Genomic DNA, 144,179 nt, shown 5'->3' with positions numbered 1-144,179 from the left:
AGTTCTGGGTCTTCTGCTGTTTGTGATTTTCATTAATGACTTGGATGAGAGAGTTGAAGGGTGGGTCAGTAAATTTGCAGATGATACGATGATTGGTAGAGTTATGGATAGTGAGGAGGGCTGTTGTCGGCTGCAAAGAGACATAGATAGGATGCAGAACTGGGCAGAGAAGTGGCAGATGGAGTTTAACCCTGAAAAGTGTGAGGTTGTCCATTTTGGAAGGACAAATATGAATGAGGAATACAGGGTTAACTGTAGGGTTCTTGGCAATGTGGAGGAGCAGAGAGATCTTGGGGTCTATGTTCATACATCTTTGAAAGTTGCCACTCAAGTGGATAGAGCTGTGAAGAAGGCCTATGGTGTGCTAGCGTTCATTAGCAGATGGATTGAATTTAAGAGCCGTGAAGTGATGATGCAGCTGTACAAAACCTTGGTAAGGCCACATTTGGAGTACTGTGTGCAGTTCTGGTCGCCTCATTTTAGGAAGGATGTGGAAGCTTTGGAAAAGGTGCAAAGGAGATTTACCAGGATGTTGCCTGGAATGGAGAGTAGGTCTTATGAGGAAAGGTTGAGGGTGCTAGGCCTTTTCTCATTAGAACGGAGAAGGATGATGGGCGACTTGATAGAGGTTTATAAGATGATCAGGGGAATAGATAGAGTAGACAGTCAGAGACTTTTTCCTCGGGTGGAACAAACCATTACAAGGGGACATAAATTTAAGGTGAATGGTGTTAGATATAGGGGGTCTGTCAGACTAGGTTCTTTACCCAGAGAGTAGTGGGGGCGTGGAATGCACTGCCTGTGGAAGTAGTTGAGTCAGAAACATTAGGGACCTTCAAGCAGCTATTGGATAGGTACATGGATTACGGTAGAATGCTCGGATGTAGATTGATTTGTTCTTAATCTAGGACAAAAGTTTGGCACAACATCGTGGGCCAAAGAGCCTGTTCTGTGCTATATTTTCAATGTTCTATGTGCCAGGCTCAGCCTGATACAGTTTAAGGTTGTGCACCGGGCTCACATGACAGTGGCCCGGATGAGCAGGTTATTTCGTGTAGAAGATAGGTGTGCAAGGTGTGCGGGAGGACCAGCGAATCATGTCCACATGTTCTGGACATGCCCAAAGCTTAAGGGATTCTGGCAGGAGTTTGCAGATGTCATGTCCACGGTGTTGAAAACAACGGTGGCACCGAGTCCAGAGGTGGCGATTTTCGGGGTGTCGGAAAAACCGGGAATCCAGGAGGAGAAAGAGGCAGACGTTCTGGCCTTTGCTTCCCTGGTAGCCCGGAGACGGATATTATTAGCTTGGAGGGACTCAAAGCCCCCGAAGTTGGAGATCTGGCTATCTGACATGGCTAGCTTTCTCTGTTTGGAGAAAATCAAGTTCGCCTTGAGAGGGTCACTGTTTGGGTTCGCCTGGATGTGGCAACAGTTCGTCGACTTCTTTGCGGAAAATTAATCGTCAGCAGAAGGGGGGGGGGGGGTTAGTTTAGTTTAGTGTAGGGGGTTAATAAAGGTGGGACCTCTAAGGGAGGAAGACGGCTTTTGCACTATGTATATAAATTCATGTACATTGTTTATTTTGTTGTTGTTGTAAAACCAAAAATACCTCGATAAAATGTTTATTTTTAAAAAATATTTGCAAAAGTTTACTGAAACAATAGGTTGTGGAAACCTAGGGAAGAAGTTATTTTAAACCTAGTATTGTGCAATAAGACAGGGTTAATTAGTAATAGCATAGTAAAGAGACAGAAATATAGAATAGGGAAGGTGAATGCATGGCTCAAGAGTTGGTGCAGGAGAGAGGGTTTTAGGTTCCTGGATCACTGGGTGTATTTCTGGGTAATGTGGGTCATGTACAAGTGGGACGGTCTACCCCTGAAGCAGAATGGGACCAATATCCTTGTGGGTGGGCTTGCGAGTGCTGTTGGGAGAAGTTTAAATTAGTTTGGCAGGGAGAGGGGAGTCAGGCATTAGTACAATAGGGACACAGCATACTTAGTAAAGGAGCCAAGACAGAGGGAGTATAGTCATGTTGAGTTCCAAGGGTGTATAGCGAGGCTGGATGGCCTCTACTTTAATGCTAGGAGCATTATAGATAAGACTGATGAGTCAAAGGCATGGATTGACACATGGAATTGTGATATTATTGCCATCACAGAGACGTGGTTGAGGGAGGGCAACTCAACATTTCAAGGGGTAGGATCTTCAGACGAGACAGCGTAGGCTGTAAAAGAGGTGGTGGTGTAGCATTATTAATTAAGGAGTCAGTTACTGCAGTAAGGAGAGACGATACCTTGGCAGGGTCTTCAAATGAAGCTTTGTGAGTAGAGCTAAGGAATAACAAGGGAGCAGTCACATTGCTGGGAGTGTATTATAGGCCCCCAAACAGTCAGCAGGCAATAAAGGAGCAGATACGCAGACAATTCACCGAGGGTGTGTAAAAATAATAATAGGGTAATTATATTATGGAATTTCAACTTCCCCAATATTAATTGGGATAGTCATAGTATAAATGCTTTAGAAAGGGTGGATTGCTTGAAATGTATGCAGGAGAGCTTTTCATGTATGTAGAAGGTCCAACAAGGGAGAGCACAGTGCTGGATCTAGTTCTGGGGAATGGAGCCAGACTTGTGTTCGAGGTGGCAGTGGGGGAGTATCTTTTTAAATATCTTGATTCAAACATTTTCCATTTTAAACATAACACCAAAACAAAACAACACCCCAATCCCAACCCCCGTGTGAAAAAAAAAACAAAAGAACAAACCCCCTATCCCTCCCCCTCCCCAGCAACTAACAGTGACCAGCTCTTTGAAGCACAAGGCAAACAGCTGCCATCTCCAGTAGAACCCCTCAGTTGCCCCCATCATGGTGCGAGTATTTTAGTGATAGCGACCTCAACACAGTACGATTTAAGTTTGTTATGCAAAACAAAGAAGATGCTTTGTAAAAACCGGTTCTGGATTGGGGAAAGGCAGATTTTATTAAAATAAGGCAAGGCCTGGCCAAAGTAGACTGGGAACAACTTCTTGTGGGAAAATCTACAGCAGAGCAGTGGAGGGGTATTCAAAGAGGAAATAGGGAGTGTACAGGCCCCACATGTTCCCTTTGGGATGAAATATAGGAGCAACAAGCCCAGGGAACCTTGGACATCTTGGAAAAGTCAGGACTGGCTAAGAAAGAAAAGAGAGACTTTTAGCAGGTACAAAGGGAGCAAATCAGCACAGGCCTGAGTGGAGTATAGAAAGTGCAGGGAGGAACATAAGAAAGCAATTAGCAGAGCAAGGAGGGTGCACGGGAAAGCACTGGCGAGTAAGATCAGGGAGAATCCCGAGATATTCTGTCAGTATATTAAGGGGAAGAGGATAGCAAGAGAAAAAGTAGGGACCAAAGGGGCAATCTGTGCATGGAGCCAAAGGACATTGGTAGGGTATTAAAAGAGTACTTCACAACTCTATTCACTTAGGAGAAGAAGGATGGCGGAACAAAATATGGGGAGTGGGTCTGGAAGGTTCTTGAACAGTTTGACATAGGGAGTGAGGAGGAAATGGAGGTTTTGGAGGGCTTAAAAGTGGACAAAACCCCATGTCCAGATGAGTTGTATCCGCGGGAGAAGGCTCTCACTGTCCACCCTATCTAACCCCCTGATCATTTTGTATGCCTCTATTAAGTCTCCTCTTAACCTTCTTCTATCTAACGAAAACAACCTCAAGTCCATCAGCCTTTCCTCATAAGATTTTCCCTCCATACCCGGCAACATCCTGGTAAATCTCCTCTGCACCCGCTCCAAAGCTTCCACGTCCTTCCTATAATGCGGTGACCAGAACTGTACGCAATACTCCAAATGCGGCCGTACCAGAGTTTTGGACAGCTGCAACATGACCTCATGCCTCCGGAACTCAATCCCTCTACCAATAAAGGCCAACACTCCATAGGCCTTCTTCACAACCCTATCAACCTGGGTGGCAACTTTCAGGGATCTATGTACATGCTCATCCACACTTCCAAGAACTTTACCATTAGCCAAATATTCCGCATTCCTGTTATTCCTTCCAAAGTGAATCACCTCACACTTCTCTACATTAAACTCCATTTGCCACCTCTCAGCTCAGCTCTGCAGCTTATCTATGTCCCTCTGTAACCTGCTGCATCCTTCCGCACTGTCGACAACACCACCGACTTTAGTGTTGTCTGCAAATTTACTCACCCACCCTTCTGCGCCCTCCTCTAGGTCATTGATAAAAATGACAAACAGCAACGGCCCCAGAACAGATCCTTGTGGTACGCCACTTGTAACTGAACTCCATTCTGAACATTTCCCATCAACCACCACCCTCTGCCTTCTTTCAGCTAGCCAATTTCTGATCCATATCTCTAAATCACCCTCAATCCCCAGCCCCCGTATTTTCTGCAATAGCCTACCGTGGGGAACCTTATCAAACGCTTTACTGAAATCCATATACACCACATCAACTGCTCTACCCTCGTCTACCTGTTCAGTCACCTTCTCAAAGAACTCAATAAGGTTTGTGAGGCATGACCTACCCTTCACAAAGCCATGCTGACTATCCCTGATCATATTATTCCTATCTAGATGATTATAAATCTTGTCTCTTATAATCCCCTCCAAGACTTTACCCACAACAGACGTGAGGCTCACCAGTCTATAGTTGCCGGGGTTGTCTCTACTCCCCTTCTTGAAAAAAGGGACCACATTTGCTATCCTCCAGTCCTCTGGCACTATTCCTGTAGCCAATGATGACATAAAAATCAAAGCCAAAGGCCCAGCAATCTCTTCCCTGGCTTCCCAGAGAATCCTATGATAAATCCCATCAGGCCCCGGGGACTTATCTATTTTCAGCCTGTCCAGAATTGCCAACACCTCTTCCCTACGTACCTCAATGCCATCTATTCTAATAGCCTGGGTCTCAGCATTCTCCTCCACAACATTATCTTTTTCCTGAGTGAATACTGATGAAAAATATTCATTTAGTATCTCACCTTTCTCTTCAGACTCCACACACAACTTCCCATCCCTGTCCTTGACTGGTCCTACTCTTACCCTAGTCATTCGCTTATTCCTTTTTAAAAAATATATATTTTATTGACATTTTTTCCAAACAAAATTTTTTCCCCTTACAGAGCAAACATAACAGTAAAGAAATTTTAACAATAAACAAATAACTAAACCACATAATCGTTTAACATAAACTAAAACCTCCACCCCCCCCCCTCCCCCCTGGGTTGCTGCTGCAGGTCATCTGTCTTCCCTCTAACGTTCCCCTAGGTAGTCGAGGAATGGCTGCCACCGCCTGGTGAACCCTTGAGCCGATCCTCTCAGGGCAAACTTTATCCGCTCCAGTTTAATGAACCCAGCCATATCGTTTACCCAGGCCTCCAGTCCGGGGGGTTTCGCCTCCTTCCACATGAGTAGGATCCTTCGCCGGGCTACTAGGGACGCAAAGGCCACAACGTCGGCCTCTTTCGCCTCCTGCACTCCCGGCTCATCCGCAACTCCAAATAGAGCTAGCCCCCAGCCTGGTTTGACCCGGGCCTTCACCACTTTAGAGATCACTCCCGTCACTCCCTCCCAATACCCCTCCAGTGCCGGGCACGACCAAAACATATGTGCGTGGTTTGCCGGGCTTCCGCCGCACCTCCCACACTTATCCTCCACTCCAAAGAACCTGCTCAATCTTGCTCCCGTTATGTGTGCTCTATGTAGCACCTTGAATTGAATCAGGCTAAGCCTGGCACATAAGGAAGAGGAGTTTACCCTGCTTAGGGCATCGGCCCACATACTTTCCTCTATCTCCTCCCCTAGCTCTTCTTCCCACTTTCCTTTTAGTTCGCCCACCAACTCCTCCCCCTCTTCCCTCATCTCTCGGTATATCTCTGACACCTTGCCCTCTCCGACCCACACCCCCGAAAGCACCCTGTCCTGAATCCCCTGTACCGGGAGCAGCGGAAATTCCCTCACCTGTTGTCTAGTGAACGCCCTCACCTGCATATATCTCAGGAAGTTTCCCCGGGGCAACTTATACTTTTCCTCCAATGCTCCCAAGCTCGCAAATGTCCCATCTATAAATAAATCTCCCACCCTCCTAACTCCCAACTGGTGCCAGCTCTGAAATCCTCCATCCATTCTTCCTGGGGCAAACCTATGGTTGTTCCTGATTGGGGACCCCACCAGGGCTCCCCGCACACCTCTCTGTCGCCTCCACTGTCCCCAGATATTCAATGTTGCCGCCACCACTGGGTTCGTGGTAAACTTTTTTGGTGAGAACGGTAGCGGCGCCGTCACCAGCGCCTCTAAGCTCGTCACTTTACAGGACTTTCTCTCCAGTCTTTTCCACGCCGCTCCCTCTCCCTCCATCATCCATTTACGTATCATCGCCACATTGGCGGCCCAATAGTAATCGCCCAAGTTCGGTAGTGCCAATCCTCCTCTGTCCCTGCTACGCTGTAGGAACCCCCTCCTTACTCTCGGGACTTTCCCTGCCCACACGAAGCTCGTGATGCTCCTGTCTATTTTATTGAAAAAGGTCTTAGTGATTAGTATAGGGAGACATTGAAATACAAATAAGAACCATCTTAATTGCCTGCACCCTGCCCGCCAGCGACAGAGGCTGCATGTCCCACCTCTTGAAGTCCTCCTCTATTTGTTCTACCAGTCGCGTCAGATTAAGTCTGTGCAAGGTTCCCCAGCTCCTGTCGATCTGAATCCCCAGGTATTGGAAGTTTCTTTCCACTTTCCTTAGAGGCAGGCCTTCTATCTCTCTACTCTGGTCCCCTGGGTGTATCACAAATAGTTCACTCTTCCCCATGTTTAGCCTATGCCCCGAGAAATCCCCGAACTCCCTCAAAATCCGCATAACCTCTATCATCCCCCCCGCTGGGTCCGACACGTACAATAAAAGGTCATCCGCGTATAGCGAGACTCGGTGTTCTTCTCCCCCTCTAATCACCCCTCTCCATTTCCTGGAGTCTCTCAACGCCATGGCCAAAGATTCAATTGCCAACGCGAACAACAGTGGAGACCCCTGTCTTGTTCCCCTATATAATCGGAAATACTCCGATCTTTGTCGACCCGTGACTACACTTGCCGTTGGGGCCCCATAAAGAAGTTTGACCCAGCTAATAAACCCGTTCCCGAACCCATACCTCCTTAACACCTCCCATAAATACTCCCACTCCACCCTATCAAATGCCTTCTCTGCATCCATTGCCACCACTATCTCTGCCTCCCCCTCCACTGGGGGCATCATTATCACCCCTAATAGTCGTTGCACGTTAACATTTAGTTGTCTCCCTTTTACGAACCCTGTCTGGTCTTCGTGCACCACCCCCGGGACACAGTCCTCTATCCTCGATGCCAGTACCTTTGCCAGCAATTTGGCGTCCACGTACAATAATGAAATAGGTCTATAGGACCCGCACTGCAACGGATCTTTATCCCTCTTCAAAATTAGCGATATCGTCGCCTCCGACATTGTCGGGGGTAAAGTCCCTCCTTCCCTGGCCTCATTGAACGTCCTCACCAACAACGGGGCCAGCAAGTCCACATATTTTCTGTAAAATTCCACCGGGAACCAGTCTGGTCACGGAGCCTTCCCTGCTTGCATGCTCCCCAGCCCCTTAATAACCTCGTCCACCCCAATCGGTGCCCCCAGGCCTGCCACCTCCTGCTCCTCCACCCTCGGGAACCTCAATTGATCCAGGAACTGCCGCATCCCCTCCTCTCCCTCTGGGGATTGGGACCTATACAGTCCCTCATAAAAGGTCTTGAACACCTCATTTATCTTCCCTGCTCTTCGCACCGTGGCTCCCTTTTCGTCTCTAATTCCCCCATCTCCCTCGCCGCTGTCCTCTTTCGCAACTGATGAGCCAGCAGGCGACTAGCCTTTTCGCCATATTCATACCTCCTCCCCTGTGCCTTCCTCCACAGCACCTCCGCCTTTCTGGTGGTCAGGAGGTCAAACTCCGTCTGGAGTCGTCTCCTCTCCCTGTACAGTCCCTCCTCCGGGGTCTCTGCAAATTCCCTGTCCACCCTTAAAATCTCCCCCAGTAATCTTTCCCTTTCCTTGGCCTCTGTTTTCCCTTTGTGGGCCCCAATGGAGATCAGCTCTCCTCTGACCACCGCTTTTAGTGCTTCCCATACCACTCCCACAGGGAGCTTGCCGTCGTCATTGACCTCCAGTTATCTCTCGATACACCCCCGCACTCTTCCGCCATCAATCCCACATCTAATCGCCAAAGTGCTCTCTGCTCCCTTTCCTCTCCTAGTTCCAGGTCCACCCAGTGTGGGGCATGGTCCGAAACCGCTATGGCTGAATACTCAGCTTCTTCCACCCTAGAGACCAACGACCTTCCCAAAACAAAAAAATCTATCCGGGAGTACACTTTATGGACATGGGAGAAGAAGGAGAACTCCCTAGCCCTTGGTCTAAGAAATCGCCATGGATCGACTCCCCCCATTTGGTCCATAAACCCCTTAAGCACCTTGGCCGCTGCCGGCTTTCTTCCGGTCTTTGAGCTGGATCTATCTAGCCCCGGGACCAGCACGGTATTAAAGTCCCCTCCTAAAATCAAGTTTCCTACCTCCAGGTCCGGTATACGCCCCAGCATCCGTCTCATAAATCCCGCATCGTCCCAATTCGGGGCATATACATTAACCAACACGACCTCCATTCCCTCCAGCCTGCCACTCACCATTACATATCTACCTCCGCAATCTGCTACGATGTTCTTTGCTACAAATGCTACCCGTTTCCCCACCAATATGGCCACCCCTCTATTCTTTGCGTCTAGTCCTGAGTGAAACACCTGTCCCACCCATCCTTTCCTTAACCTAACTTGGTCCGCCACCTTCAGGTGCGTCTCTTGGAGCATAGCCACGTCTGCCCTTAGTCCTTTCAAATGCGCCAGCACTCGGGCCCTTTTAATCGGTCCGTTCAGGCCTCTCACGTTCCACGTGATCAGCCTCACTAGGGGGCTACCTGCCCCCCCTCCCGTGTCGACTAGCCATTACCTTCTCTAGGCCAGTCCCATATACCGCCTCCGCGCTCCCCCTCGCTCCCCCAGCGTCGCATTCCATCCCCGTCCACCCACTCTTTAGCCATTTCCTTTTGGATTTCCGCAGCAGCAACCCAGTTGTCCCCCCCCCCCCCTCGCACCCCCCCCCCCCCCCCCCCCCCGCTAGATCCCTTTCTAGCGTGATTGCTCCCCCCATATTACTTCCGTAAGTCAGCTGACTTCAACTGACCCCGGCTACTCCTGCTCACTCCTTAACCCCCCCGTGTGGGGAACTCCCATCCGCCTTGCGCCTATCTTCCCGCCATATTCTTTCTGGCGCGGGAACATCCCTTTGTCTGACCCGCCTCTTGTGGCGCAGCTCCCTTTCCCCTCCCCCTCCCATTCCTCATTCTCCATCTATGTCCCGTCCTTCCCCCCTCACCGGCGCCCACATTTCCTAGTGTCTCCCCCCATCCCAATTTACTTCTCTATTAACATCAACCATAACATTAACAATAACATTTCCTGCAGTATCAGTCCCTCAGTTCCGATCCAATTTCTCCTCTTTAATAAAGGTCCATGCTTCCTCCGCCGTCTCGAAATAATGGTGTCTCTCCTGGTACGTGACCCATAGTCTTGCCGGCTGCAGCATCCCGAACTTCACCTTCTTTTTGTGCAACACCTCCTTGGCTCGGTTAAAACTCGCCCTCCTTCTTGCCACCTCCGCACTCCAATCCTGGTACACCCGTACCACTGCATTCTCCCATCTGCTACTCCACACCTTTTTAGCCCATCTCAGGACCTCTTCTCTATTTTTAAGGCGGTGAAATTGCACGATTATCGCCCTGGGTGGTTCTCCCGCTTTTGGTCTTCTCGCCGGGATCCGATGTGCCCACTCCAACTCCAAGGGGCCCACCGGGGCCTCAGCACCCATCAATGAGCTCAGCATCGTACTTGCATAAGCTCCACAGTCCGCTCCTTCCACTCCCTCAGGGAGACCCAGTATCCAAAGGTTTTTCCTTCGCGCTCCGTTTTCTAGGGCCTCGATCCTTTCAATACACTTTTTATGAAGTGCCTCGTGCGTCTGTGTTTTGGCCGCCAGGCCCAGGATCTCGTCCTCATTATCCGTCACCTTCTGCTCCACCACGCGGAGCTCTGTCTCCTGGGTCTTTTGTGTCTCCTTGAGCCCCTCAATTGCCTGCAGCATCGGGGTCAGCACCTCCCTCTTTAGTAGCTCCACACACCGTCTCAAAAATTCGTCTTGCTCGGGCCCCCATGTCGCCTGAGCTTTCTCCGCCGCCATCTTGTGCTTCTCCCTTTCTGTCCCTTTGGTCGACGATTCCTCGCGCTGCAGCCGCCGCCGCCGGTATTTTCCTCCTTCGTTGGGGGGGGGGGGACTCCCTACTCACTCACCCCACACCGGGTTGCGTCGCCCAAAAATTTCCCGTTGGGGCTCTTAAAAGAGCCCGAAGGTCCGTCGGAGCTGGAGCCACCGAAACGTGCGGCTAGCAAGGCATCACCGCAACCGGAAGTCATCATTCGCTTATTCCTGACATACCTATAGAAAGCTTTTGGGTTTTCCTTGATCCTACCTGCCAAATACTTCTCATGTCCCCATCTTGCTCGTCTTAGCTCTCTCTTTAGATCCTTCCTCGCTACCTTGTAACTATCCATCGCCCCAACTGAAACTTCACACCTCATCTTCACATAGGCCTCCTTCTTCCTCTTAACAAGAGATTCCACTTCTTTGGTAAACCACGGTTCCCTCGCTCTACGCCTTCCTCCCTGCCTGACCGGTACGTACTGATCAAGAACACGCAGTAGCTGATCCTTGAACAAGCTACACTTATCCAGTGTGCCCAACACTTGCAGCCTACTTCTCCAACCTATCCCCCCACAAGTCACGTCTAATGGCATCATAATTGATCGATGAACTGCAGTTTGATCGGTGTACTGCAGTTTGATCGGCGTAATGCAGTTTGTTCGGTGCACTGCAGTCTGATTGGTGTACTGCGGTTTGATTGGTGTTCTGCAGTTTGATCGGCGTAATGCAGTTTGATCGGTGCACTGCAGTTTGATTGGTGTACTGCAGTTTGATCGGGGAATTGCAGTTTGTTCGGTGTACTGCAGTTTGATCGGGGAATTGCAGTTTGTTCGCTGTACTGCAGTTTGTTCGGTGCACTGCAGTCTGATTGGTGTACTGCGGTTTGATTGGTGTTCTGCAGTTTGATCGGCGTAATGCAGTTTGATCGGCGTAATGCAGTTTGATTGGTGTACTGCAGTTTGATCGGGGAATTGCAGTTTGATCGGGGAATTGCAGTTTGATCGGCGTAATGCAGTTTGTTCGGTGCACTGCAGTTTGATTGGTGTACTGCAGTTTGATCGGGGAATTGCAGTTTGATCGGTGTACTGCAGTTTGATCGGGGAATTGCAGTTTGATCGGTGTACTGCAGTTTGATCGGGGAATTGCAGTTTGATCGGTGTACTGCAGTTTGATCGGTGTACTGCAGTTTGATCGGTGTACTGCGGTTTGATTGGTGTTCTGCAGTTTGATCGGTGTACTGCAGTTTGATCGGTGTACTGCAGTTTGATCGGGGAATTGCAGTTTGATCGGTGTACTGCAGTTTGATCGGGGAATTGCAGTTTGATCGGTGTACTGCAGTTTGATCGGTGTACTGCAGTTTGTTCGGTGCACTGCAGTTTGATCGGTGTACTGCAGTTTGTTCGGTGCACTGCAGTTTGATTGGTGTACTGCAGTTTGATCGGGGAATTGCAGTTTGATCGGTGTACTGCAGTTTGATCGGTGTACTGCAGTTTGATCGGTGTACTGCGGTTTGATTGGTGTACTGCAGTTTGATCGGTGTACTGCAGTTTGTTCGGTGCACTGCAGTTTGATTGGTGTACTGCAGTTTGATCGGGGAATTGCAGTTTGATCGGTGTACTGCAGTTTGATCGGTGTTCTGCAGTTTGATCGGTGTACTGCAGTTTGATCGGTGTACTGCAGTTTGTTCGGTGCACTGCAGTCTGATTGGTGTACTGTGGTTTGATTGGTGTTCTGCAGTTTGATCGGCGTAATGCAGTTTGATCGGTGCACTGCAGTTTGATTGGTGTACTGCAGTTTGATCGGGGAATTGCAGTTTGATCGGTGTACTGCAGTTTGATCGGTGTACTGCAGTTTGATTGGTGTACTGCAGTTTGATCGGGGAATTGCAGTTTGATTGGTGTACTGCAGTTTGATCGGTGTACTGCAGTTTGATCGGTGCACTGCAGTTTGATTGGTGTACTGCAGTTTGATCGGGGAATTGCAGTTTGATCGGTGTACTGCAGTTTGATCGGTGTACTGCAGTTTGATTGGTGTACTGCAGTTTGATCGGGGAATTGCAGTTTGATTGGTGTTCTGCAGTTTGATCGGCGTAATGCAGTTTGATCGGTGCACTGCAGTTTGATTGGTGTACTGCAGTTTGATCGGGGAATTGCAGTTTGATCGGTGTACTGCAGTTTGATCGGTGTACTGCAGTTTGATTGGTGTACTGCAGTTTGATCGGGGAATTGCAGTTTGATTGGTGTACTGCAGTTTGATCGGTGTACTGCAGTTTGATCGGTGTACTGCAGTTTGATCGGTGTACTGCAGTTTGATTGGTGTTCTGCAGTTTGATCGGTGTACTGCAGTTTGTTCGGTGCACTGCAGTTTGATTGGTGTACTGCAGTTTGATCGGGGAATTGCAGTTTGATCGGTGTACTGCAGTTTGATCGGTGTTCTGCAGTTTGATCGGTGTACTGCAGTTTGATCGGCGTAATGCAGTTTTTCTCGCTGTACTGCAGTTTGATCGGTGCACTGCAGTTTGTTAGCTGTACTGCAGTTTGTTCGGTGCACTGCAGTTTGATCGGTGTACTGCAGTTTGTTCGGTGCACTGCAGTTTGATTGGTGTACTGCAGTTTGATCGGGGAATTGCAGTTTGATCGGTGTACTGCAATTTGATCGGTGTACTGCAGTTTGATCGGTGTACTGCGGTTTGATTGGTGTTCTGCAGTTTGATCGGTGTACTGCAGTTTGATTGGTGTTCTGCAGTTTGATCGGTGTACTGCAGTTTGATCGGTGTACTGCAGTTTGTTCGCTGTACTGCAGTTTGATTGGTGTACTGCAGTTTGATCGGGGAATTGCAGTTTGATCGGTGTACTGCAGTTTGATCGGTGTACTGCAGTTTGATTGGTGTACTGCAGTTTGATCGGGGAATTGCAGTTTGATCGGTGTACTGCAGTTTGATCGGTGTACTGCAATTTGATCGGTGTACTGCAGTTTGATCGGTGTACTGCGGTTTGATTGGTGTTCTGCAGTTTGATCGGTGTACTGCAGTCTGTTCACTGTACTGCAGTTTGATCAGTGTACTGCTGATTGATTGATTTACTGCAGTTTGATCGGTGTCCTGCAGTTTGATCGGTGTACTGCAGTTTGATCGGTGTAATGCAGTTTTTCACCTGAGGAAGGAGCAGCGCTCCGAAAGCTAGTGACAGCGAAACAAACCTGTTGGACTTTAACCTGGTGTTGTAAGACTTCGTACTCTATTCTAATAGCCTGGGTCTCAGCATTCTCCTCCACAACATTATCTTTTCCTGAGTGAATACTGACGAAAAATATTCATTTAGTATCTCGCCTATCTCTTCAGACTCCACACACAACTTCCCATCCCTGTCCTTGACTGGCCCTACTCTTACCCTAGTCATTCTTTTATTCCTGACATACCTATAGAAAGCTTTTGGGTTTTCCTTGATCCTACCTGCCAAATACTTCTCATGTCCCCTCCTTGCTCGTCTTAGCTCTCTCTTTAGATCCTTCCTCGCTACCTTGTAACTATCAATCGCCCCAACTGAAACTTCACACCTCATCTTCACATAGGCCTCCTTCTTCCTCTTAACAAGAGATTCCACTTCTTTGGTAAACCACGGTTCCCTCGCTCGGTTCCCCCTGCCTGACCGGTACGTTCTTATCAAGAACACGCAGTAGCTGTTCCTTGAACAAGCTCCACTTATCCAGTGTGCCCAACACTTGCAGCCTACTTCTCCAACCTATCCCCCCCCAAGTCATGTCTAATGGCATCATAATTGCCCTTCCCCCAGCTATAACTCTTGCGCTGTGGTGTATACTTATCCCTTTCCATCACTAACGTAAACGTCACCGAATTGTGGTCACTGTCCCCAAAGTGCTCTCCTACCTCCAAATCTAACACGTGGCCTGGGTCATTACCCAAAACCAAATCCAAAGTGGCCTCGCCTCTTGTTGGCCTGTCAACATACTGTGTCAGGAAACCCTCCTGCACACATTGTGCAAAAAACGACCCATCTAATGTACTCGAACTATATCTTTTCCAGTCAATATTTGGAAAGTTAAAGTCTCCATAATAACTACCCTGTTACTTTCACTCTTATCCAGAATCATCTTTGCCATCCTTTCTCTACATCCCTAGAACTATTTGGAGGCCTATAGAAAACTCCCAACAGGGTGACCTCTCCTTTCCTGTTTCTAACCTCAGCCCATACTACCTCGGAAGAAGAGTCCCCATCTAGCATCCTCTCCGCCACCGTAATACTGTTCTTGACTAGCAGCGCCACACCTCCCCCTCTTTTGCCTCCTTCTCTGAGCTTACTAAAACACCTAAACCCTGGAACCTGCAACATCCATTCCTGTCCCTGCTCTATCCATGTCTCTGAAATGGCCACAACATCGAAGTCCCAGGTACCAACCCATGCTGCCAGTTCCCCTACCTTATTTCGTATACTCCTGGCATTGAAGTAGACACACTTCAAACCACCTACCTGAACACTGGCCCCCTCCTGCGAAGTCAAATCTGTGCGCCTGACCTCTATACTCTCATTCTCCCGTACCCTAAAACTACAATCCAGGTTCCCATGCCCCTGCTGTATTAGTTTAAACCCCCCCCAAGAGCACTAACAAATCTCCCCCCCAAGGATATTTGTGCCCCTCAGGTTCAGATGTAGACCATCCTGTCTGTAGAGGTCCTACCTTCCCCAGAAAGAGCCCCAGTTATCCAGAAATCTGAATCCCTCCCGCCTGCACCATCCCTGTAGCCACGTGTTTAATTGCTCTCTCTCCCTATTCCTCATCTCATTATCACATGGCACGGGCAACAACCCAGAGATAACAACTCTGTTTGTTCTCGTTCTGAGCTTCCATCCTAGCTCCCTGAAAGCCTGCCTGACATCCTTGTCCCCTTTCCTACCTATGTCGTTAGTGCCAATGTGGACCACGACTTGGGGCTGCTCTCCCTCCCCCTTAAGGACCCGGAAAACACGATCCGAGACATCACGTACCCTTGCACCTGGGAGGCAACATACCAAACGTGAGTCTCTCTCGCTCCCACAAAATCTCCTATCTGTGCCCCTGACTATCGAGTCCCCAATTACTAATGCTCTGCTCCTCTCCCCCCTTCCCTTCTGAGCAACAGGGACAGACTCCGTGCCAAAGGCCCGTACCCCATGGCTTACCCCTGGTAAGTTGTCCCCCCCACAAGTATCCAAAGCGGTATACTTGTTACTCAGGGGAACGACCGCAGGGGATCCCTGCACTGACTGCTTCTTACCAGTCCCTCTTACAGTTGCCCATCTATCTCCAATCTTTAATGTTCTCCATAGTTAATGTGGTTCCACTTGTCAAGAAGGGTGGTGAAGATAAACCAAGGAATTACAGACCAGTGAGTCTCACATCAGAGGCAGGGAAACTATTGGAGAAAATTCTGGAGAGAATGAATCTCCGCCTGGAGAGGCAAAGTTTCATCAGGGTTAGTCAGCATGGCTTTGTCAGAGGGAGGTCATGTCAAACAAATTTGATTGAATATTTTGAGGAGATGCTCAGGTGTGTAGATGAGGGTAATGCACTTGATGTAGTTTATATTGGTTTCAGCAAAACCTTTGACAGTGTCTCACATGGGATACTGATAAAGAAGGTAAAAGCACATGAGATCCAAGGTAACTTGGCAAGTTAGATCCAAAACTGGCTTAGTGTAGGAGACCAGGGGGGTGGTGGTAGAAGGCTGTTTGTGTGACTGGAGGCCAGTACCCAGTGGCCTCCAACAGGGCTCAATGCTAGGCCCCTTATTGTTCATGATATATATAAACGATATAGATAAGATGTGGGGGGTATGATAGGTAAGTTGACACATAGATTGGCAGGATGGTTAATAGTGAGGAAGAAGGTCTTAGACTGCAGGAAGATATTGGTCAGATGGGCAGATCAGTGGCAGGTGGAATGTAACTCTGAAAAATGCAAGGTGATGCATTTTGGAAGGAGTAACAAGACAAGGAAGTACCCAATGAATGGCAGGACACCAGGAAGCTCAGCGGAACATAGGGATCTTGGGGTGTTTGTCCACAGGTCGCTGAAGGTGGCAGGAGAGGTTAAAAGGGTAGGTAAGAAGGCATGCCTTTATCAATTGTGGCATAGATCATAAGAGCAGGGAGGTTATGTCAGAGCTGTATAGAATTTTGGTTAGGGCACAGCTGAAGGACTGTGTGTAGTTCTGGTCACCTCGCCATGGGAAGGATGTAATTGCAGTGGAGAATGTACAGAGGAGATCCACCAGGATGTTACCTGGGATGGAGCAATTGAACTATGAAGAGAGGCTGGGTAGGCTCGAGTTTTTTCTTTAGAGCAGAGAAGACTGAGGGAGGACCTGATTGAAGTGTATAAGTTTATGAGGGGCATGGACAGGATGGATAGGAAGCAGCTGTTCCGCTTAGTTGAAGGGTCAATATCAGGTGGGCATACTTTTAAGGTTGTTTAGAGGGGTTTTGTGTAAATAGACTGAAAGACATGACAGTAAATAATCTGTGGGAAACATTTAAATAAATGAATCAAAATATTCAATAAAAATATGTTCCATTAAAATGCAAAAATTGAGTGAGAAAAAGCCATCCATGGCTGACTAGGAAAGTTGACAATCGTATTAGATTAAAAGAAAAGGCTTATAATGTTATCATCATGACAAGTAAGCCTGAGGATTGGGAGAGTTTCGAAGCCAGCCAGGAATATAAAAACAGATTAAAGGGGTTTTACAAGAATATAAAAAGGAGAGTAGGAGGCTTCCAATGACGTCATGTGAGATCAAGTCGCACGAAAGGCGGCTCCTGCCAGGGTCCTTGTTTGTCGATCCCTTTTACCTGATTTTAGGGGGATTTTTATGTTTTAACTCAGCTGACTGAACTGGGTAATTGTTAGTCAACAGAGCTATGTTGAAAATTTAATCGAAAAAGCTCACTGGAAAGATACCCCAGGCTGATAGTCTTGGGAGAGAATCTGAGGGAGAGAAGATGGCGGATGCTACCACGCCCATCAAGGTCGACTGCTGGCTGTGGTAATGGTGCAGGAGCTAGAGACATCCGGGAAACAGATGGACAGACAATTTGATCGGCAAGGAAAGGAGTTGAAGGATTCCTTCAAAGCCACCATTGAGAAGGCATTGGGCCCGATCTAAAAGCAGCTGGGTAAGGCGTCGAAGGCTGTGAAGGAGCAAAGGCATGGAGGAGGCCTTGTTGTGGCGTGAAGGGCTTCCTCTGGGTTATCCAGTTTCCTCCCACAAGCCCCGAAGATGTGCTTGTTAGGTAATTTGGACATTCTGAATTATCCCTCAGTGTACCCGAACAGGCGCCGGAATGTGGCGACTAGGGACTTCTCACAATAACTTAATTTGCCGTGTTAATGTAAGCCTACTTGTGCCAATAACGATTATTTAAAAAATAAATAAATAAAGCTGCTGTTGGCCGCAATACTGGATCTAGATACTCACCAACTGATTCGGGGAGGGGGTGTTGTGGGGAGGCCCGAGGCTGGATCGCTCTAAGCCAAAGTCATTGGCCCCTTCTGGGATGGCAAAGGTGCTTTCTGCATTCATGGAGGAGGCAGGGAATGCGGATCCATGTTGGTTTATGTATCCTGGGGGTAAGGAGTTCTCATTTTTTTCCCTGGTTCACAAGATGTACTCGAAGATAGATTACTTTGTTATGGGTAGGACTCTTCTCTCCGGGGTGACGAAGGCAGAATATTCGGCTGTGGTTATCTCTAACCATGCTTCGCATTTGGTAGACCTAGTTTTGGAGGCGGGCCTGGACGCAGCGCATGGGATGGAGATTGGATGCAGGGCCTTTGTCGGATATGGGGTTTTGCAGGAGGGTTTCGAGAGCCATAGTGTGGAGCTCAATTCGAGTGGGATGGTCTCACCCTCTATACTGTGGGAGGTGTTCAAGGTGGTGATGAGAGGAGAGATCATATCATATAAGGCACACATGGATGGGGTGGCTAGGAAGGAGTGCCATAAGTTAGCTGATGAGATCTTGGACATGGACTGGAGGTATGCGAGTGACTCTTGGCATACAGGTAAATGCTGCAAATGTAGTTTGACCTGCTGTCTATGGATATGGTGGTGCGTCAGCTGAGTTGTTTGCAGGGGGGTGACTTATGAATGTGTGGGGAAGGCCAGCCGCCTTTTGGCTCACCAGCTAAGCTGATAGGTGACTTCTAGCGAGCTCATCCAGGTGAGGGTTTTAGGGAGAAAGCTGATTTCTGCCCCGGACAAGGTGAACGGGGCATTTCAAACCTTTTACAAGAGGCTTTATAGGTCAGAGCTGGCAGAGGACAAGTCAAGGATGACAGAGATTTTAGAGGGCCTGGAATTCCCCGAGGTGGGGGGAGGAATTGCGGGAGGTTCTGGAAACACCATTAGGTCTGGGGGAGGTTTGAATAGCGGTGGGCCAGATGCAGAAGGGGAAGGCACCGGGGCCGGATGGGTTCTCGGTGGAACTTTACAAGATCTTTGTGGAGCAGCTGGTTCCGTTATTGTTGGAGATGTTTAATGACTCTCTGGCATGGGGCCCCCTCCCTGAGATGTTTGGGCAGGCATCCATCTCACTGCTCCTGAAAAAGGATAAGGATCCCGCAGAATGCAGGTCATATCACCCAATTTCATTGCTTAATGTGGACGCAAAGCTATTGGCTAAAGTTCTGGCACTGAGGCTGGAACCCTGTCTCCTGGAGGTAGTTGGGGAGGGCCAAACGGGATTTGTAAAGGGCTGAAAATTGTCATCCAATGTGAGGCAACTGCTGAATATGTTTCTCACCCCAACGGCTGCGCTGGAACCTGAGATAGTTGTGTTGTTAGATGCAGGAAAAGCATTTGATAGGGTCGAGTGGAGATACCTTCTTGTAGTTTGGGAGAAGTTTGGGGTTGGCCCTGGGTTTGTGTCATGGGTGAGTTTGTTGTATGAGGTTCCTTCCGCCAGTGTTTGTACCAACACCATGAGTTTGCGGTCCTTTCGGTTGCACAGGGGGACGTGGCAGAGGTGTCCTATATTTCCCTCTGTAGCACAATCAATCACTCACGAGACAAGATGAGAAGGAGTCGAACGATGGCGTTATTATGCAGACTTGTTCCCCAGCAGCACAGTTACAGAATGCGGTTGCTGGGAGAACCCGGGCTCTTATACTCCGCCTTACTGGGTGGAGCCAGCAGGCGGCTGATCCAGTCGGGACCCAACGTCTATCCACCAATAGCCTCTCGGCATCACAGGGTACCTTAATACCCCTAATAGATACCACCACATTCACCCCTTGTTAAAAAAGAACCCGGCGGGGTAATGGGCCGTATGGTGGTAGGGGTTTACAGAGTCGGTACCTAGGATGGCGACGTCGTCGAGGTACGGGAACGTGGCCCGCAAACCATACCGGACAACCATTCGGTCCATCTCCCGTTGGAAGACCGAGACCCCGTTAGTGACGCATGAATGGAACCCTTAAAAAGTGATAGAGCCGCCCATCTGCTTCTAAAGCAGTGTATTTGCGGTTGCTCGGGCGGATGGGGTGCTGGTGATAGGCGGACTTAAGGTCCACCGTGGAAAAGACCTTGTACTGTGCAATCCGATTGACCATGTCGGATATGCGGGGGAGAGGGTACGCATCCAGCTGCGTGTACCTATTGATGGTTTGACTATAGTCTACGACCATCCTCTGCTTCTCCCCGGTCTTTACAGCTACCACCTGAGCTCTCCAGGGACTATTGCTGGCCTGGATTATGCCTTCCCTCAGCAGCCGCTGGACTTCTGACCGGATACAAGATCGGTCCTGGGCGCTGTACCGTCTGCCCCTAGTGGCGACTGGATTGCAATCCGGGGTGAGGTTCGCGAACAGAGAAGGCGGATCGACCGTGAGGGTCGCGAGGCTGCAGATAGTGAGTGGGGGTATAGGGCCGCCGAATTTAAATGCTAAACTCTGGAGGTTACACTAAAAATACAACCCCAGGAGTGTGGCAGTGCAGAGGTGGGGAAGGACGTAAAACCAGTAGTTCTTGAACTCCCTCCCCTGCACCATGGGGTTCGTGATGCAGAACCCTTTTATCTCTACAGAATGGGACCCTGCCTCCAGAATTTTTTTTTGATTACTCAGGTGGATCAGAAGGGAACAGCGTCTTACCGTATCGGGATGTATAAAACTCTCCGTGCTCCCAGAGTCGATCAGGCAGGACGTCTCGTACCCGTTTATAAATATTGCCGTTGTTGCTGTTTGGAGCGTTCGGGGCCACGATTGGTCCAGGGTCACAGAAGCCAGTCGTAGTTGCTGCATCGGGGCGTTTTCTTCAGGCCCCGTGGGGCCGCCATCCCGGGGTCCTTAGCCGTTAGCCAAGATGGCGGCGTCCACGGGACGCACGCGGTCGGGGGTGGACAAGATGGCGCCGCCCATGGATCGCACGTTGCCGGAGGAGCACAAAATGGCGGCACCCATCCCTCCCGCATGGAGTCCAGGACCCAAGATGGCGGCGCCCGTTGGCCGCACATGGATCGCTGGGGGGTTGAGTTTGGGGTTCTCCCCCGAAGATTGCGGCTACCCCCCGGGCCTGGCACACTGCTAAAAGGTGCCCCTTTTTGCCACACCCTTTACAGAGGGCCGGGCGGGCCGGGCAGCGCATTCGGGGGTGTTTCCCTTGCCCACAGAAGTAGCAGGCCTGCGGGGGGGCGGGGGGTCCCGGGGGTTCGGTCGTGGCGGGGGTCCACGGTGCCCAAGGGGCTGCCGCGCGGTCGGGGGCATAGGCACGGGTGTTCTGCGATGCCACATCGAGCGAGGCAGCGAGGGCGGTGCCTCTTTGAGGCCTAGTGCGTCTCTTTCCAGCAATCGCTGGCGAATTTGGGATGAAAGCATACCTGCCACGAACGCATCTCGGACCGGTAGCTCTGTGTGTTCGTTAGCTGAAACCAATGGGCAGTTGCAGTTTCTCCCCGGTATTACCAGCGTACTGTAGAATTCGTCCAGCGATTCCCCGGGGATTTGCCATCTCGTCGCGAGCTGGTGGCGTGCGTAGACCTGGTTGACAGGCCGAACGTAGATTCCTAGCAGCATGGCGAGTGCCACCTGGAAATCATCCGCGTCCTCTATTAGAGTGTAGATTTCCGGGCTCACCCTGGAATGCTGGACCTGCATTTTCTGGTCTTCTGTAGGTACGACGGGGGCCGTTCGGAGGTATCCATGAAAACACGCTAACCAATGTTTAAAAGTGGCCGCTGAGTTTGCCGCGTGGGGGCTGATTCGCAGACACTCCGGAATGATTCGGAGCTCCATATTCTTTAAAGTTTGCATAATAAATTGTAGCACAATCAATCACTCACGAGACGAGATGAGAAGGAATCGAACGATGGCTTTATTACACAGACTTGTTCCCCAGCAGCACAGTTACAGAATGCGGCTGCTGGGAGAACCCGGGCTCGTTTACTCCGCCTTACTGGGTGGAGCCAGCAGGCAGCTGATCCAATCGGGACCCAGCGTCTATCCACCAATAGCCTCTCGGCATCACAGGGTACCTTAATACCCCTAATACACACCACCACACCCTCCTGTTCATGTTAGCGATTGAGCCAATGGCATTTGTCCTGAGGGCCTCATACAAGTGGAGCAGGATAGTTAGGGTGGTATGGAACGCAGGGTGTCCCTGAATGCAGATGAACTTTTGTTATATGTGAAGGATCCGGGGCCAGCTATGGGAGACATAATGAGTATACTGAAGAGCTTTGGCTCCTTTTCTGGATAGAGAAGACAAAGTATTTTTTGATCAGCACTTTGGAGAAGGGAGCCGGTCTGGGGGTACTACCTTTCCACCCGGCTGGGGCTAGCTTTCGCTACCTGGCGGTCCAGGTGGCTTGAGATTGGGCTCAGCTCTGTAAATTGAATTATACCAGCCTAGTGAATGGGGTCAAAGCTGACCTGGAAAGGTGGGACAGCCTCCCATTGTCCTTGGCGATAAGGTTCAATCAATTAAGATGACATTGACAGGATTCAGAGCTGGGCTGAGAAGTAGCAGATGGAGTTCAACCTAGATAAATGTGAAGTGATTAATTGTGGAAGGTCGAATTTGAATGCGGAATACAGGGTGAAAGGCAGGATTCTTGGAAGTGTGGAGGAACAGAGGGATCTTGGGGTCCACGTACATAGATCCCTCAAAGTTACCACCCAGGTTGATAGGATTGTTAAGAAGGCGTAAGGTATGTTGGCTTTCATTAACAGGGGAATAGAGTTTAAGAACCACAAGGTTTAGCTGCAGCTTTTATGAAACCCTGGTTAGACTACACTTGGAATATTGTGTCCAGTTCTGGTCACCTCACTATAGGAAGGATATGGATGCTTTGGAGAGGGTGCAGAGGAGATTTACCAGGATGCTGCCTGGACTGGAGGGCATGTCTGATGAAGAAAGGTTGAGGGAACTAGGGCTTTTCTCACTGGAGCAAAAAAGGAAGAGAGGTGACTGATCGAGGTGTACAAGGTGATGAGAGGCATGGATAGAGTGGATAGCCAGAGCCGTTTCCCCAGGGCGGGAATGGCCGTCAAGAAGGGACATAATTTTAAGGTGATTGGAGGAAGGTATAGGGGAGATGTCAGAGGTGCGTTCTTTACACAAAGCACGGTGGGTGCATGGAATGCACTGCCAGTGGAGGTGGTGGAGTCTGAGTCATTAAGGGACATTTAAGCGACTCTTGGAGAGGCACATGGACAGCAGTAAATTGAAGGGGTGTAGGTTAGGTTGATCTTAGATTAGGATAAGTGGTCGTCACAACATCGTGGGCCGAAGGGCCTGTACTGTGCTGTACTGTTCTATGTTCTATGTTCTATGATCATCTGCCAAGATTCTTGTTCCTATTTCAGTGTCTTCCAGTGTTTCTACCCAAGGCATTTTTTCGGGGGCTTGAGAGGCTTATATATCAGGCTTCATATGGGCAGGGAAGTCTCCAAGGATTCGGAGGGGTGTCCCACAGAGGGATAGTCAGTCAGGGAGCCTTGCACTGCCAGATCTGATATTTTATTCCTGGGCTGCCAACACGGGAGAATGTGTTGGGATGGTGTGGGGACACGGGGTCTACCTGGATGCGAATAGAGTCTGGATCGTGTGCTGGGTCCAATTTGGGGGCACCGGTGATGGCTTCTCTTCCATTTGCTCAGCAAAGTACTCGTCAAATACAGTTGTTGTCTCCACTTTAAAAAATATGATGGCAACTCTTTCAACATTCCAAGCTGAGGTCAATGGCAAGGATAGCCCCTATTTGTGAGAACCACCTGTTCGAGCCGGCAAGGTTAGCTGCTATGTTTGGGGTGTGGAAGGGGAAGGGGCTGGAGAGAGTGTGTGATTTATTCCTCGAGGGGCGGTTTGCCAGCCTGGAAGAATTGAAAGAGAAATTCGGGCTCGGGCTTGTTTAGATACACTCCAGGTACGGAATTTTGCTAGACGGATGTTCCTGGCATTCCCGGTGGCGCCGCCAGCTTACTCGCTGAAGGGAATCCTTTCCTATTCAGGGTCCGAAGAGGGTAGTACGTTCACCATATATGGACGGATTTTGAGGGAGGATTCCGTGTCGGAGGAGGCTAAATGTGAGGAGAAGCTGGCGCCTATATTGGAAGAGGTGTGGAGTGAGGCCATTCATAGGGTGAACGCCATTTCATTGTGTCCGAGGCTGAGCCTGAACCAGGTCAAGGTCATGTTTAGGGCACATTTTACTAAAGCCAGAATGAGTTGTTTCTTTGCAGGGGTTTGAGGATAGGTGCGAGTGCTATTTGAGGGGAACCGCTAATCACATACACATGTTCTGGTCCTGTTCCAACCTTGTGGGTTTTGGGGTCTCCTTTTTCAGCACCATGTCGTCAGGCTGGAGCCCCGTCCTTTAGTGACTATATTTGGGGTTTCAGATGTGCCAGAGCTGCGGATGGGTGCGGGGGCAGATGTCCTTGCCTTCGCCTTGCCAGTTGCTCGGAGGCGAGTCCTGCTGAGTTGGAGGTTCGCGACGCAGCCTAGTGCCTCGGCAGGGCTGGAAGACTTGATGGAGGTTTTGCATCTGGAGAAGGTCAAGTACACCGTGAGGGGGTTAATTGAAGGGTTCTACCGGAGATGGCAACTGTTTATACTATACTTCAAGAAATTGGTCACTGTTACTTGCTAGAAATGGGTGGGGTGGGGGTGGGGGGAGGGCGTACATGGGGGGATGCTCTGTTCGTGTGGAGCAGTTGTGTAGATTAGTTTATTGTTTTTTAAAAAAAGTTTACAGACACTTTTGATGTTTATATTTTTGTATAAAATGACAAAAACCTAATAAAACATTTTTTTTTTTTTTACAAAGGAGAGTAACTGAAGTAAACATTGGTCCTAAAAGGCAGAGACAGGTGAAATTATCATAGGGAATGAGAACATGTTGGAGATTTGTCTTGTTCACAGTAGAAGACACTAATTACAAACCAGAAATAGAAGATAGCCAAGGGGCTATAAGAGTGAGAAACTGAATTAATATCAGCAGAGACAAAGTGTTGGAGAAACTAACGACTGACAAATTCCCAGGATCTGATGGCCTACATCTTAGGGTTCTAAAAGAGGTAATTGTAGAAATAGTGGATGCACTGCTTAAGATTTTCCAAAATTCCCTAGATTCTAGAACAGTTAGAGAATTGGAAATTGGCAAATGGAGAATCACTATTCAAGGAAGGAGAGAGAAAAAAACAGGGTACGGTAGGCCACTTAGCCTGACATTCGTCATCAAGAAAATGCTAGAATTTATTATTAAGGAAATCTTAACAAAGTGCTTAGAAAGTCAGACAGAGCCAGCATGCTTTTACAGAAGGAAATTTGTATTTGATAAATTCATTCGAGTTTTTAAGGTGATAATTAGCAGGGTAGATAAAAGGGAGGTAGTAGAAATGGTGTACTCAGATTTCAAAAGACATTCAATAAGAAATTGCGCAAATAGTTCCAATGCAATATGAGTACTTCTGGAAGTGGGTGTAATTCATTGGATGGAGCATCGGCTAACTGACACGAACCAGAGAGTAGGGATAAAGGAGAAATTTTCAAGTTCGCAGGTTGTGACTAGGGGAGTACTGCAAGGGTCAGTGCTTGGGCTTCAGCTATTTCCAATCTATATTAATGACTTAGTTGACAAGACCAAAATAAATGTATCCATGTTTCCTGACATTACACAAATTAGGTGTAAGGTGTGTGGAGGACACAAAGAGGCTGAAAAAAGGTGTAGACAAGTGAGTGGGCAAAAAGATGGTATATGAGTATAATGTGGGGAAGCGTGAGGTCACTTTGGTAGTAAAAATTAAAAGTCGATACATATTTTTAAAGCTGTGAGACTTCTAAATGTTAATGCTCAGAGACTTGGGTATACACATACAAGAAACACCAAAAATTAACATGCAGCTACAGCAAGAAGTAAGTAAGACAAAACATACGTTTGCCTTTATTGCAAGGGGATTTTGAGTACAGGAATAAGGAAGTCTTGCTATAATTGCTCAGGGCTTTGATGTGACCACATCCAGAGTACTGTGCGCAGCTTAAGTCTCCATATCTAAGGAAGGGTTTATTCCCATTGGAGGCAGTCAGTAGTGGGCAATCAGCATGTTCTGCTTTTGTTTCAGATTCCAGCATCCGCGATATTTTGCTTTTATTATCTGAGTATTTGCTTCACTGCTGCTTGTGGGACCTTGCTGTTTGCAAATGAGTTGCTGTATTACCGATATTACTTTCAAAAGGATATGAAGCACTTTGGGACATTTGTGAAAGGTGCTTTGCAAATGCAAGTTTTTTTCTTTATAAACCTTCTATGGTATGGTGACATAAACTTATTTATTTTAGTAGCTCTTAGGATAGGAGTGACATTTACAAACCAGTATTTATTGTCCTTCTCAAGCTGCCCTCAGGTAACTAGAGTCAACCAGAAAGTGATGCTGGAGTTGGCTGTCTGGATGAAATCAATAGTATTTATAGTTATTCCCCCCGCTTCTTGGTGTAAAGCTTGCAGTTTGCCAGGTTTAAAAAATATATTTTTATTGAACATTTTTTGAATATATAAATACAAAACAGATTAACCCCCCCCCCAAAAAAAACACCACCAGCAACCCCCCCGCCCCCCAGCTTTTGACAATGATCCCTCCCCCCCCAGCTTTTGACAATGACCAGTTCCTTCAAATACATGACAAATGTCTGCCATCCTGTGTAAAAATTCCCAATCGAATCTCTCAACATGTATTCAATTTTCTTAAGGTACAGGAATTCCATGAGATCCCAGCCACGCTGAGACACTGCGTGGAGAAGCTGACCTCTACTCCAACAGAACCCACCGGTGAGCAATCAGTGAGGTGAGGGCCAAGCCCATACCCGTCTGCAACTCTGGCAGGTCCGACACTCCAAAAATGGCTTCTAGGGTACCAGGTTCCAATTCTCCTTGTAAGATCGCCGACATGGCGCTGAACCCCAAAATATGCAAGGTTAGGATATGCCCAAAACATATGTACATGATGCGCTGGGCTCCTCCCACATCGCTTACACCTATCTTCTACCCCCTCACTCAGCACATCCTAGCCCTTGTGAAATGTGCCTGATGCACCACTTTTAGTTGTATGAGCCTGAGCCTTGCATACAACAAGGCGGCATTCACCCTCCCCAGGACTTCCACCATACCCCTCCCCCACCCCCCCCCCCCCCACCTCCACTTGCCCCCCTAGTTCTTCCTCACACTTGGTCTTAATCCCCTCCAGCGTCACTGTGTCCTCCACCAGAAGCCTCCCATAAATTTCAGAAGTACTCCCCTCTTCTGCCCCCACCAACCCTCTCCACCAAACACAATGGCGCAAATACGAGGAAGGTCAGAAAAATCCTCCAAGCAAAATTCTCAACTTCTTAAGTTGGATTCTCCAAATACTTCCCATCCACCTCCAATATCTCATTCACCAATCACTCACATCCCTCCCTTGCTTCCCTATCCACCTGCGTCTTGGATGCAATCGCTTCCCCCCCTCACCACCACCTTCAGAGCCTCTCATACTATCGAGGACGAAACCTCCCCATTCTTGCAAAACCCTTCATATTCATCCACCGCCTTGGCCATTCGTACACAAACCCAGATCCACTAGCAGCCTCACGTCCAAACTCCATGCCAACCATTTCCGGCTCCCTCTCTACATCTGCGTCTTCGGAAATCACAATCGTTGAACACGCCGCTCTCATTGCCCCCGGCAACAATGACCTCCCCATTATTAAAAAAAAAAAATCAAAGAATTTCAGTGAAGAATCACTGAAACGACTACACGATGACATCAATAAATTCCATCCCAACATCATGGACTACTCTCCAGAATCTGTTACATTCTTGGACCCACTCGTCTCCATCAAGGACGGTCACTTCAGCACTTTGCTTTACCGCAAGCCCACGGATAACCTCACGATGCTCCACTACTCCAGCTTCCACCCTAAACACATTAAAGAAGCCATCCCCTATGGACAAGCCCTCCGTATACACAGGATCTGTTTAGACGAGGAGGAACGTAACAGACATCTACAGACGCTGAAAGATGCCCTCGTACGTACAGGATATGGAACTCGACTCATCGATCGACAGTTCGACTCATCGATCGACAGTTCCAACGCGCCACATCAAAAAAACGCACCGACCTTCTCAGAAGGCAAACACCGGACACAACTGACAGAGTACCCTTCGTCGTCCAGTACTTCCCTGGAGCGGAGAAACTACGACATCTTCTTCGCAGCCTTCAACACGTCATCGATGAAGATGCACATCTTGCCAAGGTCATCCCCACACCCCCACTACTTGCTTTCAAACAACCGCGCAACCTCAAACAAACCATTGTTTGCAGCAATCTACCCAGCCTTCAAAACAGCGACCACGACACTACAGAGCCCTGCTATGACAACCTCTGTAAGACGTGCCAGATCATCGATGTGGGTACCACCATTACGCATGAGAACACCACCCACCAGATACGCGGTACATACTCGTGCGACTCGGCCAACATTGTCTACCTAATACGCTTGGGAAAGGATGTCCCGAGGCGCGGTACATTGGCGAGACCATGCAGACGCTGCGACAACGGATGAACGGACATCGCACGACAATCGTCAAGCAGGAATGTTCCCTTCCAGGGCTCTTTTAAGAGCCCCAATGGGGAATCTTTCGACGACGCAACCCGGTGTGGGGTGTGTGAGAAGGGAGTCCCCCCCAAACGAAGGAGGAAAAAACCGGCGGCGGCGGCTGCAGCGCGAGGAATCGTCGACCAAACGGTCAGAAAGAGAGAAGTACAAGATGGCGGCGGAGAAAGCGCAGGCGACATGGGGGCCCGAGCAGGATGAAATCATGAGACGGTGCGTGGAGCTGCTGAAGAGGGAGGTGCTGACCCCAATGCTACAGGCAATTGAGGGGCTCAAGGAGACATTAAAGACCCAGGAGACTGAGCTCCGCGTGGTGGAGCAGAAGGTGACAGATATTGAGGACGAGATCCTGGGCCTGGCGGTTAAGACTCAGACGCACGAGGCACTTCATAAAAAGTGTACTGAAAGGATCGAGGCCCTAGAAAACAGAGCGCGAAAGAAGAACCTTCGGATACTAGGTCTCCCTGAGGGTGTGGAAGGAGTGGACTGTGGAGAGTACGCAAGTAGGATGCTGAGCTCACTGATGGGAGCTGAGGCCCCTGCGGACCCCATGGAGGTGGAGTGGGCACATCGGATTCCGGCGAGATGACTAAAAGCGGGAGAACCACCAAGGGCGATAATCGTGCGATTTTACCGCCTTAAGGTCAGAGAAGAGGTCCTGAGATGGGCTAAAAAGGTGCGGAGTAGCAGATGGGAGAATGCTGTGGTACGGATATACCAGGATTGGAGTGCGGAGGTGGCGAGAAGGAGGGCGAGCTTCAACCGAGCCAAAGAGGTGTTGCATAAAAGGAAGGTGAAGTTTGGGATGCTGCAGCCGGCAAGACTATGGGTCACATATCAGGAGAGACACTATTATTTCGAGACGGCGGAGGAAGCATGGTCCTTCATCAAAGAAGAGAAATTGGACCGGAACTGAGGGACTGATGCTGCAGGAAATGTTATTGTTATTGATTTTGTTAATGTTACGGTGGAAGTTAATTGAGAAGTAAACAGGGAAGGGGGGAGATATTGGGGAAATGTGGGCGCCGGTGAGGGGGGAAAGACGGGACATAGTCGGAGAATGGGGAAGGAGAAGGGGAGGGGAAAGGGAGCTGCGCCATAAGAGGCGGGTCAGGTAAAGGGATGTTTCCGCGCCAGAAAGAATAAGGCGGGAAGACAGGCGCAAGGCGGATGGGAGTTCCCCCACACGGAGGGGGGGGGGGGGTTGAGGAGTGAGCAGGAGTAGCCGGGGTCAGTTGAAGTCAGCTGACTTACGGAAGTGATATGGGGGAGCAATCATGCTAGATAGGGATCTAGGGGGAGGGGGGGGGGGGCAACTGGGTTGCTGCTGCGGAAATCCAAAAGGAAATGGCTAAAGAGTGGGTGGACGGGGATGGTGTGCGACGCTGGGGGAGCGAGCGGGAACGCGGAGGCGGGATATGGGACTGGCCTAGAGAAGGTAATGGCTAGTCGACACGGGAGGGGGCAGGTAGCCCCCTAGTGAGGCTGATCACGTGGAACGTGAGAGGCCTGAACGGACCGATAAAAAGGGCCCGAGTGCTCGCGCATTTGAAAGGACTAAGGGCAGACGTGGTTATGCTCCAAGAGACGCACCTAAAGGTGGCGGACCAAGTTAGGCTAAGGAAAGGATGGGTGGGACAGGTGTTCCACTCAGGACTGGACGCAAAGAACAGAGGGGTGGCTATTTTGGTGGGGAAACGGGTAGCATTTGAAGCAAAGGACATCGTAGCAGATAGCGGAGGTAGATATGTAATGGTGAGTGGCAGGCTGGAGGGAATGGAGGTCGTGTTGGTTAATGTGTATGCCCCAAATTGGGACGATGCGGGATTCATGAGACGGATGCTGGGGCGTATACCGGACCTGGAAACTTGATTTTAGGAGGGGACTTTAATACGGTGCTGGACCCGGGGCTAGATAGATCCAGCTCAAGGACCGGAAGAAGGCCGGCAGCAGCCAAGGTACTTAAGGGGTTTATGGACCAAATGGGGGGAGTGGATCCATGGCGATTTCTTAGACCTAGGGCTAGGGAGGTTTCCTTCTTCTCCCATGTCCATAAAGTGTACTCCCGGATAGATTTTTTTGTATTGGGAAGGTCGTTGATCTCTAGGGTGGAAGAAGCTGAGTACTCAGCCATAGCGGTTTCGGATCATGCCCCACATTGGGTGGACCTGGAAGTAGGAGAGGACAGGGAGCAGAGAACACTCTGGCGATTAGATGTGGGACTGATGGCGGATGAGGGAGTGTGTGCAAGAGTGCGGGGGTGTATTGAGAGATACCTGGAGGTCAATGACGACGGCGAGGTCCCTGTGGGAGTGGTCTGGGAAGCATTAAAAGCGGTGGTCAGAGGAGAGCTGATCTCTATTGGGGCCCACAAAAGGAAAACAGAGGCCAAGGAAAGGGAAAGATTACTGGGGGAGATTTTAAGGGTGGACAGGGAATTTGCAGAGACCCCGGAGGAGGAATTGTACAGGGAGAGGAGACGACTCCAGACGGAGTTTGACCTTCTGACCACCAGAAAGGCGGAGGTACTGTGGAGGAAGGCACAGGGGAGGAGGTATGAATATGGGGAAAAGGCTAGTCGCCTGTTGGCGCATCAATTGCGAAAGAGGGCAGCAGCGAGGGAGATAGGAGGAATTAGAGACAAAAGGGGAGACACGGTGCGAAGGGCAGGAAAGATAAATGAGGTGTTCAAGACCTTCCATGAGGAACTGTATAGGTCTCAACCCCCAGAGGGAGAGGAGGGGATGAGGCAGTTCCTGGACCAATTGAGGTTCCCGAAAGTGGAGGAGCAGGAGGTGGCAGGCCTGGGGGCGCCGATTGAGGTGGACGAGGTTATTAAGGGACTGGGAAGCATGCAAGCAGGGAAGGCCCCAGGGCCAGACGGGTTCCCGGTGGAATATTACAGAAAATATGTGGACTTGTTGGCCCCGTTGATGGCGAGGACGTTCAATGAGGCCAGGGAAGGGGGCACTCTACCCCCGACGATGTCGGAGGCGACGATATCGCTAATTTTGAAGAGGGACAAAGATCCCTTGCATTGCGGGTCCTATAGACCTATTTCACTATTGAACGTGGACGCCAAATTGCTGGCAAAGGTACTGGCAGCGAGGATAGAGGACTGTGTCCCGGGGGTGGTGCACGAAGACCAGACAGGGTTCGTAAAAGGGAGACAACTGAATGTTAACGTGCGATGACTATTAGGGGTGATAATGATGCCCCCAGTGGAGGGGGAGGCAGAGATAGTGGCGGCAATGGACGCAGAGAAGGCATTTGATAGGGTGGAGTGGGAGTATTTATGGGAAGTGTTAAGGAGGTTTGGGTTTGGGAACGGGTTTATGAGCTGGGTTAGACTTCTTTATGGGGCTCCAACGGCAAGCGTAGTTACAGGTCGACATAGATCGGAGTATTTCCGATTATATAGGGGAACAAGACAGGGATGCCCGCTGTCTCCATTGTTGTTCGCGTTGGCAATTGAACCTCTGGCCATGGCGTTGAGAGACTCCAGGAAATGGAGAGGGGTGATTAGAGGGGGAGAAGAACACCGAGTCTCGTTATACGCAGATGACCTATTGTTATACGTGTCGGACCCAGCGGGGGGGGGGATGATAGAGGTTATGCGAATTTTGAGGGGGTTCGGGGAATTCTCGGGGTATAGGCTAAACATGGGGAAGAGTGAATTATTTGTGATACATCCAGGGGACCAGAGTAGAGAGATAGAAGGCTTACCGCTAAGGAAAGTGGAAAGAAACTTCCGATACCTGGGGATTCAGATCGCTAGGAGCTAGGGAACCTTGCACAGACTTAATCTGACACGGCTGGTAGAACATATGGAGGAGGACTTCAAGAGGTGGGACATGCAGCCTCTATCGCTGGCGGGCAGGGTGCAAACAATTAAGATGATGGTCCTCCCGAGGTTCTTATTTGTATTTCAATGTCTCCCTATACTAATCACCAAGACCTTTTTTAATAAAATAGATAGGAGCATCACGAGCTTCGTGTGGGCAGGGAAAGTTCCGAGAGTAAGGAGGGGGTTCCTTCAGCGTAGTAGGGACAGAGGAGGACTAGCACTACCGAACTTGGGTGATTACTATTGGGCCGCCAATGTGGCAATGATACGTAGATGGATGATGGAGGGTGAGGGAGCGGCGTGGAAAAGACTGGAGAGAAAGTCCTGTAAAGGGTCGAGTTTAGAGGCGCTGGTGACGGCACCGCTACCGTTCTCACCTAAAAAGTTTACCACGAACCCGGTGGTGGCGGCAACACTGAATATCTGGCGACAGAGAGGGGTGCGGGGAGCCCTGGTGGGGTCCCCTATCAGGAACAACCATAGGTTCGCCCCAGGAAGAATGGATGGAGGATTTCAGAGCTGGTACCAGTTGGGAATTAGGAAGGTGGGAGATTTATTTATAGATGGGACTTTTGCGAGCTTGGGAGCATTGGAGGAAAAGTATAAGTTGCCCCGGGGAAATTTCTTGCGATATATGCAGGTGAGGGCGTTTACTAGACAACAGGTGAGGGAATTTCCGTTGCTCCCGACACAGGGGATACAGGACAGGGTGCTTTCAGGGGTGTGGGTCAGAGAGGGCAAGGTGTCAGAGATTTATAGAGAGATGAGGGAAGAGGGGGAGGAGTCGGTGGGCGAACTAAAAGGAAAGTGGGAAGAAGAATTAGGGGAGGAGATAGAGGAGGGTATGTGGGCTGATGCCCTAAGCAGGGTAAATTCCTCTTCCTCATGCGCCAGGCTTAGCCTGATTCAATTTAAGGTGCTACATAGAGCACACATAACGGGGGCAAGATTGAGCAGGTTCTTTGGAGTGGAGGGCAAATGTGGGAGGTGTGGCGGGAGCCCGGCAAACCACGCACATATGTTTTGGGCGTGCCCGGCACTGGAAGGGAGTGACGGGAGTGATTTTGCAGGTGGTGAAGGCCAGGGTCAAACCAGGCTGGGGGTTAGCTCTATTTGGAGTTGCGGAAGAGCCGGGAGTGCAGGAGGCGAAAGAGGCCGATGTCGTGGCCTTTGCGCCCTAGTAGCCCGGCGCAGGATCCTACTCATGTGGAAGGAGGCGAAACCCCCCGGACTGGAGGCCTGGGTAAATGATATGGCGGGGTTCATTAAACTGGAGCAGATAAAGTTTGCCCTGAGAGGATCGGCTCAAGGGTTCACCAGGCGGTGGCAGCCATTTCTCGACTACCTAGGGGAACGTTAGAGGGAAGACAAATGACCAGCAGCAGCAACCCAGGGGGGGGGGGGGGGGGGGGGGGGGGTTTAGTTTAGTTTAGGTCAATAGACAATGGGGTTTTGTTACCTGTGTATTGTTAAAAATTTCTGTTTTGTTATTGTTTCGCTTGCTTTGTAAGAGGGAAAAATTGTTGTTTGGAAAAAATTTTCATTTAAAATATATTTATAAAAAAAAAAGGAATGTTCCCTTCCAGTCGGGGAACACTTCAGCAGTCAAGGACATCCAGCTCTAATCTTTGGGTAAGCGTTCTCCAAGGCGGCCTTCAGGACTCGCGACAATGCAGAATCGCTGAGCAGAAACTGATAGCCAAGTTCCGCACTCATGAGTACGGCCTCAACTGGGACCTTGGATTCATGTTGCATTACATTCACCCCCCCACCATCTGGCGTGGGCTTGCGAAATCCTACCAACTGTCCTGGCTTGAGACAATTCACACCTCTTTAACCTGTGATTATCCCTCTCTCCAGTCGCTCCGTCTGGACCTGTAAAGACTTAATTACCTGCAAAGACTCGCATTCAAAGTATCGTCTTGCATCTTTGACTTTGTCTATATTTGTGTTTCTGGATCCCACCTCTTCATTCACCTGAGGAAGGAGCAGTGCTCCGAAAGCTAGTGATTCGAAACAAACCTGTTGGGCGTTAATCTGGTGTTGTCAGACTTCTTACTGTGCCCACCCAAGTCCAACGCCGGCATCTCCACATCATCCCAGTGTGCGGCATAAATGCTCGCGAGAACCACCGGTTTACCCTCCAACACCCCCTGAAATAAATAATATACCCCCCTGTCTGCCACCACCTTCACCATTTGGAAAATACTCGTTTTATTAATCAAGACTGCCATCCTCTGGGCCCTACTATCAAATCCCAAGTGCAACACTTGACTCACCCAACCTTTACAAAGTCTTATTTGGTCCTTTACCACATTGGCCCTCAGATTATTTCAATGCGCAAAACCTCTCGCCCATTTCACCGACCCTCTCAACCCTCGGACCTTCCAGGTCACCAGCCGGATCGGAGGCCCCCCCCCCGGGCCTCCTGCTGTCAGCCATCACCCCTCTGGGCAATGCTCCCACCTCCACCTAATTTTCACAGCCCGAAGCTCACATAAGATGGCGCCGTGCCCCTATGGGTGGACCCAATCCTCGTCGCCAGTCACCGTCAACCCACTGCCCCCTCCCCTTCCCAGAAACCTCCCATCCGCTTCCTCTTGAAATCACCTCATTCCCCACAATCCCCCTCCCCCACCATTCACATCTCCTAGGCATGCCAAAACCTGCCTGAACAAGTGCAGCGAACTGCAGCTTGTGAGCGAGCACGACCCTCCACCAGAGTCCCCCTCCAGCCTCAAAGAAAACAAAATTTCTCCATCCCCCCCAACCACCGAAGTATCCAACCAAAACACAACCCTCCACACTCCTCCACTCCCACCAATTACCCATATTCAGCACAAAAGCGTCAAAACGCCTCGACTAATAGAAAAATACAGCTTTTATCAATCATTTGTCCCCAACCAACCTCAACACCAACAACGTCACTCTTCCACCATACCCAATCCAGACCCAGTCCTTCTGCCTTTACGAAGGCCTCCGCCTTCTCAAAAATATGGAGCAGGATTCTCTATATGGAGATCACACTGTCCGCAGAATTCGGTTTAGAATAAAGACACGTATGAGCAGCAGAAATTAACACATCAAGTTTTTTTTTAAACATTGGCATTGGTATTTTTGGCATTGTAAACAGTAACATAATACATTAGTGTGCAAATATCAATGACAAAAACATAGTGCAAATAACAGTTGAAGCAAAGGCCACAACATCGGCCTCTATCCCCTCCCGCACTCCCGGGTCCTCCGACACCCCAAAAATCGCCACCTCTGGACTCATCGCCACCCTTGTTTTCAGTACCCGGGACATGACGTCCGCAAATCCCTGCCAGTACCCCCTGAGTTTTGGGCATGCCCAGAACATGTGGACATGGTTCGCTGGTCCTCCCGCACATCCAGCACACTGGTCTTCCAGCCCAAAGAATTTACTCATCCGGGCCACCGTCATGTGGGCCCGGTGAACTACCTTGAACTGAATCAGGCTGAGCCTGGCAAATGTTGCGGTTGCATTGACCTTCCTCAGAGCATCTGCCCATACGCCTCCCTCCAACTCCCACCAAGCTCCTCCTCCCACTTGAGTTTCAGTTCCTCGGTCCCTGTGACCTCCGCTCCCATAAGCTCCTTATAAATATCCGAGACTCTCCCCTCTCCTACCTCTCCCCTGGAAACTACCCTGTCCTGAATCCCCCTTGGTGGAAGGCGTGGAAAGGACGGGACCCGTCTATGTACGAAATCCCGCACCTGCAAGTACCGAAAGTCATTTCCCCTTGCCTGCCCGAACTTCTCCTCCAGCGCCCTCATGCTCGCGAAGCTCCCTTCCAGGAACAAGTCGCCCATCCTTCCCACCCCCGCCCTCCGCCACATTCGAAATCCGACGTCCATCTTTCCCGGGGCAAATCGGTGGTTGTCGCATATTGGGGTCCAGACCGACGCTCCCACTTCCCCCGCATGCTTCCTCCATTGGCCCCAAATCCGCAGAGCCGCCACCACTATAGGGCTGGTGGAGTACCTGGCCGGCGGGAGCGGCAGAGGAGCCATGACCAGGGCTGCCAAACTGGTGCCCCTGCACGAAGCAGCCTCCACCCTCTCCCAAACCGACCCCGTACCCACCATCCATTTCCTTATCATGGCTATGTTAGCCGACCAGTAGTAGTTGCTGAGGTTTGGCAACGCCAGTCCCCCCTCGCTACGGTTCCATTTCAGCATCCCCCTCTTTACCCGCGCGGACCTCCCTGCCCAAACAAATCCCAGGATGATTTTATTGATCCTTTTAAAGAAGGACCGCGGAATGAAAATAGGGAAACACTGAAAAATAAACAGCAATCTCGGGAGGATCGTCATCTCCACCGTCTGTACTCTCCCCGCTAGTGACAGCGGGAGCACATCCCATCTCCGAAACTCGCTCCTCATTTGCTCCACCAGCCTAGACAAGTTCAACTTATGCACCCTGCCCCAGTCCCGTGCCACGTGTATCCCTAAATACCTAAAACTTTCCCCAACCAGCCGAAACGGTAGCTCCCTCAGCCTATTCTCCTGACCCCTCGCCTGCACCACAAACATCTCGTTCTTTGCCATGTTCAACTTGTACCCCGAAAACCGGCCAAATTCCCCTCGGATTTCCATAATCCCTTCCATCCCTGCCACTGGATCCGACACGTATAAAAGCAGGTCATCCGCGTAGAGCAAGACCTTGTGTTTTACCCCCCCACCCCCCCCGACCATTCCCTTCCATCCGCTTGCCGCTCTTAGAGCAATTGCTGCCGGTTCTATGGCCAACGCAGACAGCATGGAGAGAGCGGGCATCCCTGTCTTGTCCCACGGTATAGTCGAAAATACTCAGATGTCGTCCTGTTCGTCCTTACACTAGCCTCCAGGGCCTGATCTAGCATTCTAACCCAGTCCACAAAGCCTTCTCCAAACCCAAACCGTCCCAGCACCTTCCATAAATAGTCCTACTCCACCCGGTCAAAAAGCCTTTTCGACATCCATTGCCACCACTACCTCCACCTCTCTGCCCTCCGGGGGCATCATAATCACATTGAGTAGCCTTCTTAGGTTGGCTACCAGCTGCCTGCGCTTTACAAACCCCGTTTGGTCCTCCACAATCACGTCCGGTACACAGTCTTCGATTCTGGACGCCAGGATCTTGGCCAGTAGTTTAGCGTCAACATTAATCAAGGAGATTGGCCTATAGTACCCACAGGCTTCCGGATCTTTATCCCGTTTTAATATCGGCGAGATGGTGGCTTGCGACATCGTCGGGGGTAACACCCCATTGTCCCTCACCTCGTTAAACACCCTAACCAGCACCGGCCGCATAATCCCAGAGAACGTTTTGTAAAACTCCACTGGTTACCCGTCCGGCCCCGGGGCATGGCCTTCAGGCCCGCCATTACTTCTTCAGCCCTAATCTGGGCCCCCAGCCTCTCTACCATCCCCTGCCCACCTTTGGGAAGGTCAGCTCACCTAAGAAGCGCCTCATCCCCTCCGGCCCCGTGGGGGGGTTCCGAGGTATATAGCTTGCTTGTAAAAGTCCCTCAATACCCTGTTCAATCCTGCCGGGTCTCCAACCCGGTTCCCTGCCCCGTCCACCACCGTCCCTATTTCCCTGGCCGCCTCCCTCTTCCTAAGTTTCTCTGCAAGCATTCTGCTGGCTTTCTCCCCATACTCATACACCGCGCCCCTTGCCTTCCTGAGCTGCTCTACGACCTTCCCAGTGGATAGCGGCCCCAGCTCCACCTGCAGTCTCCGCCGTTCTCTAAGAACCTCTGCCCTCGGGGACTCCGCATATTCCCTGTCCGTCCCTATCATCTCTTGAACCAGTCTGTCCACCTCCGCCCTGTCCCTATGGGCTCGGATTGAGATTAGTTCCCCTTTCACCACCCCCTTCAGCGCCTCCCAGAGCACCGCTGCTGAAACTTCCCCTGTATAGTTGACCTGCAGGTAGTTCTGCATGCATTTCCCCACTCTCTCACATACTCCCTCATCTGCCAACAATCCCACCTCTAACCTCCTTTTGTGGACGCTGGTAACTTTCTTGGCAGACCTTCAGGTCGACCCAATGTGGAGTATGGTCCGAAATAGTGATCGCCGGATATTCTGTATCCCTCACACCCTCCAAAAAGTCCCTACTCATAATAAAGAAGTCAATACGAGAATAAACATAGAACATAGAACATTACTGCGCAGTACAGGCCCTTCGGCCCTCGATGTTGCGCCGACCTGTGAAACCACTCTAAAGCCCATCTACACTATTCCCTTATTGTCCATATGTCTATGCAATGACCATTTGAATGTCCTTAGTGTTGGCGAGTCCACTACTGTTGCAGGCAGGGCATTCCACACCCTTACTACTATCTGAGTAAAGAACCTACCTCTGACATCTGTCTTATATCTATCTCCCCTCAATTTAAAGCTATGTCCCCTCGTGCTAGACATCACCATCCGGGGAAAAAGGCTCTCACTGTCTACCCTATCCAATCTTCTGATCATCTTGTATGCCTCAATTAAGTCACCTCTTAACCTTCTTCTAACGAAAACAGCCTCAAGTCCCTCAGCCTTTCCTCATAAGAACTTCCCTCCATAACAGGCAACATTCTGGTAAATCTCCTCTGCACCCTTTCCAATGCTTCCACATCATTCCTATAATGCGGCGACCAGAATTGCACGCAATACTCCAAATGCGGCCGCACCAGAGTGTTGTACAGCTGCAACATGACCTCATGGCTCCTAAACTCAATCCCTCTACCAATAAATGCTAACACACCGTACGCCTTCTTAACAACCCTCTCAACCTGGCTGGCAACTTTCAAGGATCTATGTACATGGACACCGAGATCTCTCTGCTCATCCACACTGCCAAGAATCTTCCCATTAGCCCAGTACTCTGTCTTCCTGTTATTCCTTCCAAAATGAATCACCTCACACTTTTCTGCATTAAACTCCATTTGCCACCTCTCAGCCCAGGGCTGCAGCTTATCTATGTCCCTCTGTAACTTGTAACAACCTTCCGCACTGTCCACAACTCCACCGACTTTAGTGTCATCTGCAAATTCTACGCCCTCCTCCAGGTCATTTATAAAAATGACAAACAGCAGTGCCCCCAAAACAGATCCTCGTGGTACACCACTAGTAACTGGACTCCAGTCTGAACATTTCCCATCAGCCACCACCCTTTGTCTTCTTCCAGCTAGCCAATTTCTGATCCAAACTGCTAAATCACCCTGAATCCATGCCTCCGTATTTTCTGCAGTAGCCTACCATGGGGCACCTTATCAAACGCTTTACTGAAATCCATATACACCACATCAACTGCTTTACCCTCATCCACCTGTTTGATCACCTTCTCAAAGAACTCTATATGGTTTGTGAGGTACGACCTACCCTTCACAAAACTGTGTTGACTATCTCTAATCAAATTATTCCTTTCCAGATGATTGTGAACATGTGAATAGACCGAGAACTCCTTCCCCGTCGGCCGACTGATTCTCCAGGGGTCTACCCCCCCCATTTGTTCCATGAACCCCCTCAGTTCCCTTGCCATTGCAGGGACCCTGCCCGTTCTGGAGCATGAGCGATCCAGGTCGGGATGAAGGACTGTATTAAAGTCCCCACCCATAATCAGCTTGTGCGAATCCAAGTCGGGGATTTTCCCCAGCAGCCTTTTGATGAAATCTACATCATCCCAGTTTGGAGCGTAAACATTCACTAGAATCACCCTCACCCCCTCAAGCTTATCCCGGACCATGAGAAATCTACCACCCCCATCCGCAACTGTGCTGTCCGCCTCAAATTGAACCCGTTTGTTAATCTGGTCCTAGCGCCAAGCCCCGAATGGAAGACCTGGCTAACCCAGCCCTTCCGTAATCTAATCTGGTCCTCCACTCTCAAATGTGTCTCCTGCAGCAACATTACATCCGCCTTCAGAGCCCGTAAGTGCGCGAACACACGTGCCCTCTTGACCGGCCTGTTTAACCCTCGAACATTCCAGGTGATCAGCCTGGTTGGAGGGCAGCCTGGTTGGAGGGCACCCTGCCCCCCCCACGCCGCTCAGCCATCCCCCTTGGGCCCACCCCCTGTCCATGTGCTGCGCCCCCCCTGGTCCGCCTCTTGGCAGCTCCCACCCCCGACCTTTTCCCTGATACCTGGTTCAGTTGTTCTTTTCTTCCCCCCCCCCGCGCCGCCCATCAACACCACTTCCCCAGAACAGCCCTGTTCGAGCAATTGCTCTGGGACCGAAACAGAGAGAAAACAAACAAAGAACAAAGCTCGCCCCCACAATAGTGCACTTCAAACTGTGTAATGAGGTGGGCCCTACCCCCCTCCCAACATTACCAGAAAAATAGCAAAAAGAACCCGCATAGCCCCCCAGCACCCAATAACCTAACCTTTAACTCTGACTTTGGCTTTAACTTTAAAACTTTCAAACAGGCAAAAACAAACACAAGAACACCCCAAATTTTAAGTAAAAGAACATGCCGAAAGACATCTGTAACACGAAGGGCAATCCACAAACAAATGCAAACATCCCTTGAAACACTCTAACTGGAGTCCATGGGTCCTCAGTTCGGCACCAGTCCATACCCCTTAGCGAAGTCCATCACTTCCTCCGGGTCGTCAAAAGTCACCATGAGCTGCAAAAAACTTTAGCTGGCTCCTAGGATCATTAAGCATCCTCAGTGTCTGTTTCCTCTTATATCTTTGAGAAATACCTTTGCATATTGTTCTATGGTAAAGGCACTACATAAATGTAAGTTGTTGCTTATAATAGTCTTAAGTATTAATCTAAGTTTAGGGCAGCACGGTGGCACAGTGAATAGCATTGCTGCCTCACGGCGCCGGGGCCCCAGGTTCGATCCCGGCTCTGGGTCACTGTCCGTGTGGAGTATGCACATTCTTCCCCGGTTTGCGTGGATTTCGCCCCCACAACCCAAAAATGTGCAGGCTCGGTGGATTGGCCACGCTAAATTGCCCCTTAATTGGAAAAAATGAATTGGGTACTCTAAATTTAAAAAAAAATAACACCATTCGGAATAGTGGCTGTCTGAACATCTACATATCTAAGAATGAAAATCGCTTATTGCCTCAAGTAGGCTTCAAATGAAGTTATTGTGAAAAGCCCCTTGTCGCCACATTCCGGCGTCTGTTCGGGGAGGTTGGTACGGGAAACTTGACACATTGAAAATAGTATCAAGTAGAAATGTGTCTCAAACAACTACCTGTCCGAACATATATCTTAGACACCGGACATTTGTAGCCATGTAAAATGGCTGCGTTCCGATTAATCTGGCCAAAACCCAGTTTAAAATGGCTAACCCGAAAGACTGCTGGGAAAAGCAGCCAAGAAGACACAGGCAGGCAGCTGCAGACAGGTTTGCATATTCAGCTCTGGGAACGTAGCCCAGATCGATACTCAGGGCTATCAACAGCCCTTAAACCCAGGTATCCGCAGTTTCATTCAGGACTGTTTACACCTAATCAACTCAGACATCCACAGTTAAATCGGCTATCCCCGGGAACAATTGCAACATATTAGCAATTGAATACCGGGCCAGACCTGTCGGCGCCTGCAGTGGCCGAAACAAAGACAGGTGAGCGACCACCCCCCGATCGAGGAATCGCCTCACCATTGGACACAGCGACCCCAGAGACTGGGGACAGAATCCAATCACTTGGGACTCAGGGTCAAGGGCCGCCCCAGGAGGCGGGAAGCCCCTGGGCCCTATAAAAGTAAAGGTCCAAGTTCAGATCTCTCTCGCTCTCATCTTCGCCTGCTCGAGACCTTCGGAAGACCAGCCATCGGCAGCAGTAAGTTTGAATCCAACGATCGCTATCCGGTAGAGACACCTAGCCACCGACCTGTAGCAGCCTTTTGAATCCCGCGGGCCAGATTTGATTGGACAAGCCATTCGTTTCCCTGACCTGGTGGGCTCTTCCTAAGTTAAGTATTGGCCAGTAGTGATAGGTTTATTATATAGAAAGTAGTATTAGGGTATTAATATTGCTTGTTGTATATAATAAATGACCATTGTTTTAATCCTTACTAAGCGGTGTGCTGTGTTATTAATCATAACCTAAACTTGAACCACGTGGCGGTATCATAAAGATACCTGGCGACTCATGAGCAAAGGTGACCTAAACAGAGCAAATAGACTAAAGCTAGAAAGAGCAACACATTCAAGCAGACACTAAGATCATTAAATCACATATTATTGATAAGCCACAAACCTGACCATTTGGCGATCGGAAATTACCCAGTATCAAAGATAAGATAAAGCCCTTCATTAAATAGGGGAAATTATGTATAAAAAGCAGAGCAGTTTCGCAGAACTGGCACTCACTCTCTCCTGCTAAGAGTGCAGTCAATGTTCTGTTCTTAAACCTGCTTCGTCAAGCAAAGACCATCGTGGTTTTTGTAAGTATGTTTCTATTAAACTTCTTAGAAATGTATTAGAAATTGATACGAGATACTTTAGGGTTTTCCATGTTTAGACATATGCCCCTTAGAGAAATTAGTTTGTTAACAGATAACAAAGGACTGCTAACTGATTTATATTTTTAATAGATTTATATTTTTAATAGATAACAAAGGACTGTTAATCAATTTATATTTTTAACTCTGCAATTCTGTATGTATCAATTGAGAGTATTTTATAATAAAAATACTATTAGAAATTAAACTGTGTAGTCTTACTCTCAATAAGTTTTAGATCCTAGACACTCATTTAGGAAGTCTTAAATGACAAGGATCCAAGACCGACCGAGGTAAGGGGTTTTAGTTATGAGTGACCTATCTGAATGTCTTCCACCAGAAAGTAACTGAAATCCTGTTTAACTGTTTGAGGCACAGAAAAGTAACCTCCCCACTCAAGAGCTATTCTGGGTCTTAACAGAGAAACATAGTTCCCTCTTTTGGTGGCTTAACCTGATATAGGTTAGTAAGATAATCTCTTCGGATCCGGAATACCTAAACCGCCACAGCTGATGCCGAAATCGCAAAACGCAATTCAGCAGAGAATCGGTTCAGATGCCAAATTCATGGCGGGCGCCAATTTGATGCCAAATCACAATTCTCTGTCACCTCGACAGCAGCACCAATACGTTCCAGAACACACATACAGTAAACACTGTTTGCATGTCATTAGCGGGACTAATGCAGTATTCTCCGGGGCATCTGCGACTCTCTGCTTCCAATGGGCCGAGTTACCGACGGCGCGATTCACATGTGCTTTTAAAAATCGTGAAACCGGCGTCATGGCTGATGAGTGAGAGGGAGGAAGTAGGATACAGAGAAGGAGCTATTGTGGGCTGCCGGGCCAGTCACTGGCCGGGCTGGCTGAGGTGGGGGGGAGGGGGGAGCCCTGCCAGAGCCGGGGATTGAGGGAAACGGCCGAGTGGCTGGGGAGACCCCCTACGGAACTGGGGTGATGTCCAGGCATGGACCGCCATTGCCACAGCCTGCAATCAGCCATCTTGCTGCACACCCCACTGACCACCTACCTTGGCCCCTTGTTCTGCAAAGTGACACCGGCCGTATGGGTGCTCCCCCCCCCCCCCCCCCCCCCGGCAGCCACCCGCCGAACCATCAGGCAGCCCACCCAGCGCAACACTCACAGTAGCCCCTGAGGTTTTACGCGATGGGCCCCTTCCAGGCGCCGTGTGGGGACCTGTCAGAGATCTCACAGACCTCGGTGCACAAGTGCATCAGCGCCGTCACGGACGCCTTATATGCCCAGGTGGCTCAATACACTCACTTCAATGTGGACCAAGCTCTCCAGGATGCCCGGGCAATGGGTTTGCCGCCATCAATGGTATGTCCCGGGTCCAGGGGGTGATCGGCGGGATGCACGTTCCCCTACGAGCACCTGCAGATGACAGACTGCTTTACACAAACCAAAAGAGGTCCCACTCGATGCAGCTCATATGTGACCATCAGATTTAGGGCAGCACGGTAGCATTGTGGATAGCACAATTGCTTCACAGCTCCAGGGTCCCAGGTTCGATTCCCGGCTTGGGTCACTGTCTGTGCGGAGTCTGCACATTCTCCCAGTGTGTGCGTGGGTTTCCTCCGGGTGCTCCAGTTTCCTCCCACAGTCCAAAGATGTGCAGGTTAGGTGGATTGGCTACGCTAAATTGCCTTTAATGTCCAAAATTGCCCTTAAGTGTTGGGTGGGGTTACTGGGTTATGGTGATAGGGTGGAGGTGTGGACCTTGGGGAGGGTACTCTTTCCAAGTGCCAGTGCAGACTCGATGGTCCGAATGGCCACCTTCTGCACTGTAAATTCTATGAAATACACATGCACGTCCCCAATACCCGGGCAGTGTGCACGACGCCTTCATCATGGCACGATTTCTGACATTTTTGAGGTGCCACCTCCGGCTGGGGGGGTTGGCTCCTGGGTGACCGCGGATTTCCACTGCGGCCGTGGCGGATGACACCGATCTGGAGGCCACAGGCCGACGTGGAGGCTCGCTACGACGCCCATGCAGCAACCAGGGGCGTGATCGAGCGGTGCTTCAGCGTCCTGAAGAAGCGGTTTAGGTGACTGGAATGCTCTGGAGGTGCCCTCCTGTATGATGCTGAGAAGGTCCTCCAAAACATGGTGCAGCAGAGGGGTGACATGCTGATGGAGGAGGAGAAACACCAGGCCTCATCTGACGAGGAGGATGCGGGGGTGGGCGAGGATAGGCAGGACAAGGGGTCCAGGCAGGCAAGGGTGGCCGCACGACATGAGCACCAGGGCCAATGCACATGGGACGCTCTGATCGCCTCCAGGTTCACCGCCTTGGGGGCGACTGGCCAAGTGCACGGACAGCGCATTTCTGTCCTTTATTTCTGTCCTCCACCTTGGCCAGTTCAACTTCCCGCGAGGTGAGCTGGTTACTGTGTCCCGCCAGTGCTTCCTCCACCCCCTTCAACACCTCACCCTGCTCCCACACCACCTCCAATGTCCTTCCAAGTGACTTACAAAGACCAGCAGACCTTCCCTGACTGCTCAAGCGATTTCAGCATTTCCCTCCCATGCTTCTCAAAATGTTTGTTGACTGCAGTTCAAATTCCACCGCCATCACTTCTGCCAGTGTCTCAACCGTTATAAAGGCGGTCCCACCCTGCAAGCTTGCGACGCAAACCCTCCCTGGCAATGCACCTTCCACTGTGCTCGACCGTGCCGCGGACGGACGTTCAAAATCTTCCCAGTACTCTTGTGCTGGCTCTTACGACATGCTTTGCCAACAATTTTCTGAAATTGTACCCCCACAAAACGGGTGGAAAGGGCCAAAGAACCAGGATTCTAGCCCGAGCTACCCAATATGCGACCTCCTGCCACATGTCGCTACTGGAACCCCCAAAAGCTGCCCCATGTGGCAAGGTTTATTGAATGAATTTCACAACCCAAGGGGATTTGAACTCTGAGTTACTAATTTAGCAACATAGACCAGGGATTATGCTGCCTATCCTTTTATTCTTCAAAGTTCATGTCCAATTCAGATGGTGTTTCTTCATTTATGCAGTATATCACTCAATCTGAATATAGTGAACACCAATACAATCTTTACTGGTGGTTCCAACAGGTTTCATTACAAATGAGGACTAGCTTGCGTGAGGCTATTTTATATCACATCATTATTTTGACTGGCTGAACGAGCTCCTGGTCTACGTCTTTAGCACTGATCTGCACAGATTACAAAATCTAAAAATTTATCTTCAGCTAGCAGTTCTTAAATAAAAATATTAGTTGTTTTTTTTTCAGGGCAGAGACAGTCCACAAGTACCAAAATAAAAGCATAATACTGCAGATGCTGGAAATCTGAATTGGAAACAGAAAATGCTGGGAAAACTTAGCAGGTCTGGGAAACATCCATGGAGAGTTAATGGGGACAATTTTCCAGCCACGTTGTGCACATGGAGAGGTCCGAAACAGGATTTGTGGCAGACACTAAAGTTTCCGATGCTCCCAGGCCACTCCAGCTGACGTGATCAAGATCTCACCTAGAAAGGCTGAGAACCTGATCAGAGTTCATTTGCATTTATTTTAATCTGAGTCAGATTAACATAGAATGTAGTTGCGGCTCGGGCTGTGCTGGAGGCAGGTTGGGGGTCTCTCCAGGAATGGGGATCACTTTGGATCTGGGAAGCCTTGAAGCCAGTTTTCTTTCATGTTCAACACCCCATAGAAGTACAGCTGCAGCCCATCTGTCCCCAAATCTTCTCTCAGGTCAGAGCCATTCTGAAGCTTATCTCTTGGAGAAGCATTTCACTCCCCTTGAAGTTTCAATGGGTTCTGTGGTTTCACTGTTGCACTATGCTTTCTTTTATTCCACTGTATTTGCTGGTTTATATTCTATTTAACATTCCATTGACTTTTGCAAGCTTTTGGGGTTTTCGTTGCAGTATACCAGTGCTTATCCCTTTTTACTTTTACATTGAAATTCACACCCCATTGACTTTTACAAGCCTCTTGATTGACAACTTAAGGCTATCTCAAAAGGAGGTTTTAGCATGGTTTGCTTCTCTTGAGCCTAGTGGATTTTCTTCTATTCTGAATTGCTTCCTAGAAAACAGTGTGCAATCAGAGTGCATTGTTTTCATAGTGGTATGTTAAGTCTAAAGTACTTCCTAGAAAGAGCAGGTTCTCTGGCAGATTTTGGATTGGATCTTTTTCAACCTCAGAGTCCGAAACAGCATGCCTGCACAGGAAATACCTTTCCACCACAGAAGCAGCTGGTACTACTCAAGACATTAAAGTGCAAGGGCTCTTCAATTAAGACCTTTTCACAACCACTTGAATTCTCTGGGTAGATGTGATGACCATGCCAGGGTACTCCAAGACCTCTGGAGCCCCAAAATGGTCAAAGACCTGGCTGGACAGTGTCCTGGCACTGCCCCCTAGCATTGGGCAGGCCCTGAGGGAGGGAGGGGGGTACTGCTGTGATTAGCGGGTGGGGGGGGGGGGGGGGGAGAACAGTCTGTAGGGTTACCTTAGGGCCCCCCAATCACAGAAGAGCCAGACCTGCCAGCGTCTTTAGGTCCCACACATCTCATTCACGGCGTGAATCATCCCAACCTCCCAGTAAACGTGAGTGGATAGCGATCTAGATTGCACTGACCCAGCTCACAGGAATTGCAACATATTCCCCACCGGAGACCATACTTTAGAAATTGGGAGAATTACACTCAAATGTTTGAGTTCTTATGACCCGTGAATATTTCTATTCAATTGAATGAATTTGGGGATAAAAAGCAGATATTAGTAAAAGTGATCATGAAGCCGGTGGATTGTTGTGAACCAACTAGTTCACTAACATCCCCCAAGGAAAACAACTATCCTTACCCTGACTAGACTATGCGCGACTCCAGGTCCACACCAAGGTGACTGACTCTTAACTGACCTCCAAAGTAGTCAAGCATGCCACTATTAAGAAGCAGGTCAATCACCATCTTCTCAGGAGAAACTAGGGATGGGCAATTGTCATTGCCGTGCTACGTTGAGAGCAAATGAAAGAAATTCACACTTACTTGCATGAGATTCTTGGTAGTTCCTTTCAGTATTTCAGTTGTGAACACCAAGTTGGCTTGTTGGTATACAGCTCTTATTGGTACCCAACCTACATCAATGAACTTTGTACTCTCTAGTTATAGCTCCATTAAAATGTTACAATTCATGCCAACTAATCCGTTGCAACGTTCTATCTGCTCATACACTTTTCCAGCAACAGGTCCAGATTGGCTTAAGTTAGTCTTGAGTCTGCATTCCTTTAAAATAAAAAAAATCTCAGATGGGAGTGGATCCTACAAACAAATGAACAAGGAGTAGATCATTCAGTCCCTTTAGCCTTCTCCGCCATTCAATAAGATCATGGCTGATTTCATAGTAAACTCACATCTGCGTCTTGCCTATCCGCGATATCCTATCACCCCCTTGCTTACCAAGTCCACCTCTGCCTTAAAAGATTCTGCTGCCACAACCTTTTCAGGAAGTTCCAGAGACTCACGACACTCTGATGGAAAATTATTTTGCCTAATCTCCATTTTAAATGGGCGACCTCCAAAATGCACTTACTACAATTAAATATTGAATAATTTCATTTGTTATATAAATGTAGATATGGAACTGAGTATCTGGCTAGGAATGGAATAGGGTTAGGCAGGCGCAGACAGAATACACCATGAAACGTGACTCGAGAACTGCAGAAAGGTCTGGTTACATTGCGTGAGTAAAGTTAAGGTGCATGGTTAGACATACATTTTCCTCTTTTGCTCAATGTACCTGGAGAAAGTAGATACTGTGCAGAACAGCTAGTAAGATGGGCTGGGCAAAGTCCATAACTCCAATGAGCTTGTACTCAGTTAACATATTTCAAAGATCAGTCTGTGTATTGCCAAATCATAATGGCCAACAGATTTCTTCCGGTCACTCGAAAATTAAAACCGATGCCACAAGCATAAATCCCTCCAAGTTTTGTCACTGTTTTACAGCTGTTCACTTTGAATGACTCATCTGAATTAAAACTTTACATATTGAGGAGACGGAGATAGCAATGTTTGAATAATTTATTTCCAGCATGTTTAGTGTTGAGCATGTTAAAGTACAGTATCCTTTTGTTCACCTATCCAAGTTACCTTTCATAACTATTAAAAACAAATAAACACATTTGCTTTAAAAATTCAGTCTAAATGCACAAAAGTAATGCTTTAAAATCAATCCAAAAGGAGAGATAACCAATTTCTGTAATACTATTATCTTTCATGAAATCTAATATAATTTTAAAAAGCGAGGCTAGTTTATATTAGAGAAATCTGTCTGTCCAATTTGTTTTTAAACCATTTTAAAATCCACATTGCTAGGTCAACAAAAGCATTGAGGTATCTATAAATGAAGTGTTGAAGGTTGCAACAGAGCATGACATGTCAACTATAAAGTCATTTTTATAAACTACCAAAATTAAAATAATACCTCCTGTATCAACCAGCCATGCATTTAGAAGAAAGTGGCCATTGAATGGCTGTTAACAGGACACTTCCTCCCTCCTTCAGGATGAACAAAATCAAATGCTCAGCTGTCACGCAACATATTAAAACACTGGGTACTGTTTACACAAAGTACAGACCAAGCTTTTACTTTGATTATCTGTACAGTATATATACTGTAGAATAGAATATTTACATTTACACTCGTCCATGGTCATAACTTACCCAAGTCTACGAAGGAACAGGCTTGCCAAATGCAAGGCAAAGGAATGCTCCGACCTGCTTCAAAATCAGCTCATTAGAAGGGTATTTTAAAACACAAGATTTTCTGCAACCTCAAATGTCCTAGGATTACGCAAGGCATTCTATTTTACAGTATACACACAGATATAATACAAGCGGTCCACAGGCCAGGTACAGTACAATTTACCACTTACAACATATTGAATAACCCACTCATTACTCAATGAGTATTAATTTTTTAAAAATTCTTTCATATGCACATTAACTCCCCCCACCCCAACTTAAAAGCAAGTTTACAGCTCCTTCTAGTAACACACATTAACAGAGAGCTAAAGTCTGTGCTTTTTTGATCTACAACTGGGAATGTTAGAGCTGGAAATGTTTTGTTTAAGATGCATAGGAAGTAATCAGTAAAGTAGCCAACAGGCTGTAGTGCATTAAAGCCAAGCAATAATTAATGCAGTACAGTAAATAGTATCTGCAGTACATATAGCAGTAGCAGAAAATGGTATTTAATGCCCTCAAGCTTCTACACAACAGCACATTCTTTTGATTGTACAATGTAACAAGTTTATGCAAGCTGATGTCACTTCTAATTTAGTGTTGCATTTTAATTAGCATCTTCAAGGATATTTTAAGTTAAGCAATCACTGTAAAACTACCTGATAGAACTTAAAGTAAAACCTGTACTAAAATGTTACTTTCACGACTCACAACTGGTTGCTCAGGAACAATTTCAATGTTGAGTGACTTTTGTTAAGTATATTCTTTAAATATTCTTTAAAAATATTTAATCAAGCTAGGTGTTTGAAATTCAAATAATGCCAAAAGAAATGGAAGGCTATGCAGATAGGATTAGATTAAGTCAACTGGAAAGGGGCTCGTGCAGGGTATAAACATCAGCATAGGCCAGTTGGGCCAAATGGCCTATTTCTGTGCTCTAACATTCAAGTAATTCTATGTACCAAACTATTAATATGTTTCCCAGTGAACAATCCTTGTAGCAACTAGGGAGCACTTCAGGAGGTCAATCGTTTGGTATTGCTCAAAAGCCATATTAATTGAAACGTGGATTACATTAAGCTTTTTAAAAAACCCATCCTTTTTAAATAAAGGCCCAACCAAAAAAAACTAACCTGAAATTAATGCAGCCGCACATATCCAAACAGACAGATCCAAACAATGGACATGCACCTCAAAAAAACAGATTAGTACATACAGCCTGATACCAAAACTTTCACCCTGCCTTAGTTGGACAAAATGATGAAGTTAAGTGACATAGAACAAACTAGGTAACATTTAAGAATGCACTTTGAAACGTGATACAAATAAGGGCCATACAGTTATTGGGGAGAATGAATATGGGCCATCCGTCAATAAAATAACTAAAACTTCACACAAGCTGACATTTCTCTGCACGTGTTTACTGTTGACTGACGCTCATATGCTGACTATCCGCTTCAGGCTCCTCCTCTTCAACATCAGCATTGTAATCTTCAAATGCATCATCATCGACATCGGGAAGACCCAGCAACTGCGAGAATAAAAATCAGAGTTAGATGACGTGGTCATCAAAAACAAAATGAACAAAGTAGAAAATTAAGCAAAAATTGAGTACCCCCTCCCACCATAAAGCACCACAATATAAAAAGCAGCAGGGAGGAGTGTAATTCAACCAAGTTATCAAAAAGGTCACTTCATAAAATGCAGTATACACCTAGCATACAGGCAATAGTATACAATGGTTTCATGTGTACATAGGATGTGATGTACTCATTACATGGGATCTGTAATTTTACAGACCAGCAATCGTTGGTGTTGGTGGGAAGGACAAGTTGCAACTAGCATAGCAGGGCCCTAGCAAGAGCCAGCTGTAACTGTAGCAACTCACATCATAATTACTGAGCTTTCTGCAGTGTCAGCACTGCAAACAAAGCACCCTCACACTGTGTAGCTGAAACCAAATAAAAGGAAAACCAAACCTGGCACTCAGTGGCCTACCCATTACCGTGACAACCACCTGCATATGCTCACACAACCATTCCTCAGCACTATTGCTCGTTTTAAACAAAAAGTAACTATTCAAATTATATTGCCATTATGCAACAACTTTGAAATTGTTACATTTAACCCATCACGCCAGGACTCTGCTGAACTAGTCAATAAACCCTCAAATAATTAAAACTCTGCAGACCTCTCCACTGTTAGCAATAAACTTATGCATGAATCCTTCACTGAATCACTTTTCTGAGATTCCTCATGAAATGCACAGCCATATAGGTAAGCTGTACATCAACATGAGATGCAATGACATATTTAAAAATCCCATGACAGTGGATCAAATGGATTGTCGACTTTCCAACTGAGACCAACTTGCTCAGCACTGTATAAGGAATGAAACTAGGGCTTCCCTGCAGTCACTGCACTGAGCCAACTGGGGAATTGTGATTTTTGTTTGCTCAAATATTTGATTAGGGGAGCTAAAACTGTGTACTTGAAGAGAAAAAACAAGATTTCAATCAGTTTTCAAAATGTCAAACATCAGGCCAAGTACATTACATCGAAAATAGGAGACCATTCGGCCCTTCGAGCCTGCTCCGCCATTTATTATGATCGTGGCTGATCATCAAGTGCAATACCCTGATCCCGCCTTCCTCCCATATCTCTTTATCCCTTTAGCTCCAAGAGATATATCAAATTCCTTCTTGAAATTACACGTTTTGGCTTCAACTATTTCCTGTGGTAGCGAATTCCACAGGTTCATCACTCTCTGGGTGAAGGATTTTCTGCTCACCTCAATCCTAAAAGATTTACCCCCTCATCATCAATATATCATCTATAACGCCCATTGGGAATATTCTCTCTGAATCTACCCTGTCTAATCCTGTTAGAATTTTGTAAGTTTCTATGAGATCCCCTCTCACTCTTCTAAACTCCAATGAATATAATCCTAACCAATTTAATCTCTCCTCATAGGACAGTCCTGCCATCCCAGGAATCAGCCTGGTAAACCTTTGTTGACTCGCTCCATAGCAAGAACATCCTTCCTCAGATAAGGACACCAAAACTGCACACAATACTCCAGGTGTTGCCTCATCTATCCCTACTCAAATCCTCTCACAATGAAGGCCAACATACCATTTGCCTTCTTTACCGTCTGCTGTACCTGAGCTCTTACTTTCAGTGACTGATGCACATGGACACCAAGGTCTCGCCGAGAATCCACCTCTCTCAATTTACACCCACTCAAATAATAATCTGCCTTCCTATTTTTGTTACCGAAGCAGATAACCTCACATTTATCCATATTATACTGCATCTGCCATGCATGTGCCCACTCACTCAGCCTGTCCAAATCCTGCTGAAGCATCTCTGCATCTTCCACACAGCTCACCCTCCCACCCAACTTTGTATCATCTGCAAATTTGGAGATAGTACATTTAGTTCCCTTGTGCAAATAATTAATATATAATGTGAACAGTTGGCGTCCTAGCACAGATCCATGCAGTACTCCACTAGTCACTGCCTGCCAATCAGAAAAATACCTATTTATTCCAACTCTTTGCTAACCAGCTTTTTATCCATCTCAAGACACTACCCGTAATCCCATTCATTTTAACATTACATATTAATCTGCTATGTGAGACCTTGTCGAAACCTTCTGAAATCTAAATAAACCACATCCACCGGCTCTCCCTGGTCAACTCTACTAGTTACATCTTCAAAGAATTCTAGTTGATTTGCTAAGCATGATTTTCCTTTCGTAAATCCATGCTGACTTTGTCTGATTACACCAGCTTTCCAAATGCTCGGCTATGAAATCCTTGATAATGGACTCCAGCAACTTCCCCACTACGACATTAAGCTCTCTGGTCTATAGTTCCTGGTTTTCTCTCTACCTCCCTTTTAAGAAAAGCAGCGTTATATTCACTGTCCTCCAATCTGTAGGAACCATTCCACAGTCCAAGGATTTTGGAAAATGATCACCAATGGATCTACTATTTCTAGGGCCACTTCCTTAAGTACTCCGGGATGGAGATTATCAGGCCCTGGAGATTTGTCCACCTTCAATGCCATTAATTTCCACAAAACCATTTCTTTACCAATACTAATTTCCTTCAGCTCGTCACTAAAACTTGTGCTTCTCAGAACTTCCGGTACATTATTCATGTCTTCCTTTGAGAAGGTAGAAGCAAAATACGAATTTAGTTCCTCAGCCATTTCTTGGTTCCACTTTGAATTCCCCCGTTTCTGACTGTATTGGGCCTACATTCGTTTTTTATTAATCTTCATCTCTTTACTTACCTATAGAAACGTTTACAGACCGTTTTTATGTTCCCCGCTAGTTTACTTTCAAACCGTATTTTCCACTTCTGAATCAATCCCTTGGTCTGCCTTTGCTAAATTTTAAACTGTTCCAAATCCTCAGGTCTGTTGCTTTTTATTGCTAAATTGTTTGCCGCTTCTTTGAATTAAATACTGTCACTAATTTCCCTGGTCATGGTTTGGCCAGTTCCCTTTCTACTCTTGCGTCAAAGAGGAATAAACAACTGTTGGAATTCACCTATTCGTTCCTTGAATGCCTGCCATTGCGTGACCCCTGTCCTTCCTTTCAGTGATGTTTCCCAGTCTGTCATTGCCAGCTCATGCCTTACACCATCATAGTTATCTTAATTGAGGTTCAGGACCTTGGTCTCAGAATCAACCACCTCACTGTTCACCTTGATAAAGAATTCTATCATATTATGGTCACTCATCCTTCAGGGTTCTCTTACAACTGGATTGTCAACTAATCCTTTCTCATTGCACAACAGACAGTCCAAGATGGCCTGTTCCTGTTTTTTTTCTTTTTAAAATAAATTTAAAGCACCCAATTTCCCCCCCCCCCCACAATCAAGGGTCAATTGAGCTTGGTCAATCCGCCTACCATGAACATCTTTGGGTTAGAACATAGAACATAGAACAATACAGCGCAGTACAGGCCCTTCGGCCCACGATGTTGCACCGAAACAAAAGCCATCTAACCTACACTATGCCATTATCATCCATATGTTTATCCAATAAACTTTTAAATGCCCTCAATGTTGGCGAGTTCACTACTGTAGCAGGTAGGGCATTCCACGGCCTCACTACTCTTTGCGTAAAGAACCTACCTCTGACCTCTGTCCTATATCTATTACCCCTCAGTTTAAAGTTATGTCCCCTCGTGCCAGCCATATCCATCCACGGGAGAAGGCTCTCACTGTCCACCCTATCCAACCCCCTGATCTGGGGGGTGAAACCCACAGACACGGGGAGAATGTGCAAACTCAACACAGACAGCGACCCAGGGCCGGGATCAAACCGGAGTCGTCGGCACCGTGAGGCAGCAGTGCTAGCCACTGCACCACTGTGCTGCCTGGCTTGTTCCCTTGTTGGTTCATCAACATACTGGCCCAGAAAACCATCCCATACACACTCCAGAAATTCCTCCTCTATTGTTCTGTGACTAATTTGAATCACCCAATCTATATGCAGATTAAAGTCACCCATAATCACAAATGTTCCTTTATCACATGCATCTCTGAAACTACATTTAAAAAAAAAAAAATTTAGCTCGACACTTATCATTTTGTGCTTTATTAAGGTAGGTTGCCAAAACAAGGGTTTAATTTCTAAGAGAGACTTTTGAATATCTTTTGCACATATAGTTCTTGGACAGGGTAGTAAGGATATAATCAAACATAACAGCTGCATTGTTGAAAAGATTTGGTAATCATTTTATTTAATTTCATGTCTCTACTTCAATCGTTTGGCAATCTCACAAGCCTATTCCAGTTACATTTTGTGCCTCAGTTGCACACTCCAATTAGGGTGTACCATATCAGGTTTTGTCTCTATTGTGGCATGCATTCAAGCACCTTTCTAATTCCAAAGCACAGTGTTCTTCAGACAAAATTAATCAAATGGATTAAACTGTCACTTGATTTATACAGCATTACTCTTTTTCTTTCTTCACTTATTTGTTATAATCCAGTAATGAGATGGCAAAGAATAGAAATGGAACCTCTTTCCATACTTTATTTTCATATACTTTTATTTACTGAGATGCATATCGCCTTCTAACCCAACCCCACCAAAGTTTGTCTGTTCCTATTCAGAGTACAAGTGAATTCCCAGCTAATGCTTACTACCTTCATGCAATTAACATACAATTAATCTCATGTTCTTATTTCACTTTCACAATTTTCAACAAATGGCACAGGAATTACTAATAATACTTTTGTGGGTTTGCTTGTCGGTCTCGACACATTGACTTTTTTCACTTATGCAGAAGAAGTTAGTGTTGCTCAACATACAGCCTTTTAGAAAGTAAATGTTCATGCTTTATTTGTTGAGAAACAAGCAGCAGATTTAGAATTTCCTGCAGCAAGCTCCTATTATTTGGAGCACCTGCAGCTAGTACCGGTTTGTATTGCATTGATATAGCGCCTTTAATGTCTCCAGATGATCCCCACAAGCATTATAAAATAACATTTGCCGCCACGCCATGGGTGGTGGTATGAGGCAGATGACCAAAAGCTTGGTCAAAGAGCTACGTTTGAAGGAGAATTCCTGAGAGGGAGAGAGAAGAGGCAGAGAGTCAGGCAAAGTTATGTAGCTGGAAAAAAGGTGGCCTTTAGTATAATGGTGAAAATGGGTGGTCAGATGTACATCTCATGGTCAAATGTGACACGAAGGATGTGAACAGTCTGCTTCAATCTCAAAAGGTATCCAAGGAGAGAGATAGTCAGTGGCAAGGGATTGGAGTTTGGAACCAAAAACAATGACTTAGTTCTTTGCAATAGTTAATTGAAGGAACTTTACGCTTATCCAGTACTAGATGTCAGTCAAGCAGACTGATAATTTGGAGACAGTGGAGGAATTGAGAGAGGTGGGGAAGTAGAGCTGGGTTGTGTCAACGCAGGTGTAAAACCTGACACTGTACTTCTGGATGGCGTCATGGAAGGGCAGAAACAGAAAGGAGGCCAACGGTCAAAATTCAGCCAGTGGAAGAAAAGTATTTTCCATGTGATTGATTCTCTGGTTGCAATTATATAGATAAGAATGGACATTGGTGGAGAGGCGTTAGAGGAGCGGAGTGTGGTCAACCATGACAGGTTGAGAAAGATGAGGAGGGATAGTTTATCTTTGTCACAGTTAAACAGGATGTTATTTGAGAAGAATCATTTTGGTACTGTGGCATGGCAGGAACCTGATTGGAGGGATTCCAGACATGAGGGTTCCAGCAAAGATGGTCATAGATTTGGGAGGCAATCACACATTCAAGGACTTTGAATAGGAAAGGGAGGGAAGAGATGTGTGGTAGTTTCTGAGACAGTACCAGAAGATAGAACCATTAGCTACATCAGGTAATATGAGAGCAAGCCAGGAAGGAAAGTTGGGTGTTCAGCAGTTTAGTGCTAATGGGGGTCAAGGAAATAGGAGGTGTACAAAGAACAAAGAAATGTACAGCACAGGAACAGGCCCTTCGGCCCTCCAAGCCCGTGCCGACCATACTGCCCGACTAAACTACAATCTTCTACACTTCCTGGGTCCGTATCCTTCTATCCCCATCCTATTCATATATTTGTCAAGATGCCCCTTAAATGTCCCTATCGTCCCTGCTTCCACTACCTCCTCCGGTAGTGAGTTCCAGGCACCCACTACCCTCTGCGTAAAAAACTTGCCTCGTACATCTACTCTAAACCTTGCCCCTCTCACCTTAAACCTATGCCCCCTAGTAATTGACCCCTCTACCCTGGGGAAAAGCCTCTGACTATCCACTCTGTCTATGCCCCTCAGAATTTTGTATACCTCTATCAGGTCGCCCCTCAACCTCCTTCGTTCCAGTGAGAACAAACCGAGTTTATTCAATCGCTCCTCATAGCTTATGCCCTCCATACCAGGCAACATTCTGGTAAATCTCTTCTGCACCCTCTCTAAAGCCTCCACATCCTTCTGGTAGTGTGGCGACCAGAATTGAACACTATACTCCAAGTGTGGCCTAACTAAGGTTCTATACAGCTGCAACATGACTTGCCAATTCTTATACTCAATGCCCCGGCCAATGAAGGCAAGCATGCCGTATGCCTTCTTGACTACCTTCTCCACCTGTGTTGCCCCTTTCAATGACCTGTGGACCTGTACTCCTAGATCTCTTTGACTTTCAATACTCTTGAGGGTTCTACCATTCACTGTATATTCCCTACCTGCATTAGCCCTTCCAAAATGTATTACCTCACATTTGTCCGGATTAAACTCCATCTGCCATCTCTCCGCCCAAGTCTCCAGACAATCTAAATCCTGCTGTATCCTCAGACAGTCCTCATCGCTATCCGCAATTCCACCAACCTTTGTGTCGTCTGCAAACTTACTAATCAGACCAGTTACATTTTCCTCCAAATCATTTATATATACTACAAAGAGCAAAGGTCCCAGCACTGATCCCTGTGGAACACCACTGGTCACAGCCCTCCAATTAGAAAAGCATCCCTCCATTGCTACCCTCTGCCTTCTATGGCCTAGCCAGTTCTGTATCCACCTTGCCAGTTCACCCCTGATCCCGTGTGACTTCACCTTTTGTACTAGTCTACCATGATGGACCTTGTCAAAGGCCTTACTGAAGTCCATATAGACAACATCTACTGCTCTACCTGCATCAATCATCTTAGTGACCTCCTCGAAAAACTCTATCAAGTTAGTGAGACACGACCTCCCCTTCACAAAACCGTGCTGCCTCTCACTAATACGTCCATTTGCTTCCAAATGGGAGTAGATCCTGTCTCGAAGAATTCTCTCCAGTAATTTCCCTACCACTGAAGTAAGGCTCACCGGCCTGTAGTTCCCGGGATTCTCCTTGCTACCCTTCTTAAACAGAGGAACAACATTGGCTATTCTCCAGTCCTCCGGGACATCCCCTGAAGACAGCGAGGATCCAAAGATTTCTGTCAAGGCCTCAGCAATTTCCTCTCCAGCCTCCTTCAGTATTCTGGGGTAGATCCCATCAGGCCCTGGGGACTTATCTACCTTAATATTTTTTAAGACACCCAACACCTCGTCTTTTTGGATCACAATGTGACCCAGGCTATCTACACCCCCTTCTCCAGACTCAACATCTACCAATTCCTTCTCTTTGGTGAATACTGATGCAAAGTATTCATTTAGTACCTCGCCCATTTCCTCTGGCTCCACACATAGATTCCCTTGCCTATCCTTCAGTGGGCCAACCCTTTCCCTGGCTACCCTCTTGCTTTTTATGTATGTGTAAAAAGCCTTGGGATTTTCCTTAGCCCTATTTGCCAATGACTTTTCGTGACCCCTTCTAGCCCTCCTGACTCCTTGCTTAAGTTCCTTCCTACTTTCCTTATATGCCACACAGGCTTCGTCTGTTCCCAGCCTTTTAGCCCTGACAAATGCCTCCTTTTTCTTTTTGACGAGGCCTACAATATCACTCGTCATCCAAGGTTCCCGAAAATTGCCGTATTTATCTTTCTTCCTCACAGGAACATGCCGGTCCTGTATTCCTTTCAACTGACACTTGAAAGCCTCCCACATGTCAGATGTTGATTTGCCCTCAAACATCCGCCCCCAATCTATGTTCTTCAGTTCCCGCCTAATATTGTTATAATTAGCCTTCCCCCAATTTAGCACATTCATCCTCGGACCACTCTTATCCTTGTCCACCAGTACTTTAAAACTTACTGAATTGTGGTCACTGTTACCGAAATGTTCCCCTACTGAAACATCTACCACCTGGCCGGGCTCATTCCCCAATACCAGGTCCAGTACCGCCCCTTCCCTAGTTGGACTGTTTACATATTGTTTTAAGAAGCTCTCCTGGATGCTCCTTACAAACTCCGCCCCGTCTAAGCCCCTGGCACTAAGTGAGTCCCAGTCAATATTGGGGAAGTTGAAGTCTCCCATCACCACAACCCTGTTGTTTTTACTCTTTTCCAAAATCTGTCTACCTATCTGCTCCTCTATCTCCCGCTGGCTGTTGGGAGGCCTGTAGTATACCCCCAACATTGTGACTGCACCCTTCTTATTCCTGATCTCTACCCATATAGCCTCACTGCCCTCTGAGGTGTCCTCTCGCAGTATAGCTGTGATATTCTCCCGAACAAGTAGCGCAACTCCGCCTCCCCTTTTACATCCCCCTCTATCCCGCCTGAAACATCTAAATCCTGGAACGTTTAGCTGCCAATCCTGCCCTTCCCTCAACCCAGGTCTCTGTAATGGCAACAACATCATAGTTCCAAGTAGTAATCCAAGCTCTAAGTTCATCTGCCTTACCCGTAATGCTCCTTGCATTAAAACATATGCACTTCAGGCCACCAGACCCGCTGTGTTCAGCAACTTCTCCCCGTCTGCTCTGCCTCAGAGCCACACTGTCCCTATTCCCTAGTTCTCCCTCAATGCTCTCACCTTCTTACCTATTGCTCCTGTGCCCACCCCCCTGCCATACTAGTTTAAACCCTCCCGTGTGACACTAGCAAACCTCGCGGCCAGGATATTTATGCCTCTCCGGTTTAGATGCAACCCGTCCATCTTATACAGGTCACACCTGCCCCGGAAGAGCTCCCAGTGGTCCAGATAACGGAAACCCTCCCTCCTACACCAGCTGTTTAGCCACATGTTTATCTGCTCTATCTTCCTATTTCTAGCCTCACTGGCACGTGGCACAGGGAGTAATCCCGAGATTACAACCCTCGAGGTCCTGTCTTTTAACTTTCTGCCTAGCTCCCTGAACTCCTGCTGCAGGACCTCACGCCCCTTCCTGCCTATGTCGTTAGTACCAATATGTACAACGACCTCTACCTGTTTGCCCTCCCCCTTCAGGATTCCCTCTACCCGTTCGGAGACATCCTGGACCCTGGCACCAGGGAGGCAACATACCATCCTGGAGTCTCTTTCACGTCCACAGAAGCGCCTATCTATGCCCCTGACTATAGAGTCCCCTATTACTATTACTCTTCTGCGCTTTGACCCTCCCTTCTGAACATCAGAGCCAGCCGTGGTGCCACTGCTCTGGCTGCTGCTGTTTTCCCCTGATAGGCTATCCCCCCCGACAGTATCCAAAGGGGTATATCTGTTCGAGAGGGGGACAACCACAGGGGATTCCTGCACTGACTGCCTGCCCTTTCTGGTGGTCACCCATTTCTCTGCCTGCACCTTGGGTGTGACCACATTTACATAACTGCGATCTATGACGCTTTCCGCCACCTGCATGCTCCTAAGTGCATCCAATTGCTGCTCCAACCGAACCATGCGGTCTGTGAGGAGCTCCAGTTGGGTGCACTTTCTGCAGATGAAGCCATCCAGGACGCTGGAAACCTCCCGGACCTGCCACACCTCACAGTCGGAGCACAGCACCCCTCTAACTGACATTGCGTCAATTAATTAAAATTAAAATTTGTCTTTTTTTTTTATAAATACTTTTTTTAAAATTTCAAAGTTACTGTCAACTATCTGTTTCCTAGAACTAGATTTCTAATAGAAGTGCGATAGCTAACTATAATACTCTCCGATCTCTGGCTTAGATATCCTCTAAATTATAATTAAGTTATTATGTTTAATTAGTTCCCAAATACTCAATTTTTTTTTAAATTTAGGTTAGAATCCCAACCAGCCACTCTGGCCACAGCTTTTCTGTGATGTCACTTCAGTTTCCCCCCGACACACACAATTTGAAAAAAGGTATAAAAGTAAAAATAAGTAAAAATCACTTACTTACCTTCTTACCTTCTGAGTGTCTTAGATGGTCTCAGGTTCTCTCGCTGACAGAGACTGCTCCTCCACCTCCGAACCTTGACCTGCACAATGCTAATAATATAATAATAATATAATATGGCACTTACCTTACACCAATGGGTCTTATTATTAGGTTAGAGGAGGAGGGCGGGTGGGAGACACTACACGTGTAGTGTCTCGGGTTTCCTCTCCACCAGAATTTATTGGTGGGGGGGGGGGGGGGGGGGGGGGCGGGGGGACTTGCCAGAGGTCCGCGGGTCGAACTTCCGGTTCCCGCCTTATATAAAAACAAATAAAACAGAAAAGAAGAACAGACACGGGACCAGGCAAGGCTTTTTAAAATAAGTACTCACCTCCCAGAAGGCCCCTGCGCACCGCTGCCGCCGAAATCCAAAGGGCTGCTCCTGTAAAGGTAAGGCTTTTTAAATACACTACTCACCTCCAAGAAGGCCCCTGCGGTATTTCCTGAACAAAAGGTGAGCGCGAAGAGACGGCAGGAGAGATTTTAAAAAATATTCCTTCATGGGATGTGGGCATTGCTGGAAAGGCTAGCATTTATTTGCTTGAAATGTGTGACTTGCTGAGCCATTTCAAAGGGCAGTTAAGAGATAACTCCACTACCGTGGATCTGGAGACACATTAGACAAGACTGGATAAGGATGGCAGATTTCCTTTCCTAATGAACATGAGTGAACCAGGTGGGTTTTTACAACAGTTGATGATGGTTACCATTATTGAGACTAGCAGTTTCAGATTTAATGGAATTTAATTTCCACCAGCTGCTATGGTGGGGTCTGAACCCATGTCCCTAGAGCATTATCCTTGGCCTCTGGATTGCTAGTCCAGTGTCATTACAATTATGCCACCATCTCCCTTAAGCATCCAGAAAACAATGCGTGTTCAAGGTTAGTGCATGGAGAAGGTTTAGAGAACGTTTGGCTCATTAATTGACTGAAGACAGGGAAATGGCAGAGGCAGTTGATTAGATATTCTAAACTCTAGAGACAAAGATGGCCATGCGTTCCTTGAACATGCAGGTAGAGCTGGGGATGGATGAGACAGAGAAGGCTTTTAGAAAATTTCTAGAAGAGAAAATAAGCTTATGCATTCCAATATAATCCTGGAATAGTGAATAAATGAGAGCTATGCTTAATCGTGCTTTATGTGATCCCGCCAGATTTAGCAGTGAATGGCGAAATGAAAAACATTTTACATGAGGAATAACACAACACAGTAGAAACAGTTTTTTTTAAAAACAAAACTGAATTGTGATTTGAATAAGTAAATTATTGCCAAAAGATTGTGGCATACAAGTCGACTTTTGAAGCTTCAAAAATTATTTTAAATACAGGAGTTGACAAATACACCAAGTGTAAAATATGGGAAAAAATGATTAATTTGAACTGTTAATATGTCCTGTTTTATTTAACAAAATAATTCTATATGTAATAACAATGTTTTAGAAACCGTTAAATTCATTTGCATTTGAACACAAATAGTTCATCAAATTCATCCTGAGTCGCTGTGGCAATGGCACCATCGTAAGGATCCCGGATCCCACTCTGAATCCCACTGCTTTCACTTGTATAATCAAATCATCCTCTTCTCAATCCACTGAATTGGATATTCTGCATTTTTCTGAATGATCTTATGGACGGCACGGTAGCAGTTTCTTCACAGCACCAGGGTCCCAGGTTCGATTCCCGGCTTGGGCCACTGTCTGTGCAGAGTCTGCACGTTCTCCCCGTGTCTGTGTGGGTTTTCCCCGTGTGCTCCGGTTTCCTCCCACAAATTCCGAAAGATGTGCTGTTAGGTAATTTGGACATTCTGAATTCTCCCTCTGTGTCCCCAAAAAGGCGCCAGAATGTGGCGACTAGGGACATTTCACAGTAACTTCATTGCAGTGTTAATGTAAGCCTATTAAGATTATTTTTTAAAATAGTGTTTTGTGCCTAACTAATAACATCCCATGATTTGAAACAAAATCCCACAAAACATCAAGCAGGGCAGCATGCTCATTTCAACTCAAAAAGTGTATATATACGCATTAAGGTTCATATGTATGCATTGCATTTTTGGTGATCGCTTAACCATTCTCATGATTTTCGACGACCCATTCCAATATATGCTTAAGATCAGATCAGTGACTGGGCCCTGCTCAAGATGCATTTATTCTTGGCATCTTCTTCAGGGCGATTTCCTTCTTCTTTGATTCTTGCACTAGTCTTTCACTCACTGCAAATTCCCTTGATGCAGCACAGTTATTTGACAAGTTAGCAAATGCTATGACTTATAGCTTGAAACTAGTTTCGTACTTCATTTTTTTTCATAGGGCCCATTTCAGATAGTTGATCACCATGCATGCTCTGCTCTGTGTGGACTAGTCTTAAACTCCTGTACATCATCTTTGGAACATGGTCCATATTGCCTGCTTATGAGGCAAGTATAACTCCAAACATGCATTGCTGAGCTGAAAAATGGAGGCCGACTCTGAACCTTAAACATGCAATTAGCAGCTGAAAAATGAGGCAGAGGGTTAATTTATGCACTATCTGTTTAGGACTGTATTGGTAGTAAAAAGTACCACGAAAAGCATATTATTAGTGCTTTACTTTTCAGCAAGAGTACTGCTTAAGGCAATACACAAATGCTCACTGCAATCACACTAATTATAAATTTAGGGAACGGGATAATATTCCACCACTGTACTTACATTAGAGGCAAAATCATAACAATTTGTGACACAGCGAACAATCGGTGTTGCCTCCCCAAAAAGCTGACACTGCCCCCAGCCAAATATTTTTAAGTTAGCAACTTATATCCATGGCAGCAAATATCAAACTAAAGCCTTCCTATTGTACTTTCCTTACAATTTAAAACTAAATTCTATCCCACTTAACGGTCAAATTTTTTAATTCAGGAATGCTGTCTATGCAAGGGGCGGTGAACATGGGCAGGTTGGAGGGGGAGGGATGGATGGGTGAGCGCAAGACATGTATAGCTGGGAATGTCAATGGAATTCAGAAAAAAGTTGTTGAAGGCACATGTTGGTGTAGTGGAAGAGGCCAGTAGTAAATGCAGACTGATAGGAGACTGCTCAAAGAGGCACGGACTCAAAAAATCATCTTGGGAAGGGAATGGACAAAGAGCTAGATGCCTACGGTTAAAAGGATTGGATCCTGAGATTCTGAAAAAGTCTAAGTGGTACAGGCCATGAGAAATATCTTAGAAATACATAGGTAGGTGGGTAAAGGTAGGCAAAGAGGAAAACGAGAAGAGAGTAAAGAGACAGCGAGTTTTGTGGGACAGAAGCAGACTGAAACTATGAATCTGCTGTGACGGACCGTGAATTCTATGGAGGAGCTACAGATAGTGAAAATGTTTAAAAACAAATAAATTGGAAACAGTCTCTGCAAGGCATAATATCAGTGAGTCCAAAAAATGATTTGCGTTTGGTAGTGGGTCCATTCTCATGGAGGCGATTTAATTTTAAGCCAGTACTGGTCCTTGCACCATACTGCAGTAGTACTGCCATTGTCAGCAACTAGACAATAACGGCAGGGATGGGATGAAAGACAGTGAGAACTAGTAAGAGGAGTAGAGAACCCAGGTGACTTTAATCAAGAGAAAATTCCGAGAAAATAGATCAAGCAATGGCAAGACACCAGGAGACAATGAACATAGTTAGGAATTACTAGGAAATGGAACAATGCCCATTTCAGATATCCATATTATTTTTAAGCACTAGCTTTTCAGGTTTGATGCAGAATAAAGGTCTTCATCCTCTGCCCCAACATGTCTGAGCCTCAATAGTTCCTAGCATTTTACCACCTGACACCTTTTTTTCTATTTCCAGGACCAACCATTCCATAATCGCAGTGAGATTAGTAGTCAAAAGCTAAATAAATAGCGAATTAGACAGCTGTGCACAGGCCCCATTCCCATTAGGAACTAAGTCACTAAAAACAGAAACATTGGAAATACCTGCAACTTTAACTCTTTCTGTCTGCAAAAATGCTGCCTGACCAGAGTGGTTTCAATATTTTCTCTTGTTTTTCTTTCAGACTCCGAGCATCCGGTGTATTTTGCTTTTCTAGGAACTAAATTAGTTCTGCCCAAATTAATTTCACATGTTCCTTAAGAGAGTGAACTGTCTGGACTGGATTCAATTTCAAGTACTACAGCTGAAAGGCTGCTGTGTAAACAGCATCAGTTCATTATTTCAGTAATGGACAATTGATAACAGCAAGGAAGGGGATGGAAGAGATATTTGGCCTTAATACAATCAGAGTCCTTTTAAATAACTAATAGGGAACAGAGCTGAAGAAATCAGATCTATTTATGCATTCTGTATATGGTAAATTTAAAAGATGAACTATAAAATAATGTTTGGTTCAAGTAATTAATTCTACATTTTCTTTTGCCACTTACAGGTTTGAATGATTTAAAGACCTTTTCCAGTACTTCAGAGAGAGTCTTTTTTCCACAGGATAAGATGTATTCTTGAACCAATTGTAGGAATGGTAGACAGTCTTCGCTTTCACTCCATACATGCTGAAGAGATGGAGATAGAAGGGAAAAGCATGCATTAAGTGAAAGGTCCAATGGTTCAATACAACCCAATCCCCAATTATATTTTTTAAATAAACAACGTACCAGGCATATCTAGCCCAATGACCATGCAAGATTACAATATTATGAATAATTTCAGTATATCATACCAAGTTATCAATTGATATGTGGAAGTGTGAATTTGTTGTATATCAGTTTTGTACTTCCCTATAGTTGTTCATATACCATTGGTGAGCATCTTGTTCAGAGATCAGTGCACTGCTTGTAAGTTTTGAGCTTAAGATCACAACTAAACGCTGGCTTTTCTAATGCTCTTTTTAAACAAAATCTTATTTGTAACAAATTGCAATTGAATGTGACAACACAAGTTTAAAAAAAAAATTACTGCAGATCTCCTGTTGCATAAATCACAATGGCCTGGGAATACACTACTTTATAAGTGCAGGAACTTTTAAACTATGGAATACAATGCATTATTTTATTGCTAAAATGCAAGTTTAAGTAATTTAAGACTAAGATGAAATTGTTCTACATTGTGGGAATCAATTAATCGTAGTAGATAATCAGGCGAATCAAACGTTTAAAATGAAAGGCTTTGGCCATTTTGAATCCTACTCAGTAAGGTATCTTGCTTTGCTGGGGGAGTTTCTTCTCTCTCTATTCTTCCTCCTCCTCCCCTCTTACACAAGTAATAGCAGAAATCAGCTTACTATTTTTAACCCTATTCTTTCAGCTGTTGGAGACTTATTACTCAGGAAGGCTGCAGAGGAGAGAAAAAATACACAAGTCTTTCAAACCATGGTTTGGTAGATTAATGTTGTGTGACATTCAGGTATATCCACCCCTATCTGAATACAAGCAGTATTTGGAACAAGATAGTGCAGGTGGAAATAAAGCAGTATGAATTATATGATTGCATGTGTCTGTAATGGCTAAGTGACCACATCTGGGACCTGAATATTCAATGTTATTTGACATTTCACAAAGATAGAAAGAACGGTGGCTCTGTTAATTAAATATGGTATCAGTACAGTAGTGAGAAAGGAACTTGGCTTGGAGGATCAAAGTGCAGAACCAGTTTGGGGTGGAGAGAAAGACTAGCAAAGACAAGAGATCACTGGTGGGTGTGGCTCACAGGTCCCCTGAATTTGCTACCCTGTAGGACAGAGCATCAATCATGAAATAATGAGGGTTTGCAAGAAAGGTACCACAACAGTTGTGGGAGATTTAATTTTCACCCAGATTGGATGAATCAAATTGGAAAAAGTAGCCTGAAAGATGAATTCATAGTGCATTTGGAATAGTTTCTCATAACATTCAGGAAGCAGACTATTTTCGACCTGGTAATGTGTATTGAGGTAGGATTCATAAATAACTTCCCTACGTCCACCCTATCTAAGCCATTCAATATCTTGTAAGTTTCTATTAGATCTCCCCTCAACTTCCTAACCTCCAATGAATATAATCCCAGGATCCTCAGACGTTCATCGTATGTTAGGCCTACCATTCCTGGGATCATCCATGTGAATCTCCGCTGGACCCGCTCCAGTGCCAGTATGTCCTTCCTGAGGTGTGGGGCCCAAAATTGCTCACAGTATTCTAAATGGGGCCTAACTAATGCTTTATAAAGCTTCAGAAGTACATCCCTGCTTTTATATTCCAAGCCTCTTGAGATAAATGACAACATTACATTTGCTTTCTTAATTATGGACTCAACCTGCAAGTTTACCTTTAGAGAATCCTGGACTAGGACTCCCAAGTCCCTTTGCACTTCAGCATTATGAATTTTGTCACCGTTTAGAAAATAGTCCATGCCTCTATTCTTTTTTCCAAAGTGCAAGACCTCGCACTTGCCCACATTGAATTTCATCAGCCATTTCTTGGACCATAAATGACCTCATTAGAAAGGATCCTCTAGTAAAAGTGATAACATGATAGAATTTCACATTCAGTTTGTGGGCGAGAAATCTGGATCTGAAACCAGTGCTTTACCACGGGGGAAACCATGGAGCTGGTTTAGCACAGTGGGCTAAGGCAGCTGGCTTGTAATGCAGAACAAGACCAGCTGCATGGGTTCAATTCCCGTTCCAGCCTCCCCGAACAGGTGCCGGAATGTGGCGACTGGGGGCTTTTCACAGTAACTTCATTGAAGCCTACTCATGACAATTAGCAATTATTGTTATTATTTTTTTTTATTAACTTAAAGGGAATTACACGGGCATGAATTACACGGGCATGAAGACGGAGTTAGCTAAACTGGACTGGGAAAATAGGTTAAAAGGTAAAACAATGGCAGACATTTAAGGAGATATTCCAAAACTCTCAACAATTCATTTCATTTCACTTCAAACAACAGGCGGCACAGTGGTTAGCACTACTGCCACACAGCGCCTGGGCCCCGGATTCAATACCAGCCGTAGGTGACTCTGTGTGGAGTCTACACGTTCTCTCCATGTCTGCGTGGGTTTCCTCTGGGTGCTCCGGTTTCCTCTCATGTGCAGGTTAGGTGAACTAGCCATGCTAAATTGCCCCTTAGTGTCCAGGGATGTGCAGGTAGGGGGAGGTTATGGGGATAGGGTAGGGAAGTGGGCTGAGGAAGAGTACTCTTTCAGAGGGTCTGTGCAGACTTGATGGTCCGAATGGTCTGCTTCTGCACTGTAGGGCTTCTATGAAACATATAATCTACTGAGAAAGAAAAACTACTGTGATGGAAGTAGAAATTGATATATATATTATACTTGTGGCAGTAATGTTATTAAAATCCTGGTTTAATGTATATATCTGTTGCAGTAATATTAAAGAACCTATGTTAAGGTATCCAGGCTGTGCGTCTGCTAAAGCTGTAATTAAGAATCCATAAAAAGTGAGGCCATGATTGATTCCAATCACTTACTTGGTTACAGATAAAGGGCTAATAGTTATGATTGCTGGAGATTCCCTGCAGAGTAATAATATGGGATTGTATTTAGTCCTAGCTAAGCATTTCATGTGACATCCTAGTGGGAGACAGCCAATGTAATTAATGGGAGAAGCCAGGTCTGTTGTTTTGCAATTTGCTACAGGATTTGAGTCTGACAAGACAGAAGAACTTTAAGTTGAACAGTTTTGCAAAATGCTGCTTGGTTGAGCAAAGGTGTGCTGGTTCTGCTCCTGAAGAGAGTCTCTGTCTCCAAAGGTCTCTACAAAACTAAGCAAGTAATCGGTGTGTTTAACATTATTTATAAATAGCATTTGAACTACAATAGGTTGCTTAATTGGAATTAATAACAGGTATGGATAGTAAGTTTACGTTTTTCCTTGTGTTTAAGAACTGTTTAACTGATAATTGTAAAGCTATTTTCTTTTATATTAATGTGGTTAATTCTGTGTTTAAATTAAAGTTTGTTTTAACATAGAAGATATCCACGAGTCAAAGTCATCACTCCTGGGGTGAAGTATCCTTTCCTCACAGTTTTACATATTTTAAATAATTGTTTGGGATTCTTGTCTGGTATCCTAACATATTGGGTGGGGTCTGGTCTGGTCCCCTAACACTACAAGAAGGATCCACCATCTTTAGCTAACGAAGGAAGTTAAGGATGATATCAAATTGAAATGAAAAATGTACAATACTGCAAATATTGGTGGTAGGCCAGAAGGTTGGGAGCATTTAAAAAGCAGCAAAAACTGAAAAAAACAACAAAGAAGGAGACATTGGGAGAGAAAACTAGTAAGAAATGTATAAAAGACAGTAAAGGCTTCTACGACTATATAAAAAAGGAAAAGAATGGCCATGGTGAGCATTAGCCCCTTCAATCAAGCTTGTCCAACCCAGGGGCCAGAGGCCACAATGCAGCCCCCAAACTTCTGTATTTGGCCCCGGAGCCAGTATTCAAACTATGATAAGTTCAATTAAAGATTCTGCATGGGGCTGCTCCTGCAATCACAGTCAGGTTCTCTCTCGTGTTTGCTGCTTATAGGCTCACTGACTGAGTCTATCACAGCACATTCAGGAGAGAAATAGTTTCGGATTAGAGGAGCAGTGAACAGTGGGACTATGTGTATTTTTTGTTTTGTTTTCACAGCATTGCTCTCTCGGCCTTTGGCTGCACTCTCTCCCTCGCCGTTGTGTGCCAGCTCCCTAAAGGAGTACAGCAATCAAGATGGAAGAGCAGAGCAGGGAGGCCATGAGTAACAGCAGAGTTACAGCAACAGCACCTGCCTGACCCAGAGAGAGAGAGAGAGAGAGAGAGAGAGAGAGTGGGAACCCCGAGACTGAGTGAGCCAGACACACACATCCGCTCCCCTCTTCCTCCCTCCCCAAAAACTATCTACAAAAGCAGGATTGGAGAGAGGGAAACGCAAGCTGAAAGGCATCTGACCACCACTTGTATGAATTCTGCCGAGGCCAGCAGAGCGTGCACCACCATGGACAAATGAAAGGTTAGTGTTAATTAAACCAAACTCCTTAGCTTGGCTAGGTACCTACCCTCCCTGATGATGAGGACTTGGGGCCAAGTCTGTCTCACTCAAGCTTTGCTTCTGAAGCAAAAAAAAGTTTTATTGGTTAACTCTGCTGCTTGGCACCTTTTAATGATTATTTTTATTAACCGTAAAAAAAACTTGCACACTGCCCCCACTCAAAGGTTGGACAAGCCTGCCTTAGAGGGCAAGAATGGGGAAGTAACAATGATAAACAGGGAAATGGCAGAGATCTAGAACTAGGATTTTATACCTTTCTTCACAGTAGAAGACACAAAGAGCACCCCAAGAATAGTAGAAAAGCAGAAGGCAAGAGGAATCCTCGAGAGTAACTTAAAAACCATTCACAAGCTAAAAGAAGAGAGTACGCGGAAAACTAATGGGGCAAAAAGCTGACAAGTCCACTGGACCTGATGACCCTGCATCCTAGGGTCTTAAAATAAGTTTTTTTATTGACTTATTCTTTGATAGGATGTGGGTGTCGCTGGCCAAGCCAGCATTTATCATCCATCCCTAATCGCCCTTTTGAAGTGAACAAAAAACAGCCCAGCCATTAACATCCGCATCCCATGCAATAATTAATTTTAAAACTCCCTTTAAGTGGCTACAGAGATAGATCTACTTTTCCAAAATTTCCTGAATTCTTGAAACGTCCAAGTGGATTGGAAAGCTGCAGATGTAACACATCTGTTCAAGAAAGTAGGGAGACAGAAAACAGGAAACTATTGGCCAGTTAGTCTAACATCAGTCATTGGCAAAATGCTAGAATTCGTTATTGAGGTATGAACAGAACATTTAGGTAGATAAAGGTTAACCAGTAGAGATAGTGTATTTGATTTCCAAAAGACATTCGATAAGGGACCACATAAACTATTACTGCACAAGAGGCCATGGTGTTGGGGATGATATACGAGCATTGATTGGCGAACGAACAGGAAACAGTGTCAGAATAAATGGATCATTTTCAGGTTGGCAAACTGTTACTAGTGGAGTGCCACAGGGTTCAGGCAGACCTCAACTATTTATAATCTATATTCATGACTTAGATGAAGGGACCAGCTAGGTTGTAGCCAAATTTGTTGCAGATACAAATGGGAGGAAAGCAAGTTGAGGAGAATACAGGGAGTAGAAAAGGGATATAGATAAGTGAGTGAGTAAAGAATTGGTAGATGGAATATAGTGTGGGTAAACGCGAGTTTGTTCTTCAACGGAAGAATAGGAAAGCAGATTATTTAAATGGAAAGAGACTGCAGAATTCTGCAGTACCGAAGGATCTGGACGACCTTGTACATTAATCGCAACAAATTGGCATGCAAGTAATTGTGCAGGCAAATGGAATGATGACTTTTATTGCAAGGCGGATGAAGTATAAAAGTAGTTGCTAAACTGTATAGGGCCTTGGTGAGACCACACCTGGAGTAATGTGTACAGCTTTAGTCATTACTTAAGTAAGGTATATGTTGAAGTGTTTGTCTCACAGGTAAAGGCTATGTCGGTTGGGTATATACTAATTGGAATTCAAAAGAATGGGAGGTGCTTTAATTGAAACTAAGACTCGGGGTGGGGGGGGGGGGGGGGGGGGGGGGGGGCTTGCCAGGTTGGATATTGAGAATATAGTTGCTCTCATGGGGGAGTCCAGAACTACAGGCACAGTAAAATAAAGGGACTCCCATTTTAGATACAGATGAGGAGGAATTTCTTCTCTCAAGAGTGTTAGTCTTTGAAATTCTCTTCCTCAAAGAGCAGTGAAGGCTGGTTCATTGAATATATTCAAGATGAATTAAGGGGGCTTCCGTAGGTGGGACGTGCTCCCGCTGTCGCTGGCGGGGAGGGTACAGACTGTGAAAATGACAGTCCTCCCGAGATTGCGGTTTGTGTTTCAGTGTCTTCCTGTCTTCATTCCCAAGGCATTTTTTAGGAAGATGAATGCGGCGATCTTGGGTGGTCCTTCTTGAACGGGGGTATAAATTACTACTGGGCGGCTAATATATCGATAGTTAGGAAATGGGTAGTGTGGGAGGGGTTGGTGTGGGAGCGAGTGGAGCGGCATCTTACAAGGGCACGAGTCCGAAGGCTTTGTTAACTGTACATCTGCCATTCCCGCCGGCCCGTACTCCACAAACCCAGTGTAATGGCAGCCCTAAGAGTGTGGGGGCAATGGAGGCAGCATATGAAATTGGAGGGGGCATCGGTGTGGTCACCGATCTGAGATAACCACAGGTTCGCTCTAGGGGGGGTGGGGGGGGGGGGGGCTTCAGGAGGTGGAAGCAGGCAGGGATTGGGAGATTTGGCAACCTCTTCATTGAGGAGGGTTTCCCGAGCCTGGCAGACCTAGAGGAGGAATTTGAGTTATTAGGTGGGAATGGGTTCCGGCACCTGCAGATACAGAGGCAGGTCCCGAGCTTCCCTCGCCTCCCACTAAGGGGACTACAGGATAAGGTGTTGTCTAAAACAGGGGTTGGGGAGGGGAGGTTTTCAGAGATATATAAGGAACTGATGGAGTGGGAAGGGGTCCCAATTGGGGAGATGAAGAGGAAGTGTGATGAAGAGCTGGGAGGAGAGTTGGAAGTCAGGTTATGGGAGAAGGCCCTGAGAAGAGTTAATGCATCCTCGTTGTGTGCCAGGCTTAGTCTGATCCAGTTCAAGGTAGTCCACAGGGCTCATATGACTGTGGCATGGATGAGTTGGTTTTTTGAGGTGGGGACAGGTATGGGCGGTGTGTGTGTATATATGGGGAATGGGGGGGGGGGGGGGGGGGGGGGAGAGAGAAAGAGTCCTGAGAACCATGTGCATTGTTTTGTGCGTGTCCGAGGCGGAGGAGATTCTGGCAGGGATTTTCGGATGTTATGTCACAGGTCCTGGAAAGGAGGGTGACTCCGAGGCCGACGTTTTGGTCTTTGCCTCCCTGTAGCCCGGAGATGGATTTTTCTGGGATGGATGGACTCGGACCCTCCAAAATCAGGGGGTTAGGTCAGTGACATGGCAAGGTTTCTTAGGTTAAAGAAAATTAAGTTTGCCTTAAGGGGTTCAGCACAAGCGTTCGCTCAGAGGTGGCAGCTGTTCATCATCTTCTTCAAGGAAAACTGGCCGTCAGCAGGGTGGGGAGTGATGGGAAAGGAAGGTATGGAAGTGACGAATAAGGGCAGTGAATCTATTGTATGGGTAGTTAGGGTTTAGGGCTGGGGAGAGTTGGTTGTGTTATTGTGGGGTTTGTTTGTGTGTTGAATCGCTTGGTTGTTTAAAATGTTAAAATTATAAATGCCTCAATAAAATATTTTCTAAAAAAAGAATATATTCAAGATGAATTAGACAGATTTTTGATTGACAAAAGGAGAAAATGGAGTTAAGGCGACAGCCAGACCAGCAATGATCTTACTGAATGGCAGAACAGGCTTGATGGAACAAATGGCCTACTCCCTCTCCCATTTCGTATGAGCTCATGAACTAAACGAGGTCAGTGCTATAGACAATTGCAAATTCTAAATGCATTGTAGAAAGAATAGACTCAACAAGAAACATGCCCAAGCTTGATTGCGGTCCACTGCTTGGCATTGTGTGCACCTCAGTGAATGGAGACGACAGAATTAGAACAAAATAGATCCTGTTTCACAGGAGTCATTTTCAAGAGTTTAGAAACTAAGTTTATTGAAACTTTTAGGGGCTTAGATGAGTGAAATGCAATGATTATTTTACAGAATTTACCATGTCCACATAATTCTACACCATTTTCTGAAAATCTAAAGATAATTCCATCGGTTTTATAGTTACCCAGAGACTAATCCGACCAGCCTGCTAATATATGATGCCTAACTTTCCTTTCCATCGACTCTCCTGATCTGGCATGGTGGCATCGTGGTTAGCACTGCTGCCTCACAACGCCAGGGACCCTGGTTAGATTCCAGCCTTGGGCGACTATGAGGAGTTTGCACTTGCTCCCAGTGTCTGCATGGGTATCCTCCGGGTGCTCCGGTTTCCTCCTACAGTCCAAAGATGTTAGTTCAGTGGATTGCCCATAATAAATGCGCGGTATTACGGGGATAGGACGGGGGAGTGGGACTAGATAGAGTGCGCTTTCGGAGGGTCGGTGCAGACCTGATGGGCCGAATTACATCCTTCTGCATTGTAGGGCTTTTATGGTCAGCTGATCTACACTGATGTTTTTGAAAAATGTTACTTTGGGTCAGAGAAAGGGAATGAGGTAAGTGCTGCTAGAGAAAGACCAAAATATCAATGAGAGCTCTATTTATTTACAAAAAGCAATACAACATTTCTAATGTGGCCCCTTGTAATACTGCATTCATAGTGACTCAGCAAACCGTGTGCTGACAATGGCAGGATTACATAATCTTTTAAACATACTTTTCCAATTAAGAGGCAATTTAGCGTAGCCAATCCACCAACCCTGTACACCTTTGGGTTGTGGGGGTGAGACCCATGCAGACACGGGGAGAATGTGCAAACTCCACACGGACAGTGACCCGGGGCCAGGATCGAACCTGGGTCCTCGGCACCGTGAGGATTACATAATCAGTGAAGAAAAATTTCTATAACTGAGCCAGAAAATATAGAACAAGATGTTTGTTCAGCCCCTCGGGCCTGCTCCACCATTCAATGGGACCATGGCTGATCCAACATTCATCACATCCACTGGCGTGCCCATTCCCCGTAACCCTTGATTCCTTATTTATCAAGAATCTATCTGTCCTCAGCCCTACACACAAGGACTCTGCCCCCACAGCTCTCTGTTGCAAGGAGTTTCAAAGACTCAACCCTCAGAAGGAATTTCTCCCCTTCTCGGTCTTAATTTGGCACCCTTTTGTTCCGAGACTGTGCCTTCGCGTCTTAGATGCTCACATGAGGACAAACATCCTCTCAGCATTTACCCTTTCAAGTTCTTAAGAATCATATATGGTTCAATGAGGTCACAATCTTATTCTTCTAATTTCCAATCTGTAGAGTCCCAACGTGTTTAACGCTGCACATAAGACAATCCCTCCATACCAGGATCATGCTAGTAAACCTTCACTGAATCGCCTCCATTGAAATCTTTCCTTAAATAAGGGGAGCGAAAGTGCTCTTAGTACTCCAGATGTGGTCTAACCAGTACCGTTTACAGTTGCAGCAAGACTTCCCTACTATACTCCAACTCCTTTGAAATAAGGGTCAATATTCATAAGCGCCTCTTTTTTGCCATGTAAAATATACAGATACTACACATTAACGGTAGCGACGGAGCTGCAGTGTATTGGGTCTTCTCCATGAAGCACAACGAGAGCCTCCAATAGTAAGATGGAATTTGTGACCCTTGCCCAAACCGTGGCTTTTCTTGCCAGATGGTAGGCCACGCATCTCCCTGTGCTGGTACACGGGTTTTGTGATCCATTGAGTGTCGGGGCTGCGGCGATAGCTTTGTGGAATGGGTCAACGAGAACCTCAAAGAACTTGTAGGTGGCATCTTCACCCACCTAGTATGAGGCGAGTACTCAGTCCTCCACAATGACGACCAGCTCGCTCCTCAGCAACAGATTGAAGGCTTTGTGCAAACTTCAGCTGATTGACACCATGATGCACTGGTTTACACCCTTGCAAACAGGGTTTGCAGCCACCACGACGCACCCGCACACAATATATCACATAACCTTGTTTGGCCTTGTAGCCCAGTGTGCAAGCCTTGTCGGGTCTGTTGGCCAGGGAGCCCAATGCAAAGCAGCGTTAGCGGTGCTGCCAGCAGAGGACACGCAACAAGAATCGCATCACATTCGACTGCTTCTTCCTCCATAACTCCTGCATGTACTTGTAGGCTCCCGTCCTCGGTCAGTCTGATGATGGCGGTGGCTGGAAAAGTGTAAGCCATTCTGATTACCTGCTGCACCAGTGTGCTAGCTTTCTGTGTTCCATGCACAAGTACCCCCAAGTCCCTTTGTGTTGCAGCTTTTCTCCATTTAAATAATACTTTCTTCTTTCGTCGCCTTTTCAAAATTCACACTTTTCCACATTAGATTTACTTTGCTAACTTTTCACCCACGTACTTAACCTATCAATCTCTTTGCAAACTGCTTGTATTCCTCTCGCAACTTGCCTTTCCACCTAGTTTTATGTAATCTGCAAATTAGGCTACAGTACATTCGCTTCCTTCCTCCACGGCACTAATATATATATATATTGTAAACAGTTGTGGTCCCAGCATTGATTCCCATAGAACCTCACTGGTTACAGGTCACCAACCTGAAAAAGAACCCCTTATTCCCACTCGCTGTTTCCTGCCATTAGATAATTCTCTATCCATGCCAATATACTACCTAAAACACAATAAGCTCTTGTCTTATGACTTAACCTTTTATGAGGAACTTGCACCACCTTCCTCCCAGCCAATTAGAGGAGCTACATTTGCTAATTTCCAAACTGATGTGACCTATTCAGAATCAAGGGAATTTTGGAAAACTAAAAGCAATGTATCTACTACCTCAAATTGAAGAAAACAGCTGTTTGTTTCTAAGAAAAATTGCAGAGTTAAGACCCCACTCAAGCCAGAAAACCCAACATTCATCCTTAACATATTAACAAGGCTATAACAAAGCAGTGCTGAATCTAGATGTGGCAATCTGTGCCAGGCCAGGTGGAAACATAATTAATCACGATCTGGTCAGGTATAAGTAAAACGATTCCGTGATGATCACTGAATAGAAGTAGAGGGGCCGTCTTGGCCAACATTTATGCCTCAGCACCACCTAAAGCACCCACTTGGTCATTCAGAATGATGCAGCAGGTTATGGGCATTTGTGGTCCACTGTGCCTATGCCCAACTGTTTTGTAGAACAATCCAATTAATCCCACTCCCTTGATCTTCCCTTGCCATTTGAGAACTGATCAGAACTAAAGGCCAACATGTCCCAGTTCCTGGTGGACTTCATCCTAGGGTCTTAAAATAAGTGGCTGCTGAGGTAGCAGGTACATTGCTTTTAGTTTTCCAAAATTCCCTCGATTCTGGAAAGGTCCCATCAGTTTGGAAATGAGCAAATGTAGCTCCTATCATAAAGAAAGGAAGGAAACAGAAAGCAAGAAATTACAGGCCTGTTAGCTCAACATCTATCATAGGGAAAATGCTGGAATCTATTACAGAGGTCATAGCAGGGCACATGGAAAATCTTAAATGCAATCTGGCAGAGTCAACATGGTTTACTGAAAGGGAAATTGTATTTGACTAATTTATTGAAGTTCTTTTGAGGAAACAACAAGCAATGTAGATAAAGGGGTACCTGTACATGTGCTGTACTTGGATTTCCAGAAGGCATCTGGGCAGTGTCACATCAAACGTTAGTACATAAATTAAGAGCTCATGGTGTAGGGGGGTAACATAGTAACATGGAAAGAGGACTGGTTAGCCAACTGGAAACAAAGATTGGGGATAAATGGGTCAGTTCCGGGTTGGCAAGATGCAACCAGTGGAGTGCCACAGGGACAGGGACCTCAGCTATTTACAATTTGAGTTGACTTGGATGAACAGACTGAATGTATGGTCGCCAAATTTGCTGATGACAAAGATAGGTTGTAAAGAGGACAAGGCATCTGCAAATATGGGAGTATAAGGTGGGAAAAACGTAAACTTTTCAACTTTGGCAAGAAGAATAGAAAAGCAGCATATATTTAAATGGAAAGAGATTTCAGAACTCGAAGTACAGAGCGATCTGGGTGTCATGGTACATGACTCAAAAAAATTGATATGCAGGTACAGCAAATGATTAGGAAAGCAAATGGAGGGGTGCAGGAGTCGAAAGAGGCCGGAGTCCTGGCCTTTGCCTCCTTGGTAGCCCTGAGAAGGCTCTTGTCAATGTGGAGGGACGCGAAACCCCCAAGCGTGGAGGCTTGGGTTAGTGACATGGCAGGGTTTCTCAGGTTGGAGAAGATAAAGTTTGCCTTGCGAGGGTCTTTGCAGGGGTTCTCTGGGCGGTGGCAACCGTTCCTTGACTTTCTCGCTGAGCGTTAGGTGGAGGTCAGCAGCAGCAGCAACACAGGGCGGGGGGGGCGGATTTCTTTTTATTTTTAAGGGGCGATGCCCTACTTTGCTTTGTTTTTGTTTATTCTTAGTTGGTTAGGGGGTTAAGTTGTTTTGTTGGCATAGTGTTTTGCCTTCTTTGCATTATATTTTCTATTGTCGTGTTTTGTAAAAAGTATGGAAAAATCTTGAATAAAAACATTAATAACAAAAAAAGGAAAGCAAATGGAATTGTGTTGCTTATTGCAAGGGGAATGGAATATAAGCAGGGAAGCACATTGGTGAGACCACCAATGTGAGTACTGCATACAGTTTTTGCTCTCCTTATTCAAGATGTAAGAACATTCGAAACACGCAAGGAGCTTGACTCAATCCTGAGATGAAGGGGTTGTCTTACGAGGAAAGGTTAGGCCAGTTGAACCTGTATGCATTAGAGTTTAGAAGAATACAAGGTCATCTTATTGAAACATACAAGATCCGGAGGGAGATTTGACAGGGTGGATTCTGAAAGGATATTTTCCTTTGTGGGAGAGATTAGAACTAGAAAGCACAGATTAATAATAAGGGATCTGCCATTTCAGATGAAGGTGATGGGATTTTTTTCTCTTTAGGGTCATTAGAGAGCAGTGTTGGCAGGATCACTGAATATTTTTAAGGCGGAGTTGGATAGATTCTTGACTCACAAGGGAGTTAAAGCATACAGAGGGTAGACAGGAAAATAGAAGCTACAATCAGGTCAGCCATGATCTTATCAAATGACAGAGCAGGCTGGAGAGACCGAATGGCCTACTCTTGTTCCTAATTAGTGTGCACACACTGGCTTCCTGCTGCATGGTTAGGCAAGACGTTGCATATAATTATGTTGTATGAAACAATTGCTGAAGTGCCCTCAATCATTGTAAAAGCAGAACAGATAACTAGGGCAAGTGACATTTGTATTACAACTGCGTTCTTTAGAATGATGCTACTAATCCCACTTGGAGAAAACGTGTTCATCTGCAAACATGTTCAATATACCTTTGTCATGTTGTCAGCTGTCTTCAGTCAGTTTAAATGCCTCACTGGGTACAGAGGACTTCAACAGGTAGTAGATGCTTCCACTAAAATGGACAGAACTAATTAACAATTCTGTCCCTCTCCTGCCATCACTGCGAGAACTAGCGGGAGTCCCAATTCGATTAGAATTTTAATTTTGTTTTCGAAGGGGAGAACTGAACCAAATAAAGTCTGGTATCTCATTTGTGCTGCCTTCGGTGGACGCATCTATGCCAACGTTCCAACTGTTCGAACACAAAGAAACAAACTAGCCCCCCAATTATATGCACATAATGTCCCACAGCATTTTACAGAAAACGTGTATGAAAACGGTCACCAAATCAGGAAAGGAATACAAGAAGCGTTGACCAAAATCTTGCAGATTTTAAAGTAGAGTGTGGAGAGGTTTAGGGAATGGATTCTAGGAGGTAGGACCAAGACAACTGAAATATCTGCATCAGATACAAGGTGAGAGGGCAGAAAGAGTCAGAAAAACAGAAAGTTGTGGGAGTTAGATGGATGGAAGGGGAGAAGGCACGGAGGGATGTAAAGATGATTTTAAACTTGAAGCACCAAGGAACAGGGAGCCAATGTAGGTCAGTGAGCACTGAATCACACAGGACTAGTTTACGAAAGGTGTATGATGGGAGGCCAATGAAAGCACAAAAGGGCAGTCAAGTCTGGAGATAAAAAGACAGAAGTGCTGAGGCAACAGATACTAATAGTGGATGCAAGTGGTCTTGAGGATGGAGAAGATTTGGAGTTGAAGCTAAACTCAGACAGTGCAGCATTCCAGTATATTCTACAAGTCCAACAGGAAAATGCCTACAGCCTTTCTCCCAGAAAGCCAAGGTCAAATATGGGCCTCTGCAATCTTCCACGACTGAACAAAGAGGATCACAATAGAAGGAAACAAAAATAAAGGATTGAGCAGATAAACAGTCTGCAGTGAATTTGAGCCAGTTAGTCACTTGCTTTGTGTTTCAAGGCTGACGTAGCATTCTGTTAAACATTAATAGTTCACATGATTAGAGTTTTACTTCAAAACCAGGTTGGTCATCCAAATCTAACCAGACTTTTTTTTTTACAAAACCTATAGCAACATAGCAAGAAAAGTATCCTATTTGTAAGCAAGAACCCCAAACAGCTATATTACCCAAATATCACTTGGTGAACTTGGTAGTTTTAAAAAAAATACTGCAGGGAACAAGTCCTGCTGCTTAGAAAATTGCTACAGTTTCTATACCAGTTACAAAGGATTTAGTTAAGTATAGTTAAAACTCTAAAACAGTTGTTACTTCAAAAAAGCTTTAGTAATTTACTCTCACATATCCACTGCATGCTCTCCAAAGGGGCATAATTAATTTGCTGCCTTATAGGATGTAGATAAGAAATACCACCTTGTGATTAATGAAAATTCCAGATCCTAGGACAATGTAACATTTCACTATAAACTAGACACGATAATCAGAAATTACAATGATAGGCTAGCAGAATGCTTATGTTTGTTTATGTAAGGATTGTTTGAATGTGGAATAGCATACTACGGCCAATGAAGGAAAATATTCCATAATTACAGCTTTTAAAAAGGGACAGAGATAAATATTTAAAAAGGCAAGAAAATGGAACCAAGGAGATAGTTTTTTTTGCAGAGAGCCAGCACTGGTACTTTGTGCCAAATGGTTTCCGTATGTGGTGCAAGATTTTATGAATCTTAGGTGTGGAACAAAAGGTGACTTAGTATAGGTATCTGGAATGATAAGCAACCAAAATGAAACAATATTACAGTATTCTTCAATATAGACCAAGCCTATGATTTCATAGCCAATCCCCAAAATATGAACAAATGGCAAGCTAAAACATTGCTTACTATAAATCCTCTTGTGGACTGTTGAGTAGCATTTCATTCTAATTATCGTGTCTAGTTTATGATGAAATGTGAATTTATACACCATTTCTTCCTCCCCTCCCACCCAGTCATGTCCCCTCCATTCCACAGACTTCTTGGGGAACAATACTCCAGATGTCCAATGAGCAATGGTGGTCTATCCAGCTGTGGTGGGTATCAAAACTAAGCCCACATCCACACCCATGTTCACTTACCAAAAGGAATAGGGAACCCCTCTCTGATCTGGGAGGTGCACTCTACACTGTCCTACCAAAGTTTACGCCGAGGACATTGTTAAGATATGTACAGCTCAGCTCCTTGCTGAGTCACTCGGGACTGGGAGGTGGTAGTATCTTTCATGCACCCTTATTTTCGCTCATGCACCCTTATTTTTGTTAAGGACAGGAACTTGTCGTTATTTTACATGACATTTGGACACCATTAAAAGCTTCAGAGCGGTCATCTCCAAACCCAAATTCTTTTCTCCCCTCCTCCCAAAAACGTTTCCCTACAGAAACATTAGTAGCAACAAACAGCCCTAAATAATGAATGCCGACATGTAATCAGTATGTTTGTGGCAGCAGTCACTCAATGAGGCAAGTCATCTAATTTGTCACACCGACAAAGGTACAGCAATTAAATAATTTCATGTGGGCAACAATTAGACCAATGCATGATATAGTATAGGATTCACACTGTTTTCCCAGAGAAAATAAAATAAACTCTTTCAACACTTTTTCCTTAAATGCGTGGCAAGAGTGGGGAAGCATCATACGACATGAATTGGACATGGATTCAGATTTCCGATTTACCCTCGCCAATGGGTTCTCCAGCTGTTGCTAAGTTCGACACATGAGAAACGTGTCATATAAAAATAGTTGACTGTGGACATTACTAAGGTTATGCAAGTATGCAACTTTCCAAACTGGGTTTGGTAGATAATCTGAACAACCTGTTCTGCGTGCTGTAAAGGCGGAGGGAGGGAGGGAGGGACATCAGCTGCAGCATTATGTAACTGCGCCTTGTACTGTGAATGTAGTCAGCCCCCCGCCCCATGTAAACCTCGCACATACGATTCAACAAACAGCTACCCGTGTTCGCCCATCAGAAACGTCCAAAAGTGTTATTATTGACAGGGAAAACGCAGTGAAGTCTGACGTTTGGGTCTTTTGTTTGGCAGAGCGGGGAGTGAGGTGCTGAACCACCCCCTCCCCGGGCACTGATGTGCGGGGTAAACACTCCAGGAGGGGAATGTGGATCTATCTCCTGGGTGGATTTCTGCCATGGGCGATGGGAGAGGTACTATAGTCCGGGGTGGGCACCCTCCTCGGTGGGCTTCTGGCCATGATCGAGAGGGTTGGGGTGGGGTACCCGCGTTCAATCGATGCCCAGTGAGGGGGATATAGGTGGAGGAGGAGCCCGGGCAGCCAGGACGTGTGCCGAGCTAATTGATCACCACCCGGGCCTCCCTCCCTCCGCCCGCTCACTCACGAAATTATCCCTGAAGTCGCTGTCCGGGCACAGGACGTAGAAGGAGACGCCGGGGTCCGCGTAGAAATCCAGGCGGCTCTCGGCCTCCTCGGTGGCGATCAGCTCGAACGGGGTGTTGTAGCACCACTTGTCCGCGATGTCGACGAACTGCTGGAATTCCATGGCCGCCGCCTCTCCGGTGCGGGTGCGTGTGGTCCGGTCCGTTACCTCAGGCGCGATCTCTGCCGCCGCATCGGCCTAGAGGAGAGCGCGGCCCATGGCGCGCGCCGCTCTTTGTTTTCTCTCTGGAGGGAGGGGTGGTCGCTGCTACTCCCCTTGTGGTGGATGGACTGCGCGCACCGCCGCGCTCTCCAATCTGAACGGCCGCGGCGCCGGGTGGGCGGAGCCGCGCGTCTCCCCCCTGGTGGTGCACGTGGTTATCCATCACCCCCCCCCCCCCCCACACAACTGGAGAGAGGGACAGGGGGTCGATCACCGTTAACAGGCGTTGCCTTTCGCAAAACGAACGTGTATTTATACACCGCCGTTGCCATTCCAAAGAGCTTTCCTGCCAATGAAGCTTTTGACCTGCATTCCTGCGGTTGTTTCTTAATCCGCTGGAGTTCAAATCTGATCACCATAGTTCCAGAATATGAATTGCTTTGAAAAAAATATAAAGCTGTTTTAAATCTGTTCGAATGAAACGTGCAGCACCTACCAAATCTGACCTGTACGTGACTCCAGTTCCACATCACTATCCAATTTACTCCGAGAACAAGTGAACTACTAGATCAGCATGATTTTACTAATGGAAATCTTGTTTTGACAAATGTCATGGTTTTTTTTGAGGCTGGGAACCAATATTAATAATATTCTTTGATTTCCAAAAGGCATTTGAGAAGGTTCTGCACTGAAGGTTAATAGCAAAATAAGGACTCATGGAAATGGATAATTTGTTAACAGACAGCAGTTGGTAGGCAGTGAATAGTGGAATACAGCAAGAATCAGTGCTGGGCCTCAGCTCTTTACAATCTATATTAATGGCCCAGATGAAGAGACAGGGTAATATATTCAAGTTTGCTGATTATACCAAGCTAGCTGGAATGATAAGCTAGCTGTGGGGAGGTTACAGAGAATTTGCAAAGAGATAGACAAGTTAAGTGAGTGGGCAGCAAGATTGCAGATGGAGTAATATAGGGAAGTGTTAAATTAGTAAATGTTTTATATTTAATATTACATTATTTGGTCGTAAAAATAAAAAGAATAATTTAAAAAGAAACTAAGGAATTTTGAGAAACAGTGTTGATTTAGGTGTGCTTGGACAAAGATGCAGAAAGTTAGCATGTGGGTGCGGCAAGCAATTAGGAAAGCAAATGACATGTTGGCCTTTAGAGCAAAGGGGATTAGTGCACAAGAATAAATAAGTCTTAGAGCATACTGTGCAGGAGGCCATTCAGCCCATTAAGCCTGCACTGACCCACTTTAAGCCCTCACTTCCACCCTATCCCCGTAACCCAATAACCTCTCCTAGCCTTTTTCGGACACCAAGAGTAATTTAACATATCCAATCCACCTAACCTGCACGTCTTTGGACTGTGGAAGGAAGCCGCAGCACTCAGAGAACATGCAGACTCCGCACAGACAGTGACCCAGCGGGGAATCGAACCTGGGATCCTTGTGCTGTGAAGCCACAGTGCTAACCACTGTGCTACCCACACGTCTTGCTAGAGATAAGACTGCAACTGGAGTATTGTGCATTTTGGTCTCCACATTTAAGGATATATTTGCATTTGAGGTGGGACTGCAAAAGTTCACAAAATTAGTCCCTGGGTGAGAGGTTTTCATGTGATGACAGGCTTATATTCTCTGGAGTTTAGAAGAATGAGAGGTGATCTCATTGCAACCTACAAAATTCTGAAGGAGTTCGATAGGGTAGATGCTGAGAGATTTTTTGGTCGTGGAATTTTAAATATGGGGGCATTAGGATAAAGGGCCAATCATTTAGAACTGCAATGGAGAAATCTTTGTGAAGTTTTGTGAAGGGTAGGTCGTGCCTCACAAACCTTATTGAGTTCTTTGAGAAGGTGACCAAACAGGTGGATGAGGGTAAAGCAGTTGATGTGGTGTATATGGATTTCAGTAAAGTGTTTGATAAGGTTCCCCACGGTAGGCTACTGCAGAAAATACAGAAGCATGGGATTCAGGGAGATTTAGCAGTTTGGATCAGAAATTGGCTAGCTGGAAGAAGACAAAGGGTGGTGGTTGATGGGAAGTGTTCAGACTGGAGTCCAGTTACCAGTGGTGTACCACAAGGATCTATTTTGGGGCCACTGCTGTTTGTCATTTTTATAAATGACTTGGAGGAGGGCATAGAAGGATGGGTGAGTAAATTTGCAGATGACACTAAAGTCAGTGGAGTTGTGGACAGTGCGGAAGGATGTTACAAGTTATAGAGGGACATAGATAAGCTGCAGCGCTGGGCTGAGAGGTGGCAAATGGAGTTTAATGCAGAAAAGTGTGAGGTGATTCATTTTGGAAGGAATAACAGGAAGACTGAGTACTGGGCTAATGGTAAGATTATTGGCAGTGTGGATGAGCAGAGAGATCTCGGTGTCCATGTACATAGATCCCTGAAAGTTGCCACTCAGGTTGAGAGGGTTGTTAAGAAGGCGTACGGTGTGGTAGCTTTATTGGTAGAGGGATTGAGTTTCAGAGCCATGAGGTAACGTTGCAGCTGTACAAAACTCTGGTGCGGCCGCATTTGGAGTATTGCGTGCAATTCTGGTCGCCGCATTATAGGAAGGATGTGGAAGCATTGGAAAGGGTGCAGAGGAGATTTACCAGAATGTTGTCTGTTATGGAGGGAAGATCTTATGAGGAATGGCTGAGGGACTTGAGGCTGTTTTCGTTAGAGAGAAGGTTAAGAAATGACTTAATTGAGGCATACAAGATGATCAGAGGATTGGATAGGGTGGACAGTGAGAGCCTTTTTCTTCGGATGGTGATGTCTAGCACGAGGGGACATAGCTTTAAATTGAGGGGAGATAGATATAAGACAGATGTCAGAGGTAGGTTCTTTACTCAGAGCAGTAAGGGCATTGAATGCCCTGCCTGCAACAGTAGTGGACTCGCCAACACGAAGGGCATTCAAATGGTCATTGGATAGACATATGGACGATAAGGGAATAGTGTAGATGGGCTTTAGAGTGGTTTCACAGGTCGGCGCAACATCCGAGGGCCGAAGGGCCTGTACTGCGCTGTAATGTTCTATGTTCTATTTCTTCACTCAAAGGGTTGTATTGTGAATCTTTGGAATTCTCTGCCCCAGAGAGTTGCGGATGCTCCATTGTTGAATACATTTGAGGCTGAGCTAGACGGAGTTTTGATCTCTCAGGGATTTAAGGGATATGAGGAGCGGATAGGAAAATGGGAGTTGAAGCCAAGATCAGCTATGATCTCGTTGAATGACAGAACAGGCACGATGGGCCACTCCTGTAGCTATCTTATGTTCTTGTAGCTAAATTAAACAATCACTCTGATAATCATTTTACCACCTGCCTTTTTAGATGGGTGAACAAAGATTACAAGCCACAACTGTTGAGTGGCATAAAATAAATCAACCAACATCACCAAATGATTGTATATTCTGGATGCAAAGCAGTCTTATTTGAAGAGGTGAGCCAAATATCCAATTTGGATTTATGCAACTTAATATTCTTCAAATCTGCAAATAAAGTCTAGAAGTTACCTTAATATTGAAACACAATTTAATGAAGAACAGCTTCTGAGTTGAACTTCAGCCCAACCAGGATTTAACAACCAGGGCATATGGTTAACTGGAATTAGTGTAGACCTATTAGATCATTAAGTTTTCAAACTTACACAGATATTCCCACTATTTTAGTGTCACCCTCAATGTGATACATAGAGCTAAGAAATACAAACACAGGATAGATTTGGACAAAGAATGCTGTTAGCCAACTTGATCTCACGTTGAGAGAATATTTTAAATACTAATCCAGAGTAAAGTTCTTTAATATTGACCAATGGTACTAGCTATACATTTAAATTATAATGAACAAAATACATACATTAAGCTGCTGTATTAAGCAACACACACAATAAAGCAGTTGGAGGGGTGAAAGTAACCATTAAAACAGAACATCCTCCAGAGTGCTGATCATGAAAGAAATCAGAATTGAATGTGGATAAATGTTTGATTTCATCAAGCCAAAATAGTACAGGGTTACATGGTAGAGGGATTAGGGCAGCACGGTGGCACAGTGTTCAGCACAGCTGCCTCACAGCACCAGGGACCCGGGTTTAATTCTTACCTTGGGTGACCGTTTGTGTGGTTCTCCCATGTCTGGGTTCTCTCCATGTCTGTGTGGATTTCCTTCAGGTGCTCTGGTTTCCTCACACAGTCCAAAGATGTGGTCAGGTGGGGTTCTGGGGAATAGAGCGGGGGAGTGGGCCTAGGTAGAGTACTCTTTCAGAGGTTCGGTACAGACATGTTGGGCCGAATGGGCTTCTTCTGCACTGTAGGAATTCTATGGTTCCATGGATGTAAAAATCTTCCAAGTTGTTGATCAAACACATCAACAGAGCTATTCATAATAGTGGTCCTCTAATCACAGGAAAAATATTACGACCTTTGAGACGGTATGGAAGCACTGGTTATCAAATTTGTAATGGTACTGTGCAATAAGTTATAACAAAAAAGGGACAACATGGTGGCGCAGTGGTTAGCACTGTTGCCTCATGGCACCGAGGACCCGGGTTCGATCCCAGCCCCGAGTCACTGTCTGTGGAATTTGCACATTCTCCCCGTGTCTGTGTAGGTCTCACCCCCACAACCAAAAAGATGTGCAGAATAGGTGAATTGGCCACGTTAAATTGCCCCTTAATTGGGAAAAAGAACTGGGGACTCTAAATTTTTTAAAGACTTTACAACAAAATTAGCTATGAAACAGTCACTGTAAATAGAATTCAACGGAAAGAGTAAAGAAAGAAAAGCGGGAGTCAGAAAATTGAGAGGAGAGAAAAAAAAGAAACCTATTCCTCTCAGTTAGTCATTTTATTTTGCAATTTACTATTTAGCAGAGAATAACATTATTAATGTATCCAGTGACATGTCACGTTAACATGTACGTTATTCCATTCACACCACTTAGTTTGGCAGGCGGATGCATTCAGTATCTGGCTTATAGTCTTACACATCAATCCTGAATATTAATATTAATTTCCTAAATGTATAAAGATCTTGCTGCATGCTTTATTTTTGTCAGTGCACTTGAATTGGAAATTGTGAATGACGTTTCACAGAAAACAATTAGATACAAATCATAAGCTCTGCATTGTGAGGTTCTTACCTTAAAATGTGTTGCCTGGAGGAAGTGATGAAAAGTTATGAATGACATAAAGGCTCTCCACTCTTTCTCCCCGCCCCCCCCCCCTTCCAAGCCACCAAATACATGGCTGTTTACTGAGTGCTATGGCAGAGGTTTGGGGGCAGATCACCAACCCATTCATTAGGGCTAGGAGTGATGTACAGTGATCATGAGCAGGGAGAAGACAAAATTACATCAGACATAGGCAGCAATCTGTTCTCTATTTTATGCACACAAAATTCAAAAACATCAATCAAATGCGATAAATTCAAAAAAAAATTCTGGACATAGATTACAGCATTTTCACTGAACTGCTTGAACAGCAAGAAATATCCATTTTATATGGAAACACTAACAGTGCAAGATGGGTCGCGGGCTCAGTCAACATAGCATTCGGTCTCAAACATATTCTTACATGAAAGAAAAATATTCTAATGCTGTTCAAGATGCATTTCATTCACATTGTTATTGTATGTTCAGGTCGTCATGCCCTAAAGGCTTTGTTGAAAAGTGAAACCCAGTATAGCACCTTTTTCACAAAGAAAATTTAAAAAAGGAAACAATCCTGCTGTTGATTCATATAAAGTTTAGCGTGCACATTGTAGTCCTTAATAAAGACTTCAGGCTAGCATCCAATAAAGACTCATACTATTAACCATCATAAACCATCCAGCTTAAGATCAATCACTTCACAAACACTTTGGTATTTGTGGGACGCGAGCACTTCCAGAGAATTGTTTGGTTTCTGCATTGTGTGATATCTGTTCTGATTTATAAACTTGCTGTATGATTCATAATAATATGCAAGATAAACAATGCCTTTATACATAATTGAAATCTATTTTTACTTGGCTGTAAGTTCAATTCTACAAGTAAGCTTTGCGTTCAGTCCATTTAAAATATATTTGATCAATAAAGTCTTCAGAAAAATGAATTAGGATACTTGACAAAATATACAAGTAAACCAAATTTTTCTATTTTAACTTTAAAAAAGCAGTTAAATATATATTTAAAATAAAACGCACTGCATTAATCACTCAACACTCACATCTGGTATCAAAACTGCAGTAAGGACACACAATGAGTTTTTACAGTAAAATCAGGATCAGAAAACTTCTACACAAATGTCATCTCCGTATTAGGTCATCGGGGAGGTAGTGGTTCTTTTTCTTTAAACTTCAGTCATCACTGTCACTTCCAGATTCACTCAATTGCAAATCATTTCCTAAAAATAGAGTTTCATGTTATATACAGCAAGCAACCTTTATCTAGATACTCACATCTATTTTTACTTTCTAGCCAACCTTCTTCTATAGTGGCAATATTAAGTACTGGCTAGGCCACTGCCTGGGAGCTGCAGTAGGAGACTGGATCCACTTTAAAAGCGTGGCCTTACTAGGATCCTGCCACCAGCTGCCCACCTGAAAAGGACATCAAGAAGGCAGCTCAATTGATTTGGGCCTATGAAGCTCAGGCGGCCTGGAGGCCACCAGGCAAGTCATGGGAGGGCTCCCAAAAGAGTTTTGCTAATGGGAAAGGAGTCCATGGTAGAAGCCCAAATCTTGTAAGTGGGATTCTCAGGAATAAGCTATTCTATAATTAGAAGGAAACCCCATAGTAGCTGACTGTTTGTTATCCTATATATTTCATGAACAATGCTACCTAAGAATTAGATGGAAACTAATGTACCCACGGCAAGTTGTTCACAAATATTGTAGGGTAGGGTTCTCATCGAGGGGCATGCAGCCCTAGGGGTCTACCAGATTTCAAGAGGTCCATCAAAATTAAAATTCTAGTTGATAATGTGCTCTGCATACCACCTCTCTTCACTGCCTGGTAACAATGCTTTGTGCCCTATTTATAGTGGAGAGAATGAAAAAGTGGGAAAACAGCTCAGTGAAACAAAAAAAAGGACATCAAGAAGGCAGCTCAATTGATTTGGGCCTATGAAGTTCAGACGGCCTGGAGGCCACCAGGCAAGTCATGGGAGGGCTCCCAAGAGAGTTTTGCTAATGGGAAAGGAGTCCAAGGTGAGGTGTGCAGAGCATATCATCAGGAGTATCTCAATCTTCTATAGTTAGTGTGCCAGTTTGCACCGCCCGAGCTCAGGTTGTCTGCAAAATGGCCACAACGTTGTCTTGCAGGAAAAGCTGGCACAGCCCCTCTGCATTATGACAATGCAGACATAGAAATGCTGGGTTAAAGTGCTCAACAAGCCCAATTATTGGCTGCATCTGAAAACCAAATGCACAGGAGCCATTACAGAGACTGCACTTGCAACAAGAGGGAATCAATTGAGCTGCTTGAAATTAATAATACTGTCAGGTGGGGTGGACAGTTACACCACTGTCAGACTGACCTTAACGTTGTGCTACATGTGTGCTGTTTTTGGCCTTTGTTATTATAAAAACTGGATTTTATTGTAATAACTATTGGAAAACAAAGCAATTATTTAAGTGACTGCAGTATTTATTTTTCTGCTGGCTGCCATCTTCTAATGCCAGGTCTGGGCTTCCTGCAAGGTTCCGGCTGGACAGTTGGTTGCAAATATTCCAGCGATTAAAAATGAATAAAAACGCATTTGATACATTTTTAAAAGTTAGGGAAAGGTTTAATAGTTATTCATTTTTTTAATACACATCTCTGCTCATGCCAAATTCTGCATTGGCTTAGAAACACACCGGTCTTAATGAGGTATGTTACTCATAATCTTATGCTGGAATCTGGGGCAAATTCCTCAGGATATTCAAGTTTCCAATTAAGTAAAACAAAAATAATAAATATAAATGTTTAATTGTCCATTAAAAAATATTTGTGTTAATGGGATCTGTGGAATAATTTTTAACACAGGAGTGGGGGTGTTGAGAAGTTAAAGATTGACAATGCCTGCTATAAGATATCAAAATGACAGCTATTGGATACAAGTTCATTCTCAAACAGATGTTAGAGTTGCCTTTCAATAAGAAATGGAGATATCTGTAGCCTTTCAGGATATTCTTGAAAACGATGTAATCACAGCAGATAGTGGGCATTACTCGAAGCAATAACCATCAGGTGTGGAGCATTCTTGTAACAAACAAACATGCTCGCATTGGCATCAGCAGCATTTATTTTAGCTTGATGTAGAATAATTGAGTGACATGCATCTAATTGCAAAGACGTATTGCACAGAAGGAAAATGGAACATAAACTTAGTATCTTGTACAACCGCATGAAGAATGAAGATAAACACTGCATACTTACTCAGTGTGCTCATAAGTTGATTGCTTCCTGGTCTGCTGGTGCCATTTGTAGCTGCATTTCTGTTACTGTACTGCTGGTACGGCTGTTGTGGCTGCTGCTGCTGTTGGGGTTGGGATTGGGGTTGTTGTTGGGGTTGCATCTGTGGTGGTGTAGAGGAGGGGTGAGCTTCATTTTCCACATCACTGCTCGAGCTATCATCACTGCCAGAGGAACTTCCTGACTCTGAGGAGCTACTGCTGCTACTCATCTGTTCAATAATATCAACTTCAGCTCTCAATTCTATAAGGATTGGGAGGGAAAAAAAACAATGAATGTAAGATATCAGCTATAAATTCATTGGCTTTCTTAAAGACATTGTGCCTCGTTTTTGCATAAAAATTCTTCACCAGGGAAGGATACAATAGAATAAAAGAAAAGACACCAGTTTAAAACTATGAATGATCAAGTTCATTTAAATCTGTCCTTTTTCCCCCTTCAATGGCACACATCATAAAGCACTACACTGCTGAAATTCATGGACAGCAACGTTGCCATCACTGTGTAAGTCTGATCACCTGTAATAAAAAGAACAAGGCCATCCATTTTAAAGAATAACAATGCCTACAGCTATCAATGCGAGGAAAAAATGAACTCCTTTTGTGAAAACAAATTGAGACTCTCGCACAAACATAACTATTTCTTCACACATACAGATATTTCTCGACCTTCTTTTGAAAATAAGGGGATTCATTACTTCTGTTACTAGAGAAATTGATATTACAGACATATGCAGATCTACAATGGAACTGAAACCAGGACTTCATTTGTAGATGATACTAAAGTGGTGGAAGCATTTATTTCTTAATTTAGAGTGCCCAATTCTTTTTTTTATCCAATTAAGGGGCACGTTAATGTGGCCAATTCACCTACCCTGCACATCTTTGGGTTGTGGGGGTGAGACCCACGCAGACATGGGAGAATGTGCAAACTCCACATGGACAGTGACCCGGGGCCGGGACCTAACCACTGTGCCACCGTGCTGCCCAAAGTGGTGGAAACATAATTAAGACCAGTACAAATAAATTTAGAACAATTTGAAGCTTTTGTAAAACTGGGCAAGTAGGTGGTGCATGAACAGTGATAGTTATAAAAATTAGCATGTAAACAAGGGACTATATGCATTCTGAATTGAATCACGGTGGAGCATATGAAAGAGATTTTAAGTTGTAGTGAAATTTAAAATAAATAGTACAGTTTTGTGCTGAAAGAAAGCAAAACATACTACTGAGTTGCATTATCAAGGAGACAGCACTGTTGTCTCACAAAGTCAGGGACTCTGGTTCGATTCTGGCCTTGGGTGACTATTTGCGTGGGTTGCCTGTGGGCGCTCCGTTTTCCTCCCAAAAGACGTGCTTGTTAGGTGAATTGGACATTCTTAATTCTTCCTCAGTGTACCTGAACAGGTGCCGGAGTGTGGCAACTAGGGGATTTTCACAGTTAACTTCATTGCAGTGTTAATGTAAGTGTACTTGTGACACTAATAAATATTATTATTATTACAGGGCTTCTATGAAATAATACAAGTAAAAAAGCTAAATTACTGTATAAAGATATGTTCATCATTCTATGAAGTGGATATTATTTGTCTTACAAGGTTACACTGTAGTGCAAACAAGGTAATAACATGTTGGAACTGTCCCTCCCACACTAGGTTTACATTTTGAACAAAAAATTTTAAGCATGGGATGTGGAACCAAGCTGGGTAAATGGAGTTAGGAAACGGATCTGGTCCGATCTATTAAAAAGGTGAAGCAGGACTGTGGGACTGAAAAGTCTGCTCCTGTGCTCAAGGGTTTACACTACAAGAGGATGGGTGAAAAACAAATAGGAAGTTGGCTAACAGAAACAGTGGTGGCTAATAGGTGCTGTCTAAACTAGAGATGTAAATGTTAGTGTCCCACTAGGTAGTGGTCGAGCCATCTAAGTTTACAGACCAGAAAGAGACTCATCATATCTGCATTTGCCCGCTGCTATGAAATAACCCAACTGTCCTAATCTCTCCCAACAGTAAAATATCTTACTCAACTTCAAATAATGATCCACTGGACTTCCGGCGGCAGCCATGAGCTTAGCAGTCGCACAAAAGGTGGCTCTCTCTTGGGAACTTCTTAGCAGGTGCTTTTAGCATGTCAAATGGACATAAAAACACTAAACCCCCCCCCCCCCAACCGACTTATATGTTGTTGAACCAGCCACAGAGCCGAATAAACAGCAAAAGTCAGGAAAGGAAGACCCCCAACCTCAGAACGAGGGGACACGCAGGGGCGAATTAAAGCGGAGCATGGCAGACTGAGCAAGATCGGCAACACAAATGCCGGCCCACCCGTCGATGGAGCAGCTGATAGAGATACTCTCGATAGAGCTCCAGAAACATAGACTCTATAAAAGAAGACCTTATGTAGGCTGTGAGGTTGGCAATAGAAACCGCTGGTCACCATAGAATTTACAGTGTAGAAGGAGGCCAGTTGGCCCATTGAGTCTGCACCGGCTCTTGGAAAGAGCACCCTACCCAAGCCCACACCTCCACCCTATCTCCATAACCCAGTAACCCCACCTAACACGAAGGGCAATTTTGGACACGAAGGGCAATTTAGCATGGCCAATCCACCTAACCTGCACATCTTTGGACTGTGGGAGGAAACCGGAGCACCCGGGGGAAACCCACGCACACACGGGGAGAATGTGCAGACTCCACACAGACAGTGACCCAAGCCGGGAATCGAACCTGGGACCCTGGAACGGTGAAGCAATTGTGCTAACCACTATGCTACCGTGCTGCCCATAAAAGGAGGTTATGGGGAGCGGAGAATGGAGACCCAAGAAACGACTGTGCTGGACCTGAAGAAAGTGGCCACTGACCAAGGTAAGCGGATCACCTCACTTGAAATTGAGGTGGTAAGTTTGGTAACAAGCCAGAAAGCGCTCAAGGGGAAAGTTGACAATTAGAAGAACAGGTCCCGTCGACAGAACCTGAGAATTCTCGGGCTACCAGAGGACAGAGAGGACAGGAACCCTACGGAATACGTCGCAAGGATGCTCAGGAAGCTGGTTGGAGAGGAAGGCTTTGCCACAGGTAGACCGGGCCACAGGGCGCTCTGGCAATAGCCCAAGTCAGGAGAAACCACCAGAGGCGATAATCACGAAACTGCCAAGTTTCAGGACAATGAGCAGATGTTTGACTGGGCGAGGAGTACGCGGTCGTGGAAAGGGCACAATCCACATCTACCTGGATAGTGGAGGCAACCTGGCCAAGCACCAGGCAGAGTTTAATGGGGGCTAAGCGGCATTATGTAAAAGTAAGGTGCGGTTCGGCATGTTGTACTCAGCGAGACCATGCGTCACATTCATCAGCAAAGAACACTATTTTAACATGCCGGAGGAAGGCTGGGTAGGACAGACGTATTAGGTATGCTTTAGCACAAGGACGAGGGGCTTGGCCATACTGTTTAACAAAAGGACAATCTTTACAGTGTCAAAAACGGTGACGGACTGTGTGGAGGGGGGGGGGGGAGGGGGAATATGTGATGGTTAGCAGTGTCCCTTCTGCTTCATGTAAATATATACGTCCCGGACTGGGACAACACCAACCTCATTAAGAAAACAATGGCGGAAACCCCGACCACAACTTCCACCAGCTCATCACGGAGGGGTGGCTTCAACTATACAGGACTCAACGATGGACATGTCCAGCCCCAGATCAGGGAAAATAATTGGGAATGGCAAAGGAACTGAACACCTTAAAGGGGAGGGATCCAAAGAGGTTCAAACATCCAGAGGAGAAGGAATTCTCCTTCTTCTCCCATGTTCACAAAGTCCCATCCCTTTGTAGTGGGTAAATCGGTGCTTCAGGGGTGGTTGGGGCAGAATACACCGCAATAGTAATCTTGGACCACGCACCACACTACATGGACGTAAGGTTGGAGGCGGGCCATGCCCAGCACCCCCCATGGAGGCTGGACACAACCTTCCACGCCAACAAGGTGTTCTGTGAAGAATGTCACGCGCCATTGATGGGTATGTAACCTGTAACTAAATGGGGAAGTCTCACTCTCCAAATTCTGGGAGGTACTGAAGGCAGTGATAAAGGGGGAAATAATAGCATACTGAGTTCTTAGGGGCAGGAAGGAAAGGGCGGCCACGCAATGGCTCATCGACTCCATATTGGAAGTGAATCGGCGGTACTCCCACAGCCCTGACTGTGGAACTGCTGGCAGAGAGAAAGAAAACTACAAATGGAATTTGACTTGCTCTCCACTGGGAAAGTAGTAAACCAGCTCCGCCAGAAACGAGGGATCTTTCATGAGCATGAAGACAAGGCCAGCCACCTACTGGCTCACCAGCTGGAAAGCAGGCAGCCACGAAGGAGATTACGCAGATGAGGGACAGGAACGGTAGGGTAGCCGCAGCACCAAATAAGATCAACGAGGCCTTTGTGACCCTCTATCGGGGACTGTACACCTCCAAGCCCTTGGAGGGGGTCGAAGATGAAACATTTTCTCGGCAGGCTGGTCATACCAGTTGTAGGGGAGGAAAAGAAACAGTGACTGGAAGCGGTCTAGGAGAGCATCAACTCTATGCAGGCGGGGAAGGCACTGGATCCAGACGCACTCCCAGTGGACTTCCATAAAAAGGTTTGTGAGCCCTGCACCTGTGGGAGATATTCAACGATTCACGAATGAAAGGGGTCCTGCCGCCTACGCAGGCGCTGGTCTCGATATCGCTGATCCTAAAAAAAGACAAAGACTCAACGTAGTGCAGGTCAAACAGACCCACCTCACTCCTGTACACTGATGCCCAAGTCCTGGCGAAGCAGAACTAGTCACAAAAGATCAGACTGGGCTTGTCAAGGGCAGACAGCTAACGGCGAACATCAGACGCCTGCTTAACGGGACCACCTGGGTAGGAGTCACCAGAAGTGACCATCTCCTAGATGCAGAGAAGGCCTTCGACAGAGTCGAATGGAGCTACCTCTGGAACGATTTGGGTTCGGGCCAGGGTTCACTTCATGGGTGAAACTTGTCATGTGAGAGTACCTGTAAGAAATGGGTGTTTAAGAAATGTACCTTTAAGAAATGGGTGTTTATCAGTGATGTCAGAGTGTGGGTGGAGCTGGGCTGTCTCAGCTTTTTACTTTCGTTTTAGCTGTTTGCTGCAGGGTGTGTTTTAGTTTCGTTTTCAGAGCTGGATAGCTGCAGTCACAGCCAGAAGGCGTATGAATCTCTCTCTGTAATCTAAAGACTGTAAATCGATCCTGGTGATTTAAAACTAATAACAGTAGTGACTTTAACCTGATGTGCTTCTGGTAAAAGGTGTTTTAAGTCCTATGGATGTTAAAAAGGAAAGCTTATGGGCAGCACGGTGGCGCAGTGGGTTAGCACTGATGCCTCATGGCACCGAGGTCCCTGGTTTGATCCCGGCTCTGGGTCACTGGCCATGTAGAGTTTGCACATTCTCCCCGTGTTTGCATGGGTTTCGCCCCCACAACCCAAAGTTGTGCAGGGTAGGTGGATTGGCCATGCTAAATTGTCCCTTAATTGGAAAAAATGAATTGGGTACTCTAAATTTAAAAAAAAGGAAAGCTTAAAGTTTACTTAGTGTTGTAGTCTTTAGGGGTTGTATTTGAATTAATGGTTGCTAAGTTGTTCACTGTATGTTTTAAAAAGGTTAACTTGAGTTCATAGAATAAACATAGTTTTGTTTTAAAAAATATTTTTCGATTTCTGCTGCACCACACCTGTAGAGTGGGCCGTGTGCTCCCCATACCACAATCTATTAAAAGTTGAGAGTCAGGTGAACTCCATGATACACTTTGGGATTCTCTAAACCCTGGCCCCCAACAAACTACTGTAAGCTCTCCCACAGCGAGTATACAGACAAACGCCACCAGCTCTGAATACTCCCTGCTGCACAGAGGCACAAGGCAGGGATGTCCATTGTCCCCGCTGCTATTTGCCCTGGCAATCGACCCACTGGCTATTGCCCTCAGGTCGTCGAAGGGATGGAAAGGCATCCAAAGGGGAAACAGAGAGCAGAGTCTCACTCTATGCGGATGACCTTCTCCTCTATGTCTCAAACCCCCTAGCCAGCATGGGAGAAATAATGCAACTCCGAAGGGGTTTCGGAGCTTTCTCAGGTTACAAACTTAACCTGAGCAAGAGCAAAATCTTCCCTGTGAAGTGAACCCCCAGGGGGGAGAATCAGAGCTGGGGCACTGCCATTCAAAGTGGCCCACACCAAGTTCCAGATAACCCACCACCGGACACGGATCCATAAGCAGAACCTGTCAAGCCTCGTGGAAGAGGTAAAGAGAGACCTGCGAAGGTGGTACTCACTCCCGCTCTTCCTGGTGGGAAGAATGCAGACAATAAAAATGAACCTGCTGCCAAGATTCCTCTTCAGATCCCTCCAGTCTTCAGCCTCAAGGCCTTCTTCACCAAAGTAGATAAATTAATTATGGCATTTGTGTGGGCAGGATCTGGAAAAGCTTCTTGTAAAGAAAGAGAAATATGGGGGGCTTGGCTCTGCCGAACCTCCTTTTCAACCAGTGGCCGGCTAAAGCAGAAAGGGTATGAGGGCGAGTGAAAGAGCCGGAGACGGAATGGATGCAAATGGAGCTGACCTCATGTATGGGGACAACCCTGCAAGCACTAGCCAGACGCACTCCTATTTCCCCCAGCCAAATACTCGAACAACCTGGTGGTGGTGGCCATGTTAAGGACTTGTAACCAACTCAGGCACCATTTCAATCTTGGTGCAATGTCCGCTATGGCCATCTGCAAAAACCATAAATTCATTCGCAACTGAGGAACTTCCTCTGCAAGAAGATCGCAATGTTCCCCCAGTTACCCGGACACACCCTGCTGGTCAGACTGCTAGCATTGGGTGAATTAGAGGACAGAAAGTGCGCCGACGCGTACGAATGAATGCTAGAGAAGTAAAGGCCTCCCTGGACGAGACATGGGAAAGATAGGAGGAGCTGGACATGGAGATGGGGGAGGAGTCTGAATCGAAGTGCTGCATAGGGTGAACTCTACCTCCTCGTGCGCAGGGCTGAGCCCAACGCAGCTAAAGGTGGTGCACAGGGTGCAGTTGACCAGAACACACATGAGCGGGTTCTTTCTGGAGGTGGAGGGCAAATGTGAATGGTGCCAAAGAGGCCGGACAATCACACCCACATGTTCTGGCCCTGCCCCAAGCCTGTGAGGTACCTTACTGCCTTTTTCGAAGCCATGTCCAGGGTTGTGGGAGTGAGGTTGGAGTCATGTTCCGATGATGGTGGTCTCCAGGATGTCAGAACAGCTACAGCTCTGTAAGGGGAGGGGCAGACAGCCTAGCCTTTCCCTACCTGATCACCCGCCGTGGACACCTGCTCAGCTTGAAATCAGCAGCGCCACCCAAGGCTGCAGACTGGCTGTCCGACTTGGTGGAATTCCTCAAATTGGAGAAAATAAAATTTGTCATTAGAGGATCGGAAGGCTTCCACAATACATGGAGGCAATTCACCAGCCTCTTAGAGGACCTGCTCATAACTGGAAAGTAACTAAGGGCAGGGGGGTGGCTGAATTAGATAGGGGAGAGGGAGAAGGGGGAGGGCCAACAACCAGAGTACAGGGGGACTAAACGATATTGAGGGAGGAAAAACCCATCGATGGCAACTAATAGGCTACCCCTTTGTTGTCTCAAACACACCCTTGGTATGTTTTAATACCGGGGGGGTAGTATGTGTATAGTTAACAGCTTGGGTGTTGTAACCGGTCATTTGGAGTTTACTGTAATTATGATTTGTGTTTCGTTATATGTTTCCTGAGTTTTACCTTTTCTTGTTATAAATACAAATGAAAGTCAATAAAAATATTAAAATAATAATTAGCCACTTCCTTTTAAAAGATTCAATGGTCTCTGCCTTAATAATTCGCTGCAGGAAAGCATTCCAAACTCTAACAACTCTTACCTCAGTGATAATTTTAACTTGATGACCCTCAATTAGAGTAAATAATCAAAATTCTTCATAATTGAATAACTATTAAAATATCTTTTTCATCCCCTCTATTCAATCAGAAGCTGTCCAAGTATCTGGAGTTTCAAAAAAATCATATTGAACTCAAAGCGTTAACTGTGTTTATCTCTCCAAGGTTCTGCCAGACTTGCTGAGCTTTTCCAGCACTTTCTGTTTTGATTTCAGATTTCCATTATCCGTAATACTTTTCTTTTATCTGAAGTACCTCCCCATCACTATTAATTTCTCAATCCTGGTAACATCCTAACGCCTCGGTGGCTCCAATATCTTTTATATAATGGGGCACCAGAAATTTGCATACAGCATCCAAATGTAGTTCAATTATTGCCTTGTAATTATTTATCACTTCTGTGCTTCAATTTATAAAACCCAAAATGGTACCACCCTTTTTATAAAACAATCAGCTGAATTTATACTTTAAAAGAACAATTTTAACCTTTGGCCTTTCTGTTGCTCTGTATCTTTTACATCTTTCCCAATGAATGCATACTCTATAAAACAAAACAAACTTCTCCATTATAATATGAAGCTGCCAATCACCTGTCAATTCCTCTAGTCTGTCCAAGACCTCCTGAAGTCTGACAACCACATCGAACTAGCCAAACCCTTTACTTGTACTGATCCATGGGGAACTCCATTTTTAAGGCTTCTCAAATCCAAGGAACATCCTTTTACCCTCAACTTCTGTTCCCTGTCTGTCCACCAACTTTCTATCTATGCTGCTACAATTGCTCTTATACCAGACTTGAACTTTTGTAACAGGTTGTTACGAGATAACTTATTGAATGCCTTCTGAAATGGAGTGCCTTCTGAAATTTAATCAATATATTTACTGCATTCCTTTATCGATCCAAATTAGTTACTTCTTCAGCATACTTATTTATCAAACATACATGTATAAATGAGCTGGACTCAGTTTTCTATCAAAATCTACAGATGACCTAGAAATGGGAAGCTTAGTCAACACTGAAGAAGACTGTAAACAACTTCAGAAGGGCAAAAAGGTTAGTAAGCAAAGCATATGAATAAATTGTAGAGAAACACAACGTCATACATTTTGGGAGGAGGAACAGGATAGAAAATATACACTAAATAGTAAAACGTTGAAAGAAGCTGTTGCATCAAATAGTTTTTCCTGCTCCTAAAAGTTTCCATGTTCACATCAACACAGATCTTTTGTTTGTATACCTCTTTTTATGTCATCGAGCTGTGGTTCAGGTGATGGGTTGTCCTTTGAAGGAGATGTTTTTGGTCCAGGACATGGCTTATTTGGGGCTCTAAACTGTGTAGAAGGCTGAGATCTTCGCACCACTTGCGACTCCAACTGAGCTTGGATTTTACTGCTCCCTTCAGCTCTGAAACAATTATTAGTAATTGAACATTACGGTGTGTTGAGACATCAATCCTTCCACATTACCAACTCAAAAACAGCTTTAGTAGAAAATAGAATATCAAAAATTTGCCATAAAACTTAAGAACAAGTAGATTGTGAAAGGGAAAAATGTTCCCATTTCGTTTTTATCATGTCCATTTTTTTGCTTCTTCTCCTGAAGATAATCCTGGATGGGGCATGGATCTAGGGATACCACCAGCTCTCAAAATGGCCATTCTTCATGTATAAGCCCAAACATAATGAGTGTCAGAAGGCTAATTAGTTGTGGGAAGCCTCAAAACAAAGACTGTATTTTCACCCAATGTTCATTATCACATTTTCCAGGAGTAATTAGAGTAGTGATCAGCAATAGCACGAGTATATCATTGTGAAAAGCTTACCTCCCATGAACAGTCATTACAATGTTTTGCTAGCATCATTCCTGTAAAATGTCTCATGATTGTACCACATTATCAAAATTAGAAAATAAGCACTGGCAGCAACAGAAGACTAAATAATTCAACCAGAAAAGATTCAAGCATTTGTGTATTTAACTGTGTCACATTGTCAAAACTCAAGGCATTTACAAGCTATTTCAGACACTTATGAACTTGACATTTACATTTCAAACTTTTTTTTTTTAAGAACTTAACTGCAATGCCAGAGGAGGGAGGCAGTGGTGTAGTGGTATTGTCAAAACTAGTAATCCAGAGACCCTGGAAAATGCCCTGGGGACTTGGGTTCGAATTCCGCCATGATAAATGGCGAAATTTAAATTCAATAAAAAAGCTGAAATTAAAAGTAAAACGATGACCATGAAATCATTATTAATTGTCATAAAAACCCATCTGGTTCATTAATGTCCTTCTGGGAAGGAAATCTGCCGTCCTTACCCGATCTGGCCTACATATGACTCCAGATCCACAGCAATGTGGTTGACTCTTAAATGCCCTCTGAAGCAAACCACTCAGTTCAATGGTAATTAAGGATGGGTAATAAACACTGACCCAGCCAGTGACACCCACATCCCATGAAAGAATTTTTTAAAAGTACTGGACTGGTATTTAGAAAGGACAATTGAAATTAATTTTAACTGTGCTTCTGTTTCCAACAAAAGTCTTTGATTTATATCACCGATAGGAGAGAACACTCACAGCTACATGATCCATTGAATTACTATGTATCCAATCTCTGCTAAAAAACAATTGTCTGGAAAACTAGGGATACCTGCAGAACACAGCTGGATTACATAACAGTGCTATTAATCGGGACTTACTCAAACATAACCTGCTCACTGACACTCGGTTTGGGTTCCACCAGGTCCACTCAGCTCCTGACCTCATGGATTGCACAATGTACAGTACCATTCGCAACTCATGAACTGAAGCAGTTCGTATACACGTCAATAAGACCTGGACAACATTCAGGCTTCGGTTGATAAGTGGCAAGTAATATTCACACCAAACAAGTACCAGGCAATGATGATCTCCAGCAAAACAAAATCCAACCTTCTCCCTATGACATTCAATAGCATTACCATTGCAGACTCCCCACTTTCAAAATGCTGGGAGTTACCATGGACCAGAAACTGAACTGGACTAGCCATACAAATACAGTGGTTATAAGAGCAGGTCAGAGGTTGGGGATTCTGCAGTGAGTAATTCAGCTCCCGGATGCTCCAAAATCTATTCACCAGCTACAAGGCACAAGTCAGGGGTGTAATGGAATGCTCTCAACTTACCTGTATGAGTGCAGCTCCAAGAATACTCAAGAAGATGGACACCATCCAGAAAAGGCAACCTACTTGATTGGCACTCCATCCACCACCTTCAACATTCACTCCCTCTACCATTGACAAACAGTGGCAACAATACGTACAAAATAGACTGCAGCAACTCACTAAAATTCCTTCAGCATCTTCCAAACCCACAACCTCTCTGACCAAGAAGGACGAGGGAAGAAGATGCATGGAAACACTGCAAGTTCTCTTCCAAGCCACACACCATCCTAACTTGGAATTACATCACCATTTCTTCACTGTTGCTGGGTCAAACTCCTCAAACTCCCTTCCTAATAGCATTGTGATGTATATACATGGACTGCAGCGGTTCAACTTCTGATGGGTAATTAGGGGTGGTCAATAAATGCTGGCCTAGCCAGTGATATCCAGATCCTGTGAAAGAATTTAAAAAGCTACGCCGCCATAAAATTAGCTGGTGAGCATTAACTGCTTTTTGCCATTCTGATATTTAAAAAAATTAATTGGCAACCTGCCCAATACGTGCAGAAATCTTGGAAATTGAGTATTTTAAATATATAGAATTTATGGTTCTGGAGGTGATCATTCAGCCCATTGTGTCTATAAGCGCTAAAATAACAAAAAGGTGATGTTAGGAGAATAAATTAAAAGTTTAAAGGGCATCAGGACCTAGCCCCAAGGAACAAGGCAGCATGAGTACAAAAGGTTCAATAACCTTCTTCTATGTGATTAAAGTTCTAAAATTCTATAAATACCTAGGTACTATTATTGTTATAGGTTATACAGGTGTAAAATCAGAAAAAAATTGAACAAGCCAATATATCATATTGACAGGAACATTATATTATCAGTCACAAAATTATTCAAGTTAACTTAAAAACAAGTATGTACTCTCACCTGGTTTTCTTCACCTGTATACTGCTACTGAGTTTTTCAAGCACAAATTCACCAGTATCATGGTTAATGATAAGTACACAATCCTTCTGATATGGTCTTTTATTACCTTTGAAGACAGTCATTGGTGGAGAAGAGCCCTGGTGATCAAGAAACCAGATATTATTTCAGTTTTGCATTACTCTGGCCTATGTCAGAGTTCAAATCGGCAAACAATATCAACATTGTCGCCAAATATTCCACCATATTCTCAGAAAGCTCCTGGATAATTCCTCCTTCAGTAAATACATCTTACATGGAACTGTAAAGGCATTTTACCTTTGTATTTTCATAAAAATACAAACATTGAATTGAAACGGTTTGATTTGGAAAATAAAACTGTACTAGTCTACTCCCGAAAATTTCAAGTTGGTTTTTGGACTATTGTTGAATCATCCAATAATTTGAATCAAGTAATGCCCATAACAGTAAAGTTTGAATTTAGTACAAAACATCTGATAATTCATGTTGCTTAATCAAAATGAAGGGTATACTTTGCTGATCCACAAAACGTCTATATTTTGAGTATTTAAATAAATTGGAATTAAATATCTGTGCAAAAGTATTTTGGGTGATTGACAAGTAATTTTGAGATCATCTCTTTAATGTAGAGTAGCAGCATGAATAGAAAAATTCAGATAGCAGAAAGTTTGCTTCAAATCAAAACACATCTGAAATAAAACAAAATGTAGCCAAAATGCAAGTTAATGGGATTATTGAATTACTACAGATTAAGATGTAGTAAATAACTACAATGAACATACTTGGGAGCAGACAACAAAGAAAGAGAAACCTATAAAACACAGGAATATATGTATGTTTTAGCACACTTTATTTTAGCACCTGGGGCTGGTTTAGCACAGTGGGCTAACTAGCTGGCTTGTAACGCAGAACAAGGCCAGCGGTGCGGGTTCAATTCCCGCACCGGCCTCCCCGAACAGGCACCGGAATGTGGTGACTAGGGGCTTTTCACAGTAACTTAATTGAAGCCCATTTGTGACAATAAGCAATTATTATTATATATGTTTCCTCTCTACCGATTATTTTCTTTACACAATTTCACTGTTCGTCCAGTGGTGTAATTTGCTCAAACTCAAGAACACTTTCAGTAATGATTCAGTATATTATTTCAAGGTGGGATGGGACCGCGCTCCATATGTTCAGTTCTCAATTTCAGATATGCCAACCTGAACAGTTGCTAAGTGGACACTAGGCATATTCCAATATTAAGTAATAGATCTGATGGTTTCCAATTGCACATTTGTGCAATAGTTATTGTACAGCCCTTTAATTTGCTGCATAAAACTGTGATTACCAATTTGCCTAATAACATCCTATCTTTTTCTGTTGAGATAACAAGAATGATGCTAAACCCCAGCTGTGGTGACATAACACATCTGAGTAATAAGTGCTTTGAGGTACTCAGGGGTAAATTACCACAGGTGAAAACAAGGCAGCATATAAACTAGGCAACCCACTTCTTACCTAGTATCTATTTCAACACAGCCAAAGCATCTCTAGCATGTTTTCTTGACTGGAGCACATAATCTAGGCCAACACTCCAGTGCAATGTTGAGGAAGCGTATTACTGCAAACATGCTATCTTTTGAAGGAGACATCTGCCCTCTTAGGTGGATGTAAATGATCCCATGGCACTATTTTGAAGAGGAGAGTTCTTCCAGGCATCCCCACAATATTTATCTCTCAATCGATACCCTCAACCAACACAAATTATTCAGTCATAATCATTTTACAGTTTGTGATCCTTGCTGTGTACAGATTGGATGAATATTTCTTGCATTGCAACAGTAACTGCACTTCAAAAACTACTTAAATTGACTGTAAAGCTCTTTAGGGTATCTCGAAACCATGAAAGCCACAATATAAATTTGAATCTTTGTTTCTTTCCTACCCCACACAATCACCTCTGGAGTATTCCACGGGTTCATAGTTGGTCCTTTTTTTCACATTTATCTGATGCCTTCAGAGGCATCATCCATAGACATGAGACCAGTTTCCACGTGTTATTTTGATAATGTCAGCTTTATCGCTTCAGCCCATCCATGACACCATGCCCACCTCAGTGCTGTCAGGCTGATTATCCATGTCAGAACCTCGGCAATTGAAGATCACACAAAGGTAGTTCTTGTTGATAATTCCCATATTACTTTGTACACCGTTGCTGCTAAATGCAGGTTGAACGGTGGTATATTATTTAAGCCAGGGCAAAGCTTCAAATCATTCATCCTATCACTATGTCAACAGAATTTCAGCTTCAACTGATACTGTCTGCTTCATCTATCCACCATTGCTGTTCTCCAACATTGTCATACCTAACACCAATCTTAACAATTTCAATTTTTTCAGTGCTCTGGCACCCACATCCTGTTGTGCACTAAATTCTGCTTGCTCATTACCATGTTATTTCCAGTCTCCATCAGCTTCCGGTTTCCCAAAATCGGATCCCTTCTTACAATTACTTCCATGGTGTTACCTCGCATTAACTCTCGTCTCCAGTCTGCATATTCCTTTATATTGCATTCTTTAAAAAAAATCCCAAGATGTTTCACAGGAGATATCATATGAGGTGACCAAAAGCTTGGGCAGAGAGGTGAATTTTAAGGGAGTTCTTTAAGAAAGAAATGGAGCAATTTTTATTAAAACATTTAAAAAAAATTTTTTTTACGGGATGTGGGTGTTGCTGATTAGGCCAGCATTTATTGCCCATCCCTAGTAGCCTTCAGAAGGTGGTGGTGAGATACTTTCTTGAACCGTTGCAGTCCTTGAGATGTAAGTACATCCACTGTACTGTTAGGGAGGACGTTCCAGGATTTTGCCCCAGCGACAGTGAAGGAACGATTTCCAAGTCAGGATGGTGAGTGACTTGTTGGGGATGGGGGCGGGGGGGAGAGGGGGGGGACGGGGGGGGGGGGACTTCCAGGTGGTGGGGTTCCCAGGTATCTGCTGCTCTTGTCCTTCTAGGTGGTAGTGACTGTGGGTCTGGAATGTGCTGTCTAAGAAACCTTCGTGAATTATTACAGTGCATCTTGTTTGTCGGTGATGGAGGTTTGAATGTTTGTGGAAGGAGGAGCAATCAAGCGGGCTGCTTTGTCATGGATGGTATCGAGCTTCTGAGTGTTGTTGGAGCTGCACTCATCCAGGCAAGTGGACAGTATTCCATTACACTCCTGACTTGTGCCTTGTAGATGGTGGAGAGGCTTTTTTTGGGGGGTGGGGTTCCAGGACGTGAGTTACTCGCAGTGAGATTCCTAGCCTTTGACCTGCCCTGGTAGTCACAGTCTGACGAGTCCATTTGGATATGGATGGCTTCATTGTCTGAGGAGTCACAAACAGTGCTAAACATTGTGCAGTCATCCGCAAACATCCCCACTTCTGACCTTATGATGGAAGGAAAATCATTGATGAAGCAGCTGAAGATGATTGGGCCTAGGACACCATCCTGAGGAACTCCTGCAGTGATGTCCTGGAGCTGAGATGATTGACCTCCAACCATCACAAACATTTTCCTTTGTGCCAGGTAGGACTCCAAACAGCGGGGAGTTTTCCCCCTGACTCCCATTGACTCCAGTTTACCTAGGGGTCCTTGATGCAATATTCAGTTAAATGCTGCCAGGATGTCAAAGGCAGTTACTCTCACCTCACCTCTGGCATTCAGCTCTTTTGTCCATGTTTGAACCAAAGCTGTAATGAGGTCAGGAGCTGGTGACCCTGGCGTAATCCAAACTGAGCATCCGTGAGCAGGTTATTGCTGAGTAAGTGTGCTTGATTGCAGTGTTGATAACATCTTTCATTAGTTTGGTGATGATGGAGAGTAGATTGACAGGCGGTAATTGGTTGGGTTGCATTTGCCCCATTTCTTGCATTCAGGACGCACCTGTGCAATTTTTCAAATTGCCGGGTAGATGCCAGTGTTGTAGCTGTACTAGAACAGCCTGGCTTTGGAGTCTGCACGTTCTCCCCGTGTGTGCATGGGTTTTCTCCGGGTGCTCCGGTTTCCTCCCACAGTCCAAAGATGTGCAGGTTAGGTGGACTGGCCATGCTAAATTGCCCTTAAGTGTTCAAAATGGCCCTTAGTGTTGGGTGAGGTTACTGGGTTATGGGGATAGGGTGGAGGTGTTGACCTTGGATAGGGTGCTCTTTCCAAGAGCCGGTGCAGACTCGATGGGCCGAATGGCCTCCTTCTGCACTGTAAATTCTATGAAAACAAAAGGCGAGAGGTGCGGCAAGTTCTGGAGCACAAGTCTTCAGTACTATTGCTGGAATATTGTCAGGGCCCATAGCCTTTGCAGTATCCAATGCCTTCAGCCTTTTCTTGATATCAGGTGGAGTGAATCGTATTGGCTGAAGACTGACATGTGATGCTGGCGACCTCCGGAGGAAACCGGGATGGATCACCCACTCGGCACTTTTGCCTAAAGATTATTGCGAATGCCTCAACCGTGTCTTTTTTTCGCATGTGCTGTGCTCCTCCATTATTGAGGATGGGGATATTTATGGAGCCTCCTCCTCCAGTGAGTTGTTTTAATGATACATTCATCCACAAGTGATTTGATTATGAGATTATCACAATGCATAGAGTTCTTCACACCGTTTGTCTATCATGGGTCATTAGACAGCAATCGGGAACAAGAATCCTGGTTAACTTCAGATCAAAAGGGTCCACATGTGTGGAGTTACATTTCAACAAGTAGCCAATGTCTCAGCATAGGAGAGGGAGGTAGAAAATGGACACATTACAGAGGCACTTCCAGAGCAATGTAAACATACTTTGCTCACCTTTCCCAATTTCTTTTACCGCTTGGCATCCATCCCTTCCTTAAGAAACAACAATATATTTTATGACACCCACTTGGGAGATAGATTTCTCCCAAATACTTGACTAAAACTGACCTCCTAGAGGAAGGTTCAATGCATCTTCAGATATTGCAGAACTTTTACTGAATAACTAGCGAAAGCAGAATTCTAGGACATTTCACATTAATTTCTTGTTGTAATTTAGGAAGTTTCATTTTCCGAGGCCACAAGGGGATATTTCATATTTTGAGATTAAAATAAGCATTGCTTTGGACATCGCACTCACAATATTCATTTTGATGCTGTGTGCCGAAGCTGGCACATGTTTTATAAAATGTGTATAATCAAAAGACAGCAGGGAAGATTAGATACTGGATGGATTAACAGCACGCTATTCTAGTTCTGATATATAGATTATATCGATTTTTGTGGATCAAACTATATTTGAGGTTGAAACAGTTCTGATTTGACAAGAACAAAACCTGCACAGAACTTACTGGGATGTGTGGCAAAGTTATAGTGACTTGGTCACCTTTTCCAACCTGTAGCTCACCCTCGCACGTGGTATCGATGGATGCTGGTTTAAAGTCATCTGAAAGAAAAGAGATGCACACCCAGTTACTAAAAAGGTATGGGCATTTTAAACAAATCAATTATTGCTGCATATATCTACTTTTTTGTATATGAATGTGAGCAGTGAGCATCCACAAGTGATTTAACTATGAGAGAATCACAATGCATAGTGTTCTTCACACAACATTGGTCTATCAAAGGTCATTGGACAGCAATTGGGAACAAGAATCCTGGTTAGCTTCAGATCAAAAGGGTCCACAACATGTGTGGAGTTACATTTCAACAAGTAGTCAATGTCTCAGCAAAGGAGAGGGAGGTAGAAAATGGACAAAAAAGAAACTAGGCATCACAAAGCTCCACTGCACACCAATCATTTATTTGTTGGCAGTGAGGTGGAATGCACTCAAAGATCAGTCTGAAATACAACCACTTTCGGATACTCCCTGTAATTAAGATCATGAGAGTGGCTCACAGTAAGGGAGAGAGAGCAGGTTCCTGTACCCGTAGTCAAATACTGAGCATAGTATGAAAATAGGACAGGAGTAGGCCATCCAGACTCCTTGTTTACTTTGCCATTCAATCAGATCATGGCTGATTTGCACCTCGACTCCATTTGCCCAACTATGTTCTTTTTTTCCTGGATACCCCCAGCCAATAAAAATCTATGAATCGATGCCATCAACAATCAAAATCATACTTTTTGGGGGAACCCTTTTTATGAAAAAGGACTTTCGGAATTCACTCCAAAATGTCCTTGGATTTAGATTTGCTTACTGTCACATGTACCGAGGTACAGTGAAAAGTATTTTTCTGCGAGCTGCTCAAGCAGATCATTCAGTACATGAAAATAAAATAAAATAAAAAGAAAATACATAATAGGGCAACACAAGTACACAATGTAAATAATAGACATCGGCATTGGGTGAAGCAACAGGAGTGTAGTATTAATCAGGTCAGTACATAAGAGGGTCGTTTAGAAGTCTGGTAACAGCGGGGAAGAAGCTGTTTTTGAATCTGTTCGTACATGTTCTCAGACTTCTGTATCTCCTGCCCGATGGAAGAAGTTGGAAGAGTGAGTAAGTCGGGTGGAAGGGGTCTTTGATTATGCTGCCCGCTTTTATAATTTTAAGATTGTGACCCCCCTTGTGCAGGATTCCTTGTGAGATAAACATTTCTGTACCTTATTCAGTTTATACACATCCATGAGATCAGCATGTCAGCCTGGACTCGTGCACTCTTGCTTTGCATCAGAAGGCTGTGGGCTCAAACCAACAGAGCACAAAATCCAGGCTGACACTCCAATGCAAGGACTGAGGGAGTGCTGCAGGGTGAGAGATGCCGTCTGTCAGACGGTACTTGAAAGTGCGGCCCTACCAAAAGATGTAAAAGATCCCTGGCACTATTTTCATAATATTTAATCCATCATTACTCGAAAGTAGATGGTCTGGCTGTTCATTACTGCTGTGTCAATGGTGGGACCTTGCTGTGCGCAAATTGGGTTTCTAACATGGTGAGGCGCTTTGGGGCATTCCAAAGCAGTGAAAAGCTATGTACATAAAGCTATCTACAAGATGCACTTCAGTAACTTCCTTAAGCAGCGCCTTCCAAACCCCCGACCACTACCATAGGGGCTTTTCATAGTAACTTCATTGCAGTGTTAATGTAAGCCGACTTGTGACAATAAAGATTATTATTATCTAGAAGGAAAAGAGCAGCACATTCCTGGCAACCCCGCCGCCTGGAGGTTCCCCTCCAAGTCACTCACCACCCTGACTTGGAAATATATCCTGGTTCCTTCACTGTCGCTGGGCCCAAATCCTGGAACTCCCTCCCTAACAGCAGTGGGTGTATTTACCCCTCAGGGACTGCAGCGGCTCAAAAAGGCAGCTCACCGCCACCTTCCAAAGGGCAACTAGGGATGGACAATAAATGTTGGCCTAAACCAGCGACGCCCACATCCCGTAAATGAATAAAACAAATAAAAAGCAAGTGTGTTTGGATCACCTCTCAACCATCTAAACTAAAAGGGATACAGTTTATCTAATCTGGGGGGGGGGGGGGGGGGCATTTAACCCTTTAAATCTTGCTGTCTTAGTTGTCCCGGTGAGGGGGTAACCAGGGCAACGGGAGGGAGGCGGTGGGATGCGCAGCGTTTCCAGGGTCCGAACCGAGAACATCAGGCCCGTCATTCTGCGAGGGGCAGGCCGAGCTCCCAAAACCGCCTGTTAAATAAACACGGTTCGTTCACTTTATTTCCAGCACTGCAACTCTCCCCGGGCAATCAAACTGGCGGGCGAGGCCCGAGCCCCAGGCCTCAGGCTCCCCTCTCGGGCCTACTCCGCCCCGCGTCTCCCCCACCCCCCCACTCACAGCGGATGGTGTGGAACGAGCTCTTGGGCCGTTTCTCGAAGCTCTCGCCCAATTTCAGCACGTGCTCTTCCTTGCCCAGCGCCGGCTGCGCGGTGCCATTCATCGCCGAACGCTTCGATCATCAATTGAAACAAAAACAAAACCCCCACTCCCGGAGCGGCCCTGCCCGATGTTTTTTTTTCCCCAACTCGACCGACCGAGCGCCCGGCGGCGGCGTCGGCCGTTAAATTCAAACAGTAAACATGCTGATGTCGCGCGCGAGCCGCGCCCGCGCGCACCGATTGGGAGCGCCGGCGCGCGCCCAGGACGCAGCGGCGCGCGAGCCCGAGCGAGGCGCCCGGTGTTGGTGAAGGCGCGGGGCCCAGGACGGCAGTGGCGCACGCGCGGTCTGGGACGTGAGGCGCGCCTGGGTCCCATCATTCCGCTGTTCGGTCGTTGGGGGTACGTTGGTTCGGTAAGAAATGTTTGGGCTGGAAGGTTTGAATCTGAGAATTTTGTTTTTCTGCGGATGGTTCTCTCACGCCTCCTGCTCGGGCGCGAACAACAACTTGTATTTGCAGGGCGCCCTTTTAAGCATTGAGACGGCTCAAGGTCCATTGAGGTTGCCAGGTAATTATGTTGATAACTGGCGATCTCTTGAGGCACACCGATTGCTAAGTGGCTGTCTCTGAGATACCGCGAAGTTAGAGGGAGTTGCAAACAGGACAGAGTGGTGATTTAAAGCAGAGAGTGCTGGAAACACTTGAGCAGGTTTGGTAAGAAACATTGTTGATGGGCCATAACCTCAGCGTCCCGGGTGGGGGAAACTCCTCTCGGAATGTCACTATATGGACAGCAGTTAGAACCATAGAATCCCTACAGTGCACAAGGAGGCCATTCGGCCCATCGAGTCTGCACTGGCCCTCTGAAAGAGCACCCTAACCCAGGTCCACTCACCCACGCTATCCCTGTGACCCCATCTAACATTTGGGCACTTCCAAGGGAAAATTTTGCATAGCCAGTCTACCTGACCTGCATATCTTTGGACTGTGGGAGGAAACCGGAGCACCCGGAGGAAACCCACGCAGACATGCGGAGAACGTGCAAAGTTCCCACACAGTCATCCAAACCTGGAATTGAATCTGGGTCCCAGGTGCTGTTAGGCAGCAGTGCTAACCACTGGGCCTTCCCAGGCGTACAAACGTCCTCTGACCCTCTCTCAACACCTGCTGTCTCTCCGCCCTCCATGACTGTCACTTCTCCCCGTGCCCCACTCGTGTCTGAACCCTTCCCACCCCAATCTCTGCTTCTCCGCACTCATGTCTGACCCTTCTCTCTCTTTCCTCCCCCCACCACTCCCCCAATTCTATCCCTGACCTGTCAATTTCAATTGGGATGAGAACATAATCTGTGCCAGGTAAATTGGAATCAAAGATCAGCAGACAAAATTGCAATGAGCTGAATTTAAAAAGGTGATTGTTTGGATAGAGTTGAGGTACATCCCCACAAAGGGGAAAGATAGGACAAACAAAGCCTGAGGTTCTGAATGACAAAAGAGACAGAACGTAAGATGAAGCAGAACATGTCTGCATATGACTGAAGCCAAGGTGAATATAGAAGGTTTGTGTGGGGGGTGGGGGAGAGGTGACAATAGTGAAAAGGACATGTTCCCTCTTTGTTTCTTGTCTGAGAAGCAACCGGCAGCTAGCATGACAAGGAATCCAAAAGTCTTCTATTGGCATTTAAACATTAAACTGTGGGAGGAGGAGGGATAGAGTTGATAAGGGACTAAAAAGGGAATCTACACATGGAGGCAGAGGGCTTGGCAGAGATATAAAATTATTACTTTGCATTTGTCTTTACCAAGGAAAACGATGCTGCAGATGTCACCGTGAAAACGAGGTAATTGGGATACGAGAATGAGTAACAGTTTAAAAAAAAATAAATTTAGAGTACCCAATCCATTTTTTCCAATTAAGGGGCAATTTAGCGTGTTCAATCCACCTACCTTGCACATCTTTGGGTTGTGGGGATGAAACCCACGCAAACACGGGGAGAATGTGCAAACTCCACACGGACAGTGACCCAGAGCCAGGATCGAACCTGGGACCTCGGCGCCGTGAGACTGCAGTGCTACCACTGCACCACCGTGCCGCCCAAGAATGAGTAACAGTTGACAAAGAGAAGGTATTCTGCGGTTGTACTTAAAGTTGATAAATCACCAGGGCCAGATGGGATCATAGAAATTACAGTGCTAAAGGAGGCTATTCGGCTCATTGAGTCTGCACTGGCCCTTGGAAAGAGCACCCTACCCAAGCTCACACCTCCACCCTATCCCTGTAACCCAGTAACCCCACTTAACCTATTTGGACACTACGGGCAATTTAGCATAGCCAATCCACCTAACCTGCACATCTTTGGACTGTGGGAGGAAACCAGAGCACCCGGAGGAAATCCACGCACGCACGGGGAGAACATGCAGACTCCGCACAGACAGTGACCCAAGCCAAGAATCGAACCTGGGACCCTGGAGGTGTGAAGCAGCTGTGCTAACCACTATGCTGCCATGCTTCCTACATGAATGGGAAGGTAAAGGTAGAAATTGCAGAAGTACTGGTTATAATCTTCCAAACCTCCTCAGATACAGGGTGGTATCCGAAGACTGGAGAATTATAAATGTTACAGTCATGTTCAAAAAGGGTAGAAGGATAACCCCACAAACAGACAGCATGGTGGCGCAGTGGGTTAGCCCTGCTGCCTCACGGCACCGAGGTCCCAGGTTCGATCCCGGCTCTGAGTCACTGTCCGTGTGGAGTTTGCACATTCTCCCCATGTTTGCGTAGGTTTCGCCCCCACAACCCAAAGATGTGCAGGGTAGGTGGATTGGCCACGCTAAATTGCCCCTTAATTAGAAAAAATTAATTGGGTATTCTAAATTTATGAAAAAAAAGGATAACCCCCAGAACGAGGATGGATTTATTAAAGAAAATCAGCATGCATTTGTTGAAAGCCAATCATGTTTAACGTACTTCGAGTTTTTATGATGAGGTGACAGAGGGTAAATGAAGATAATGCGGGTGATTCATGGACTGGAAAAGGCATATGATATCGAGCCATATAAAAGACGTGTCAGAAAAGTTGAAGTCTGGAATAAAAGAGTCAATGGCAGCTTGGATACAAATTTGGCTGGGTGCCAGGAAATGGAGAGTAGAATTTACACCTAGATTTGGGTGATAGGAGGTATAGTGGCACAGTGGGTTGTGTCGAAGTCCACAGACCATGCATTCATAACGTGGGCAAACAGGTTGATTTTCAAGCTGTAAAGCCTTTCAACATACCCATGATGGGCACTAAGAGCAGGAGAGTCTCCTGATCATCCATGCTTGATGCAGAGTGTCCCCTCGAGTCTCTGGTGACAGGCTTGGGATCTATTCCAAGAAAAAAAAGCTATGGAAGCAGATCTCAGCACATGTTTTGTCTGCCTCATGCTACCAAGTGCAGGAAGAGAAAAGGAGAAGAAATTTGGGTGCAAAAGGCACGATTTAAAAATTTGCAGATGACACCAAATCTGGCGGTATGTTGAACTGTAGTGATGGATTTTAAAAGGACGTTTAAAAAGGCTGGTAAAATTGGCAGACACGTGACATGAAATTGAATGCAGAGATGTGTAAAGTGATACATTTTGTTCATAAGGAGAGACAATATAGAATACAGTACACAATTCTAAAGGGAGTGCAGAAACAGAGAGACCTTTTAAAAAATAAATTTAGAGTATCCAATTATTTGTTTTCCAATTAAGGTGCAATTTAGCATGGCCAATCCACCTACTCTTCACATCTTTTGGGTTGTGGGGGTGAGACCCATACAGACATGGGGAGAATGTGCAAACTCCACACGAATAGTGATCCAGGGCCTGGATTGAACCTGGGACCTTGGCGCCATGAGGTAGCAGTGCTAACCACTGCACCACCATGCTGCGCTAGAAACAGAGAGATCTGTGGGTATACGTGCACAAATTATTGAAGGTGGCAGGGCAGATTGAGAAAGCGGTTACTGTAATGTACACAGAATCCATATGAACATAGGAATTAGGAGGAGGAGTAAGCCACTCAGCCCCTTGAACCTGCTCCGTAATTCATTAAGATTATGGCTAATCTGATTATAACTTCAACCCCACATTCCTGCCTACCCCGGATATCCCAGGGGAACAGCTACTCCTATCCACCCTGTTCATGCCCCAGATAATCTTGTACACCTCGATCAGGTCGCCCCTCAGTCTTCTCTGCCCCTGACGTCTGCACCTGACATGCCTACTGCCTCTCCTCCTTTGAACCTAATTCAAGTGACATAGTGAGGACCACTTTTCCCGGGGAAAAAAGTTTGGAAAATACCGCTATACGCAATACTGCAGATGTGATCTCACCAATGCTCTGTATAACTGAAGCATAATCTCCCTATCTTTGTAATCAGTTCCCCTCATAATAATTGATAACATTCTATTAGCTTTCCTAATTTCTTGCTGTACGGTATACTAGCTATACGCTATACTAGCCTTTTGTGATTCATGCAGTAGGACACCCAGATCCTTCTGCATCTCCAAGTTCTGCAACCTCTCACCATTTAGATAATAAGCTTTTTTTTTTACCAAACATTTTATTAAGGCATTTATGGTTTTATAACAACAAAAGATATAAATACAAATGTAAACATAATTCAGTACATAACACCCCCCAACCAACAACTATACACAGCTAATACACACAATTCCCTAAACTAAACTAACTCCACTTATCCCCCCCCCTTATTGTATCTGCTAACAGTTTAGTTTTCCCCGAAGAAGTAGATAAACGGCTGCCACCTCCGGATGAACCCTAACATTGATCCTCTCAGGACAAACTTAATTTTCTCAAGCCTGTGAAACCCGGCCATGTCGCTAACCCATACCCCCGATTTCTGGGGCTCCGAGTCCCTCCACGCTAATAAGATCCATCTCTGGGCTACCAAGGAGGCAAAGGCCAAAACGTCAGCCTCCCTCGACCCCTGGACTCCCCGGGTCTACCGACACTCCAAAGATCGCCACATCTGGACTCGGCGCCACCCTTGCCAAAATGGACCATTTCACATTTTCTCACATTATACTCCATTTGCCAGAGTTTTGCCCACTCACTTAACCTATCTGTCCCTTTGAAGCTGAAGCCTGGGCTTTATAAATAGAAGCATAGAGTACAAAAGCAAGGAAGTTATGATGGACCTTTGTAAAACACCCGTTCGGCCTCAACTGAAGCATTGTGTTCAATTCTGGGCACCACACTTTAGGAGGAATGCTTTAACATTTGCAAAAATGATCCAAGGATGGGGGACTTGAGTTACATGGATAGATTGCAGAAGTGGGGCTGGTTTCCTCAGGAAAGAGAAGACTGAATGAGATTTACTAGAGAGTTCAGAATCTTATAGGGTCCAGAGATACAGAGAAACTGTTCCCATTAGTTCCCAGAGGGTAACATTGAACATGATTAACAAAAGAACCAAAGGCGCTTGAGGAAGACATTTTATGCAATGAATGGATCGGTGATGCACTGCTTGAGTGCTTGAGGTAGATTCAACCGTGGCTTTCAAAAGGAAGTTGTACAACCACCTAAAAGAAAATTTGCGGGAGAAATGGAGAGCAGGGTGTAGTGGGACGAGCTGAGTTGCACTTGCATGGACAGGACTGGCTAAATGGCCTTATTATGTATGGTGATCATTTTATTATTCTGAGCACCCCACTGGTAATCTATTCTCTTCAAGGTACATGGACTGGAAACTGGAGCCTTCTGAAATACACAGATCAGTAACTGCTAGTTTCCTAGATAAATAAACTGGTAGCTAGCGCTGTCTGAGATCCATGGACTGATAACTGGAGCTCTTTGACATATACAACAATCTACAAGCACTGATAACTGATGCTCTCTTGAGGTACACATATCTTGTACCCTTGGGATACATAGACTGATAACTGGCTCCTTGCAAATTGGCTCTCTCTGAGATACAATAAAAAGATGCATAGCATTTGCACCACAAAGATTTCATTATATGTATTCACCAACTTTTAAGAAGTAAATCATTCTTTATTATATTTGAATGCAGCGCCACTAACCTGTGGTGAGGATTGTGTTGTACTATTGAGTTTAAAACTCTAGTCTAAAGCTTCTTTTTCTCTTGCATTAAGAATATCTGGAATATTGAAACCATAATGGAAGACGACATTGAAACAAATGAGTTTTTTGCTACCCAAACATACCAAAGAGAAGGGTTAAACAATTGCTCTTTAAGCAGTAAGGTAGCAACAGTAACACCCTCCAAATCAGACGTGCCTTTTCAAGTCAGAGGGGACAGAGGAAGGATCCTCACCCCTGAAGAAGCAGAAAAACTAATAAATGATCAGAGCTTAGTGTCGGATTTTAAACAACAGAAGCTCGAAATAGATGCACAGAAGAACTGGGATTTATTTTACAAAAGGAACAGCACCAATTTCTTCAAAGATAGACATTGGACAACCAGGGAGTTTGAAGAACTGAAAGCATGTAGAGAAGTAAGTGATATGGGATAAAGAACCTCCAAACTTGAATTGTGTTATCAAGCTGCTAGTTCAGCAATGGGAAGTCCAGTGCAACCTTGCAGAGAGTATATTGATTTTAAGACCACCACCCAGTTTCACCTCTCCACCACCATTAATTCTATCAGTGTCTTGTATGGGAATGCTTATGAGTAAATGAGCCTGCATTTTCTTAAATTGTATGTTGAGAAAATGGAATCCATCTTATGACGCTTCCGGCAAGAAGTCCGTGCCCTTGGTTGCAATCTCGTTATCTTCCCAACCAGTCACTTAAATGATGCACAAGCTTATTGTTCTGCTATTCTGTTATACTTCAAAAATTCTATACCCTATTAGTAAGTTCGCAGACAACACAAAAATTGGTGGAGTTGCAGATAGTGAAGAGGATCGGCAGTGGAAACAGCAGGATATAAACTGGTTGTAGTCTTGGGTGGAGAAACGGCAGATGGAGTTTAATCCGGACAAGTGTGAGGTAATGCACTTTGGAAGGTCCAATGCATGTAGGAATTACACAATAAATGGTAGAACTCTTGCGAGTATTGACAGGCAGAGAGATCTGGGCGTGCATGTCCACCGATCACTGAAAGTGGCAACGCATGTTGATAAGGTGGTCAAGAAGACATATGGCATGCTGGCGTTCATCAGTCGGGGCATTGAATATAAAAATTGTCAAGTCATGTTGCAGCTATGCAGGATCTTAGTTAGGCCTCATTTGGAATAGTGTGTACAATTATGGTCGCTACACTACCAGAAGGATATGGATGCTTTGGAGAGGGTACAGAAGCGGTTTACCTGGTATAGAGGGCATTAGCTATGAGGAGAGGTTAGATAAACTTGGTCTGTTCTCACTGGAACGACGGAGGTTGAGAGGCGACCTGACAGAGGTCTACAAGATTGTGAGTGGCATGGACAGAGTGGATTGTCAGATGCACTTTCCTAGGGTAGGAGAGTCAAGTATTAGGGGACATAGGTTTAAAGTGCGTGGCGAAAAGTTTAGAACAGATGTGCGAGGCAAGATTTTTACACAGAGGGTGGTAAATATATGGAACGCGCTGCCTGGGGAGTTGGTGGGAGCAGGTAAGATAGCGGCATTTAAGGGGCATCAAGACAAATGTATGAATAGGGTGGGAATGGAAGGATACGGACTCCGTAGGTGTAGACGGTTTTAATTTAGGCAGGTACCATGGTCGGCGCACCACCAAGACTGCTTACTTCCACCTTGAACATTGCCAATCTCAACCACCTACTGCCACTGAAAACCTCGTCTATACTTTTGTGACTGAAAGATTTGACTCCTTAATGTTCCACTTAAAGCACAGCTCAACCACAACTCCATTGCCCATAACCTTTGCTGCATTGAGTTCCAATTGCTCATCACCGCATACCTGCTGGCATCCACTAGCTCCCTGTCCCTAGCATACTAATTTCAGAATCAATTTTAAAATCTATTCTTAGCCTTCCCTACCTTTGCATTCAACCTTGCGTTCTACCTCCTGTCTTTTGGTCTTCTGATTTAGGTCCTCAGTACATCTCCCCTTGTCACTCATCCGTTGCCGACATACCCTTCAACCTTACTGTCTGAACTTCCACCCAAAGTTTCTTCACCTTTTTTTTTTTAAAAAAAAAGTTATTAAATATTTAAAATTATACCAAATATTACAAAAAAATTAAATTTTTTACAAATTTGCCGATACGACATACAAGAAAATAATGCTAAAAAGAGCACAACCCCACACAACCCATACCCCCGCCGTGGGCCGCCCCCCACAGAACTGACGGTGATTAGTTCCTTAAAATAGGCAATGAAAAGCCACCACCTCCGGTAGAATCCCTTGACCTCACGCTGTATTTAACCTTCTCCAGGTACAGAAACTCCATTAACCATGCTGGGGTTGGGGACCTCCATCCCAGCAAAATCTGCCTCCGATCCTGTCTGAGGCCCCAGTGAGTCCGACACCCCAAATATGGCAACCAAAGGACAATTCAACATTTAGAATCGTCGACATAGTGCTAAAGGAGACCCAAATGCTCACAAGTTTTTGGACAGGACCAGAGCATGTGTGTGCGATTGGCTGGGTCCTCGGAACACCGGTCACACCTATCCACCTCCAGGGAAAACGCTCATCTTCGCCTCAGTCAGGTGTGTCCTAAAGACTATTTTGAGCTGGATCAAGCCCAGCTTCGCACACAAGGACATGGAGTTCACCCTGCAAAAGTCCTCTGTCGTCTACTATGGACCCAGCTCCCCCTCAGCCTCGTTTTTACCCCATCCACTAGCCCCACTTTCTCTGACAGAATCCACCCATTGATGCCAGATGTGCTACCCTCCTCCGGCCCAGCAAGTGAAACAAACCTTTCCATTAGGGACATCGGCACCACGGGGAATGTCAGGAAGGCCTTCTGTACAAAATTCCGAACCTGGAGTTATCTAAACAAATTTGACCCCACAAGCCCATATTTCCCTGTCAACCCCTCCAATCTGGCAAATCACCCTTCCAAGAACAAGTCTCCTCATCTCTTCAGTCCTTTTCTTCTTCCTCCCCCATTCCCCAACAAGGCATCGAATCTCGGATTGGGATGGTACGACCCACATTCCACAATACTTATCTTTTTTCAACAGGAGGCAATTCAATGCCTGCAGTAGTGTGCTGGAAGGGAGCCCCAGGTCAGTGAGTCCTTCATGAAATGTAATCATTTTTCATTTCATTTCATTTTTCAAATGAAAATTGCTTATTGTCACAAGTAGGTTTCAAATGAAGTTAGTGTGAAAAGCACCTAGTCCCAACATTCCGGTGCCTGTTCGGGGAGGCTGTTATGGGAATATGTCCATCAGCAACGGGACCAACTGTCCAGCAAATTTCTTATAAAAAATCCACCGGAAACCCATCTGGCCCGGAGGCTTTACCTGTTTGCATCTGCCCTATCGCTGCTAAGACTGCCCCAGGACCTAGCAGTGCCTCCAACACTTTGTCTTCCTCCTCCCCCACCACGGGAAATTCTAAACCTCCAAAAATGCCACTATATCCGACCTCACCACTGGCAGCTCCGACCTGTAAATATTCTTAGAAAAAACCTCAAACGCACCATTAACTCTATCTGGGGTGGACACCAGCTTGTTGCTCGAGTCCCTGACCTGAATAATCTCCTGAGGGGCCACCTGCCGGTGAACCAGGAGACGGCTGACCTCCCCATATTCCTAAATAATCCCCACCGAACGCCGCAGCTGGCACGCAACGCCTTACCCGTAGACAAGATTGAACTGCGACTGCAGTTTCTTCCTATTCACCAGGAGCTCCAGGGTAGGTCACTCGAATATCTGCAGTCCACCTCCAGAATATCGTCAACTAGCTTCTAGCACTCTTCTCTTACCTCCCTATCCATGTGCGCCTTTTATGACATAATCTCCCCTCTGATAACCGCTTTCAAGGCCTCCCACAGCGTAGAGAGACGGACCAATTCCCATTGAGCTCCACATACTCACCTACAGCCTTAGAAATGCATCCACAACGCCCCATATGTGCCAGTAGCCCCACGTCCAACCTCCATACCGGCCGTTGAACAGGGCCCCTCTCTAAAACTAAAACCAAATCCACCGAATATTCTGCCTTCCTCACCCTGGGAAGAAGGACCTACCCATCAAAGATAAATCTACCCTGGAGTTTACCTTATGAACTGGGGGGAAAAAATAGAATTATTTATTCTCCGGCAGCATGAACCGCCAGGGGTGTGTCGTCGTCTCTCCCCTTTCCCCCCCCCCCCCCCCCAATCTCTTCCATAAAATCTAACCTGCACTACCCCTGAAGGAGCCAATGACTTTGGCCTAGAACAGTCAGTTTCAGCACACAGTTTATATCTCCCCCCAGAATCAGCTGGTGTGTCCAAATCCAGGGTGGTTGCCAACAGCTTCCTTATAAATGCCACATTGTGCCAATTCAGGGCGTATACATTTAGCAATACTACCAACCTATCCACCAATGACCCAGTACCATTCACATACATGCCACCCAGATCTGTCACAACCTTGTCCACTAAAAATGAACCTGCATGTTAATTAAAATTGCCACCCCCACGGGCTCTACTGTCGAAGCCCGCATGAAATACCTGGCTCACCCACCCCCTCCAGAGTCTGGTCTGGTCCCTCACCCGCAAATGAATTTCCTGCAAAATCACCTCCTCGGCCCTTAAATTCTTCAGGTAAGTGAAAACTCTCAATGTCTTCACTGGGCCCCCGATCCCCGTACAAAATACCTGGGGCTTCTTTGCCTTTCTATCTGTTTCCCTGACCTTCCTCTCTTGGCTATCTCTTCTAATACTGCTGGGCATGTCTAAAGCACTGTGGATCATTGTGCTCTATTAAATGCAGATTGTTCCTAATATTGTTTGTTTTTCTCCTTGCAGTTTGAGAATCAAAAACTGATTCTCTTGGAAGCTGGCTGTGGAGTTGGGAACTGTTTATTCCCACTTTTAGAGGATGATCTGAATGTCTTCATTTATGCTTGTGACTTCTCTCCCCGAGCTATAGAATTTGTGAAGGTACATGCAACAATGTTTATAATTGTTTTTGTTCAGTTTTTGATTATTTTTTTACACCTTTTGTGCTGAAGTTTTCAAGCTGGAAACAGAGTAAATGTACACTAAATTTGCACAGAAAAGAAATAATGCAGCCAGATTCTCAATGCCATTGATATGAATGTAAATCTTTAAGGAAAGAAAGCAAGAATACGTGCATTTATATAGCGCCTTGCATGACCTCAGGAAATCCAATGCAATCATTAGATTGTGCCCCTATACACACTACTAGAGAACCAGGGAGGAGATAAGGCCATGAAAACATGGGAAAATGGTGCTTCCACACAGCGATTACTTGCAACGTCGATGAGAATTAAGGATAAGATATTTATGCCATGTCTGGGCACCGGAGACACCAATAACACCCTAACATCCTCCCTTCGGATATCAGACCCCTCTGTACCCTTATAGGATCCAGTCATGGATTCTTTAACCTCCCCGTGTTATTGTCTTTTCTCCTGACAAGGGTATGAGATATTTGAACACAGAGGCGAGGGTTCCCCATTAGCTGTTTTGGTAAAAAACGTTTTGAGCCGGTAAAGTGATATGTGGTTTGTGCATAACCTTTCTCTTTTGTTAATATGCTGTAATCCTTGCATATATGAGGAGAGAGTATATTTTAGTCACATCTTACCTTGTTTATAGAGAAGATGAGTAAAGCCTTGGCAGGGTGATGGGTGGATAGTTGGTGTGGTGAATGGTAGGGTTAGATAAGTCCTCACTTGGGTTAAGCAAAGCCCCCAGTTAAAGCTATTTGTATTGGGTTTTTATCTTGCTTTTTTTTTGTAACTTTGAATCTTGAGAACTCATGCTTATCGACAGCCCAGACAGATCATGTAACCTCGGGCGGACTGGGCTCCTTGTAATTCTGCTGTGTGGTTGGCGATTTTGCAGCTGGTGGGAGTAGGGGCAAGAGGGTAGCGTGCGCCTGGGTGTGGTCGGTTAATTCTTACTTGAGTTGCTGAAGTGAGTCTGTATGCTATTCCTGTGCATTGTTGGAGCCCTTCGAGTTGGTGGTAGGCTTGATGGGGGGTGTTAGTCGCTCTCCTCCACATGGTCTTGTATAGTGGTTTCCTGAGTGCCATCCTCGTTGTTAAGTAATGGGTTAAGAGACATTCCAATTAGTTGTCTCATTTATGTTAAGTATCCAATAATTGACACTGATATGTAAAGAGGCTTCAGGTGACCTTTGTGTCAGGTGATGTGAAGATAGAGTTTTGTGCAGAGTCTGTTAAAGTGAAATAAAGGTGTTTGTAAAAAGGAGCAGAACCTTTGACTCTTTATACAACAGCAGCTAAACATCTAACAAATGGTAGCAGAGGATGGTTGCTGTGCAAATGTGAAGCGTTGAAAGATACAACTTTTGCAGACCAAACCCAGGAGTGAGTGAGCAAAAAAAAAAACACGGCTGAACCTAGGATAAAGATGGCCGGATATGACTACCCCCCCTTATTTTCTGAAAGGGGATCATACGGCCAATGGAGAAGTGCAGTAGTTATGTGGACTAAGGTAACTGCCTTGGGAAAGAGAAAACAAAGTATGGCATTGGCTCTTTCTCTACCTTATGACAGTAAAATCCGAAGCAAAGTGTCTTCTGAGCTGGAATTGGAAGAGTTAGACTCAGAAGAAGGTCTGGAGACTCTATTACGTTATATGGATAAGATTTATAAAAAGGATGACTTGTTAAGTGTGTATGAAGCATGGTCGGATTTTGATAGGTTCTGGAAAATAGAGGAATTCTCCATGGAAGACTAGATAATGGAATTTGGCAGACTATATAAAAGGCTGCAGAAACACAACCTGGAATTTCCACAGTCTGTGTTGGCCTTTAAATTACTTGACTGTGCTAGAGTGAGCAACAAAGACAGGCTCCTGGTTTTGACAGGAGTTCAGTTTGTGGATAAGGATACCTTATTCGATCAGATCACAGAAGCTTTAAAAAAGTTTCTGGGGAAATGATACAAATAGGTCAGTCTGCAATAAAGCAGAATATGGAAGATACACTACGAACAGAATGGCAAGTCGCACGGCTACAAACAAGTTCCAAGACTATAGAAGGAGATCGGGATCCGGAAATTATGAAGACAGAACCCCAGTTAGAACCTACAATAGGAAGATGAACCCCAGAAATGCCCGGGATATGATATATCGATGTTTTCGATGTGACTCTCACCATTATGCTTTCAACTGTCAAACACGTTATAATAGAGTGAAGCGACACATGACACGGAAGAATCAGAAGAGGAAAAAGATAGTGACCAGAAAGAAGGCATTGTCCTATTAACAAGCAGTTTTACGCCGATAATGAGGGTGCTGGTTGCAGAATTCCTCAATTGTGCTGTATTGGACAGTGGCTGCACATCTACTGTGTGTGGAATTGACTGGTTAAAATGTTACCTGGACTCCTTGAATGCTGAAAATCGTAACAAGGAATTTGAAAGTTCCACAAGTTTCAGGTTTGGGGATGATAATACTCTGAAGTCGCTGAAAAGAGTGGTGATCCCTCGCAATATTGCCGGAGTGAATCATTTCATCAACACGGATGTTGTATCAAGTGAGATACCTTTGCTTCTGAGCAGACCGTTGATGAAGAAAGCACACATGAAACTGGATATGGAACAGGATAAGGCAACAGTTTTTGGAAAGACTTACAATTTACACAGTCGAGACACTATTGTATTCCATTACTGACAAATAACATTTCAAGTACAGTTGTTAAGGATGTGTTAATGGCAGTTGAAAATGGGACTTTAGCTGATAAAAAGCTTGTTGTATTAAAACTGCATAGGCAATTTGCGCATCTGTCTCCTCGGAGGCTGAAAAAATTATTAAAGGATGCAGGGGTAAGGGATGAAGACTATACTAAACTGATAGAACAGGTTAGTGATTGCTTTGAAGTTTGTAGGAAGTACAAAAGGACACCACCACGACCGATAGTAACCCTACCTTTGGCCAGGGATTTTAACGACATTGTGGCCATGGACCTTAAGATCTGGGATAAAGCAAATAATATATTTATTTTGCATTTTGTGGATTTAGCAATCAGATTTAGTCAATCAACGATTGTACGAAGTAAAGAAAAGAGAGTAATTCTGGATCAAATCGTTGAAAAATGGATAGGGACAGGAATGGGCCCACGGGCAAAATTCTTTACGGACAATGGGGGAGAATTTGCTAATGATGAGTTTAGGGATACATGTGAAAACGTGAATATCACAGTTATGAATACGGCTGCGGAAAGCCCATTTAGTAATGGTGTGTGTGACAGAAACCATAATAATAGGTGTCATGCTCCGGAAAATTTTGGCAGATAGACCAAACTGCAAGCTAAATTCAGCTTTAGCATGGGCGGTACATGCAAAGAATCCATTGCAGATGGTTGGGGGCTATAGTCCCTATCAATTAGTGTTTGGTAGAAATCCTAAAATTCTGTCCATTTTAGATGACCAGCCTCCAGCTTGGGAAGGGACTAAAATTAGCTCTGCCTTTGCTGAGCATTTAAATGCATTACATAGCAATAGAAAAGCTTTTTTGGAAACAGAAGTCTCTGAAAGAATTCGCAGAGCTTTAAGGCATAATGTACGGCCATCAGATACCATTTTTCAGCAAGGAGACATAGTATACTATAAGAGAGACAATTTTAATGAATGGAAAGGCACAGGGAAGATCATAGGCATAGATGGCAAAACAATTATTTTGCAACATGGCAATCAAACTGTTAGGGTACATTCATCAAGGATAATGGGTACAGATTACAAATTTTCTAATTTAGACAGAGCAGACAGACATGACGAGGAACCAGAGTCATCTGGTACGCAGGTGTTACAGAACTATGAGAATCAGTTAACTGATAGAGACAGGGTTTCTGTAGAGGAACATAACACTTCTGATGAATTAGAACAGGCCATTTTGCCGAAAGGGCAACTGCCAAAAGTTGGTACAAAAGTGACATACTTGCCTGAAGGGTCTCGTCAATGGAAGGATGCAAACTATTAGTAGATCAGGGAAGGCCACTGGAAAGTATAAACATTGGTTGAATGTACAGCATTCAGGGGAGGGAGTCAAGACAATGGATTGGGAACACAAAGTTCAGAAATGGAGAGCACAGAAACGCAGTGCCAGTTCAGATAGTACATCGGATAGTGAACAGGTCCGCAGGAAAAAGTCGAGAACTATTGAAAGGACATCCCACAGCAGTAGCAGAACAGAACAAATTACCAGGCGGGAGAGGGGACGTAGTTTATCAAGATCTCGGAACATGTAAGACTACGAATACTAATAAGAGTTGAAGCCCACATGCACGTGAGATTTTGGTGTCTTTCAATAAATTAGATTAAAAAGTTATCAAAGATGCCAAACAGCAAGAACTGCATAGTTGGAGTGAATTTGGGGTATACACGGAAGTACCGGATAGGGGACAAAGAGCTCTATCCCACAGATGGATTTGCACGAAAAAGCTTCTTCCGGATGGAATTTATAAGGCAAAGGCCAGGCTTGTGGCAAGGGGATTTGAAGAAAAGAACAAAGAACAAAGAACAAAGAAATGTACAGCACAGGAACAGGCCCTTCGGCCCTCCAAGCCCGTGCCGACCATACTGCCCGACTAAACTACAATCTTCTACACTTCCTGGGTCCGTATCCTTCTATTCCCATCCTATTCATATATTTGTCAAGATGCCCCTTAAATGTCCCTATCGTCCCTGCCTCCACTACCTCCTCCGGTAGTGAGTTCCAGGCACCCACTACCCTCTGCGTAAAAAACTTGCCTCGTACATCTACTCTAAACTTTGCCCCTCTCACCTTAAACCTATGCCCCCTAGTAATTGACCCCTCTACCCTGGGGAAAAGCCTCTGACTATCCACTCTGTCTATGCCCCTCATAATTTTGTATACCTCTATCAGGTCGCCCCTCAACCTCCTTCGTTCCAGTGAGAACAAACCGAGTTTATTCAATCGCTCCTCATAGCTTATGCCCTCCATACCAGGCAACATTCTGGTAAATCTCTTCTGCACCCTCTCTAAAGCCTCCACATCCTTCTGGTAGTGTGGCGACCAGAATTGAACACTATACTCCAAGTGTGGCCTAACTAAGGTTCTATACAGCTGCAACATGACTTGCCAATTCTTATACTCAATGCCCCGGCCAATGAAGGCAAGCATGCCGTATGCCTTCTTGACTACCTTCTCCACCTGTGTAGCCCCTTTCAGTGATCTGTGGACCTGTACTCCTAGATCTCTTTGACTTTCAATACTCTTGAGGGTTCTACCATTCACTGTATATTCCCTACCTGCATTAGCCCTTCCAAAATGCATTACCTCACATTTGTCCAGGTTAAACTCCATCTGCCATCTCTCCGCCCAAGTCTCCAGACAATCTAAATCCTGCTGTATCCTCAGACAGTCCTCATCGCTATTCGCAATTCCACCAACCTTTGTGTCGTCTGCAAACTTACTAATCAGACCAGTTACATTTTCCTCCAAATCATTTATATATACTACAAAGAGCAAAGGTCCCAGCACTGATCCCTGTGGAACACCACTGGTCACAGCCCTCCAATTAGAAAAGCATCCCTCCATTGCTACCCTCTGCCTTCTATGGCCTACCCAGTTCTGTATCCACCTTGCCAGTTCACCCCTGATCCCGTGTGACTTCACCTTTTGTACTAGTCTACCATGAGGGACCTTGTCAAAGGCCTTACTGAAGTCCATATAGACAACATCTACTGCCCTACCTGCATCAATCATCTTAGTGACCTCCTCGAAAAACTCTATCAAGTTAGTGAGACACGACCTCCCCTTCACAAAACCGTGCTGCCTCTCACTAATACGTCCATTTGCTTCCAAATGGGAGTAGATCCTGTCTCGAAGAATTCTCTCCAGTAATTTCCCTACCACTGAAGTAAGGCTCACCGGCCTGTAGTTCCCGGGATTATCCCTGCCACCCTTCTTAAACAGAGGAACAACATTGGCTATTCTCCAGTCCTCCGGGACATCCCCTGAAGACAGCGAGGATCCAAAGATTTCTGTCAAGGCCTCAGCAATTTCCTCTCCAGCCTCCTTCAGTATTCTGGGGTAGATCCCATCCGGCCCTGGGGACTTATCTACCTTAATATTTTTTAAGACACCCAACACCTCGTCTTTTTGGATCACAATGTGACCCAGGCTATCTACACCCCCTTCTCCAGACTCAACATCTACCAATTCCTTCTCTTTGGTGAATACTGATGCAAAGTATTCATTTAGTACCTCGCCCATTTCCTCTGGCTCCACACATAGATTCCCTTGCCTATCCTTCAGTGGGCCAACCCTTTCCCTGGCTACCCTCTTGCTTTTTATGTAAGTGTAAAAAGCCTTGGGATTTTCCTTAACCCTATTTGCCAATGACTTTTCATGACCCCTTCTAGCCCTCCTGACTCCTTGCTTAAGTTCCTTCCTACTTTCCTTATATGCCACACAGGCTTCGTCTGTTCCCAGCCTTTTAGCCCTGACAAATGCCTCCTTTTTCTTTTTGACGAGGCCTACAATATCACTCGTCATCCAAGGTTCCCGAAAATTGCCGTATTTATCTTTCTTCCTCACAGGAACATGCCTGTCCTGTATTCCTTTCAACTGAAAACTTAGAAGATCAGGATTTAAGGGTCGATTAACCTATGGCAGGAAAGGTTATTTTAAAGATCTTCTTGGCTCTATTAGCCACAAAAGCATGGGAATGCAAATCTATAGATATAAAAGCTGCCTTTTTGCAGGGGCATCAGCTCCAGAGAGACATTTTTCTCCGTCCTCCTAAAGAGGCAGCTAACACAGAAGGGGTACTCTGGAAGTTGAACAAATGTGTATATGGATTAAATGATCCGTCTAGAGTCTGGTATTTTTCGGTAAGGTCAGTTTTGTTAAAGTTAGGCTGTTGCCAGTTGAAAGCAGATCCGGCAATGTTTTACTAGCACTATAAAGGAAATCTTTCTGGCATCTTTATGATGCATGTTGATGATTTTCTGTGGGGTGGGTCTAATGATTTCGAAGCTATTGTAATCTCTGGTTTGAGGAAAGAATTCAGGGTTGGAAGTCAGGCTTCAGGCATTTACATATATTGGACTGGGAATTGGACAGACTAAGTTAGGGGCAACTTTACATCAGCAATCTTATTTGGAAAGCATCAGCCCAATAGCAATTAGTCGTGGCCGGGTTTCACAAAAAGATGCAATGGTTTCAAAGATGGAAAAAGAGCAACTGCGAAGTTTAATTGGGCAACTGAATTGGTTAGGTAGACAGACTAGACCGGACTTGAGTTTTGATGTCTTAGAGTTGAGTACAAAAATGAATGATCCCAAAGTGGAAGACATAATAAGAGCAAATAAAGCATTGGTCAAACTAAAAACGCAGGAGTGTGTTTTGAGGTTCATGGTTTTAGGTGACTGTAGGCACTTGAAACTCATAGTTTATAGTGATGCATCCTATGCAAATTTATGTGATGAAGTTTCAAACGCAGGAGGTTTTATAATTTTCCTTTTGGGGAACAATGATAAATGTTGCCCTCTTGTGTGGGAAACCAAGAAAATAAGGAGAGTGGTCAAAAGCACTGGCTGCTGAGTCATTAAGCCTTGTAAAGGCGGTGGATATGGCCTTTTATATATCTCAGATATTGACAGAAATTTGGGGATTAGGGGATTTGGGTAATATACCTATTAAATGTCACATTGACAATAATTCCCTGTGGCAAAATGTGCACTCTACAAAAAGTATCAGTGAAATAAAGGTTAAGGATAGACATCACAAGTTTGAAGCAGATGTTGGACAGAGGGGAGATAGCAAAAATTAAATGGGCCGACAGTAGCTATCAATTGTTAGTGTTTTACAAAAAGAGGGGCTAGATCACAAAAACTTTTGGATATTGTTAATGAAGGACGCCTGTTTCTGTGACTTTTTTTTTCTTCCAAAAATGAATTTTAAAAAAAGAGAAGGAGGGAAATTGCCTGTGTGTTTTTGAGTTTCTTGTAATTTTGTTTTCATCTAGTTATTTTGTCTCCATGGGGAGACAAGTAATGGGTTAAGAGACACTCCAATTAGTATTTAAAAAATATATTTTTATCCTCTTTTTCACATTTTCTCCCAAATTTACACCCACCAACAATAAACAATAATCAGTAACAAATATGTCAATCCCCATATCAATAACAACAACCCATCCTCCCACCAAACCCCCCAAACACTAGCCTGCATCTCCACATAAACAAATGACAAAAAGGAATCAGGAATCACCCATAGTCACCATCAACGCCCACAGCCCCCCCCCCACCAACTAATGTTCGATGTTATCCAGTTCTTGAAAGTGCATAATGAATAATGCCCATGAATCGTAGAACACCTCCATCCTTCCCCTCAGTTCAAACTTAACCTTCTCAAGAGTCAAGAATTCCAACAGATCCCCCCGCCACGCCAGGGCACAGGTTGGAGAGCAACCTCTCCACCCTGGGGCAGCAAGGTAGCATTGTGGATAGCACAATTGCTTCACAGCTCCAGGGTCCCAGGTTCGATTCCGGCTTGGGTCACTGTCTGTGCGGAGTCTGCACGTTCTCCCCGTGTGTGCGTGGGTTTCCTCCGGGTGCTCCGGTTTCCTCCCACAGTCCAAAGAAGTGCAGGTTAGGTAGATTGGCCAAGATAAATTGCCCTTAGTGTCCAAAATCGCCCTTAGTGTTGGGTGGGGTTACTGAGTTATGGGGATAGGGTGGAGGTGTTGACCTTGGGTAGGGTGCTCTTTCCAAGAGCCGGTGCAGACTCGATGGGCCGAATGGCCTCCTTCTGCACTGTAAATTCTATGATAATCTATGAAACCCTATCAGGATCCACCTTCGGGCGATCAACGAGGCGAAGGTTCCAACATCTGCCTCCCCGAATATGGCCCCCTGGGGGGGGGGGGGGGGGGGGGGTCCAGCTTCACGTGCACCACTTTAGAAATTACCCTAAAATCCTCCTTCCAGTAATTGGACAGGACCAAAACATATGAACGTAATTAGCGCCCCCGCCCCGCCCCCCCGCAACGTTCACACACCTTCTACTCCTTCAAAGAATGGGCTCATCCTCGCCCTTGTGAGATATGCCGTGTATACCACCTTCAGCTGTATCAGCCCCAACCGCGCACGAGGTGGAGGCATTTACACTCCGGAGCAGCTCACACCAGAACCCCTCCTCCATATCCTCTCCCAACTCTTCCTCCCACTTTGCTTTGATCCCTTCCAGTTGTGCTGTCTCCTCTTCCAAAATAGCTCCGTAAACCGCTGACACTACCCCCTTCTCCAACCCCCCTGTCGTCAGCACCTCCTCCAGCAATGTGGAGGCCGGCTCCACCGGGAAGCTCTGTATCTCCTTTCTGGCAAAATCTCGAACCTGCATGTATCGACATTCCAATTAGTTGTCTCATTTATGTTAAGTATCCAATAATTGACACCGATTATGTAAAGAGGCTTCAGGTGGCCTTTGTGTCAGATGATGTGAAGATAGAGTTTTGTGCATAGTCTGTTAAAGTGAAATAAAGGTGTTTGTAAAAAGGAGCAGAACCTTTGACTCGTTATACAACAGCAGCTAAACGTCTAACACTCATAGTGGGTCTTCCATGGGAATGCAGTAACTTTGTCTCTGTTGAGCAGCACTGTTCTGTCACCATGTAGCCTCCTTGCAGTCCATACAGTACTGATCCATGTCCATGTTCCTTGGTTAATTAGCGCATTCCTCCCCAAGGGGGATTTCTTCTCTCCATCTGGGTGAGCAGCATGCCTTTAGGAGTCCTGTTTTGGTCAATAGGGTTAAGGACCCATTCTCAAATTGGTCGGAAACTCAGCCCCCACTCCTCGTACGAGACAGGGCTCACGAACACTCCTTGTCCGGTCCCTACTCGTCAAGATGACACACCATGCAGCAGGATTTCCAAGGATCAGAGGCAAGCCCCTAAAGGGAAATTGCTCTATCAAATAATAGGATTCTCTTCTGCACTTCCAATATTTTCACGGATATTTCGCAGTTCACCAAAGTGAGTACTAAAAACCTGCATCACGGGGCCGACATCATCATCCAAAACATAATTTGCAATGGCAGCCATCATCTCAATGTAAACAGCATCGCCGAGGCGTGGGCCCACTCACCAACAAAACTGCCACTGCAAGCTGGGCCCTACCCCAGCCACCTCTGTCCACCTCAATCAAACAAGGATTCTCTCTGATTTAACTCTGCTCCTCATCGCCAAAATCCAACCAGGATCATCCAGGGATATAGTGCAAGACATATTTCAACCTCTTTGAACCTTTGATTTTAGTACAAGGGCGGCACGGTGGCACAGTGGTTAGCACTGATGCCTCACAGCGGCAGGAACCCGGGTTCAATTCCGGCATCGGGTGACTGTCTATGTGGAGTTTGCACATTCTCCCCATGTCTGCGTAGGTTTCCTCCAGGTGCTCCGGTTTCCTGTCAGAGTCCAAAGATGTGCAGGTTAGGTGGATTGACCGTGCTGAATTGCACCTTCATGTCCAAAAGGTTAGGTGGGATTACGTGGATAAGGTGGGAAGTGAACCTAGGTTGGGTGCTCTTTTCCAAGGTTCGGTGCAGACTCGATGGGCGAATGGCTTCCTTCTGCACTGTCGGGATTCTATGATATGATATATCCAAAAAAGTAATTATGGGAAGTACATTAGGATAAAATAAAGGACAGGTAGAGCAAGAGTTCCCGAAAGCGCAGCCGCTCCTGCGCCACCTCACGTGACTCCCTCCAGTTTTAGGATTTCGTATGCTTACCATGTATGCAGTCGGCCTAGGCCTACTTGCATTAGTATAGTTTACACCTAGGCTAGCTCTTGTCTACAAATACTAAATTGTTTCTCCATTTGTCAACTCACGCACCCTACCTCTTTATTGTGAACACTTATTACACTTGTAATATAATATTACATTGCATTCTGAACATGATTTTTTAAAAAATTAATACTTATACAATAGTCTTGGTGATATCCATTTACAAATCAAGATGGATCCAAATGATGACTGCATTAATTAAACCGTGGAAAAGGAACTTGAAGGAGAGGGTTCATAGTCAATGCACTCTGCTGAGGAGGCCTTCTTGAATAGTTCTTCCAGCTTCAGACTCATCAACCATTTGTTTGTCTTTTATTTTAGACACTGACATAACTGGGCAGCACGGTAGCACAAGTGGCTAGCACTGAGGCTTCACAGTGCCAGGGTCCCAGGTTCGATTCCCCGCTGGGTCACTGTCTGTGCGGAGTCTGCACGTTCTTCCTGTGTCTGTGTGGGTTTTCACCGGGTGCTCCGGTTTCCTCCCACAGTCCAAAGACGTGCAGGTTAGGTGGATTGGCCATGATAAATTGCCCTTAGTGTCCAAAACGTTTGGGAGGGGTTGTTGGATTACGGGGATAGGGTGGAAGTGAGGGCTTAAGTGGGTCGGTGCAGACTCGATGGGCCAAATGGCCTCCTTCTGCGCTGAATGTTCTGTGTGTTCTAAGTGAGCAAGAAATTATGTCAGTGTCTAAAATAAAAGATTTTGGTCTGAAATTAGCATAGTAAACTCAAAATATTTTTCAGCTGCGTTCGATGCTTTATCACCAAAAACTTTCAACAACTTGATACCATGACCCTCTTTGAATTTCTCCAACCAACCTGTTGTGTACATGCACCTTCAAGCCTCAGTTCTTGGTAGTAGATCTTGGCTTCTTACATGACCAATGCGCCAGTCAGCGGAAACCTTTTACTCCTACGCAGTTGAATCCACTCCATCGTGACAAAACATGGTCATGTTCGTCATTTTTCAACATATACAACATTTTTCTAATAACTTGTGTATCACTTTCAGTATGAAATTTAAACGATTTGTCTTCCTACTACCTTAAATCATATATGGTGGTGATACCCACCCCATATTCCTCACTCAGTTGCCTCACAGACCCACCATAGTCAAGTTTCTGTAACAGCTCAATTTTCGTAGCAATTGGTAATGAATTATGCTTCCTTTTCATTGTTATCCATAAAGGTATCTGATGATCTTTTTGACATGGTGGAATAAAAGCACTAATAAACACAAAAATCACATGGTAAGCACAGCTAGACTTCCTACACAAAAGGTTGCTGAGGTTTTTGTTGGCTTGTGTTAGGGTTCATTAAAAAAAAAACGTTCAGCTTTTGGGTGTGTTTGTTTTTTGGATGTACAGATAGAGGATGCTCAATCTGTTTTATGTGCTTGTATTGCTAAGCTTACCAGTTCTTCAACTTCCCCAAATAATCCCACCAGTTGTTTCTGACATTAATGGAAATAGCTTAAAAAGCAATAATGTTAAAACTAATCACGCGGTTAATGGGAGCATCCTGTACAGATTACTTCTCATCCATTCCTATGTTTGTTTCTTTTTTAAAGCAAAATCGTTTGTATAAAGTTGAACGATGTAAGGCCTTTCAGTGTGATCTGACAAAAGACGATTTGCTGCAGAATGTGCCAGTGGACTCCGTGGACGTTGTAACTCTAATCTTTGTACTCTCTGCCATTCATCCTGACAAGATGCAACTGGCATTAGAAAACATCCATAAAGTTAGTATTTGATAGTGCACATGCTGCCATCGCATTCATAGTGGGGTCGATGGGGAAGATTCAAAAGGATTTGACAAATATTTTCTGTCAAAGTGGTGAATTTTAAATTAAAGTAAATTTATACCTGCTGTCCGGGTTATGTTACCATCTCCTTTAAGAAAATTGTACATTTTATAATTTAAAACAATTCAACGTGTCATCTGTGCAAGTTTTTGTTAATTTGGCTTTGAAGAATCCAGTTTTTTAACACTGTTGTTACTGAATATCAAATATTATCTTGTAGATGGAGAAAAATACAAATTTAAGAGACAATTGAACACTGTTTCTATAAATATAGTCTCACTTATATAAGTTTATGCATTCAGTATTTTTCATAGAATGTACAGTGCAGAAGGAGACCATTCAGCCCATCGAGTCTGCACCGGCCCTTGGAAGGAGTACCCTACTTAAGCCCCACGCCTCCACCCTATCCCCTTTATCCTCTTAACCCAGTAACCCCACCTAACCTTTTTGGACACTAAGGGCAATTTAGAATGGCCAATCCACCTAACCTGCACATCTTTGGACTGTGGGAGGAAACCGGAGCACCAGGAAGAAACCCACGCACACACGGGGATAACGTGCAGGCTCCGCACAGACAGTGACCCAAACCGAGAATCGAACCTGGGACCCTGGAGCTTTTAAGCAACTGTGCTAACCATTATGCTACCGTGCTGCCCTTCAAAAGTACTTTATTGATTGAAAAGTTCTTTGGACATCCTAAGGCTTGTCTGGGCTTGTGTTGCCTTTTGTTACTTCACTGAGAATGTGACCTACTAAGCTAATACAAGTGAATTATTCCTGTAAGCACATTTTTTCATTTGGCAGTGCATCATTGTGAAAGATACAAGAACTGTGACCTTGATTCTTGTGTGTCTGTGACAGATACTGAAACCTGGTGGATACATCTTATTCCGAGATTACGGACTGTATGATCACGCCATGCTTCGATTTAAAACTGGCCACAAACTTGGACCTAATTTTTATGTTCGACAAGATGGAACAAGATCTTTCTTCTTTTCCGATGGTGAGATTTGTTATTTAAAACATTTCTTTCTACTTCCAAAAGACTATCAGCTGACCATGGTAGTTGTAAGTAGTACAGTACTTGCTTGCAAAATAATTGTTTAAATGACTTTGTACTTGCACATTTCTTGAATGTTTTTCTTTATTGAAGTTGGTGACTCAAACTGGGGCATTGTCATTTGAGCACAAGCTGGCCTCTGATACAAGTGGCTCTTCATCTGGGAGCCTGTACACTGAGCATGTTATTTAGCTTAGGGCATTGCACCCAACTTGATCCTGTTGTCACCAGACATATTTCCAGCAGGTGCTGCAGGATGGTGTTACTAAAAACCTGCTTGGGTAATAACAAAGTCACAGAGGGGTTACAATCATTATTATTTCCTTTACAATATTTAATTTTTTAATTTATATTTACAATTACTCTTTTCTTCAGCATAATTAATGTACAAGCAGAACAGATAGAAAATGTTTCCAGTTGTAAAGCTATTTCACTGCAGGTTGTTTTGTATGGTATTCCCTTCCTTCTGAGTAAGCATTTGAATTGATAATCTGGTGCACCGCAATGACTTTTCTGTTGCTGCAACTTTGATAGACCTCAAACATAATAGCTGTCAGCAACTGTTTTCATCTTATTGCTAGACTAACCTTTAACTTTCACTCTTTCCCCCAACCCTTGTGCATCAGCTTGCCTTTGTTTCCTCAGTAGGTTACCTCATAGCGAAGTATTTTATGCCCTTCTGTATGTTAATAATCCTGGCTTCCTTTCAGTGTTCTTTCTATCTCTTTACCTTCCTTTATAATTTCCACATCCCTTATTTAAAATTTTTTTTTAGAGTACCCAATTATTTTTTTTCCAATTGAGGGGCAATTTAGCATGGCCAATCCACCTAACCTGCACATCTTTGGGTTGTGGAGGTGAAACCCACACAGACATGGGGAGAATGTGCAAATTCCACACGGACAGTGACCCGGGGCCGGGATTCGTACCCGGATCCTCAGCGCCGCTGTCCCAGTGCCAACCACTGCGCCACATGCTGCCCTGGGCCCACATCCCATATTAACACTTCTCGTACGAGTAGAGCACATTGATCAGAATTATTAGTGCTCTCACGTGTACAGTCATTAATCCCATCTGAAATAATCTAATCCATGATTATAATTCCATACTGGTGGCCACTTCCCACCTTCTTGATCTCCAAGTTTCTTGGTTGCCTATTGTGGCATGTGCATAGTATGTTTGCATATTGTAGAATGTGCACAGAATGTCTTTGTGAGGTCTTGTTCTGTGATTTATGGATTTCGGACTGAGGAATAGAGCTGGTATACAATGTTGAATGTGTGGAATTGTTTGTTCTCCCAAGGGCAGCTTCACTTGGAGGTGGGTGACATTATGACTGTGCTGCAGCACAACTGTCTTTATCACTGCTTTGTGTCCTTTTCAGTTCGAACACACACAATTGATGTTCCAATATGGTATATTGCATAATCCAGCAGTCATAAAAGTAGCTGCAGTAGTCACACGTTATGTTCCTTCAGCTTTCTAGACCCTACTAGTTTGTCCCTCTTCCCAGAGTGTTAGGCACACCTTACAATTCCTCATCAATGGTGAACCTGCAGGCTAGAGTGATATGTTGTCACATCATATCACAACTGCAGACCCAAGTGGTCCTGCACCACTCCATGTCCAGTACTATGTTCTGTTCATTGCCAGATGATGAAGGTATTCTTTGTGTTGTTTATGTACTGGCTATACCGTAATCTTCAATGTCTCTGAACTTTACCCTCTACATTTTCTAAGGTAGGCTCCTATTTTTGTTAACAAGGATAATGCCAATACCATCAGTATGATGCACAGAGTGAGCCAAAAAAAAAATCCCATTTGGCACAATATATTGTCTGTATCCATGATTCCTTTGAATCATTTTCTCAGTTGTTCTATAAATAAACACAGAAATTCAATTATCCTGTCTGCAATCCAGTCCCTCAGTACCAAATTCATCATGACAGGCTGCACGTGATACCTCTAGTGAGGTCTTAGTTCTGGTAGCCTCATTGTTTGTTTGTATCAACTTGTCTATTTATCCTTGGATCTGCTTAGCTCTCAAACCAATTCTCCATAGACAATATATTCTTACACTTCTTCAGACTATCACCCCCTTGTTGATTCATTTTTTCCAATAAATACTCTTAATTGCCTCTTCATTACATTGTGTTCCCTAATCTTTTACATATATATTCTGTTTATTCCTGCTTACTCTATCATGGTTCCTCTTCCTAGCCATTTTGTTAATCCTTGCATTCTTCACAATTTAAACTGATTTTCCTTATGTTCCTCGGTACTTGGTTCCTTTCTCCTATTCCTTACTAATTAATTTTCCGACCATTTGTCTCTTAATTCTAATAACGCCTTCACATAATCCAATTGATATAGATTCAAGCTCTTTAACACAACCAATACAATTTGAAAACAGATGTTGTTATGCAAGATGTTTCCTGATTCAGTTCCCTCTAGTCTATTGATATTTGGCATCCTGTGCATGAAAGTCATCTTCTGCTCCCTTGATTTTATAACCACCAAACTGCTGACCACCCAACTTCCCTTGGTTCCCATGTTAGATGATATTTTTAACAGTTTCATCTTTTCAGATAATTTATTCCTCTCCGTCAAATCTTCCACTGTCACCCGTCTCATAAAACATATAGTCATAGGTTTACAGTTTAGCAAGAGACCCTTCGGCCCATCGTGCCTGCACCAGCCAACAAGCACCTATCTATCCTAATCCTATTTTCCAGCACTTTGTCCGTAGCCTTGGGTTCTGTGGTGTTTCACGTTCTCATCTAAATGCCTCTTAAATGTGGTGAGGGTTCCTGCCTCTACCACCTTTCAGTGGGTTCCAGATTTCCACCACCCTCTGGGTGAAAACGTTTTTCCTAAAATCCCTCAATCTTCTGCCTCTTACCTTAAATCTATGCCCTTGGTTATTGACACCTCTATCAAGGGACAGACTTTTTCCTATCTACTCTATATATGTCCCTCATAATTTTGTACACCTCAATCAGGTATCCCCTCAACCTTCATGGGGCAGGGGAACAACCCCAGCCTAGCCAGCCCCTCTTCATAGCTGAAATGCAGCAGCCCAGGCAACATCCTATTGAATCTCCTCTGAACCCTTTCTCGTGCAATCACATCTTTCCTATAGTGTGGTGACCAAAATGGAACACAATACTCAATTGGTGTTTTATACAGCTCTATCATAATCTCCCTTCTCTTGTATTCTATGCCTTGACTAATAAAGGCAAGTATCCCACATGCCCGTAGTGGATAGCATTGCTGCTTCACGGCGCCGAGGTCCCAGGTTCGATTCCGGCTCTGAGTCACTCTCCGTGTGGAGTTTGCACATTCTCCCGTGTTTGCGTGGGTTTTACCCCCAGCTCCCAAAGATGTGCAGGGTAGGTGGATTGGCGACGTTAAATTGCCCCTTAATTGGAAAAAAAAATATGAATTGGATACTCTAAATTTTAAAAAAAAGTATCCCACATGCCTTCTTAACCAGAAAGCACCCCATCATCCTTGCAAACTACCACCCCATGTTCACCTTTCTTTTCCTCTTCAAAGATGTGCAGGTTAGGTGAGGTTATGGGAGTAGGGCAGTGGAGTGGTCCTAGTTAGAGTGCTCCTTGAGAGTTTGTACAAACCCGATGGGCCGAAATGGCCTCCTTCTGCACTGTTTCTATGGATCATGTTGTCACCTCCTAAATTTGTGCCCATCTTTCCTGGAACTCCATTTTTGAATCCCTCCAATCATGTTTCTGCTCCTGTCGAAGCAACTATTATCAAAATCACAAATTACATCCTATGTGACTGTGACGAAGGTAAACAATTCCTTCTCCTCCTCCTCAACCTATCTGCAGCCATTGGCACGGCTGACTACATGATCCTCGTCCAAAGCCACTCCACTGCCGGCCAAATGGGTAGAACTTCTCTCACCATGTTCCATTCCATTATCATCCATCTAATCATACAGGAGAGTCATCTGAAATTGCTTTTCTTCCCCTTTCCATACCATTGCCTCAGATGTCTCACAAGGATTTGTCCTTGGCCATCCCCTTTTTAAAATTAATTTACACGATGTGGGCATCGCTGACTCAGTCACCTTTTACTGTCTAACCCTAATTGTCTTTGAGAAGATGGTGGTGAGCTGTCTTCCTGAACCGCTGGAGTCCATGTGGTGTAGATACACCCACTGTGCTGTTGGGGAGAGTGTTCCACGATTTTTACCCAGCGACTAAAGGAATAGCAATATATTTCCAAGTTAGGATGGTGAATGACTTGGAGGGCAACTTCCAGGTGGTGGTGTTCCCATCTGCTGCCCTTGTCCTTCTAGATGGTAGTGGTCATGGGTGTGGAAGGTACTGCCTAAAGAGCCTTGGTGAGTCCCTGCAGTGCATCTTGTAGATGGTACACATTACTGCCAATGTTGGTTAGTGGTGGGGGGAGTGAATGTTTGTGAGGAAGGGGTGATAATCAATCAGGCTGTTTTGGCCTGGATAATGTCAAACTTTTTGAGTGTTGTTGGAGTTGCACTCATCTAGGCAAGTGAGGAGTATTCCATCACAATCCTGACTTGTGCCTTGTAAATGGTGGACAGGCTTTGGGGAGTCAGGCAGTGAGTTATCACTACAGCATTCCTAGCCTCTGACCTGCTGTTGTAGTCACAATATTTATATTGTTGGTCCAGTTCAGTTTCTGGTCAATGGTAACCACCAGGAATTTGATAGTGGGGGATTCAGTGATGGTAATGCCATTGAATATCAAGGGGTGATGGTTAGATTATCTGTTGTTGGCGATTAATGTTACTTGCCACTTGTCAGCCCAAACCTGGATATGGTCCAGGTCTTGCTGCATTTGGGCGCTGGCTGCTTCAGTATCTGTGGAGTCGTAGATGGTGCTGAACAATGTGCAGTCATCACTGAACATCCCCATTTCTGACATTGTGATGGAAAGAAGGTCATTGTTGAAGCAACTGGAGATGGCTGGGCCTGGGACACTACCTTGAGGAATTCCTTCTTTTAAAAAAAGATAAATTTAGAGTACCCAATTGGGTTTTTTTCCCAACTAGGGGGCAATTTAGCGTGGCCAATGCACCTACCTTGCACATCTTTAGGTTGTGTGGATGAGACCCATACAGACACGGGGAGAATGTGCAAACTCCACACGGACATTGACCCGAGGCCGTTATTGAACCCGGGTTCTCTGCACCGTGAGACAGCAGTGCTAACCGCCTTCCCTGAGGAATTCCTGAAGTGCTATCCTTGAATGAAGATCATTGATGTCCAAACACAATTGTCTTTCTTAGTGCTTGCTATCTGTTTCTCTCTCCATAGATGCTGATAGATCTGCTGAGTATTTCCAGTACTTTGTTTTTATTTCAAATTCCAACATTTGCAGTATTTTGCTTTTACATTCGACTTTGTTTGATAATCATGTCTCTATGGTATAAAATTAATTCATCTGTTATGTAGCAAAACATTTTATAGGGTGACGCATAGAATAATAGATATGTCAATTATCTCTGGAATTATTAATCTTCCTATGTTGTAGTTCGGAGGTTGCGGAAGTTCAATTCTGTCCATATTCAAAAACCTTTTTCTCTTTTTCTGTATTTTCATTCCAGAGTACGTGGCGCAGCTCCTGACAGCTGCTGGATTTGAGGTGCTGGTCAATGAATATGTGTTCCGTGAAACTGTTAATAAGAAAGAGGGTCTGTGTGTTCCAAGAGTTTTTCTTCAATGCAAGTTTAAGAAACCAGAGAGAATACTTATAACCTGTTGAACTGTTACTGCTGCTCTCTATTTAAAATTCAATATTTAGACGCTCCTCTCCCGAGCACCATGCTGTGCATATTACCCTGACAGAGAGAATAGGCAGAGTAATGTACACCTGGCACTGAACGAACAAGGTGACCAACCATTCTTGATTGTTTTGGGATCATCCTTTAATTGAGGTGATTGTCTCTTGTCCCTGGCTACATGTTGCTGGGATGACGTTTTCCCCTGTTTCAGACCTTTAAACCCCCCCCCCCCCCCCGCCGCGGAGTTGGTCAGCTTGTGTGCCAATGCTGCGGTGTAAATGGTGTCTTAGAAATCTGCAGCTCAAGCTGGGATGATTGTGTGATCTCAACTATGCTGCTGTCTATGAGCATTGTAGAGCAGAGGTTCAGTGTCTCCCCCACAGGTGTAGAAAAGTTGAAAGGGAGAGGAACTCCATGGCTGCTCTTATCGGCTTACTAACACAAGAACTAAGAGCAGGAGTAGGCAATGCAGCCCCTCAAGCCTGCTCCTCCATTTAATACGATCATGGCTGATCTCCTCTCGGCCTCATCTCCACCTCCCTGCCCGCACCCCATAATCCTTCATCCCACTATTAATTAAAAACCTATCTATCTCCTCTTAGTGTTCAGTCGTCCACTACACAACGCAGTAGAAAATTCCATCAATTCACAACCCTTTTTAAGCAATTCCTCCTTATTTCTGTGTTGAATGCCACCTCTTAGCCTAAAACTATGGCCCCTCATTGTAGAATGCCCAAGAAGAAACATCCACTCGACATCTAACCTGTCAATCCCTTTAGCATCTTATGTACCTCAATTAGATCTCCTCTCATTCTTCTAAACTCCAGGGAGCATAGGCCTAAACTGCTCAATCTCTCTTCATAAGACAAGTCCTTTATCCCTGGAATGAATCTAGTGAACCTTTTCTGAACCACCTCTCATGCATTTACAATCTTCCTCAAGAAAGGGGACCAAAACTGCATGCAGTACTCCAGATTCATAACGGTTGACACAGGACAGTACTGATTTGAAAAATATGCGTGCAGATTATCTGCCCGCTTCCAGTTTGGCCCAAGGTGACCAGAAACAAAAGAATTAAAATGAAGGGTCTCATAAATGCAAATTTTCTTTTTAAAAAAAGCACAATTATTGCACAGCATGATGCCAGATGGAATTTTAGGATCTTCCATCTTTTCTCACTTATTTCACTTTTATAAAGTGTGTCGTATGGAGGTTTTATAAACCTTCTGACATTTGCTAACCTTTGTATTAATAAACTACCATTTTAAATAGACATCTGGAATCATCAAAATATTTCTGTACTTGTAAATTGTATTGTAATATTTTCAACTTATACCATTACTGGTTTACAAGTTTTCTGGTTTTTTTTTTCAATTTCTAATGTGTTGTACCTGTATACTTCAAACCACTTTAACATTTGCATTCAGTTGTATTATCATTTGACAGGTTAACAGATTTCATTGCGTCTCTGTGCACATGTGCCTTTTAAGCTACAAACACCCACTGCCTGATGGTCTAATTATTGATTTGCCTGACTGAAAAGCATTGGAATAGAAAATAATTTGCTGGCTATCATCCATTGGGCCACTTTATTTACAAATTAGAAGAGACTACTTGTGCATACTCGTGCTTCTCTGCATACTGAAGCCACTGTCATTCCTGGGATGTGGATCTTTTCTTTGTAGACATAATAGGGTGAGGTTGGAGACGAAGGTAACCAATAGCAAGCGTCCCGGACACAATCTCTTGATTGCTGGCAGCAATCTGCAAGAGATGCATAAGTTGTATTGGGGTAAAAGAGGCAAATCACCACCATATTCCTGACACATAACCATGACCAGTTGGTTGCTGGCGGGTTCTTCTGGTCCCACCAATGTCTATAGCGTTTTGCGTGGCTCACCTGCCCCAAAGCTGGGAACCCACCATGGGGAGTTGCCTTTGGTGGGACCGAAAGATCACGCCAGTAGGAAGGGCTGGAAATTCAGCCCCTGCCCTAAGGAACTTAAGACTAACCAAAAAATTTCAACAAAAGAGAAACAAACAAGGGGTATTCACTCTACTTTGGGTGAGTGCAACTCCATAAGCACTCATGAAGCTTAAGATCAAGCAGCTAGCTTGATGGGTGCTCCATCCACAACCTTTAACATTCAATCTCACCACCACCAGTGTACACTGACAGCAGCATGTACCACCTACAAGATTCAATTCAGCAACTTGCTAACTTTGACAGTCCTTCCAAACCTGCAATCTCGACCACCTAGGGGAGCACGACACATGGGAACATCACTATCTGCAAA

The 144,179-nt window shown here is 45.3% G+C and overlaps 3 protein-coding genes and 1 pseudogene across 8 annotated transcripts; 1 reads left to right on the top strand and 3 right to left on the bottom strand.

The window, feature by feature from the left end:
- Positions 1-48,865: 48,865 nt before the first annotated feature.
- mturn (maturin, neural progenitor differentiation regulator homolog (Xenopus)) lies at positions 48,866-83,095 on the bottom strand. The gene is made up of 3 exons (XM_072509821.1): positions 82,756-83,095; positions 65,747-65,869; positions 48,866-51,077 (listed from the first exon to the last, which is right to left on the bottom strand). Exons 1-3 carry the CDS (start codon positions 82,915-82,917, stop codon positions 50,967-50,969), a joined length of 396 nt encoding a protein of 131 aa, XP_072365922.1. The 5' UTR covers positions 82,918-83,095; the 3' UTR covers positions 48,866-50,966.
- On the bottom strand, positions 75,515-79,367 carry LOC140425658 (large ribosomal subunit protein eL15-like; annotated as a pseudogene).
- Positions 83,096-87,796: 4,701 nt separating the features above from the next.
- Positions 87,797-111,407, bottom strand: eaf1 (ELL associated factor 1). The gene is made up of 6 exons (XM_072509820.1): positions 111,246-111,407; positions 108,800-108,894; positions 103,452-103,588; positions 100,612-100,778; positions 91,368-91,646; positions 87,797-89,349 (listed from the first exon to the last, which is right to left on the bottom strand). The coding sequence occupies exons 1-6, from the start codon at positions 111,346-111,348 to the stop codon at positions 89,303-89,305; spliced, it is 828 nt and encodes a 275-aa protein (XP_072365921.1). The 5' UTR covers positions 111,349-111,407; the 3' UTR covers positions 87,797-89,302.
- mettl6 (methyltransferase 6, methylcytidine) lies at positions 111,017-143,155 on the top strand. Of its 6 annotated transcripts, none has more exons than XM_072509815.1 (6): positions 111,017-111,113; positions 117,433-117,795; positions 122,218-122,352; positions 134,795-134,965; positions 135,890-136,031; positions 141,706-143,155. In XM_072509815.1, the coding sequence occupies exons 2-6, from the start codon at positions 117,457-117,459 to the stop codon at positions 141,861-141,863; spliced, it is 945 nt and encodes a 314-aa protein (XP_072365916.1). In that variant the 5' UTR covers positions 111,017-111,113; positions 117,433-117,456; the 3' UTR covers positions 141,864-143,155. The 6 variants fall into 6 exon arrangements, with proteins under 6 accessions (XP_072365916.1, XP_072365914.1, XP_072365915.1 ...); XM_072509813.1 differs by lacking the exon at positions 111,017-111,113 and adding an exon at positions 111,415-111,699; XM_072509816.1 differs by lacking the exon at positions 111,017-111,113 and adding an exon at positions 111,540-111,686.
- Positions 143,156-144,179: the final 1,024 nt, after the last annotated feature.

This window comes from Scyliorhinus torazame, chromosome 6 (genome assembly GCF_047496885.1).
Source record: "Scyliorhinus torazame isolate Kashiwa2021f chromosome 6, sScyTor2.1, whole genome shotgun sequence".
Lineage (NCBI taxonomy): Eukaryota > Metazoa > Chordata > Chondrichthyes > Carcharhiniformes > Scyliorhinidae > Scyliorhinus > Scyliorhinus torazame.
The sequence above is the reverse complement of the archived record's forward strand: the minus strand, read 5'-3'. Positions and strand labels throughout refer to the sequence as shown.

Coding starts and splice junctions, on each gene's coding strand:
- mettl6 (XM_072509813.1), top strand. CDS start 111,415: ATGTTTTTTTTTCCCCAACTCGACCGACCGAGCGCCCGGCGGCGGCGT. Junction 122,353..134,794: donor GAGCTATAGAATTTGTGAAG/GTACATGCAACA, acceptor TCTTTTTTAAAG/CAAAATCGTTTGTATAAAGT. Junction 134,966..135,889: donor CATTAGAAAACATCCATAAA/GTTAGTATTTGA, acceptor TGTCTGTGACAG/ATACTGAAACCTGGTGGATA.
- mturn (XM_072509821.1), bottom strand. CDS start 82,917: ATGGAATTCCAGCAGTTCGTCGACATCGCGGACAAGTGGTGCTACAAC. Junction 65,870..82,755: donor GCGACTTCAGGGATAATTTC/GTGAGTGAGCGG, acceptor CCATCTCTTCAG/CATGTATGGAGTGAAAGCGA. Junction 51,078..65,746: donor TCTTTAAATCATTCAAACCT/GTAAGTGGCAAA, acceptor TTATTCTCGCAG/TTGCTGGGTCTTCCCGATGT.
- eaf1 (XM_072509820.1), bottom strand. CDS start 111,348: ATGAATGGCACCGCGCAGCCGGCGCTGGGCAAGGAAGAGCACGTGCTG. Junction 100,779..103,451: donor ATACAGGTGAAGAAAACCAG/GTGAGAGTACAT, acceptor TAATTGTTTCAG/AGCTGAAGGGAGCAGTAAAA. Junction 91,647..100,611: donor GCTCGATGACATAAAAAGAG/GTATACAAACAA, acceptor CAATCCTTATAG/AATTGAGAGCTGAAGTTGAT.